At 40.1% G+C, this 121,896-nt stretch overlaps 5 protein-coding genes across 5 annotated transcripts; 4 read left to right on the top strand and 1 right to left on the bottom strand.

Moving 5' to 3' along the window:
* The first annotated feature begins 722 nt into the window (after positions 1–722).
* LOC134003446 (disintegrin and metalloproteinase domain-containing protein 12-like) lies at positions 723–71,925 on the top strand. The gene is made up of 23 exons (XM_062442656.1): positions 723–912; positions 12,843–12,964; positions 15,480–15,553; positions 37,310–37,388; positions 42,057–42,133; positions 45,032–45,218; positions 50,056–50,121; positions 50,766–50,837; positions 51,249–51,418; positions 52,001–52,085; positions 53,991–54,139; positions 60,846–61,023; positions 63,296–63,385; positions 63,526–63,721; positions 63,821–63,929; positions 64,723–64,921; positions 65,865–65,942; positions 67,136–67,244; positions 67,550–67,685; positions 67,915–68,029; positions 69,194–69,454; positions 71,581–71,762; positions 71,856–71,925. The coding sequence occupies exons 1-23, from the start codon at positions 807–809 to the stop codon at positions 71,923–71,925; spliced, it is 2,910 nt and encodes a 969-aa protein (XP_062298640.1). The 5' UTR covers positions 723–806.
* A 4,779-nt stretch (positions 71,926–76,704) lies between these two features.
* On the top strand, positions 76,705–83,179 carry dhx32a (DEAH (Asp-Glu-Ala-His) box polypeptide 32a). The gene is made up of 11 exons (XM_062442839.1): positions 76,705–76,965; positions 77,789–77,982; positions 79,032–79,404; positions 79,526–79,765; positions 79,846–79,939; positions 80,155–80,304; positions 80,989–81,180; positions 81,390–81,530; positions 82,185–82,375; positions 82,493–82,683; positions 82,987–83,179. Exons 1-11 carry the CDS (start codon positions 76,705–76,707, stop codon positions 83,177–83,179), a joined length of 2,220 nt encoding a protein of 739 aa, XP_062298823.1.
* A 664-nt stretch (positions 83,180–83,843) lies between these two features.
* Positions 83,844–87,012, bottom strand: bccip (BRCA2 and CDKN1A interacting protein). The gene is made up of 7 exons (XM_062442427.1): positions 86,843–87,012; positions 86,428–86,502; positions 86,242–86,322; positions 86,059–86,145; positions 85,759–85,946; positions 84,803–84,971; positions 83,844–84,680 (listed from the first exon to the last, which is right to left on the bottom strand). The coding sequence occupies exons 1-7, from the start codon at positions 86,993–86,995 to the stop codon at positions 84,510–84,512; spliced, it is 924 nt and encodes a 307-aa protein (XP_062298411.1). The 5' UTR covers positions 86,996–87,012; the 3' UTR covers positions 83,844–84,509.
* Positions 87,013–87,170: 158 nt separating this feature from the next.
* Positions 87,171–90,219, top strand: uros (uroporphyrinogen III synthase). The gene is made up of 10 exons (XM_062442396.1): positions 87,171–87,410; positions 87,872–87,955; positions 88,078–88,161; positions 88,246–88,342; positions 88,550–88,624; positions 89,084–89,158; positions 89,263–89,346; positions 89,478–89,563; positions 89,644–89,742; positions 89,831–90,219. Exons 2-10 carry the CDS (start codon positions 87,893–87,895, stop codon positions 89,948–89,950), a joined length of 783 nt encoding a protein of 260 aa, XP_062298380.1. The 5' UTR covers positions 87,171–87,410; positions 87,872–87,892; the 3' UTR covers positions 89,951–90,219.
* Positions 90,220–90,585: 366 nt separating this feature from the next.
* Positions 90,586–94,101, top strand: mmp21 (matrix metallopeptidase 21). Its single transcript, XM_062442395.1, has 8 exons — positions 90,586–90,738; positions 90,825–91,245; positions 91,468–91,734; positions 92,264–92,403; positions 92,537–92,678; positions 92,774–93,031; positions 93,153–93,325; positions 93,796–94,101. Exons 1-8 carry the CDS (start codon positions 90,586–90,588, stop codon positions 94,099–94,101), a joined length of 1,860 nt encoding a protein of 619 aa, XP_062298379.1.
* The last annotated feature ends 27,795 nt before the right edge of the window (positions 94,102–121,896 follow it).

Raw genomic sequence — 121,896 nt, 5'->3', positions numbered from 1 at the left:
GTGCAGTGGTTCAAACTTATTAGACCAACACAAATTAGACCACGGACCCCCATTTGATAAGACTTTGTCCTCGGGTCCCCCATCTGATATTGTTTTTAGGTGTTTAATTACAGATAGTGTATGAAACCCATGACCAAATATTCATATATTCTGTCATTGTGTTACATATAGATGGAATTATAGTGAAAGTGAATGATTAACCTTTTTTGGGAAGCCCCTTAAGCCCCCCCCCGGATCCCACTTTGAAAACCACTGAGATAAAGTACATCATGCCCATCATGGAACTTTATTTGGAAAGCAAAGACCAGAAGTCATACTTTCTTAATTTCTACTTACTTGATGCTGCTCGTTTATTGGGGGCTGCGGGCGGCTTTAGGACCTCGCGGAGCGTTTCATTGAAGCACATGGTCCCCACTCATAAGACAACACTTCTCTCCAGTAATTGCCCTGGAATTGATGTCATTCCAGTGGGCGACCAAGACAGCAGCGGCTTGTGTATTTGTCAATGTTTTCATCGCTCTGTCTTCGTTTCCCTGTTTATTTCTCACTTTTTACGCTCGGCAGCTTTTGACTTGGACATCCCTGAATGGAGGGAGTGCGCGGAGTTGAATCAGCTGTCCTCGGGATTTCCTAAAGCTCCGCTCATATACTTGATCATATTTCAGGAAGTCGTTTTATTTTTTGGGGTGTGTGTGTGTGGGGGGGGTGGGGGCCCTTGCACATCAGCTGTTGTCGGACTGTGATTGTATGATGTTTGAGCTGCAGTGAAACAGTTGGCTAGTGGGTCCACGCTTCAGCCGGGCATCATGAACCCAGGGAGCCGGAGTCTGAAGTTTGTTATTTTGACAGCACTTCAGGCTTTATCTGTCTCCATTTCCCTGTGTGACAATGTGCTCTCCACATCTGCTGAAGGTAAGAGGTGAACAAGAGGTCAATATGTCAAATGGCTTATGCTTTTCCTCTAATGTTAAGGATGCATGTGCACAAGTAGTAATATATATGTTTTAATCACTCGATAGATGACAAAGAAAAAGCTTGTATTTTGAATTGAACCTGTATACATCTGTCATTATGCATTGTGCTGTGTGTCTATTCTATTTTATTCTGTGCCTCACATTATTCTGGCTGTTTTTGGGACATGATGTTTGATGAAAGCTTTTATTAGTACGCCAGAATTAAACATCTGTAACAAGTGTTTGGGCTCAATGAAACAACTCTAGTGTAAACAGGCTTCTTAACTGTAGTAATGCCTTTTGCACATTATCTCCAATAGATCTGTGTGAATAGCAGAACATCAAATTTTAGTTTGCAGTCCAGCCAGTGTGTACCTCAGAGGAGGGAGACTCTGTATAATTGATGATGTTGAAACTCTCTTTGGTAATCAGTGGTAGCACTTGAGGCATTTCGCTGTGCTTTAAGCAGACTTACTTACAGTTTTTTTAAGGCACTTCAGACATACTTACAGTTTTTCTATAATGGATGAATCCAAGGGTTACTTTAGTGGCAAACATCAAACAAAAGTCACATTGTTAGTTTGAACTTCAGCAGTCAAATGGGTTTTTTGAAACCTGCATATTGTTCTGCGTTTATTATGTTAATAACATCCCAGCAAGAAAAATGAAAAAAGAGCTGCTTCTCAGCTCTGGGGAAATGTTCAAATATCATTTCTATACTGGTGTGTGTGTGTGTGTGTGTGTGTGTGTGTGTGTGTGTGTGTGTGTGTGTGTGTGTGTGTGTGTGTGTGTGTGTGTGTGTGTTTGTGTCTCATGCTGAGATTGCAGCCCTTTGGGCTATGGCTCATGACATCTCAGTCACCAGTGCTACACGCCCTAGGTGAGATTAAACAAGAATACAGCGCACAGTATTCGAAACAGTGTTGAGTGGAGGAGCTGTGCTGGTGCCTATACAGAAAACTTTTACATCTAAACACCCTGCCAGTCATGACACTCGCTGTGGAATCCTGGGAATTAATTACCAGCAAGGGCAAATGTGTAAAACTGGGATTGAAGCACAAGGAAGTTGTTCATTTATTCATCAACAGTTCAAGTTGGCCTTGATGCATCTTTCCCATGGGTTCAACTTCAGACTCTTTAGAAATCATCACCAGTTCAGTTTTGTGTGTGGCTGTGAAAGCTTGAACAGATCTGTATCGTTGGGATATTTACCTGCTTGAGGGTGATTTGGACTTACTGAGCTAAATAAATGGAGGGAGCAGTGTTAATAAGTGCTTGTTAACAGCCACAAGAGACAGGGTTGAATTTAGTAGGCAAAAATGAATAAATGCTGTGAAATGTAGTGTTGTGCCTGACTTCTTCTTAGTGCTGAAACCATTAATTGACAGAAAGTTTGTTTCCGTCTGCCCAAATGTGACAGTTTTTCTTGGTTTTATATCATTTTTAATTGAATATTTGAACATTTCATGTTATATGGACTGTTTAAATGGATAGCCTTGGGCTGTCAGAGCTTGTGAGTGGCATTGTTCACATTTTTTGGACCATTTATAGACAAAATGATTGTTCTATTAATGAAAATAATTAGTTGCAGCCTTACTTCATGTTAGGAGGATAATGAGTGGTAGTCATTAGTGCTCCCTTTTATGAGCCTCTACTCTCTCTCCAGACTGTGCACTTTTGTGACTGCTGTCATGGATCCAAGGCTGCTAAGAAAAGATGGAGCAGTTCAGCTCCATGCAGCGTCATGTTTGCATACATATTTCATGACGCCGTACCTTGACCTTTCTTGACGATTTTCCTCTCCCTGTCTATCTTATGCATATATCTGTCCTATCCGGGAATCATTTGTGACTTATTTCTTCCGATGGTTTGTCACAAGTAGTGTCAGCCAGTGTTTACTAGTGTGATGTACCGCTTCAGCCAACATGACTCTATCTGCCTTGAGCGCTGCATGCAGCTTGAATTCTGCACGTTCAGACAAATGAAAGTTGAGCTGAGAATATATTTTTGGACTGTAGTAAAACATTCCTTTAGCAAACAGTGTCCTCCCCCAGAGCAATATTATCACCATGATGTGACCCATCTCAAGTCAGAGGCATTTAGTATCTTTTCAGTAAGGATAGATTGAGATCTTCCAGATGAGTTGTTCAGGATATTTGAGACCCAGGAGGCTGGTAAGAAGAGCTGGCTGATGTGTGGTTGTGCATCAAGACAGATTGATCAACCAGTTGCTTTTCCACTGTGGGGATATTAATAGAGGAGGGGGAAAATAGCTGGACTGTGCTCAAGCGGCCTGACCCTACATGTGTTGCATTAATTTCTTCGAAGCTGCTTTGGACTCATTTGACCCCCCCAACAAAAGTTTAACGTACCAGCGGAAACTCGATGCTGGCTCTGGACTTTCTCATTGGACTTTCACACCCAGACAGGTCAGAGTTGAGCTCAGCACGCCTCTCCCTGTGCGTCTTCTCGCACGTCTGTTCAGAGGGCCCAGTTGGCTTAGATATCTCTAGTCAGTGTCAAATCTATCTGGGTAAGTTGTTCCACCCCATCAGTGTTTCACAAAAAAATCATGGGCAGGTTCCAAGCTTTTTGCTGTGCTTTTAAGTGAAGCATAATGTAAGTTTTTATTTTTTTCCTGCTACATTGAAACAACCACTTTACACTTACAAAATTGTTATATCATTACATTTTGTTAAATATTAAAAATGTCAGTCCTTTCTTGGTCATTCAGGCGAAGAAGACCTCCACAACAAGATGAAAAGCACAGTCATAATTATCACATTTTAAAGTTATTATGGCTAAAATCTTGCAAAACAATTGGCTTTGTACAAATTTAGCAGACCCGGTGCAATATTAGCCTTCATTTGGAATTCCTTTTCTGGCCACCTGACAAAGTCCAATATATATTCTCTTTGTGACTCCTTTCTGGTCTCTACCAACTCCTGAGAGAAGTGTCAGTCTTGTAAGCAGCGTACATTCGACTTTGCTCAAAGGTAGCTACATTTTGTCTGTCTGCCATTTGGTTCTGGGAAAGTTGAACACAGCAGGTTCATCAGAGTGTCTTTGCTGAAAACAGCTGCAATCGTTACTGGAAATGGGGTTGATGAGAGCTGTGAGACTGAACCATACAGTTAATGTGGCATAAAATCCAAAGAATGAACTGACAGTGAGTAAAAAGCTCTGTAGAGCGCAGGAGAACTGCAGAGTTGAGTAATAGTTCTGTGTGGCTTTGTCAATATAAGTTACACCTTCTACATATGTAATATGCAAAATGTAATATATTGATTTACTTTGTCAGGAGAATTAGAATAAGTCAACTTCAGTCAACATAATTTCTGTGTGTCCACCTGATGAATGTAAGTCCAATATTCAATCTTCTTCTACCTCTGGTGTGGTCTCCACCAACTCACAAAGGATATTTTTGGCTCTTTAGTCTCTAAATGTTCAACTTTGTCCACTACCTAGTTGCTAGCTGCATCTGTCCGCTGATTGGTGCTAGGCAAGTATCGTACAGTGGTTTTATTAGCTTTTGTCTGAAACCTGTTGCTGAAAACAATGCTGATGAGAGTGGTGAGACAGAACTACAAGAAGTGCGGTTGCTGTAAAGCCAAAACAATGAGCTAAAGGATGCTAAAACACTTCGTAGAGCATAGGGCAACTGCAGAGTTAGAAGGTATTGTAACTTTATATGGGTTCATGCAGTGACGTGCAGTAATTCACATTAACATGAAGTCAAGGTAATTTTATTTATATAGTGCTAAATCACAACAAATGTTCTCTCGTGACACTTTTCTTAGAGAGCAGGTCAACACCATACTCTTTAATTTACAGAGACCCAACATTCCCCATGAGCCAGGCTCTAGGTGGGCGGCCATCTGCCTTGACCGGGTGGGTTAAGAGAGAAAAGGAGGGTGAGAGGCGAGAGAGAAAGAAAGCTAGAGAGAGACATAGAGATACAACAACTCATTTATCCAGACAATCATATGTTGGTGTGTAGTTTCATACCTGTTTGCTACAGGTAACACACTTGTGGCACAGTGACAGTCATTAATGGGTTAGGTTCCCACTTTCTCTCAAAGGCTTTAGAGATACAATCAACTACACTTTTACACTGAGTAAACAATTTCCGACATTTACAAATAGAATGTGTCAATGATTCATATGCCTCTATATATCTGTTGCAGAGATGTTGGACTATCGATGTATGCGTAATTTGATTTGCTTCCAGATTTAAAGGGTATTCTCAATAACTACTCTATTATTGTAACATCATTTGCCTGTTTTGGTGGGGCTGTTAAGAAGAGCAAGAAGAAAGGTCTTATTACAGAGAATCCGCTCTAATGATAGCCAATCTGGGCAGTCACTTGAGTCATTGACTGGGCCCCTTTTCCTCCACATTATAATGTTTATAAAGTGAGCTACCCAATAGTAAGCTTTGAAGTGTGGCAAGCTGAGACCTCCCTCGTCTTTTGGCTTAATTAGGTGTTTTTTTTAGGCTCCATATGAAGGGCAACAGATAAAGTCTAGCTGTTTAGAATGAGAAAGAGGGATGAAAGATAGGATGGCTTGGAAAAAGTAAAGAAATCATGGAAAAACTAAAGTAACCGTGTAGACTTTTTGAAAGGAATAGTCTGCGGGAATTGTTACTTCCAAGAACGTCTTTGATCGAGACCCAGTTTGATACATTTCTAAAATATCTTTGCAGATATCATGTTGTGTCACAAATCTGTCCTTTATAGGAAACTGAAATTGCAATAGTCACATCATCAGTGTTACTTTATTCTTCTTGTTTGCAACTGGAATATCACATCAGCATCACTTATATCATGCTGCCAGAGCTAAATTTTTAGCAGATTTCGGTAGACAGTAATAATAGTAAAGTGTATGTGGCATTTTTAGACTTTAAATTCATGAGATAAACTGTAGTTACAAAGGGAAACTTTCCCCAAGTTTAGATTTTAGATTCCACATGAAGGTGCAGTCAGACTTCCACTGAGATTTAAACCACTGAATAATATGTCTTAGCTCTGCATAATCCATCTTCCAGTCTGGCATACAGTGTCCGCCCAGATTTCACCACTTTTTTCTATAACAAGAAGGGATGAGCTGCAGGATGTTTTGTCATAGGCAGATGTGTTAACAGGAAAAAGACAGGTCACCTCCTACCTGGGTGAGTTTCTAACAAATTGGTGCAAACTAAGTTGTTCTGCTGCTGCCGTGTTTCACTGGCAGACTTTTGAAGTATTTTTAAATGCAAGCAGCACATCAAATATCTAGATAGACGAAAGTTTGAGATAGAACTTTGACCAATCCAAGAGTGTTAAAAGCTAGGACTGGTTGTTTTTCAGGCTTTCAAATACAAACCCAAACAGATATATTTAATTTACAATGATATAAAGACAAATAAATCCTCACATTTGCAAAACCAGAGAAAGCAAATGTTTTGCATTATTGCTTGATGAATGACTTAAATGTCTGGTATCAAAATGTCCAAATTATTTTTGCATCATTGTCAGAACATCGACTCAAAGCTATTTCAGTTTAGTCAATTAATACAAGTTTTTGTTGTTATAAATCCATGAGCTATGTGACCTTTCAAGACACTGCCTCCACTGAGGTAATGACATGGTTGCCACTGCATACTGTACGATAACTTGTGGATCTATGATGATATAGCCACCCCCCTTTTCTCTCTCTGTCGTCTGCTGTGGCTTGAGGTTTTGTTTTTTTCTTTTTTGTGTGTGCTTTGAATGTCTGCCAGACATGTGCTTCCCATGACAGAGAGGGGTACCAGGGCGCTGTAAATGAAATCCATCATAGGGACCATATTAAAAGGCTTTCACACAGCACTGCTCCAGAAGCTCTCCGACTTTGACCTTTGATGCTAAGGCACACAGGCTCCATGCCAGACAGCAAGCACAGTGCTCTCAGCAAGGGGGCCTAACAGTGTCACCCGCCAGGGGCGTAATAGCACCGGTTTCTCGAACAACATTAACCGCCTGCTGAGCCAAGGGGAATTTTTTGCTGCAGGACCATCTATTTCCCATAGAGTAATTATGTGCTGACATCCAGCTAGTGTGACAGTAAATGAGTTCAGTATACAAGGTGGGGGTAGAGAGACAGACAGAATGAGAGGGAGAGAGGGAACACAAAGAGCTATTTACCAGTAGAGGGAGCCCAGTGTTAAACGGCTCGATTATGACCTTAAATATACTTTAAAAAAAGTCATCCAGCTATAAATCCAGCCATTAACAACTCTCATTGCTGTGACTTTTGACACACTGCTACTTTATTAGATTTGATTTAAGGAGACCTTCTTTCCATTTTGTGTGCACTCCTATTACCATGATGTCACCTACAGGTTTCTATGTTTCCTAGTGCAACCCTGAGGGTGTTGACATAATGTCCCCCAACTGGGTCAGATGTTTAGTGTGGAGTCAAGCCAAGATTACCAGGCACTTTTCACCTTTGCTCTGTAATCCCCATGAACCCTGCATTGTGGTTTAGGTAAGATTAAAGGGAGCACGGTGAAGATTTGTCGATTAGGCGATCGACCGAACATTAGGTTCTGCTTCTCGGATAACTTATTGCCTTTTCTGGTTTGTGTCATGTAAAGTTGCAAGTAACAATGTTGGAGAATAGTGATGAATGCTTGTCACAAGTTTCCACAGCCCAAGGTTGTGTCTTTAAATTGCTTGTTTTGTTTGAACAACAGTCCAAGGAAGAAAAAAGGGAAGAAGTAGAAAATTCTCACATTTTTGACGATTTAACCAGCAAATGTTATAATTAAAAAATATCAGAAGAGTTGAAGACTAACTGACTAATTGCTTTGCCATTAATATTGTGAATTTAATAGGTTCAGAATTTGGTCAAACAAGGATTTTGAATACGTCACCTGGGAGTCTTTTAACTTGAGATCGGCATTTTTCACAATTTTTTTTAATAGAATGAAGGATTAATCAATTAATTAACAAAATGATTGATAGATCAGTCAGTGAGGACAATAATGATTCATCATAATCGTAGAGAGAATAATGAAGGAGAGAAAGAGATAAGGGAAGTCGCTGAAGTTCATCGCTTTTGTCTCCAAGGTCATTGATGAAAGAGTGTCTTTCTCACAGCGTATCATTCATCATTCTGTTCCCAATCACCATTCTGTTTAAATTATCATAATCTACTCACCCTGATTGGGGATGAATTGAGTTCGCGATATGCCTGTCAATCACCCATTATTAAATGAACAATAGCCATGAACATTAACCAAGTTTTCCACTGATGTCAGAACCAACTTTTGGCTCAGAAACTTTGCTGGATATGAGTTCCTAGTCCAGTCAGCAGTCTGATTAAAGGCATCCACTAAATATGGATTTAAAAAACATAATACACGCCCTTGATGTAGAAAAAGTGATGTGTTGTGATCATTTTATTAGATTTGCTCTATCAAGAACACAGTTCCATATGGAACTTTGGAAAAACTAACTTTTTTTTAATACTCGTTTCTGTCTTTGTTGTCTCAGCTTTGAAACAGGCCAATTTAAACTCATCACTATGCTCTAATTAATTCCACATGCTCTCATTTTAAGCCTGTTTCCTTCTTGAGGTTTGAGTAGTAACTAAACATTGTCCACCCATGTCAAACAATGCTGGAATCATCTCAAGATTGTCCCTTCTGCATTTATTGTTGTACCATTCAGGGGATTTTGAATGTCAAAGAATCTCCTTCAAGCTGCCAAAGGCGATGTTTTTCATTTTCAATCTGGTGTATTTTCAAGATTGCAGAGAATTACTGTCAAAGTGACTTTGGAGTGTGTCCTTGTGCCTTTCCACCAGTCATCAGACAGCGGTGACTGTGATTAGGACTGCTCTTTAGTGATGTGTGCATGTACTGTATGTGTAGTCTGTATCCCATCTCAGTGAGGACCTGTGCAAATGTGTGGGGGGGTGGGGGGGGGGGGGGGGTGGCCTCATCAAGAGAGCAGATGAAAAGAACAGCATGCCATTTGGGTTGGAAAAGCAAAGATTGTTTTGAATACATTATTTCATGGATGCCTGTCAAGGGGTGTGTTGCGGTTGGTTGCAAGAAAGCAGGCTCTGGGGTTTAATAAAGCCGAACAGTTGTTGATTTGTTTTGGTGGAACAGAGTGAGGGGGGGGGGGGGGGTCTGTAGCTGTAAAAGGACATTAAGAAAGGATGTCCTGAGAGCCCAGAAGCATTTGGGAAGGTCATATGTTCTCTGGGACCAGTAGCTCATAGGTTGGTGGAATGAATTCATTTGAGAGTGCTGATAAAACCAGCAAAATGCCATGAGGAACTCTAAATTGCCCCAATACACACTGATTTGGTGAGTTGCAGGTAAAAACGGGGCTAAATTTGGTTAGTGCTTTGCTTCATTCACTGAACCACATGTTGGCCAGTTTTAACCTCAACATCGAGCTGTCTTTGACCATGACTTTCAATAAGATTTTTTTTCATGCAGTGTGGCACAGACATTCATGCCCCCTTCTTGGATGAATTGTAATCACTTTGATCATCCTCTTCATCGTCTTGCGTCATCATCAGGTCAAAGTTTCAGTCCATCCAATAGTTTTGGTTTTGATAACTTGCGAACTAATGACATTCCCACCAACCTCATCTGTACTTTATGCTTTGTGCTAATCGCCAAATGTTAGCATGCTAACAAACTAAACTAACACAGGAAACATAATATCTTCTTAGCATCAACATATGAACACTGTGTGCAAGTTAGCATTTAGCTCAGAGCACTGCTGTGCCTCAGGACAGTCTCAGAGAGCCTCAAGCATGACTGTAGACTCTCAGTCTTCTTTTTGATATTGTTCTAATCAATCTTGTTTTCTTGTGAAATACATACATTTAGCATCTTCAGACCCCTAAAATGTTCAAGTAAAACAGTCAAAAATGAATGTTTGTTGACCTGCTCATAGCCCACAGACATATGCTCCTTTTTCAGCAGTCAGTTTTAGTGCTGAATATGTCAAACTTTCCAAAATTTACTAAGAAGAAAGCAAATATTTTAAGAAAGGCAGAAAAACTAAACATAGTTTTGGAGCACAAGCATTTTTTCTTGCTCTTTCCTATCTTGTAAGTTACCTCAACAATTCAGATTTATCTTGTGATCCCTTGGGAAGACCCAGTACCCAGACTAGGAACCACACTGACATAGGTCTAAAAAATTGTTTCAATCAAATTAAATCCAGTTTAGATGACTAAATGCCATTCACCGTGTAAATCACCTCTTTAATACTTTGCGTGACCATGCTGCACCACTATTCATATACAACCAACAGTGTGTAAAACAGCAAAACAGTGACTGTAGAGTACATAATCGATTTTCTTTTTTCTTAACGAGGCTGCTAAGGAAAGCCAAATTTATTACTATTCAGTGATAGTTCTATATCACATTTCACTCACCCGCAAACGAACAAACACACATGGTCACATTTCCACATACACAGACATACAATCCCCCCACCTAGCATTTACTTTATTGAAGCAATATAAATGGCACAAGCTCTCCTTGTGTACACTGGAGCATAAAGGGAGCTGATCATGGCCAGAACTCAGCTTTATTAAGACCTCTGTTTACACTCTCCTTTATTGAACATATAAATAAGGCTTTGGGTTCTGGTGCCACTTTTACCGCTCCCTTAATGCTTCTGGTGGCTCTTATAACATTCTGGCTAATAAAAGCCACTTACACACTCCAACTTTACCAAATGTCTCGCTCCCAAGCACGTGGAAAAGAAGCCTGCAGACTATTTCCACTAATATAATGCCATTTATAAGCAGGAATTAAACCTCATAGCACACCACATTAACAAAATGGTTATTCACTCGGAGACTTTGAAGTCAGGGAACCAAAAGCTGTATGGTTGTGAACCTCGTCTTCAAAGTTGATGTGGAGCACACTGCAGAAAAGGCAATGGCCGTTCCATCTGTGTGTGTTAGCCTCATAAACCGGCTAACCACAATGTGGACTTGACCTTTTTCTGTCAAAACTTCTCTCTGTTTTCCCCTCATCTGTTGTGTTCATCCATCTGTACTTTTCTCAGAGGTTGTCATGTGTTCCCTTACTCAGCATGCCCACCTCCCCCAGACGGTGTGGTTTTCTGGGACTAATGAGGGTAGGATGCTTCTCCCGCTGTTGTGTGTGTGATGCCGTCACGTCCTTGCCGGAGCCTGCTTCTCATCATCAGCTTGGAGCTGGATGAGGACTGCTGAGCTGGTCACCTTTGGCTTTCTGCTATCAGCTGGAGCGGCTCAGTGATGAACTCCAGAATGGTAGTTTCCTCAGAGGAGAACCAGAACAAAGCTCAGCTGGGGAGCTCTGTGCTTGACCTGGGTTATTAATGCTGGATAATAAGCAGACTCAGCAATTTAGCTGGGGTGAGTCATGCGTACAGAGACAGAAGGGATGTGAACCATGCAGGAAGAACCTTGAATCCGCTGGTAATAATAATCCATGACGAGTGTGTCCTAGTGCAGTGTGTTTTGTGTTTAGAAGTGTTTGAAATGTGGTACAAAATTAAGAAGGAACAAAGTTTCAAGTTGAAAACATACCATAAATTATGCTAACAACTTCTCACGAGTCCACTGACATCATGCTCAAACTAAATCTGTTTCCCTGCTGTCTGGAAACATTCAATGGAGCATCAGTGGAAGGAAAAAATCCAAAAAAACAAAACAAAAACAAGCAAACATTTCATTTCGGATGTTTGCACAGAAACAAATGGTGCTAACAACCCCCGCTGTTTTAGTAAGAGATTGGAGCTCCAAAACAGCTTCCCCACTGTGGGAAGCTGATTACTGTAGGAGCCCTGTTAGCAAGGTCCTCCGGTGGCAGAGCATTCTGACTCTCTGTCTGTTCACAATGTACTTTTCAGAGAGATTTCCGTTTCTGTCTCAGTTATAAGTGGTAGGTTTGCTTGGGACAGTGGCCGTTTTTTCTGCCACTTCATCTCCTGGCGGTATGCTCGGGGATGTCAGTATTGGATTTGGGGATGAATATATTCTTAAATGACTGGCAACACAGCAGAGCTTCAAGAATTGTAGCCATTGGGAGGCTCAGTTAACACCATGTCAGGACAGTGAAGAGGAGATAAAAGCATGTTGGGAACAATGCCCCAAAGCTACGTCTAATCCCTGCACTGCATCCTGGACACTAGCCCTATGGTAGGAGTTATCACAGCGGCAGCAGCAGCACCAAGCCCAGCTCCTCTTTGCTCAAAACTCTCTGTTCCTGAAGAACTGTGGAGATTTATGCAGCTTGAGTGGCAGAGGGGGTGGTAACAGTTTCGCCACAGGCTAACAGTTCTCATTGCTTGATGTCTGAGCGTGCTGTTTAGTGCTGTTGTATTCATGTCTTTATGGCAGGACACAGGCTCTGCCCTACTGACAGCCTATAAAAGAGAGGTGAGCATATGTTTAGGAAGGGGCGAAGATTTATTGGAGACAGCATTTTTGACAGCGCATATTGTTACAGTAATTGTTAGTTATTACAAACCAAACATTCAGAGAGTGTTATTTGTCTGCTGTGACACAGTAAAGCTGTCAAAATACAAATACTAAATATTTGTATATACTAAATAATAATAAATTCTGTTTAAGTGATACTTTATATAACAAGGCAGATGTACTGACAGGTCTCAGATGTTGTTAATAAGCATCAGGCTCAGGTCTCTAATAGCAGGGAGGAATTCATTATCAGTGTTGCTTGTACAAAATTGGTTTAGAAAATGTTCTCATTGTTTGTGTCCACAAAGATGGACATTGTCTTGTTTTGCAGATGCTGAGTGAATTTAGAATAAAGGAGAAACACTTTGAAGTTTTCTCTGTATTCTCACATGGCATTTATGCTTTCTTTCAAAGGGAATCTTTTGAGCACCACTGTTCAACACAGACCAAGAGCAAAGCAGAAACACTATGGGACTACAGTACCTCTTCAGCTCGTCGGACAAGACTGGAAACCAATCAGCCAACTCAAATCCCAGGTGAAGAATTATATTTGATAAAAGTACATATTTTTGCCTCTTCTACTGGCGTGACCTTAAGATGGCAGTGTCAGATGGTCTGGTCACCCAGTCGTTCTTTCCATCTGTTTGTTAATCCACCACTGCTGGCAAGATTGCCATTCATTTTGATTTTGACATTCATGGTCCCTGAACATAATTTCTTACTATTTTTGTGAGCCTGTATGTATTAGTGCCACTTCAATACTTATTGCTTTTTATTTTCACAAGGTTTCATGTACTTGCCTCTGGCACCACCAAAACTTTTTTAAATGACTACTTGTTCAAATGAAATATTAAAATCTAGTGAGCAGGTACTGTTAATATCTGACACACCATTCTGCTCTCCAGAGGATAGACTCTTTTTCATCTCATAATCTCACAGGCCGATTGCCATGACACTTTTACACTCACAAAGGGATGAACCATTTTGAATTGAATTACCCAGAGGACATTTTACTACTGCCACCTGCAGGTCAAACATTGCAATTTTAGCCATAAGAATAGCAAAATGGCCAGTTTCATTTTGTGTTGGGTGATGAATATTGCAGCCTGTAAGGGCTAGCAGGGAGTTTGATCTTTGGTTTGGCTAATCCAGTAAAGATCTTAATTCTTCTAAAATCAGTCTTTAAATGTTAAGTCTTAATATTTAAACCTGGATTAAATCTAGACTACATTTAGCAGTTTAAACTGAGATCAAGTCTCTGTTAAATAGCACCAAATTCAGCTGTGTGAATTGCAGTTGATTGTAGATCCTGAATTTTAGGCTAATAGACTAATAAGTTTGATGACTTTACCAGTATTCAGAGTTTATTCTCATATTCCACAATTACTTTAGGCTATATAACATTAATAATGTATTATATTAGATTTGTAAATTGGAATTTAAATCTAATACAGTTACTGGTAGAAATCTTGGATCACCAAATGACTATCTCCAGTCTGGATTAAATTACATTTTTACAGCACTAGCAGCTGAGTGTTAATGTATTCATTAATGCATTAATGTAATGAATCCTGGTCACATGCCAGAACCAAGAGTCAGCTAAGTTAAAGTATGCAGGACCACACAGAGAGAGCCATGAACAGCAGTCATTGCCTCTTTGTGTTTGGTTCAGTACATTTCAAGCACAGACAGCTGTACAATATCTGCATTTTAGAAAGGAAGCAAACATTACATGACCCACTGGAATATTAATGACATGTTTGAAATCTGGGATCCTTGGCTTGGTTTGGTGTTATAATCCCAGACTTTATAAAAACATATATACATGACTTCCAGGCAGACTTAAAAACACAGCTTGGAGTTTTCAGGTTGTGCTGTTGAGTTAATTCATATGTGAATTCACTTGTTCTGGTTTAACCAAACAGACAAGGTGCCACAAGGTTCCTTTGTGATGTTTTTAGCCTTAAACAAGCAAAAGTCTTCAATCAGCAATTTCAACACTCAAAATGAAGTTAAAAGTAAGTGCTAATTTGAATGTATTTCTCCCTTATATTTTGCCCAAAAACGCACTGTATATCTATATTTCCCTGAAGTTATAAATGACAGTTAGCATAAACATTATGCAGTGTGAGGGAGCTCAAAGCAGAGAAAGCTGTCTGACCAGAAAGTAAGAGGAAGTTCAGTCCCACATGGCTTGTGCAATGATACAGCCTAAAACCTTAAGTGTTCTGCTTCCATATCCTCTTATGATCCACTAGACATTTTTCTCTACGGGGGTGATGGATGACTTAACCCAGAGCAGCACTCCTTGCCACAGTTGGCCCACATTGAACTACGCGTGTGAAATATTTGTGTGTGTGTGTGTGTGTGTGTGTGTGTGTGTGTGTGTGTGTGTGTTTGTGTGATATGGAGACACATTGTGAGACACAGGATTTTTTATGTTTATGCGCTTGAGTGAGAGCCCAGCACACAAGAAGGAAAGAGGTTATGTGTTGACATGTGGATGAGTGTGTGTAGGTTTGTGCAAACATGCAGCCGTGTTTGTCGCGCAGCACGACCGGCAGAAGTGATGTACGACTCAGTGCCAGTTCTTCTGACTCTAACAGAGACACACAGTCTCTCTCAGTGTTGTAACTCAGGGGTGCAAAGACTCATGGCTTTCTGCAGGATTGATGTCAAATGGAATAGAAACATAAAGCTAATCCTCTGAGCTCTTGTTCTAAGATACAAAGTAGCTTCATACGGATTTCCGACTGCTCTCATCAATTGAAAACAGTCGTCTCATGTTTTCTCACAGCTCTGGGTGGCTCAGTCAAAATGTCTTCAGGATTGAAATAAAGGTTTTTAAGAGCTGTTTGCTGTTTTTCATTTTATTGCCACATACAGCATCAACTTGATTTATTTTCTTAAATTTAAACCTTAATAACAAATGTTACAACACTCGAAAAAGCAGCCATAGCCATCTTTCCTCAATCAAAATCCTGTCCTCCAAACTCCAGAACTAATCTTCTCATGTCATCTAATCTCTTCTCCTGTCTGTTGTCTCCTCAGAGTCACCCTGCATCACTGAAGCTCCTGATTGAAGCGGAAGGTGAGCAGCTGCTCTTGGCTCTGGAGAAAAATGAGTAAGTGCTCACTCCATTCATATTTGGCCTTAGATCGGAACTGAGTGCTTTCTGGAGTACAAATGGGTGACATATGCGGTGCCCAGGGGCTACAACTGGGGCTGTAGCCAAGTTGTGTGTCACACATAACAGCCAGAGACAGGGAGGGAGGAAGGGAAGTCTATCTGTCTTGCTCTGCTAGCGCGGGCATGGCAGTGCTCTCTTTGCTTTGGTCTTTTTCGAGTGCTGAAACAAAGACTTGAAAGACAGAAATTCCTGAATACATCAGGCAGACATTGATGAAAACCGACATCTTCCTCCTTCTTCTCCCCCTATCTTTTCATTTGATCTGTTGGCATAACACAGGGGAGAAGGAGGATTTGTTTGAACGCAGCACCCACCCTGCGCTCCGTGTATTAAGATACTGTCAACACAGTGTCAGTCAGGGGACTGGCAAGGAGGGGTAACATCATTTGAAAGAGATCACGGTATCGGAATGGGTACGGTTTGACAGAGACGTAGCTCTGGATCTTTCAAAGGAATATTTGTCATCTTTGCATTTTTACACAAGGGCTGACTGAATGTGGCCTCGGTCTCAGACAGCCTCCAAGTTGTGTATGTCGCTGAGAAGAATGGGACGTGATTGATGGAGCAATATGTTTTCCATCCACCTCTTCTGCCACACATGAGCAACCAGGAACAAGCAGAGCTGTCTGTGTAATAGAGAGAATGAGATAGAGGGAAGCAAAGGGAGAGAGAGAGCGGATGGGTTTTTATGCCAGAGACAGCCATGAATCTCACTTGTTTTCCAGACTTAATATATGTAAATTCCACCTGCAGACTGTGGGACAAAGCTTTCAACACCAGCGACCGCAATTTTATGGCTTACCTACTTTGAAAATATTTTGATGGGAAATCACACTCAGTCTCTCTGTTGAATAACATTCCTGCTTTGCACAGGTGGGGATTTTGCAAAGCTGACTTGCAGATTGTCAAATTTTCACCGGCCCCTTTTATAGCAGGGAATTACATTCTCTTACAGTAAAAACATTTCATTTCAAAATGGGAACTTAAGTTTTCCCCCGTGATCAGCTGCAGTGGAAAAAACACCTTACATTCCCATGCACCAACCACATGATTCTCATCCAGCATGGCTGTCATCATTGTCCAATAGCATTAAATGTAAAGTCCACAGTTGAGCTCAAACCCAGAGCCAAGAGGAACAAACAGAATAGATGGAGAGGTGCAATCTAGATCTTTCTAATGAGCTTGAGCATGATGGAAAGACTTTACTCAAACAAACCTCTGTGTGCTACAAATACCAATCTGTCAGAATTTACTCTCAACATTTGAGGCAGGTCTGGAGAACAAGACCTAGTTACCGGAAAAGGGTGAATTTTCATCTCGTGTAGCTTCTCACACAGTTCTGTGGTAAGTCGAAATATGACTTCAGAAATTCAGAATAAATGCCATGCATGTTTGACAAGACAAATCACAAATAGGATATGAATGTGAAGAGGCTGTGTATTGTTTAGTGAGTACAGATCATTGTACCCAGAGCCAGACCTGAACCTGCTGTGCTGACATTAACTGAAGGTTCTTGTGTGAGGTTGCTGGCAGACTGGCTGTGCACCGCTGATGAAGTCCAGTTGTTCAAACAAAACCGGCATCTGTAGTGGAAGAAAAAAATATGGACCAGAGTGAAATGATTTGAATTAAACCCCCGGATTTATTTTGTTTTCTCAAACCTCTGTTAATAAATATCCCTGGCAACAAAACACGAGTGACATGTTCCTTCTTGGGAGGGGGCTGGATGGGTAGATGGCCAAATAATTGTGGTTGGGTGGATGGCTGGATAGTTAAATGGCTAAAAGTGGACTTTTGCTGCAGGGGACCACTGTTCCCCAACTTCTTCCAGTTGCGACTCAGGACAGTTTGTTGTCATGGTGTTTACTGTTGCCATGTTGATGTTTCAAGTGATAATTTTATCCCAAACCATGATCCTTACCTAAATATGATGAAGTGTTTTTTGTGCCTTAAACTTAACCTAATTTTGCCACAGATTGATCTACATTTGATTTAGTTGAAAGCCCAGTGCCTCACTATACAGACACCAAAGGGTGCCTTGTGGATCTGCATGAAGCGCCAGTGAAGCATTACAAAGTATTTGATGACCTGGTTTGCACATGAACCCCTAAGTCTAATAAGCAGTAGAGGCATCACAACATTTCCACATCACAATATAGCTTATTTATAACAGCTTGAAATTATTACATTTTTATACCTCAGCGCCAGCAACAGCAATGGCATTATGTTAACATTATGTTAACAGCTGGAAGCATTATGTTTTTGGTTTGTCCGTCTATCTATCCATCTGTACCATTTTCATGAGCGCAATATCTTGGGAATGCCCTGAGTGAATTTCTTTGAATTTCCATAAATTTGGCACAAATGTCCACTTGGACTCAAGGATGAATTGATTAGATTTTGATGGTCAAATGTTATGGTCACTGCAACCCCATGTCCATCCCATTCTTCCTTGAATGTGATATCTTATTAACACCTTGAGGAAATATCTTCAAATTTGGCACAAACGTCCACTTGGACTCTAGGATAAACTGATTAGATTTTGGTGGTCAAAGGTCAAGGTCACTGTAACTTCATGTCTGTCCCATTCTTGTGAAAACAATATCTCAGGAACGCCTGGAAGGAATTTGGCACAAACATCCACTTGGCAACAGTTTGTTGACTTATTCTGGCCACTTTTGTATTACCATTTGGCCCAACCCCTCATTTTTTCCTAAGAGGCTTTTCACATCAATCAGCCTATCAGTTTTGCAGTTTTTTCCCTGTTGCCAGGAGTGGAAGAACCGCATCCTAATCGCAGCCTACTTTGTCCTGTTCAGAAACTGAGACAGTATATAGATGTGTCAGCTGGGCTCTATCATCCAGGTATTACATACCGTTTCTGGCGATCAGGAAGAAGGAAATAGAACAACAGCTACATGTAACTAAGGTTCTATAAATTCTGGATGACTGCCAGAGCTCATTGTCACTTCTGTAGGACACGACTGCTGGGTGCCAGGCCCCTTCATCAAGTCACGTGACTCTGTTGGTATTATGTCTTAACCTCCTTTGCATGCATACGATGCATATCCAGGTATTACATACTGTCTCTGGCGGTCATGCAGAAGTTATAGAACTTAAGTTACATTTGTAACTCTCGTCTATTATATTCCTCCATGGCATCCTCTCAGTAACAGTTAAAAAGAAAAACAATATCTGAAAAGATGTATGCTGTTTTGGGTGTCAGCAAACAGTGCTATAACATGTTCGCTACTCGGATGGTGAACTGTGTGGTGACAGTGGCACTGGTGACATTTGGAAAGCCGGTAACACAATAGAAGCTGTCCTTGATGTTCAAAGCCAGTGTTTGGTGTGTCTCCTCCTTGGCATGAAGGAATGTGGAAGCAGGAGACAGAGGCTTCAAATACTCCTAAGGGCACACTTGAAGCAGTCTGGTTGTCAGGATGGAAAGGGTGGAGGCTGCCTGGAGCACCATGTCAATCATGTGAACAGATGCTCCAAGTTATGGTTCAAAGATGGTTTCCTGAAAGATCAAGACCCCCTTCATGTGGAAATGCTGCAATTTTTATGAACCCACGTATTACTGTCTCTCCCTATTTTAATGTTGCTCATTAAAATACTGCTTAGTTCTGGACTATCATCCAATGGCTTATGATTACAATTGTTAGAGTATGAAATCAAATCATAATTTTTGTGTGACCCAGAAATTAAATTTATTTGTAAAAAAATATTATCTTTTTGTGTGGATAAAGAAAGGCATCTACAGATAATCATGCAGGACATATCTGTTGTTATCATCATCAATCACTTGGGGAAAAGAACATGTGGTATAGACAGTGCCTTGGCTTTAGCTCTAGTATTTTTGTAAGCAATGTATTTTTAATCATTAACAACTGTAATCCTCTGTGGTTAGAGCTGGAGAAGCATTTATGCAGGAAAACCAACAATGAAGAAACCCCTGAAGTGCATGATGATATTACAACACTTCTTTAATGAGTAGTCTGATTACAATGCTCAAAGCCAAAAATATAAACCTTCTGTGTCAGGAGGTGTTGTCAAGGATTACAAATCTGTTCCAGTTCTATACTTTTTCTCACCAACGTGTCATATAAAACTGCCTGATTAAACCATATGTGATGTGAAACATTCTACTGACATAGTAAATTCAGGATTTCACCCAGGAAATTGATTAACAGAGGTAGCAAATGTTCCCTTAGAAATAAAATTACCTACAGTACAGATTTTAAATTGAAGTTGAAGTGGGTGAATATCAAACTTCAAACTAACTTAAACACAGGGTTTGCCCATCAGTGCAGTTTGTGTTCTACAAGATGTGCACAATGTTCTTGTTGATTACTGGAGGGAAAATGTAGAGCACAGTCGTCTGCTACGCTTGTCTGAGATCCCTGGTGGCATCTAATTTTCTGTGATCAATTTAGTGACTAGATGTGAGTCTAAACAGTTGCTCATTTGCTTTGTCAAAAAGCACCTCTGTCCTTTGTACCTGAAGGTTAAGGTCCTTTATTATTATGTCGATGTTAGACGATGAACTCAATCGCTCCAAATGAGCAGGCAGTGTGTGTGTGTGTGTGTGTGTGTGTGTGTGTGTGTGTGTGTGTGTGTGTGTGTGTGTGTGTGTGTGTGTGTGTGTGTGTGTGTGTGTGTGTGTGTGTGTGTGTGTATGAGTGTGCGTGGGTGAATGAGATGCTTTGTAAAAGGCTTTGTCCTTTTCAGGTTGAAAATTCCTGTATAAATGCAGTCCATTTACATTTTTAAAAGTATATTGTTTTTGGCATCTTTTTGATGTTAGTGGAGGCATTCTTTCAGTTTCCTGCTCACACTGGAGGAGGAAAAAGCTTGTGCACCTCAGGACAATAGGGACATTTATTGAGGAGCTTTGACCATTAGGTATTGAACCACTAGTGGCCAAACAGATCTAGCAACTCTTGCTGCTTTGTAGCTTTGAATGTGAAGCCTCAAGATGAGTCCCAAGCTGAGCAGGCAACATGCTCTCCATCCGTGTTTTCCTTTCTTATGGACTGCAGTATCACTGAAGGGAGGCCTGGAGCTCGTCAACTGGGTGGAGGTCGTTCTTGGTTGCCTGCTCTTGGGTTTTCTCCCTGCTCATCATGTTGTTTAATAAGTATAAGGGGCCTCGAGGATTGGCCATTGATCTTTTAATGTGTTTTGTGCTGTAAGAAAAACAGACACAAAGGAGAGCACACAGACAGACTTTAATCTGGTTTATTCCCTGGACAGAGGGCAGGAAGAAGATATGTTTCCTAAGTGACAGGCCTGGATGCAAACTTCTTCTATCTCTCTGGTGTTTGGTGGGACGATAAAATTCAGCCTGGACCGGATCCAGACACAATTTGTCCCAGTTTGTGTATTGGGTTTTAGGGATGTTATTTGACTCCATATACAGTCCAGGCTGGACTGCTGCCGGCCTGTGACCTGTTGCTTCTCTCAGTGAAGACGTCCTCGTGTCTCACTGAAAACATGAGCAGGAAGCAGCCTCTCCTGGGGAACTGAGCAAACAGAAGGCTGAAGACACCGTACAAATAACCACTCCTTTCTGGAAAAAGACACATCTCTGTGACCTCCTTTGTAGAGTTATTGTCCTCGGATGCTGAGCCACACACAGATTGTTTAAGTAACGTCAAACCCTAGACATCCATGTGTATCAAATCCAAGATGAGAAGTCTGTTTTCTCATTATGACTTCTGTGCTCTCTGAAGCTGAGCAGTTTAAAATGTGTTTATTACAGATTTTAATGTCTGTAATAACCACTTTGTACTGTTCCTGAGCACATCATGCAGAGATTTAACACAATCTTTCCTCGACTTTATGCTTGTTCCTTAAAGATGAATTTTCGAATAAACAGTTTGGATGTTTGACCAATGAAGTCACATTTAGATGGCGAGTTGCAATTTTGCGTTTCAGATATTTCTTAGGTTAAAACCAAAATCTCATACATAACATGCCACCCATATAAAGTACTGACCTATACAGACTTTCAAATCTTAATGTCAAACTTTCAACACTTTATATAAATTGTGAAAGTAGTTTTGTCACATAATTGAAACCTGATAACTGCTATTCCTCCAGTCTAGACTCCAATTCTCTAATGATTAAATTGATAAAAAATAAAGCTTCCACTTCATTAAATACTCGGTTCCCATAGCTACCTGCTAACCCATCATACTGTACCTACATATTCACATTGTAGAGCTGGAGTAGAAGGATGTGGATAAAGATGATCCCAGAATTAGAAGGGAGGGAGGATAGGAAGAAGTTTAAAAAATGTTAAGGAAGGGAAGGAGAATGAAAGATAAATGTAATTATTTGAGGTTTCCATCCACTTGAGACATGTATGTGTTCTTCCTGCCATGCCCCCGTGTAATCACTGTGGAGATGAAATCTAATTACAGCCTTGCTCCTGATTATCTTATCTGCAGCTGACTGGTCACATCTGTATCCCCTGTCAGTACATAATCAGCTTGTCCTCTGACCTATTAGCCAAGTATTCCCAGAGAAAGAGACAGACAGGTAGATAGTGGGCGAATAAATAATAGGCAGACATTCAGTACAGTATACGGTACCCTATAGCGAAGGTAATTGTGCTGGAGGCAGAAACAGCTCAGTCCAGACAATGAACAGATACAGTACACTTGCATGAACACACAGAATATGTGGATATGCGGATATGTTCTTGCACTGATGCTCATTTATCCTCTGCAGACAAACACATACACATAAACTTCTTTCATCAGCAAAATTCAAACACACACACACACACCCACACACACACCCACATTACACACCATGTTCTAAAATTCATTCAGAACCACCAAACCTTATTTCCCAGTGAAGGATGCACTGAGGTTAACTCTAGCCTTTGTACCTTTCTTGTTACCCTCGCGGCTGCAAGGCCATGATATACTCTGATTCATTAGTTTCAAAGACAAGCTTGTCTCTGTCCGGACCCTGCGACTTTTAACTACTTCCTTCAAAAGAGAATTTTTTGGAAGGAGCTTCCCTCTTTTGAATTACCTTCTCAGAAGCTCCAATTATTTTCAAGCTTAGAGCAGTAATTAATAAGGTGGACTCGCCCCTCCATATTCCTAATTAATTAGAAGGCACCTGGTAACACTGGGAACCTCTTAGAATGCTGTGTCCTTTTTTTCAAGATGAAGAAGATTGGGAGCTCAGGCGTGGTGTCCTTTTAAAGTTGTGTTTTGTGTCTTATACATGCTTTTTTTTTACTGATCTTGAGACCTTCCATCTCAAGCTTACTTCAAAGCCCAAAGTCCAAAAAAGAGCTCAACCTGTTCACTTCATGTCACCTTTTCTCTCTCTCACTTCCCGTTCAGACTAAATAACAAATGACATTTAAATAGTTTAATTTAGCGTTCATTCTTATGTCATGAATGAAGTGGCATTTTATGACACAAGAGTTCGTTTTGCGCAATGTCGTCAATTCGCCTGGTGTGTCACAAACCGCAAAAGAAACCTTGGTGGTATAATGTACAAAAATTATGAAAATGAAGACTGACTATAAGTTTAAAGGGACATTTTGTGCAGCGATAGTGCCCCCCCCCCCATCCACTTTGAGCCTTTTTCCAGACAGACCGCAGGGGTCTCAGGACTCCAGCTGGTAGATCTATTCCTCAGCTTCCCTCCCTAAACCACAAAGTACACAGCCAACTGAAACCCACTGTAAGCAGCAGTTTCTCTCTGGGGGATGAGCCATCACTCACCTTCACCAGTGAGCTTATGGTCCTGCAGATAAAGATACCCTCTTTTTTTGATAGAGTTTCTTACTGTAGCTGCATCGACCGCATCGACTGTACTACATCGTACGTACAGTTAAAATTGAAAGTGTAAAATTTCAAACCTGTTTTACATGTTTTCTATTCAGGCAGCTGGGGGTCAGTACCTTGCTCCCAGACACCTTGATAGCTGATGAGGAAGCAGAAATTACTTTTTTTTCCACACTTAGAATTCAAACCTGCTTGTTTAACCATTAGGCAGCCATTGGCCCATCAGAAGACATATAAGCTGAGATTTACCGGGTGCTATTTTTGTGTCTTGGGAGACATGATAGCCAGACAGCCATTGTCCTGTTGTGAGTCATCTTTTAAGAGCCATTTCTAGCATTATTATGACCCTGGTGTTGCTTTAATGTAACAATTCAAAGGCTGAACAATAACCTATTTTATTGTCCCTGTAAATGCCAGTCTGCCATTTTAGGATAATATTGCATTAAAAGTTATTAACGGATTTTGAAGGAAGACGAGGCCACGTGTTTCATTTTCAGACCTTTACATAACTTCTGTCGAATGTTTAATGGAGTATAATGTTAGGCTTTATCTGCAAGAACATTTATTGCGAGAAATTTTCAACATATTCCAGGCGGCTGATAAAGTATAAGCACGTATTATTTCTTTTATTTCCAACTCTCCATCCATCTTGTGAATGTATTTAAAAAGATTATTTTCCTTGAATATGAGAATGACCTCATTTTTTTTTTTATCCATGCATGTCTGCTCTCGACTCAATCGTAGCTCAATCAGATATATAAGCAGTATTCTGATTACACTGCCATTGCTGAAAATCATACAAAGTTAATGCTGAAATGACTTCAACAAACATTATGATGAATACAACAGTAAAGAGACAACAATGGAAAGCACCTCTCGTCCTCTGTTGGTTTGTTGCAATAACATTAAATTGTGTGAACACTGGATAATCTCTTGCACATTTAAGGAATGGTCTCTTTAATTTCACTGGTATGCTTTTTCATATTAACTGCTCTCCTTTTTTGGTATTTAGGTTTGGAAATTAAACAGACAACTCAACTGTGCTGACTTCCCCTATATCCCTAAAATGCACGCAGTAATGTCATAGTCCTTGTATATGGACATGGGGGAAATAAGCAAAGAAAATAAAACCACCAGGGAGTCATGCTGAAATGCAGCTATAAGAGCAAAAACATTCACCATGTCTTCTTATACTAGATTTCGCCTATAGGGAATGACACATTTTATACTTAAACAGCAGCAGCAGTTTAAGACAATAATAATTTGAATATGAATTGCCAGAAATGCCTCTGATGACATTACAACACGCCAATTTGGCTTTATCTGAAATTTGTGATGATTATGGAGCATAAAAGTTAGTTTCGTCAGTTGAGGCCCTCTATCTCCATCTTCCTATTGTGTGCTCTTTCCCTCAGATTGTCAGTCTTTCCGTCTGTTTCTCTGGCTCACGTTTTCTCCCTTTCACCTATTTAAGCAAACACTGTCTATAAATTCAAGAGGAATCTCATTTTCTCAAGGCTTTGGGGTGCCAAAGGGAATAAACAAAAGCAGCCAAAGTTTTTGACCTCTGTGGCTGCTGCCCATAAAGATAATCAGCCTAGTCTCACAGTCCTGGCTTCTATCCTCTCCTCCTCTGACAGACAGACAAATAGAGTTGCCAGAGATAGTGTGAGTTAATGTCAGCTAGGAGGGAATGCTTGCTCTACTTGTCCTCCATCCTGTTCTCCGTGTTCTCACAGCCCACTGACCTTCCTATGACCAGCACTCCCTGCGTGTGGGGTCACTGACTGAGCAAAGAAGCCACGCGTGTTCATCAGTCAGACGGTCAGATTTGGACTGATGGAAGCCCGTCTCTTTCAGCTGATCTAGGAGTTTTTTTCTCCTCCTTATGTCGCCCTCACACAGAGCAGTGTCCTTGTGAAAAATGAATGCTGGATGGAAAGCAAAAACAGCATCCGCTCCAATTGACTAGCACAGCAAAAAAACTCCAGCAGCAGTTTCCCCTTCTTGCCCTAAAAGGTAGCATCACTGCTGATGATGCTCTCCAATGGTGAATTCATCCCCCGTTTTCCTTTTGTTTTCCTGCTTTCGACTCCTTTAAAACTTCAAATCCACACGAGACTCAATGGGAAGCCTGTGTAGGAGTAAGAGTTCGGATGCCTCTTTCATCGCTAAATTTAGCTTAGTGATAAAAGGAAATGGTGCAGAGAAAGTCAGAGACCTGGAGCACAGAGTTTTCCCGTGTCTCCATGTCATGCAGAAAGCAGATGCGTTTGGTTTCCCATCCTACTCATCATTAAGGTTATGAGTCTGAGGCCCTGCAGTGCTGAGAGATGGACACATAGGGAGTAGACGGAGGCAAGGGAAGTATGTCTGATGACTGGAGTTGAGGTTTCTGGTGTTTTTGCTTTGTCAGATGAGGTGTGAAAGCAGTCCCCCTCCTCTTCTGTCTACCTGCCTCCACGTCTCTCCCTCCTCACTTATTTTCTGGCCGTCAGCAACTTCTAATAACTCCCTGTCGGGGTATGGAACATGGCAGGGTCTCCTTTGGTTGGCCTCCGTACTCCTCCTCACTCACTCTCACCTAATCCCTCTAACGCTGGGGACAGGAGTGAGCTGCCAACAACAATAGGAGCTGCCAGGGTTTGATAAAGAGGCTGTGGACTGCTTCAGGGTGCAGGCACCCCGTGGAATTGAGGCCTGAGTCCATGACACACTTCCCTTTTAAAATTTGGTGACACATGAGCTGAGAGAAAAGCTATAGTTGGTCTTCTCTGAAAAACAACAAGGCATATTTATTCTGCATTAGCAGACCCAGTTGCCTGATGGACTAACACAGTCATCATTGAGGACAATGAGGACATGTCCTCTGTATTTTTCAGAAAAAGTGGGGGTTTTAGAAATCTGGAGGGATTTGATGTTTAGGGAAATATTCTTATCCACTCTCTTGCCAAGAATAGATGAAAAGATTGATACGACTCTCATGTGTGTCAGTTCAATGGACCTAGAGCCAGCAGTCTGCAGTTGTGTCATTAACGTTGTGGTTGCCAGGCAAACAGCAGAGACTCCAGGAAGTCACTGCGGCCAGCCAAGAAATGGTTCCACACATAACACCATGTAAAACCACAACACATCATTTTTTACACTTTTTTTTGGATCAAATACATGTTAATTAACTAGCTCTTGACATGCTGGCAGGCTGATTTTGTTATGTTCAGAGAGAATCAGGCTAAGTGTTTCAATACTGTTTGCTAAGCTAAGCTAACTAGCAACCGGTGGCTCGAGCTTCATATTAAACAGACCGATATGAAAGTGTTATCAGTCTTCTAATTGAATCATTGATGAAAAACAAATAAGCATTTTAACAATTCCTTTACCATTCCAGTAATGTGTCATGATGCGCATTTGATACTGAAGGTTGATTTCTATTTGTATTAATGGAATGAAATATTTAGTCCAAATAACTGTCTTTGAAACTGCACAGCAAACACTTACATTTTGGTAAATAAAATTCGCTGAAAATAGTTGGAAAATATGAAGAATCTGATAATGAAAACATTTTAGAGTGTTTTTTGTTTTGGTGTCTGGTCAAGGGGTAAAGGGGATTTGTTAGGTTGTGCATTTAAGGAGACACAATTCTACAATCCTGGCTATAGCCCATGTCTGGCATTTGATTTTGTTCGAAATAGACATGAAAATTAATGCATTGATGGTGTACGTTGGTGCAAATCGACCATGCTCACCTTGTTGTAATGCTCGATATGTCAGTGATGCCGTAAAATGAATGGGCTCCAGCTGCGTGCTCCATCTGCATGCTCTGATGTATGGTGTGATGTTTACAAACAATCTCTTAGAGAAAGCCAATAATGTTCCTCTTCCTGGGTGCATCAGCTGAACATGAGGACCAATATTCCAGGGATCAATGGACCACGGATGATCGATGAGTAACCAGTGCGCTATTGGGAAATCAATTACTAACTTTAGACGCTATGATGTCAGGAGCTGATTCAAAGAAGCGTGATATAACACAGTCTTTAGTCAGCATTTACTGCAGAAATCAGTTCTAATGAATGCTGGTAGTGATCTGAGAATGCTCGGTGGTTGATAAACGTACTGTATTGCTGAATAAATTGGACTTTGAATTCCTTGTCGTAGCACAGAAAACACCTGCTACAGACGTGTGTGGAAACCTTGCATGTTTCACTAAAGATAAATTTCTGTTTAAATAATTTAGTTGTTTTTGTTCCGTCTCCTCCAACTCTGATCTTGTAGCCTTCCTCTCTGAGTGTTTTCTGCACATTCTCGGCTGTCAATCATCTCCTGGGTCGCAGTGTCACGGTGCAAAACCAAACCCACCTAATACATCAAAATCAGACTTTTACTAGAAAGAGGGAGGATATCTTCCTCACTGATACAATCAGAGGAGTGAAAGACATTAAGGGAGGGAGAGTAAATTTGTATTCAGTTCCTAATTGTTTGATTTCCCTGGGGGCATGCAAGGCGGGGGAGAAGGGCAGGGCAAAAAGCGGGGGAGGGCGAATAAGTACAGACAGGTTTAATTAATTGAAATGCTGCTTTTTTGTGTGCACGTTTACCTTGTGAAAAGAATCATAGGCTTGATTGTTTGAAGTTCCCAAGTCGCTCATTAGTTCAAGCACTAGGTTGCAATGAATATAGATGCATGAGCTTTGGGCCTTGGGCCAGTTCTTTGCAAAGCATTTGAATTAATGGGAAAGCTCAAAGCTGTTGCATTAGCATGACCCGTTCTGAAAATGACTTTGCATTCACCCCTTCTTCAGTCCCTCCTCCCATTCTCAGCCTTAACCCACATAATGATTAAAAAAAGATGTAGAAAAACAGACAGAGAACTTGTGATGCAATTAATTGTTTTGAAGCTGCACGTAAAGATTATTATTTCCTCCTGGAATTTATCCACAGAAGGGAATATAAATCTAGTCAATTTCCATCTGTGGGCTTTCAATATTCCCTGATTTTGCTACAGGCTTGGTGCATGAATATCAAAATGTGTTTAAAAAGGGTTGGTTTTCTCATTTGCCTCTATCTTGCCATGCAGATGATTATTTGCTCAGGGTTTGAGGTATCTATCTTTTGGCCCCAACTTTAATGAAATGGAGGTAAGTTAGATTTTTTTTGTAGTTCCCACAGTATTGTAAAAATGTATATAAATATGGCATCTCTTTCCTGACACAGTGTCCTTGCTACTCTGGATAACCCACAGACCTCACTGTCAGCAGATTTTATGACTGTGTTTAGTAGAAACTGGAACTGCTGCAAATCTGGTAAACCAACACTTTATATTTTGTTTCAGAGATTGCTAAATACTCCAGGATATAAGGCCTTCTTGACTTTCCTGCACTGAGGGGTCGAATAAGTCGGATAGGAAATAAGGCAGGGAGTGTTGTGATTTGCTGATGGTGTTGAAAGAAAAGAATGTGTTGCATGATATACTATAAGATGTGAACTCCTGTGTGTGGAACACAAACACAAACAGCACAGGCAGCTATTCCTACATGTGTACAAGCACACACACACACACGCTTGTGTACATGCACACCCACACAGATACTCATAAATCATGCTGAGCTACCAGCACATGTAGTCATTTCTACACACAAGCAGGGGCACACTCTCTACTTCTATTACTCCCACACCCCTTCACATAGACGTACAACCAGGGCTTGTCCTGAGGGAGATGAAGAGGCAGAGCAGAGGCACGCTCTCTGCCACAGAGGAATAGAAACCCCCAAGGCAGATAGGAGTAGAAAGCAGGATGAAGGATCTCCCCTCCAGTGATCCACAGCAACAAAGGCGATTTGAGAAACTGCTGCTTTGGCACTCGGAATAATTAGTTTCAGATAACAATGTCACTGGGCCATGCCATGAAAAAGAAAGGGGGAAAAAAACCTAGCCACCTCGGACAAACTGCCAAGATTTGTCTGTTTTATATGTTTTCCTTCAATTTAATTATGATCACTTGTTTAATTACAAGCATAAGGAATGCTTAAGCTTCATATTCCACTTGACCTGAAGTGAAGCATTTTAGAGCTCCCACTGTGCTGATCAACTGTCTTTGATTAGTCACATGTGATTACTTCTCCCCGGCCCTTGGGGATCGGTGATATCATGAGCAATAAAATGACTATAAATGTCTTTTTAGAAGAAGTAAGAGCGACTTACCCTGCTGTAACCCATGATTGAATGAGTGATTATGGTTTGTAGGGCGATGGTTGTCATAGATACCATTTGTCCCACTTGGTGTGTACATGAATGCCTGGGTGACAGACTCTATGGTGTAAGCGAAACACACGAGAGCCAGATGTGATGTTACATGTCGACAAATGACAACAGGCGATAAGACAAAAGAGGGAGCTGACAATTATTTGTAAAAGGCAGCAGTCTACTTTCTGAGTCAAAGTTTTCTTTTAGTTATCCTGTGTTGAAACAGTTTGAAATTATGCTTTTGTGATTCTTACAAAAGAAGCCATGCCTAAAAATGAGTTGTAAAATCAGCCAACCAATAAAACGTCAAACAAACATGGCTTTTTATCATTTTAATAAGGTTTCATTGTGCTTGTCAGACTGGAATGATTGGAGTATGTGTCACTCCACACTGAATTGCGGTACAGTGAGAGACAAAGTATTCCCATAATGTGGTGAGGCAGCAGCACATGTGCCAAATGTGACACAGGATGCAAAACAAGTCCTTATACCTAACTGTAAATTAACATGCGCCTTGCAAAAACCCAACATGACTGTTTCAAAAGTGACCTATGAGCGTTTCCTGATCTGCTCGCTTTGTGATTAAGTTTTGGGTAATGTCTTAGCAACTGAAACTGCTTTATTAAGATTAGAGAAAGATCATGTTCATGCAACATTCATTCCAACCTCCTGCCTATGATCCTTCGCAGTGGTATCAGTATCACACCACTTCCACCTTTTGTACTTAAGGAAAAGTCATTACTCTCTTAACCATTAGAGATTGCTTGATGGGGGTCTTTTTTTCAGCACTTGAACAAAATGACCAATGCTGCTGTTTTTCTGATGAGGGCAGATATCCTGTTTGTATATCCCACACAATGATTCCTGGAGATGAGAGGGTGCTAACAGCAGAGTTTGTTTCTATTTTTTGGTCCACTGATCATGTTGTCTTGTTTGATGTGCAAACTCAGTCTTTTAAACTGCAGAGTTGTGGAAGGGAACATGACTTGCTTCTTTTATGAGATGTGTTTTCTTATTTCTAAATAGTTGTGGTTATTGGACCATCCTCTCTGTTTTTTCACTCTAAACAAAATAAAAACATTTAAGAAACAAAATCTAATTTTTAATAGTTATTGAAAGACTTGTGTGTAACTCACTTTAGTCTGCATCATTATTTTTACACTTTATCAAAGATTAGTGTTGCATTTCGGCCCTAATTTCAATTATCTTATCCATTGTTGGGGTGGTATTCATCATCCCGTCTCTGTAATTGGGATCCTGTGGATTCATCCATCACGCAGACATTGCAGAGAGATGACACTTTATTGATTTCACGGGGCATGCCTGGGCTTAACCACATCAATCTCGAGGTGACTGTCACTGCAATAATTGCGTGCCGCTGCTGCAAATGGCTACTCTGTTTGACCATCTCACTGACCAATTAACCACTGTCAGATGTCACACAGGTGTAAAGAATCATAATGAGGCTGATACGATGAGTTGAATGTGGGATAAATCTGCTTTCTCTGTGTAAAATAAACATGAGATGCTTTCATTTTTGCACTTTCAATACAACTGGCTGTCTTGACACAAGCTACAAAAAACATCTTTTTGTGTTTTTGCCTTTATGTCTTTGCTGCTGGACTGAGTATCGGTCCTTGAGCCAGGGGCGCCACTGAGCTGCATGTTAGCTCCCAACTGAACATGGCATCTTATTTAAATAAAGTCAAAACCATCTGCCTTGACTTTTTTTTCCTCCCCCCCCCCCTTCCTCCCTCCTCCTTGAGTTGAAATCATTGGCTGGCATGCTCTAGCGGCTCTGTTCATGACATGCTTCGTGAAAGACTGGGAGTTGCATTGAGATCAGGGTAAGCAGGGGGAATTCTGCTTCTCTGCTCTACTTGGCACTGGCCTGCAACACTACCTGATGTCAGACAGATCACAGCCAGGAAGACTGGCCCTCTTCCCTCGCTCCTGGAAAAAATGTTTCTAAGACAGAGACAAGGTTTTTTTGGCCTGGGGGGTTTGTACTATTGCAGGGTTGTCATGCACATGATCCCAATTTCTCCCCGCTTTTTCCAAGTGAAGCTGGGTTCTTGCCACTTGCCACATAAAAGCAGGGGGACATTATTACTACCACATTGCCTCACAAGTCTCTCTATTGAAATGTAATGTACTAATTGGAGCTCCTAGATTAGGTTTTACAAGAAACGTATTTCTTTGATGATTTCATCTGCGCTAAATGTTTATATTTACATCTGTTCTGAATAACTTTCCATTTTGGAACAGGGCTTACAAGCACTAGAGAGTTACTTGCTCTCCGGAGCCCTCGTGCCTAGCTTCTCATTTATCATAGTTAACTCTAGGATTTGTCCAGAAGTCCCTGATTAGGTTGTCTGAGTTTAATGAGACATATCGGAGTCTGTGACTGGGAAATCACTGCACATTGATCCAACTTGTTTTCCAACAATGGTAATGAAGACAACGCTGTCAATGTACTGGTCATAGCACGTCAATTAAGATTGTGTTCTCCAAAAAAGGAAGTTCTCTTCTCTTTAAAGTTCTTCTATTACTGTCACAGAACGTGTAAGAGCTTAACTTTTTTTTTTCTCGATTATACTTACAGCCTGGTTTGACACCTAATCAAGAGAGAAGGGAGATTTGCACAGAGCTTGAAGTTGAAAACCCATTTCTGACCACTGACTTAAACATAGTCTACTTTATATTCTATGATTCCCACTAGCTCTACTATCCTGTAATTTTCCCCATTGCTCCAACTCCATCTTTAAGCCACCTAACAACAGTTTTGCAGGGATTCATTTTCTTTCTCACAATAAGATTTCCGTTTCTCTTTTTGGCCTGTAGTCACATAATCAATTCAGTGCTTTTTGTTTCCTCCAAGAATTGATCAAAAGTGTCCCAAGCAGTTTGAACTCTCCTCTCTCCCATTGAGAATGTGTTTTTATGACCTGTGCGTGACTTCAGCTTAGCTCGCCTTATGTCTGTATGCTCTGACGTCTGGTTATTGCCATAATCACATCACAATCTGTGCAGGACTACATGCACAATCCTGTACCATAATCAATAGAAAACCGATGTTGGTTTGTATATAAAAAGCTGAGAAATATTTTCTGCAGCATGATTGCCATGAAGAATGTTTGACATTCTGGGATTTCCTTTCAGGTCATGTCAGCCCTCACCTTCAAATTAGACCTGTCTTTTGCTGTTGATTTGTTAGACACTAACACCAGTTCATCAAGCCTTTTGCAATTAATATATCTCACACACCTCTCCATTTACTTTTCTCATATACAAGCAGAATAAACACTAACAATTGAGACCACATGTAAAAGAAAGATGGAATTTGGTGATATATCCACAAAGACATTAACTTTCCAAGTTAAGCGGGGCCGTATTTTCTCAATTAGAACATTGATGACAGAGAATATGTTTGAATGGTTAGCTGTGACATTTATTTATTTATAGCATGAATCCCACTGTTATTTCCCTATACAAAGACAGAAAGAAGAGCCCGATGATGTTGAACAGAGATATAACAGAAAAAATATGATAATTTAATGCAAAATAAACAGAGGTGGCATTTAGTCTTTGGCATTCAGGATTAGCTTAAAGTGACTTCATTGTCTTTCTGTCTGCCTTGTCAAATCTACTGACAGGCAAATCTAGCTCTTTCCTTCACATAATACATTTTCTTTCAAAAAGCTATTTTGTCTCGTTCAGCCTGCGGACAGCATGACAAGATGTAAACATAACAGTAATTGTTGGTATTGTACCTGTCTAATTGAGATGTTAACAAATGTTTTTCCATCAGAGTTTTTTAGAACGAGTTCATGCAGCAGTAGCACAAATTACAGCGATATCGCTTCCTCGTTGTCTCACACTTGCAGTTATTCTTGCTGTTTGGCTGTCAGGCTGCCTACTGGTTCTGGGGCATTAACAGCCGGAACGTGGCATCTTCTTGGTGACTCATGATGCCTCTCCCCGATGCAGACAGTCAGACAGAGCTCTGCTGGAGGCCCGTCTCGTGGGTAATGCATTTTAAATGGGGGGCGTGAACCCCTGTCCCCTCTCTTTCCCCATGCCTCATTAACTCTCCACTGATTGATAAACAGTGAGCTGCCGTTGCCATGTGGGGCGGTTAGCTTGTGGAATTAGACACACATTATATTTGGCTGATAGTTCATCACACGGCAAGAGGAGATGCACTCTTAAGTTTTATGAATATATTAAAAATGTATAAACAATGTTTTATCAGCTGAGTGACCTGCAGTGAGAGCTTTTCTGTGCATATGTGCATCTACAATATGTTGCAAATGATACTCCTGGTGATTCTCTGTACATTGTTATTGTGTGTGTGCATGTATGGGGCACTTTGCAGTATGCAAGCTCATATCTGGTGGTTTATGGATTTCCTTCCTTCCAGGCAGTCAGTAGTTTTATTAAATTCAGTGAACTTAATCTCAGTACGTTTCCATGATTTGTTTGTTTGAGTTCAAGCCTGAGTTTGTACTTGAGTCTCCCCCCAACTCTGTACTGACCATTTGCATAATGCTTTACTCAAAGTGTTAACCACCATTGCCAGGAATCAAACTAATCTTGGCACCCATTATGAAGTATGCTATGAAGCTCCTAACTAGTTACCTATTCTGCATGTTTAAATGGAATACATCTATATCTATATCTATGGAGTGTTGACTTTTATGTTGTAGAAACACACCCCGATACACCCACCTCTGACCAAATTGAACCTTAGCTTACTTGTGCTAATGTTAGCTAGCTAAATTGTTTAAACGGGGCATGTAATGTAATAAAACAACACTAAATTCAAGGATGCTCTGATACTTGAGGGAGTCGACTGAAATGAATAGCAACTGAGTGCTACCTTGAAAGTAGGAAATGTGTCTGGTGGCATACTAATGTCTTGTTGTAATGCAACAAGATTGTATCAGATACCCTGCAGGGACTGAATGTTCACCAGTTTAATTCCTGCAACAACTTTGTGTCCTCTCTTAAGCTAGACACTAAACCCCAGTGCTCAGCCATTGAAAGTCACACAAAAAAACTAAATGTAACATGTGGATGACACATGGGTGTCTGCAACATTTTCTTTCATACCCACACACTCCAGAGCAGACACATATACACACACACTCACTCAGCACTCTCAACTGTCTGTTGTGGGCAGATGTTGAGGTTGTGTGTCCGACTGAGAGCACAGACCTAATTAAGACTGAAGAAACACATCATTTTATTTGGCTCTCTCTAGTCTTTGGCCTTACTTTGATCCAATGATTATTACCAGCTCTTTGGCTCTGTAGAGGAGTAGAGGGCGGGGAAGCATTATGTCTCACGCTGACAGCTCCCAAACAAAATAAGCCCCATCCCCGGGTTGTTACAGCTGACACTCCCAGCTGGGTTGTCAGCGGTGAGGTCAGTAAGAGAATCCAGCTGCCTGCTGAGGTTTGTTCCTCTGCTGTGGATTAGCACCAGCCAACCATCTGCTGGTGTCCTGTTGTGTTCATTAGTGTCGCTTTACAGTATGTACATTGACACATAAGCCACAGACACTCTCATCCTCACAAAACATGTACATAAATACACATGCTCATGTTGTCATAATCAACCCAGTAGGGGGTTCGCATTGCTTTTTTTGGATTTCAGCTCATTTGGTGATCTCTCTCTGCTGCTCATCCTCCAGCTGAGCTTCCCTCTGCCAGAGAGAGGATGGATCCTCAATAACCTTTGCGGGTGACAAGAGGGGCAGCCAACGTTGTAGTGGGGCTGTGACAGTATCGTTTGTGTTTGTAACCATAGTGATTGGAGAACATAGCTCAGTGATTATGTGATTTACAGTACAGTACTCAATCAGAAATCATAAAATCACCAGGGAAGGCTACAGTCTAAAAGGTTTGTAGTTAGTTGCTTATTGATTGGTGGGCAGCTGTAGAGTGCTTGGACTCACAGTGGACACACAATCACGGCACAAGAGGAAATGCATCTAAAGGTCCATTGAAACTTCTCAAACTACTCCTCTAGCACAGTCTACCTTTCTGCTGTTCAACTGTGTGTTTAGAATTTTCTAAACTTTTCTGAACACATTCCAAATACAGTACTGTTTTGAAATATCTCCCTCACAGCTTTGAAGGGCCCTGGAAGAAGTGAATTTACCACAAAGTTTGTCATTGAGACAGTTGAAAATACATGTCCTTCAGCAGAGATATATCAGAATTAAAACTTTTTTAAAGTATATCATGCATGACAAATTCCAACATATAGCCACCCACAAACAACTGTCATCAGATTCTTTGATATGGCTACAATGCTAATTGTTTTCCATAAAACGGAAACAGCACACTATTGCTTTAATTGGTGACACATTAGTAGCTCATTGTTGCTGTTTCTTGATCCTTTATCATTTCTCTCTGCAGTGTATACAATTTTGCTCAGAAAATGTTCAAAGATCAATATCTTTATTTTTAAAAACACATTTTTACACACCATGAAGTTAGCACAATAGACTGTACATAAAGATGGACAAAAAGAAGCTGCCTTACTGGGCACTCTTGGATCATTGTTAGCTACTTTAGCTAAACTGTGCTACTATGGCAGGTATCATAATCAAATAACATTAAACTTACCAAAATGTTGCAACTTTAGGCACTTTTTGAATGGGAGTCAATTGGAGCCAGCATCTAGTGGTCCTTGGTGGTATTGCACTTGAAAGTACTATTGCACTGGCTTCAGTCTTAAGCTGTGGTTGTTGTTGCTTGGTTAGCACCCACTGGCTAACATCACATTGACTGATAGTACAGGAGGCCACTGCTTCATTGTAAAAGCCTTACAGCGGTTGGCTGTTGGAAAGCTTTGATTGCAAAGCAGTAATGACAAAACAGTGTTTGCTGTAATGGAGATAAGTGATTACTTGGTCAAGATAAGAGGGGAGAGAAAGGTTTAGGTGCCTTATTACCCAGGTATTGTGGTAATCTTCACAGCCTCACATGGTATCGACCCCTGAATGTATTCTGTACTTTCACCAGTTCTTACAGAAGGAGGAAAAAAGCCTGCAGCAAATATTTGCCGTGTTGATTTATTGTGCTCTCTAGACATACACTGTAAATGGATCACTTGGTAACCTCAGAGAGTCATTTTATAGAGTTATCGATTCCCATCTGTAACTTAAAATGATTTCTTCATAGTTTTCCTGTCAACACAATCTCACTATTGCCAATTTGATCAGATTATATTATCATATCCATCTGCTTATTATTTTCTACAGTATTGTCAGTAAAATGTGTAAGCTAATTACTGTTCTACTATATCACAGGAAAATGAGAATGGATTGATATTGAATTCCTGTTCATGTCTGTATGTGGTGTGAAAGTAGTTTAATTGATTACGTAACAGCAGCTCCTTTTTTATATCTATTTTCTTTCTTGATGCCTACAGCTGTTCAGTTCAATTTATGCTCTCCTAAAGCAGGGTTAAGTTTTAAATCACATCAAGCTGTTTATGGTCCGTGCAAGTCTGGCAGTGGTGGAACGGCTTAAGACACTGTGATTGATTTTTTTTGGATGGAGCCCCTTAGGGTCACTTCTGAGTGTTTGTTGTCTTTGTTTATCCTTTCTAGGGGGCTGTTTGCAAGTAACTATACAGAAACCCATTACCTGGAAGACGGCAGCGCGGTCACAGGCTCTCACAACTTCACGGTATGTTTTTAACAACTTTGTCTTTTTGTTTATTATCATTAAAAGTGACAATGTAGAAATGTACGGAGAGGTGGAGTATTACATACAACAAATGTCTTCTGCCAAATTCAAAGCATGGATGTTGCAGTTATGCGTCTTAACCAGTAGGCCACCAGGGCGCCCAGTTGCTGGCCTTTTTCAACACCAACCTCTTTGTCTCATCAGGTTCTGCTCCTACTAGGGTTAGTGATGACGTAAACAAAATGATGCCGTAATTAGACCCACTTTTAAAACCACCTGAAATTGAACAGTCTTGCGTATAAAAAAGCGTGCGTAGGTGAGTGGGCCTATTTTCGTTCTCTACTCCATGCGCTAACAGATTCATATTTGATGAAACAAAAGGTGGACAGAGGTCAGTCAATAGACTTAGTTTTAGGGAACGGCTCAAGTCTTTTATAATTGATAAGCTTAAAAACATCCCCAAAAAATGATTTGTTACGCAGGTCTACGAGAAAAAACTGAATTAGTCAACAACTAAGTGCACCTTAGAACTCACACTGACTGAAATATTCAACACCTAAAGACGTTAGCTCAAGCATTAGTTCAATGCCACTTTGACTATACTGCCACCTCTTGGCTTAATAATACACTACAGTGCATCAAAAATAAACTCCACACTGCCCAAAACAAGTCAGGGTTGTATTAAAGTTACCTCCACAAACACATCTTAATTCAGTGTACTTTCAACAATTTAATTGGCTTCCAGATGACAAAAAAGTCATACAAATCAATTTGGGACTTATCCATATTGAGGTCCCCAAATGTCTGTCTTACTACTTTAATTGCTTTAGAGACAATCACAGCTATGCAACAAGACACAGCGTGACAGATTTTATTCTTTTTAGACCCAAGAGTTCAATCAGCAAAAATATCTTTTTTATACACATGTAATTGTGAATGGAATTTAAGCCAGCAAAGAAAGAATGGCTGGCAAATCGTCTATCGTAATAGGGACCTTGCACAAAAGAGCTCAGAGTTGTCCATTTATGTTATTTCTGTAATGTTATTAAATCAATATTGTATTTGCACCTGTCAGTCTTGCAGGTTAAGTAGGCATTGATATGTTATACTTCATACTGTCTAAATATATCCTCTTTTTTGTGGTTTGTGAGTTAATTATGTCATAAGTTTTATTTATTGAATTGTATTTTTTCTGGGTCTGAGTTGTCGTCATTTTCCAGTTTCCTTAATTTCTCGTGTTCGTTAAGCCTAGCTCAGTTTGGTTTTCCCCAGGAAAACATTTTTCTGCTTTAAAATAGAGTGATTTTGAGAATTTCTTAAATGATTCCATAAATATCCAATTGTGAAAGGATATTTATTCTTATGTTCAGAAATAGCATGACTGTGATGAATTTGTACATTATGATGTAGCCGGCCCACTTAGAACAGTTTCAATGCCTCGAGAGCTTCCACCTGTTTGCCTGATTTATGGGATTTGATCATCCATCATTTAGAAAGCAATTACTCATGTAATTTCTGTGCAGATAACCAGAAAGCATAATAATAGACAGCTTGTGAGGTCGGTGTACAAAACGCCTGGCCTACTTATAGCTAAAATTCACAAAAGGGGAGATTAATGTAATTCAATAATGTCCAACCCACACAGTAAGAAGAACAATGTTTTCCATTTGAGACGGCTGTGAGAGTAGAGCTGGACCATCACTGTCTGGGCTCAGCCAACATATCAAAATTGCTGCAATTCCAGAGCATGAAGACGATGAAGGAGTTGTATGGGTCAGCTCAGGGTGGGCTCTGAGGCAGTGAGATTCCACAGCTTAGCTAGCTAGGTATGGCATGAATGGATGGATAAATTAGTGGAGGGCAGCAAATTGCGATTTTTAAAAAATACTGATTAATCTGTCAATGTTTGAGAATAAGGAAAAAAATACTTTTCAAGAGCCCAAGATGTATCTTAATATTGCTTGTTTTGTTTGAACAACCGTCCAAAATATTCAATAAATGTTTGCGATTTTTGCAACATTTTTCTTTCAAAAGACTTTTTTGATTTTTTTCTTTCTTTCTGTCCATCATTAAATCATTTCAGCACTAGATGGATGAACCAGTGATGGGCATATGTGTGATTTTACTGACAGTAACCCACTGTACCTGCACATAGTCTTACCAACTTGAGAACAGGACACCCATCATAATCTGTCCCTGCTCTCATTCCTCTCTCATGACTACAGCCAGTTGCTTCATGGGAGGGTCTTTTTACTGGAAACAACCAGATCTTGTGAGACTGATCCGTAGTTAATTTATTTGTCCTGTCGGCAGGGAGGAGACTGATATAGTGATCTGGGCAAGGGATAGAGGGTTCAGTTGTGTGTCAAAGGCAAGGTACTGCTGTGAGCGACTTTAGCGTGAGTCAGCCCTCCTTCAGTTCCCTCTGCCTGTTTTATGTCCTCTCCCTTTTTCACTAAACCTGATCCCAGTCCACATATAATACAATAAAAAAAGCACCATGTGCTGTAACAAAAGCCATCTATTGGGAATATGAATCACTAGCATGGATATTAAAGAGTTAACTTGGAATAATAAATGCATAATTATGATATACAATGTAATGTTCACACCCAAGGTTTCCTCCCACAATAATCTGGGTATTAGTTATTAATCTTCCTGATTTCAGATATGAATGCATAAGCACTTTCCTTCCTCATTTCATTCTGCAGAATACTTAGAAACAAAAAATCTATTCATATCCCTTAAATCAATGCATCACAGTCATGATCTCATCAAAGAAACATGAGGTGATAGCATTAACTCAGTGCACTAAATCCAGCCCTGCTCCTCCCCACTACACTGAAATTTCATATTTCATCTAATGGGTTGTCCTGTCTTTGCACTTTTTTACTTTGCTATAATGGATTGTTCTCTTTCAGACACCTAAAGGTAGAGATATGGAAAGTGGCCAAATAGGTGGAGGCTTTCAAGGCTTTGGGTTCACACATCCAAATGTCCTCTGAATAAGATATTGTGTTGTGGGGGATAAGGTTAGGAACAGATAGCCATCTCAACCCTGTCTCCCAGAAATTACGTTTTTGTAAATGCTTAACCGAATACATTTTGGAGTAGTATATAAAAATGTTTTTGAGGAGACATTGTTGCTATTATAGATCTGGTTCCAAGTTGGTGATGTAGCACTGACTGTCTTCCAGTGAAATACCTGAATCTCTTATCAAATATTTTATTTACTCTCTCATTAGCAAGCAGCAAAAAACAAATCACTTAAGTAGTTATTTAGCTGAATAGCATATATGCAAACTCTCTGGTGTAACTGATGTTGACGTTCTTTGAATATTTACTTTTTTGTCTGTTTTATTCCTCAAAACCATCTTAATTTATTTATATTTGTTCATCTAGGGACAGCAGAACAACCTGTAAACACAATACTGTCATATTATCATCATAAAAACGTGTTAGCAAACAACTGCCTAATTAGACATTCAGCAGACAAGCAGGAACAACATTAGCATTCATGTGGATCCATTTTATTTATTCACTCTTTTTTTAGCTGTGATTTGTTCTTTAGCAGCTAGTTGCTAGCCGTTTGTCGTTTAACTGATTTGTACTGGGCAGGTAGAGTGTAGTACTGTTTGCTGACAACAGCTGCCTTCTGGGGCTGGAAACGATGCTGAGGAGAGCATGAGACTGAATCTAACAGTAAAGTTGCAGGCCATAAAACCAAAACAATGAGCTGAAAGATGCTAAAATGATCTGTAGAGGAGGGGAACTATAGTTGGTTGATAATGCTCTGTGGGTTCGTCACCACAAGCAACACCACTCATATTACAAGTAAACATTTGATCAATTTTTAATATAAAAATATTGACAAATGCAGCATTAGATATTAACTTATTTATAACTTGCCTTTCAGAATTGTTGAAGGCTACTAGATTCAGATATAAAGATGCTGTTTGAAATAGCTCATCAGAAGTGAGAAATTGTTAATTGGATTATCATATTTTTATTGCAGAATTACTGTATGACATGCTGTGATGCACGACTAAGTAAGAATCCCTATAAATACCAGAAACCCACTGAACATTGCAAAATCAGCAACCATTGGACGTTAAACACCTTGAGGGACATTTCAATTTAGTGCCTGCGCTTTATATTAAGCGTCAGTGAAAGTGGGGTGGAAAACTCACATTTCCTTGTTTTCCAGAACAGGGTGGCAGAAGAGCCGTCAGTCAGACCTCACCTGAGCAAGGCAGTGCAGTTGTAGCAGAGAGACTGTTTTCACAATAAACCAGACACTTCCTCCCCACCCTCTTGCTGCCAGGCCTGGTACAATAAACATGGTTTAATTCACTTTCTTTACTTGCAGCTTGACAGGTGGTCCATGAAACCGGGTACCTGGAAACACAGTGGCAAGAAAAGATTGTGCAGGGAAATGTGAAACTGCACACATTTCCGCCATCTTTAGCCTTTGGTGATGAGTGGGAATGTCTCCTGCTAACCCTGCAAAAGACTATTCCCCATGAGTTAATTTGCTCAAATTTCAAAGTTATGCGCTAGGACTGGTGTTGTTGAACTGTGGTTAAACCTGACATGTTTGTTTTTTTTTCATACTGGTTCCACTCTTCCTGTCTTGTATTTTAAATCTTTTTGTCTGTGCTCCCTCAGGCAAACTGCTACTACCACGGTGAGGTGGAGGGTCATGCCAACTCAGATGTCAGCCTCAGTACCTGTGCTGGGATTAAGTAAGTGTGTTAGAATGTGTTTCATTTTTATCTCGACAATGCCTCTAGGTCTAATGTCTTAGTGATATACTACAGAAACAGCTAGGTAGCCCATAGCCCAAAGGCAAAGCTGTTTATCAAACAACTCTCCCCGCATTCATGGTTTAGGAGAATGACTGAGCTGTTTTTAAGTTTCTTGGAAGTTAAAGTCAAGTCTTGTGTCTAAATCGTGTTTCAAGTCTGTCAGACCAAGTCTCTAGTCAGGTCTCAAGCCCTTCAGTCCAGTTTGAAACCAACGTTTGAACATCTTCCTTTCAAAGCTGTGTTGATAAAGTTTTATTTATATATATCTATATATATAGATATATATATATACATATGTGTGTATGTAGGAACTGACACAAATTATTTCAAGGCCTATAGGCCTAATGATTACATATTCATTGTGTGTGGCCATGGTCCAGGATTTTAACAAGTGAGCATGGGACTTCAAGGTTGTTGCTCTTAAGTCTCAAATGAGTCAAATTTCACAGCAGTGAAGTCCAACTCATTTTGCCTCATTGTCTGCATTGCTGAAAAGAAGTCTCATAGGGCAAGAAACAGGAGCAGTCTGACAATCCCAAAGGTCAGTTATATGGCAGAGAGAATTAAGTTATTTGGCAGAGAGAATTAAGGTAAACAATAACAAATCCTAACTAGACTATCTATTATAAACATCCAAACCAATTTGCAGTCCAATTTCTAGTTGAAGTTTCACCACTCAGAGTATCTAGCACAAATTAATTGGTTTAGATAATCTTGGCTAAACTGTTGCCTTTTTTACCTCTCAAATCAATTACTTTGTTGGCACAATGTTATCTAAAGCATTGAAATGACTGACAAAACTACACAAATCATGCAGGTTGTGCTAAACTGTAATTAACCTTTAAAGGGAAACCTAAGGATTTTTCAACCTAGACCCTTTTTCCCATAATTTTGTGTCTAAGTGACTAACTGGGACAATAATATTTGAAACTGGTTCAGTATTGACTGAGAGCACTTTAGCCAGCAGTAAAGAAACAGGCTGGAAAATGTTGAAATCAGCAAAATATTCAGTCATGAGTCATGATAGAGTTGTAGAGAGGCGTGACAGGAGGAGTTTATTGTGTTGGAGTACAGAAAAAGTAGCTTAATGTTATCTAAAAGATTTTCAAAGTCATTGCTAAAGATTTAACTCAACAATAGGAATATTTTCAATAATGTTGTCAGACACTTAGGGCCTGATTTACTAAAGGTTTGCGTGTGTAGAAACATGTGCAAACTTGCCACTGGCTGTAGCGTCGTCGCTCAATAGTGGACCATTTTTTTAATTTTTTGTCCCAATTAGTCACCTTGATGCAAAATGATGGGAAAATAGGGTCCTGGTTGAAAAGTACTGAAGTTTCCCTTTAAGTCTGACTTGAGTCCAAGTCGTAAGTTTCAGGCCTGAGGAATGGCGTGTCAACTGAACTCAGTAAATAATACATTTCACTTTACCAGTAAACTGAGTTGACACTGTGTATATACTGTTGAAATACAGTAAAGTTGACATATTATGAGGCTTTAGACAAGTGAGGAGTTTCAGTGTTGGAAACGCTCTGTTTGCAAATGTCAAACAGGAGTAATGATTGCAGTAATATCACTGGACGCTGTCAGGAATGTTTTCTCAAACCAGCCAAACGTCTACACCCTATGTGGAATGATCCGCCTGATTGTGAAGCCCTTGCTATTGACCTTGGTCTTTATAGTTATTTATTTATTTATTTATTTATTTATTTATTTATTTCAGTTTTTCTGCAACCTGCTTAAAGACAGATGCAGAGACATTTTTTGACAGGGAGATACGCACTGCTTGGCCTGCTCACCGAGACAAATTGTCTCGGTTTGGGTTGGCAGTGTTCAGGCTTTTGGGGGATTTAGTATGAGTTCATGTGGTTGTGAATATTGTGCAAGGTTTGTGAGAATCTCACAGTTTATCTAGACTCAATGCATTAGAATGTCATTTTAAATCACAGAATAAAAAATGAGAAAAGTGAGAAAAGGGGAAACACAGACCACATCAGTGGAAACATTGAGAGGCACTATTACTAAGCACTACGAATTCAAGTGGTAGCCATAATTGTTACACAGCATGATGATAACTGATAAGTACACTCACCACTAATGATGTATAATCTTCTCTGGTAATATTAGGATGTTGCACATAATTCAGGACCACTTTCATTTCAGCCAAATCAGAAGTTACGATACGAAACGATACGATACGATACGATACGATACGATACGATACGATACGATAAGACACGGTACGATATGATTTGATACGATATGATATGACACAATATACTTTATTGTCCAAGTAGGGAAATTTCTCTTAGAGTCAAATGCTGCGCAAATAAATGCCTCCACAGTTAGAGTAAATAAACAACATATGAACAAAACAGCACCAGCTGTGTCAATCACAACAATAAATTACACATAACAAAATATTGCACTCACCCCATTGTAAAAACACAATGCACATTGCACGTAATACATATTGCACACACCCAATAATAAAACACCATGAGACCATTTCACAATCCCTATAGCCTCAAGCAGCATTGTTTAAAAGTTTGATAGAGATGGGTGCAAATGATTTTTTAAAACAGTTTGAGTTTACAGTGGGGGACTCTATCGTCTGCCAGAGGGCAAGAGCTCATATTCTGTGTGGAGGATATGTGATGGGTTGGTCATTATCCTGTGAGCTTGCCTAATATTACAGTGTCTTTATTTGATGTATATCGAATTATTTTCAGTGCAGTTCCAGAATAAAAATAAATAAATAAAAATAAAAATTTGATGTGGCATCTTGTCCCACCTCTGAACGATCTTTCCATACATCTCTTCCTCTTTCTGCAGGGGTTTCATATCTCTTGAAGGCAGATCATATGTACTGGAACCATCTGCTGATCTCACCGGAGGGACTCACTGGATCTACACAACTGAACACCTCAGTCTTGCTTCTGGCACCTGTGGCCATGATTTCAACATATCCTTTCCCACTGAACCAGCAAACAGCAGCCCATTCAGGGCTTTCGGCACAAGGGTAAGGATTACCACAGCATCCGCTGTCTTTCTTTTTGTTTAATAAATCACCAAAGTTTTCCATTCTGAAGAAATGTTCTTCTGGCACTCTTAGGTAGAGAAGGAGTATTTCATTTTTTTTATATCTTTAATGCTTAAAAATGATGACCACTTTCAACCTCACTAGGTCTTCAACAGGTCAAATTAAACCTGGGTTTACTGTATAAACAATCCACAGAAGCAAATCTATACAATCTTTAGAAATTATCATCAATCAACTCTTTTTTTAAACATTGTTCATGACTGTATTCATTGATGGAGTTGCCTCTATATTGCATGGTCCGCTTTGTTTTGTCATTGTTTTTAGCCATTCTAGCGAATTGAAAACTGAGATTCTGTCTGTCAGTCAGTCAGTCCACCACTTTTGTCCAAACTGAAATATTTCTATTATATACCCAACTATTAGATGGATTGCCATGGAATTACGTGCAGAAATGTGTGGTCTCAAGAGGATTAATCTAGCATAACCAAGAGGCTATCATTTTTGGTTTTTGGTGTGATGTTCAAACAATTGGCTGGATTGCTATGAAATCTAAGAAAGACATTAATGCTCAGGATCCAGTGTAATCACTTTGGTGATCTCTGATCTAAAGGTTCTCCATCTAGCATTTTGTTTTATGACTAAATACATATGACAAAACGTATGACATTCCCATCAGGTTCAGCTGTATTTTGTGTTTATGCTAATTCGGAAATATTAGCTTTTTGCTAACTCACCAAACTAAGAGCCTAATGGACAGTGTAAACATTATACTTGCTAGATAACGGTATGTTCACATTTTCATGGTGAGCGTGTTAGCATACTGATGTTAGCATTTAGTTTTAGCACCACTGTGCCTGAGTACAGCCTTACAGAGTTATAGACTCTTAGTCACTGATGTCATTGTGAAATGGTATGGAGTGACAGGGTGCTACAGTGGCTAATAACCGCACAACACGTTTTAATTGATAGGCTTGCCTGCTGGAGCTTTTTTGTGTGGAGGTGTAATATTTACATTTCCCAACTTTCCTCTAGGAGTCCATAGACATTCAGTTTGGGTGAATTGGGGGTGTCCTAATTTCCTATAGGTATGAATGTGTGAATGGTTATCTGTACCACCGCTATGTGACAGACTAGCTACAGCAGAGAATAAGCAGGTGTAGATATTGGGTGGATGGATAGTGATAGGGTTAGGGTTAGATTGTGTGATGCAATGTTGTTTCTCCATAGGATTGTCTATATAGTGAATCAGCTATAATCAATATGTTTTTATTTCCGACTTTAGGAACACGTGAGGTCTGCTTTCTTCTTTTTTTTCTTTTTTTCCCCCTTACATTTAATTACCATGCCTGACTGACTGAAGGCTGTTAGCATGCCTTTTGCATCTATTCTGTTTGCCCAAACTATTTTGCCTGAAGAATGTTTCTTTTCAATAAGTAGGTATTTAAGACTCAATCACACCTTAAAGTCCCCTGGATTTATTGTATTTGAAAATTACTGAGCACTTGGCTTTTTTTCTTTGTGTTTGATACTCAAACATTTGCGCAAGCATTCTAATCACACTACGCTCTGAAAAAGATGTGAAGACATAAAATCTTGTATCAAACAGTCAAGGTGATAGTCTGGAAAATGTGATGATATGTCTTTTGACACCCTGTATTTGGATTCATATACAGAACAGAATATAAAAGATTGTTCACCATAACCCTCTCTATATAGGGATAATTTGCAATGTACAGTAGATATTGGTAAGTGGCCTGTTTGAGGGGCTACTACTTGTTGAATTATTCACTTAATCCTTCCATCTGGCCTAACGGTGTCCATTAGTGATATGGAGCATATAGAGTAGAGAGCGGGGGTTGATAAACGCCTGTGAAAAGTACATTGGGTGTTTTAGTGGCAACATTTACTGAGAAGTGAGTTCAGACTGCAGGCTCATACAGTACATCATGCCTTCAGCAGGGCCTGTCCATCCAGAATTAAATGTATTGCTTTTTAGAGACCATACCCCATCCCATGCCTCTTGCTTCCCCACTGAGCATAAAGATAAATCACAAGGGGCATGGTCTCTGGGAGTCTCTTTCCTCAGAGGGCTTTAAAGATGATCAGCACTGATAAGTGGGAAACACAGACTCTAGTGATCTTAATCTGACTGGTGAAGAATGGCAGGAGTGGATGAACATGGCTATTTATCAGGTCAGCAGAGAGACACATAGATTGGATGGTGTAAGATATGAATGTGATGGTCAAGGACTCAAAAGGAGGGTAAGCAGGCAAAGCTTTTTAAAATTGTGATGCAACACAAATTTGAGGGACTTTCCATTTTACGAAAATATTTTTATTGTTTAATCATTAAGGTTATAATGAGTGTGTTTTAGGGAAGAAGGCCAAACATATGGCTGTACTGGCTAATACATTGACCATCCTGTCCTTTCACATTAAAATGTTCCATTTATTCATGCAGTAATATGGCTTCTCTGATGTTTTACTGAACTGTTTGATTCCTGTTGATGATTATAACTCTGGCTTAGATAGCAACCCTTGCCTTCACTGTTAAGAGTTCTGCAGTGATTCAGCACAAGCTGACAAATCCTGACAGCAGAACAATGCACATGTATCTGCCTGACAGTCACAGAGGGGGAATAAAATAACAAAGAAAACGGCTTATATGGATGATTTATGCCAACATTAAAAATGGTTTGATTATCCTACAATTTTTTCAGTGTATTTTAATATGTTTTATCTGATCAAAATGTAATTTGCATTTGTGTAATATACTATGTCCCCTCCTAAGACAGCAAGAGATGTAGAGCTAGAAGGGAAAACAATCTCTACTAAGTAAAGACAGATGCAGTGTATAAGGGAGGTAGTTGAGTATGGTAATCCCTCAGGTGATTAAGAAGTGATATCACATAGAAGGATGACTTCAAAATGTGTCACTTGCAAAAATGATGTACTTCCATAAGTGAGAATAAAAAAGTCAGACTTTCTGGATTTTGGCATGCAAGCAAGCTCACTTCAGCATGTTACACGGGGGCACCGAGGTATACTGCTGCTGCTTTGATAAGCTGTGATGTGCCCTGCATGAGGGTCTTAAGATAAAGAGGCGTGCTGGCAGAGTACCCCTGGATGATGAGAGTCAGACGGGAAAGAGAAAGGTAAAGAGATAGGATGGCCTGCTGACAGGGACAGCACGTCAACAACATGGGTTCCCGCTTATCTCCATTGTCACAAGACGAAAATATGGCTGTCCAAGATGTTAGACTTGAACACAACATGCAGTGGCATTTCAGAGAATGTCTTGTCTTCCATGACTGAAACAGAATTTTGGGGCAGAACATAACATTGGGGCAGATCATTTCTGAAGTGGGCTATAGCGAATATGGATTTAAAGAACTCAGAAAGAGCATGCTTTCTAAACTAAATTGTGGAGTTTGTTTGAGGATGCAGGTTCATTCTTGATCCTTTGAAACAGTACTTAATGCTACTCATACTGTGTATGAATAGAATATAATTCATCTTCCTCCACACCTCAGCAAGCTCTATTTCCAGACTGACTGTGAGATATGTCTGAAAACTGTGAGGCTAGTGGATCTTATTTCCTATATTTTCTTCACCATATAAACTGCGGAAGTAGTAAATCCACATGAATAACTCTGCCTCATTTGCTTCTATTCATGAACAGGGATACACCTTACTAAGTTCACTGAACATAGTGTTTGCATGTCTGTCTCCTCTCCAGTGGCCTCCTAGATACTTGGTAATCACCATAGGGTGCATTTAGAGCACACTTGCCCATTCTGGCTTATCTATGGAGAGGCAGATAAGAGCAGAGAGGATCTAGGCTGCCAAGCCAGCAAGGATAAAGGGGCTCAGGTTGAAAGACGGCCATGGTGTGAAGTCAGAACCCTTAGCCAGCAGGATAGTATAGAATGTTTGTGTGTGTCAGTGAATGGAGTGAGCTTGTGTGTGTGTGTGTGTGTGTGTGTGTGTGTGTGTGTGTGTGTGTGTGTGTGTGTGTGTGTGTGTGTGTGTGTGTGTGTGTGTGTGTGTGTGTGTGTGTGTGTGTGTGTGTGTTGCCCAGAGCTGCTCCATACCTAGGTGCTATCTTTGTCACACATTTGGAAGTACCCTGAATAGTCAATCTCCATACATATACAACAAATTAGTATTTTAAAAGATTTTAAAACTCTTCATTTTTAGTGCAAACCAGTTTCCTTCTATTAGGACATCTTCATTCCCTGATTCACCCATCCCCCACTGTCTGAGTGTGTTAAAGAGACTGTGAAGTTGTCACATAAATCATTGCTTACCATTTCACATTCTCTTTGTTTTTGGAAGGAAATAATTTGTTTTTGGTGGTGCAAATATTTCATTCTGTGTACTGCTAACAGTGCAGGAAGCATTGTCCAAAAACAGTGATTTATAAGTTAATAAGCCGTTTCCTGTGGAGTGTTATCAGAGGTCCGTGTGACCTTAGCAGTTCTTACTGGGTCAGACGTGAAGTGCAGCTGATTGCTTTGTGCTGATTCTCATTTCTGCCACCTTTTGTGTGGAGTGTAGTTCAGGTGAAAAAGCCATATGGATTGGCCACCTGCTTTCCAGAAAGCTGTGGATAAGTGCATCGTCCTAATATACTCTTTCTTTTCTCCCTACTCTTTTCCTCTTCTCCCTCATCTCTCTTCTTGGTTTATCACTTTTACTCCCTCTATTTCGTCTGCTCTTTCTTGCACTCTTGTCTCTTTCACCCAACCTTTCCTCTATATTTTTTTCTCCTGTATACCCACCTACTCCCTGTCTGCTTCCTTTTCTTCTGCAGCATAAACGCCACGTCCAGACTACAACCAAGTATGTGGAGCTGATCATTGTGGCTGACAACAGAGAGGTAAGCAGAGGTCACACAGTCTTGACCTCTTCACCCTCTTCTTCCGATTCCCACAGGAAAGAGTCTCAGAGGTCACATGCTTAGGTGCCCTTCCATCCCCTTGAGACACAAATAAGATGGCTCCACCACTGCCTTGTTGCCGTGTCTGATGTGTTCACTTGCATGTCCTTTTTGCCCCCTTGGCTCCAGATACATACCTCTGTATACTGCATTTGATCATTTGACTTACAAATGAGACCGTTCCTTTATGTGCGCTCTGAATTTTGCTCTAATCTCTGACTTAAGATCTTAAAGAAGAAATTGAGAAGAAAGTGAGATGAGACATATAGGTCAATGTCACATGCCATTCCCGTAGAGCCACAGAGACCGAATAAATGTTGGGTATAAGACAAGGTAGTTGAGGTTATCTCTTTAGCCTAAGCTCCACTGAGGAGCTCTTTGATGATAGCGGCTGCTGCAGAAGCGGCAGCGGAATTAATATGAAAGTGATTGTTGCATAACTCCAGGACACCCTGCAAAGACATTTCTAGAGCTGACACCATGTTAATACGTCCCAAATAATGTCTTTTAGTGATAATAAACATTCAAGAGCACGGATCACTTCTTTCTCCCCTTGCTTTATTCTTCCTGGTTGTGTTGTTCAGTTTCAGAAGCAAGGCAAGGACATGGAGAAGGTCAAGCAGCGGCTGGCAGAGATCGCCAATTACGTGGACAAGGTAACAATCGAATCAACAGAGGGAATGTGATTTATTAGAGGTCACATCAAGCCTGGTGAGAATTAACCGACCTGCGAGCACAGGCTGATTGGATTATGAATGGATGATCAATTCCATAACTCGGCATAGAAATGTTGTGAAAAGGCAGATGTTATAAAACGTGCTGTGGGTGGCGGTTTAATAAAACAGAAGGGAAAGATGATTTATTCATATGTAAAGTCATACAATGATTAATGTTTAAGAATTTGTTCAGAGCCACATTCTCAAGTGATTGCTTTATAACATTTGTCTTTTAATAGGTAATTTACAGTGGGAAAAAATGGTAGAAGAAAATTTAGGGGAGAAAGGTAAGTCATTAACCTGAAACCACATATTTCCCTCCCCCTCCTTCCTTCTCCTCTCCACTATCAGTTCTATAGGGCTCTAAATATCCGTGTGGCTCTGGTGGGCCTGGAGGTGTGGAGCGATGTAGACAAGTGCCCCATCACACAGGACCCCTTCACCACCTTGCATGAGTTCCTTGATTGGAGGAAGGTCAAGCTGCTGCCTCAGAAGCCTCATGACAATGCTCAGCTTATCAGGTAGATATGGTATTGTAGCAGGCACATAGTTGTATTCCAAAAGGATATACTGAAAAATGATTGAGAGCACAATATTAGCAAATTATATGGTAGTTGTTGGAGCAGTCTTTGGGTTTTGTTTATTCCAGGTAAAAATGTAATATGATGTTTTGTAGTATGACTGTTATTTCCTGTTATTTTGAGCTATCCTCAAAGGTACCCTGCAGTGTGGATTTTTTTAATAACCAACAGACAGTTTTGTTTCATCCAAATAAATTCAATTTCCTACCTTGTAAGATGTTTGCAAAACATTTTGTAAATCATAGTCATAGCCACTGGCATGTTGCAAAAGCCTCATGAGGTGCTAAAAAAATGCTGACCACTGACACAATAATGCTCACAAATTATACATCATTTGAATGCTAGATAAGGCAATGAGATGTTTTTGGTTGATGCAAGAACATCCTAAAAACATTAGCCCCTTGTGTTGCTCTATAGCACTGCCATTGGTCAAAAATTCTCCAGGGTGCCTTAAATGACTGTTTAAGTGTGAACACATGCTTTATGTTAATGATGTGATGACCTCTGTTTTCTCCCCTTTAGTGGGGTGTATTTCCAGGGCACCACCATTGGTATGGCACCTATTATGAGTATGTGCACAGCAGAGCAGTCAGGAGGAATCGTCATGGTACGTTGTGCTGAAGAATGTACACATGTTGAAATATCCATAATCCATCCTGAAGCAAAGGACAAAGAACTTCTTCCTCCCCTCAGCCCTTTTCCTTCGTCTCCACCTCCCTCCTGTCTGACATAATACTCTCACATTTCTCCTGAGTCTCTTGTGTAAGGGTTGATTTAAGGATTCCAGAGTAGATATTAACTTGTACTAACTTCAGGGCAGACACATCATTGAGTCTTTTTTTTCCCAGCAGGGCCAATCAGAGGCTATGCTTAGTACCTTCCACTTGCTGATAAATCAGAGTGTGTATCGATTGCATGTGTGGAACCGATGCTTCTTAATGAGGCGCAACAAATGAGTGAATTCAAGGGTGTACATACAACATATTGGAGCTTGAATGGAAATGCAGGGGCACATCGTAAATGTTCACCCATTACCAAACTGCAACCCTAGACTATGTGCACAAGTCATGTTGTATTAGTGCAAGTCATGCCATTATTTTATACTTTCTGTCTCTGAGTGGCTGTTTGTCTTTGGGCCTGGCTGGCTGGTGGTAAGGTTTACAGCTAGTCCCCAGATGGTTCTTCGCTCTTGTCCTCCCAGATGGCAAAAGTGGGGACTTGGTTATTATGATAGAGCTCTTTATACACGCATACATTAGGTCACAGACATAAAAAAAATTGTGTTCAGCTGACTCTTCTGCTGGGCAAATCACAATCCTGTTGTCTCAGTTGCTTCCCCTTGTTTACAGAGTACCTTTGAACTCATTAGCCGATATTCCCTATGGGTCTCATTGTTATTTTTCTAGGCAGTTAAATCCTAAACCTCCATTCTTAACCCATCTGGAATCTTAATTTACCAGCCCTGAATGTTACATTAATTTTATTGCTGTGGTGAAACAGAACAGTGGCATGCAGTGCCCTCTTGAGCTTTTCAGTCTCATCAGTCAGAGAAGGTGTCTCGGTTTTTCCATTAAACAGAATCAGGGTTTTTACTTTTTTAGCATGAATCCAGGGTTGGGTTCGCAGTTGGAGCACAGTGTGTGCCATCAGTTGATGACCATTACTCTCAAAAGCCCCCAGTAGGGCACTCCATCAGTCTGAGTTTGGGTTGCACAGAAATACTGAATAATACACAGTGACGGAAGTCTCCAGAGCCAAGGTACCCTGACGCACAGTGATGCACAACTCTGCTTCCATGAAGAGCTGATAGCTGCTGCTGCTGCAGCTTCATTATTTATCCAGCCTTTTCATGTGTTCTTGTTTTACACACCTTGCAGGAAATCTTTGGTACCTCAGCCAGCAGCAGCTTTCACTCTGTTTATCACTGTAGCTTAATCCTCACAGTGTATCCTATAATAATGTCAGTTTTTAATTTCTGTTATGTTTGCCTGATTGACCATGTGATTTTCTTTAAACCTTTTTGTGAGTTTTGCTCAGAAGAGGTTTATATTTGTGAGAATAGAGCAGCACATCTGGCTCAGTTAAAATTTGCAGAGCAAGCTGAAGGTGACAGCCTGCATTCTGCTGTTTCATTACTCATTTCAGTTCAACGACAAGCAGTGGAAATGCTCTGATAAGCACACATCCAACAGCATTGTTTGTTTAATCTTGCCAATATGCAATTACACTCACTTGTTTTTGAGTAATGTTTCTCCAGTGGGTCCTGTGGGGTGCAACAATTTGGCTAGCATTACATTTTTTATTATTTGTTATTTTCCTCAGAGTATGTGATCAGAAACAGCTGTTTTTAATTAGCAATTGTTTGCCGCAACAGAGCTGTAAACAGAACTCATTTTATTGTAGGACGTTGCATTTAGCATCATATTTGGTCTAGAAATATACTGGATAAACCAGGTTGATAAAGTAGAGAATTCTTGGATTTAATATCAATCTCTGTATGACTTTTCTTTAGGACCATTCAGACAACCCCCTGGGTGCTGCGGTCACTCTGGCCCATGAGCTTGGACACAACTTTGGAATGAACCATGACACTCCAGAAAGGGGGTGTGGCTGCAGGGTGACAGTGGATCGTGGAGGCTGCATCATGACTCCCTCCACTGGGTGAGTTACAGTATCTCTCTTGACAATTAAGAGTGAATTTATATACAAGATAACTGACTCCTCACTTCTTATCACAATATCTGAGACTGTGGGAGTTATTTGATTTTCATAAGCCTCAGGATATGCGCTATAATTCGCTGCTTCAGTGCACTCCAGTGAGGCCCCTTTTGGTTCATCTTTACAAATAACTCCGAAACCATCCAAAATGCGTTATCATGATATCAAGCCATCATTAACTTTGCATTAATTTAGTCACATGTTTAACACAATGAGTGTTGCCCAAAAAAGCACAGATTGTGATCATATATAAATATTATTCCACATGCTCACCATTTGTAATTTAATGTCTGTGGAGCAGTAAGCAAATGTTGCAGACGAACTGTTGGGCCGTTGGGTTTATAGCAGATCCGACAGCTGTGCTGATGCCCTGCAGCAATATGACTCATTCTGAATGGAAAGCCAATGGTTCAGTCACAGTGCATGGCCAAACCAGTACAGTTTACACTTATTCCCTATAAATGTAGTTGTTCTCTAAAAGACAAAAGAGCTTTTTGCAGAAAGCATACATATGTGGGACCAAAAACTTGCTGTAGCCTGAGTGTGTGAATATGGTACTGCATGCATGTCACATTTGAATGTATTATACTAAGAAAAACTAAGTCTATACACCTTATTGCCTTCAGTAAGGAATCAAGATAGGGAAGAAGTTATTAAATAATTGCTCAATATGGATTGCAATGCCTAAAAGTGTGTAGCGTAATGGAACTCTGGGATGTTCTGGGTGGAAACATTGGGTATCACTTCTAGAGTTCTAGTGGACTGTGGGAGCCCCAGACTGGTGTTTATGCTGGAAACATCCCTCCGTATTTGGTTTGGATCAGACCCATAAAAAACAAGGTAACGCTATTCTTGATTATAGAGTCATAAAACAACACAGCAGTAAGATGTAGATTTATATTTAGCCCTGACTGAGGGTATCCCTGGTCAAGGACTTGTCCAAAAATGGCAACACAATGAACATATAAAAAAGAACCAAGAAATGTGGTGTGAAGTAGAAATAAAATGGTTTTGTCTCTCCATGTTTCTCCTTCACTGGTTCTTTCTGGCGCTCTCCTTTTCCTCCACCTTCACAGCAAGTTAGAGTGATGCTATTCTTTGACATATATGCAATTTTAATGTTGGGAAATCTCTCTGCAGCTTCAAATAAATAGTTAACTACCTCCGAAAACTATTATACAGTTTTTATGTTGCAAGAACTTATCACCTTTCCCTTAAAATATCTAACTCTGAGGTTGTTCATACATAGCAGTGACGAACCTCTCTAAATATGTAGTATGTTTGTGCCAATCATAGAATATTGAGAAAAAAATCAGACATGAATATTTTCTTTTTTTTGTTCTGCCTCCCACAGAGACTATTGTTTTATTCTATCTGACGAAAGAAATAATCTAGTCCTTGGTTTCAGTATAATCCTCTCTATACCTCCTTATTGCTCCATATTACTACTTTGTTTTTTAATCTAGGATTACAGAAGCAATGTATTTAAATAAGGATGTTTATTAACTTTATCTTACTGCAGGCTGCTTCCTCAGTTACTTCCAGGTCAGCACCATATACTCAGCCTCAGGCACTGCTCCCATGGGTCCAGCTCAAGCCCTTTGACTGCTCAAGCAGTTCCATGCTTTAAAATGCTATGTGGCCACACACATTAGTTCTGTTGCAATCACCTGAATGTTTTCACCACCCGGCAGCTCCAGTTATTGGTTTACAGCATTGACTACCATGTTTTTCTAAGCAAGCAGCAGCTCTTTTCAAAGTGCAATGTGATTATACAAAATGCCTCTTCACAGGACCAGGACTTGAATGAATTGATACCAAAGCCCCTCTGATTGCCAGCCCCTGCATTCAATAAGTGCAAGTACTGGCAAAACCCATCCACTCTCAGTAAATTAGGAGTTCTGTTGTTTTGTTTCTGTTGTTTGATTCATGATTTGTTCATTTTAATCAAATAGAGTACAGAAATGTCTACTTCTTATATGTACAGACAGATGTCCATCATGCTTTCCTGGCCTTGCTGTAAGACCGGGAATAGAGTGGAGGAGATAATGAGATCCAGTTCATCATTATTATGTGGGATGGAGGGGTTTGGGGTTGATGGCAGGGGGGCAGTAAAACTGCAAGCTGTCCCAGTGCCAGTTTCACATCTGCACAGAGCACTGCATGTTTCCTGCTCACGCTGGTCACGGCCAATTGTCGCGTCCCCCTCTCCATCCATCCCCCCATTAACTCTAAATGAGAACAGCCTGGTGTCTCCCATCCTCTGAGATTATATCTCCTTAAAACACACAAACTGGAACACACAGAATGACTGAGTGGCTGATGACTACTCCATAGATACAGGAACACATGTATGTGTACAAGCATATATAAGATAAAGCCATCTTTTTCTCGGACTAAAATAGGTCCTTTGCTTTGTCACCTTTTCTTCATTTTCATTGTGTTGGTTTTTTTTTTTGGTTTGATGGTCAGCTTTAAGACTTTATCTGCTATATTTGCACAGTCCACTTGCACAGTTCTTTCATCAACCAAATGTGGCTGTCTACCACCAATGGTGCCTGTGGCATGTGAGCCCAACTACCAAGTCAAGTTAAAAAAAAAAACAACAACAAAAAAAAACCCACCGTCTTCTCCTCCTCCTCCTCTCCTGATGTACACACGAATTGTCTTCCTGTCAGGGTACTGATCAACAATTCATATCTACTATATTTCTCCCATAAAAATAAATATAAATAAATACAGTCACTGGCCATCTAAATCACTCACACAAGCTGAGATGGTGATTGACAGCCATGCTCAAGGGTGTTCAGCAGGTTTCATTCACTCATGAGTCAGACTCTGAGTAAGATGATGACTGGAGCATGGGATTACCGTCAGACCAAGATTGATGTATCTCCCCTGTCATAAAATAATCAGGAATCACAGAAAATGAGTCAAACTCCAAGACAAGCTATAGAAATGTGACCCGTGCCCTGCTGAAGAACAGGAACTTTCCAATATGCCTTTTTTAATTGGGTCCATTGGGAAATCAATGTGAAAATGCCCTTCAGTATCTACAACGTAGGCCAGACTGCCAGGCACCAAAGGCCACAACAGATCATATCACCTAATGTCATCACCCAAAGCCCAGTTTCTACATGCATAAAGGAAGCCGTAAAATTGTTATTAAATGTGTAGTGAAGTGACGGTGGTTTTGGATTACTTTAGCAAGTTTTAAATATTTGTCACAGTGACATAAACCGGCTGTTGACCCGGTTCTCCTCTGTGATCTGAACCACAGGGACATACATACTAGGAGGAGAGAGCCCTGCCTAGATGATTTGGGTTAAAGGGCTCTATTTATTTTAATTTGAGAGTGAGCTTTAATAGTGATCTCAGATACGATCTTCCAAGGCAATATAATATTTTATCAAGAAATGTGTACATTTGTTCATCACTGAACTCACAATAATTTTATCTTTTGATCTGAGTTTTGTGATCCTGCATATGTAAGGGTTTTGGATGTACATGAGCTGAGTGAAATGCAGGAAGTAAAAAAATCAACAACAAAAATAATTTCGGTAAACAAAATAGTAGAGATAGATGAAAAGCAACAGACCTAATAGAAATGTATTCAACTTAGTTTTTTGAACTCTCAGGGATTCAATTTAATCAAGTGTTATTGTCTTTACTCATCACTCCTTTCCTACATCACCACAAAAATATGGGTTACTTGCCACAGTTTATCTGGGCTTTGCGATGTCTGAAAGCCTTCCACTCTATAGTGATATCACAGTGTATGGCCTTAGGGGCCTGTAATAGATCTGGGAATGATTCCTTATCTGCGGACCTCCTACAGATCCATTAAAGCCTTGTTTGGTCATTGCTGCAGCTTAGTTGCAATGATTGCTTTGCACACTCTATCAACCATCAACTGCAGTACCTCTGAAGCTTAGGAGCCAACTGTCAAACACTGTGTCAAGTGTAGGTTAGAAATGTACAAAAGAGCAGAACAGTGAAGAATTGATCGCATAATGTAACTGGAGCACAACTAGGTGGAACACAATGCAGCAGCACAGAACAGGTAGAGAGCAGGTAGAGCTTAACACAGCTCATGCTTTGTAAAGCCAGAACAGGACAAGTGCAGACTCAAAGGTTAGAGTCACTGAGTCTTTTCTTTTGAGGTGGTGGCCCAGACTCCCATGGGATGAAGGATTGCCTAAAGTGTCCTGAGTCTGCCACAAGCCCCAGATGAGCCCACCACAACTAGCCCTGGCACTGCTTCACTAGCCCTGGGGACTGCAGCTGCTAAATGCTATCCACTGTAATTCATCTGTGCGCCTGCCTTTTCACAGCCATTATTCCTCTTCCCAACCCCAGACCGTTGCAGGGTAGACCAATTATTTCTGTATTGCCTCTCATAAAGAACAGCTGGATCCTGAGCTGCTCATGTATCTCAGGGTTACAGAAAAAAACAGTGATGTGAATGTTTGTCATGCATTGCATGGGCTGGAAACTGAATAGCAGGGCTGAGTTCATGGAAATTGAATGAATGCACCAGAAGGGGGGTTGCATCTTGGCAATTTTGGCTCAGGCTTTGGGGGCAAAGAGGAAATCAACAACAGCAGTTGCTAAGGAAGTAGCCTGCCTGTTGAACAGCAATCTTGACAGCTGTTCATCATAGCAGGATCCCCAGAGGTGCTCTGAGAGGAGGAGTGGAAAAAAGGTGTGCAATTATGACTGTTATTACAGCTTTCCTTGTTGCTCTTTCCTTTCACCATTTCATTACAAATCCATTCTGATCTTCTGCTATAGTCCAAAATATCTAGAGATCAGCTTTGAGGTACCCCCACTTTCACCTAACACAACCTCTGGATATTGACGTTAGAGAGCAGCAGGCTGTGTGTTTGGGGAAGGGGGGTTCAACAGCAGGAGCTGAAGTAAGCCGCCTCCACACATGACAGAAATCAAAGGCAAGTCAAGAATGAGGTCATGTCAAAACATTCACAGTGTCATGACATATTTAGAGCTGTATTTAATGTGAAACCCAATCAGACAAAAACACAGTTTGAAAGAGTTGTCGACATTGAGCTACACAGAACTGCCTAGTTCTTAGAAATGACAAAACTCTTAGGAAAAAGTGATTATTTTATATTAGTTTATATCTCAGCACAGCCAATGGATCTGATTTCAAGACTCAGCCTTCATCTCCATCTCATTTAAACTCATGTACTGCTCATATAAACACCTCTGTGAGCAGCATTTATCAGACTGGCAAGGACCATTATAAGACTGTGTTACCCCTTGATGCCACAGTAGCTCTGGCCTTCAACTCTTTTCATTATTAAGGCTTAGAATATGATTTTTGAAAGATTTGTAGATCGTGCCAGCTGTGCCACAGCCATGACATGTTTGCTGTCCTATCAACACTGTCACTTTCCTGAACAGAAACACTTCACAAGCTAACTAACCAATTTCCCATGCTGTCATTTAAAAAAAATGCATTATACACTGGATATATGAAATATATTTGATCAGCTCTGCAGACAGTTTGCTTATTTGAACTTTTCTTGCTGTCGAAATTTAAATGGATGTAAAACGGACCCATTTTCAAATCATCAACAAATCATCAAAATTCTTGAGTCAACTGGGCATTCAGACTGACTGCATCTACATTTCTTGACGTCCAGCTGTTGGGTGGGTCGTAGCTGCTGTGCATATTTGGTTTGTTTATTCTCCCCACTTCATCAGAGTTAGGACTCTCACTGCTGTGACAGGAAAAGTCTAACTGACGCAAAGGAAAGAAAATCAGCCATTTGAGTCTAGAGGCCCAAACAGGAGAGTGGGTGGCAGAGGTATCAGAGGTTTAAAAGGCACATTTTAGATGGTACACTTCACAATGTACATTTCAAAAAAGTCAAGAGCCTCTTGAAAGAACCTTTTGGGCATCTAAGCTGACCTGGATCCACTTATTTTTTCACACATACACTCATTCTTATGCACAAAGACAAGTGTGAATATGATGTACCTAAGGGTAACAAAGTCACCCATTGTGGCCTTGTTGTGCAGAATTTATTGTGTGGGTGGAGGTATTAAAAACCTCATAAGGGGCTTCTTTATCAAGAGCCACAGAGAGTACGAGATACAATCTGCACATATTCATGCACACTTCACACATACACTGTCATCTAAGGCACTATATTATCACAGAAAAAGCTCAATAAAGCTGCATGAGGTCTGTAACAAAGCTTTTGGCAGACAGAGCTCTGGGCTGTGTGCTTTCCCCATGGAACAGACCACCCCCTCTGTCTGCTCCAAAAACAATATTAAAAACACACCATCCCCTGTTTCTCCCAAATTTATGGGTGTTGCAAGTCTTGCGAAGGAAGCACTTTTTGGTTTGAGTTTTTATGATCCCCTGTCTCGTAAAATATATCTTATCAGATCTCCCTCTCTCTCCATGAAGGGAGAAGTCACCGGGGCTCTGTGCTCTTTGCATGCTGATAGAGCTTTGGAAAGGTTGCTGAGCTCTAGTGGTTAATTGATTTTGTGATTAGTAGCAATTAGCGCAGATTACATCAGACCGAAGAGGACCCTTGTGGGGGATCTCAATTGTCTCTCTCTCTTCTCTCTGTTTGTGTCACTCACAAAATATTTCTTTCACTTGCAGGTATCCATTTCCCACAGTGTTTAGCAGCTGCAGCAAGAAAGACCTGACTGCCAGCTTTGAAAAAGGTGTGGGGATGTGTCTGTTCAACATGCCTGAGGTCAAGGTGCTCTATGGTGGGCAGAAATGTGGCAACGGCTATGTGGAGGAGGGAGAGGAGTGTGACTGTGGAGAACTGGAGGTGAGAGTGCCAAAGGTCATGTTAAACAAAGTGTTTTAATCTCCAGACCTCCTTCAATTCTTCAGCATTCTTGTGCTACACCCCTTCTGCCAAAATTGAAATGTCTTTCCAAACTGCTAACCATAAATCATTGTTAATTATGTTGCCCACATTTGAGAAATGAAATATACATAAGTGCTAGTGAGGGTTTCTGCAGCTTTCCTGACAGAAACATGGCACAAACCAACATTTCCCAAAGTGAACACAAACTGTCCGTCTCTGTTACGAAAGCTCTCATAATGCAAACAGAGTCTTCAGAAAATGAGCTTAGAGATATGTGTGTGAATATATTCATTTGATCCACTGAAGAGGTGTTTGAGAGCAAAGCTTTCTGATTGTGATTCAGTTCACTGAGAGGAAACATCACTGACGGCTTCACCCTGTCAACTTGTGAATTATTTAAATGGATCTGCATCCACATGAACACACGTAATGGTGGCACACGTTGCTAACTGCTTCGACTACAGGATGATAAACCAGTTAATCATGACAATCAGCAGAGGCAGGCTGACAAGAACAGAATTATGAAATATGAAGGAGACATCTATTATGATTTGGAAGGATGTTTTGGATTATATAATAGCCTACATGAAAGAATGCCTTGTTGTCTTTTGTTTACGTCTTCTTACCCAGCGAGCTAGTTGACATATTCAGGTCTCAGCCAGGGTCAGACTGAAAAGTGGCCTTGTCCTTCAAAACAAAGAACTGACATACTGTAAGCCCTGCAGGCCTGAGCCAGCAGCGATAATAAAGCTCTCCACAGAGTTGAGCGGCGTCATGCCAACCCAAGCCAGATCAGAGTGCTCAAACAGCACCTCTCTACACCATTAAAAGGCCTCATTAAAAAGCCTAGGTCCTATTCCTCACAATCACAGGCTACTTCTTTTCAGTGCGACTCCACCGCCTTCTTTGGCCCCAGGGACCCTGGGAAAGGCCCTTAATAGTTTTCAGGCTGAAAGAAGTTCTGGAAGGCCCATCATGTCAGCCGTGTCCCCTGCCAGCTCCATCCATCTACTTCTTCCCGACTCTTACTGGACTCGGTTGTACAGTATTTTCAGACTGCGGCTTAATGGGAAGAGGGAGAGAGCTGAACCTCTGGGTTGTAGTCAGTCGGCCTCTTTGTGAGATAATACATACACAAGCAGCTGGACACACACATGCGCACATCCTATACGCTGAGCTTTGGGAGTACTTCCTTCCATCTGCATCAGAAGGCACAGACTTGCTGATTGGTGTAGTGAATGGCTCATGATAAAGCTTAACATGAAACAGATGGGTCTCCACAGTGAGCTGGGAAATATTATAGGGATGGTTGGTATGGTAGACATACTGCCTGTCTGTCTGTCTGTGCACTTCTAAAGGGCTGTCCAAGAATTTTTTTCTCATATCTTGTTTTAGGATGATGAAATCTTCTTTTGTTGTTTTCAGCTTTGCTTAGTTAAGGAATCAGATCCATTTTAAATCAAGGTACAAAAAAAAACACGACACTGCGAATATCTTTTCTTTTGAGTAAGTTTGACTGGTATAACTCACATATAAAGCTGAATTTGAGGAAGAGTGCTACAATAGTATCAAGAAAAGTGACGCTTGTTTTTAGGGAATTCTTAAAATGAGTTCAGTGATCTTTATTTTATGATGCCATGACAGGTATGGGTTCAATTCCTGGCTGCAATAGTCACTGTACTGATTATTCCTTCCTGCCCATACAGTTGGTTTGTGTTCTCAGGCGGCAGAGATTTGTGTGAATCATTGTGTGTGTGATCATTTTTTGATGCTCCTCACCCTCATGTAAACAAGCAGAAAGGTACCAGATACCTCTTAGCACATGCTTACCCCACAGGCGGATTTTTTTTTTTTTACTACACAATTGTTTTTTTTTACAGTGTGTCATTAATCTCTACCCCTCCTCATTTTTCTATTCCCTCTACCTTCCAGCTCATGGCTGCGGGCATCGAAATGAGCTTGTAGGTTCTGTCAGATGGAAACATTATTGTTTCTAGAGAACTAGAAACTGGTGTTTCCTCTTCTATGCCAGTTTTTTTTAGTTTAGTTGGTATGAAACACAGTTGTGCTTGGGCTGCATCCCCTCTGATAACAAAGTCTGAGTATTTGCTCTGAGATGAAATATGATCTCTTTGTGCTGAGTTCATTTTTCTTTACTTTTGTTCCACTTCACTCATTGTACATTCCATCTCTCTGGTTAACTTTTTTCTCTTTTTGTTTCAATTTTAAGGAGTGTATGAATCCCTGCTGCAATGCTACTACCTGCACTCTGAAGGGGGATGCTGTTTGTGCCCACGGACAATGTTGCCAGGACTGTCAGGTATGATGCAGGACATCTTGATGGACCAGTCACAAAATTTAAAATAAACTATCCAGAGCTCTTTTTGTCTAACCACATATTTGTCTATATTTCACTACGTCTTTGTCTTTATGTCTTTTGCTTGCTATATTTGAGTGTAGCTGAAGCCAGCAGGCACTCCATGCCGTGAATCCAGTAACTCTTGTGATCTGCCAGAGTTCTGCACTGGTACAAGCCCTCACTGCCCCTCCAATGTCTACCTGCACGACGGCCACGCCTGCCACAATGTGGACGGCTACTGTTATAACGGCATCTGCCAAACACACGAGCAGCAGTGTATCACACTTTGGGGCCAAGGTATGTGGAAAGTCCCTTTTGCTGCTGGTTCCCGCTGCCCATGAATGGGCTCAATAACGGTCACCAGCTTTTCAATGTGTTCCATTGTGTGTTGTGTAGGAGCTAAGCCAGCTCCAGGCATCTGCTTTGAAAGGGTCAACTCGGCAGGAGACCCCTATGGCAACTGTGGCAAGGACTCTAAAGGCTCCTTTGCCAAATGTGAAGCACGGTAAGACCTTGTGTTCCCATAGAAACCAATCCATGCATTTAATTGTTTTTTCAATGGAATGGAGACTGGAGTAGATGCGATTAGCTGATACAGTCAGTTGATTAACCTTTAACTGATGGCCAGAAAATCAATTAGAACAACAATCTTGATCATTTATTAATTGTTTAGGTAATTTTCAAGCAAAAATGCCTGATTTAATGAATGTTTTTCCTTGTTTTAAATAAAAGTATACTGCTACTTCTGCTACTGCTAATCAAGACACTAATTAGTTACTAGAAAAAATTACCCTAAGATTAATTAATAGTGAAAATAATCTTAAATAATCAAAAAAGAAATCTTAGGTTGCATCCTGGGCTTTTGGAAACGATGATCAATAATTTTCATCTTTTTCACGTCAGAAGAAGAAGAAACACTCTTTGGTTCCGCTTTCTTAAATGTGAGACTTTGCTGCATGCCCCTGTTTCATATCATTGTCAATTTTGGGCTCTGGCTTCTAGGGCTTTTTTATTTTATAGACTAAACTATTAGTGAGTGAAATAACTGACACATTAAAAAATGAAAATAATAATTTATTTGTAGTCCTAACTGAAGGTTTGGTATAATGCAGCAAGTTACAAAATCTCTAAGGTTGTGTTCTGAAACAAGCACAAACAAGCCGCCTGTTCTGCATTTCCCCTAATTGGAAAGCAAGAGTGAGAGAAAAAATAATTGCATATATACACATTTGGGAAAACGGTGACATGTTATTCAATTATCACATCGTTACTCTGCCTGTTGTTTGTTCTGTTTTCAGAGATGCTAAATGTGGCAAAATCCAGTGTCAAGGAGGAGCTAACCGCCCAGTAATTGGCACCAATGCTGTTTCCATAGAAACAAATATCCCTCTGCAGGAAGGGGGACGGATACTGTGCCGAGGTACACATGTTTACTTGGGTGATGACATGCCCGACCCTGGCCTGGTCCTGACGGGGACCAAGTGTGGAAATGACATGGTGAGAGTTTGGGCCTGTGATGGTTGAATACAGCCAGTATAGATGCAACACACACATCAATGCAGTGTTCAGCTAACTCATTAGCAGCATTGGAAAATAACTATATGCATTTAAGTTTTCAAGTAGCTGTACATTTTTCCACTTTATGTGACTTTGTATTGTACCTCTTTTACTTAAGTACAATTTTGAATGCAGAACATTCAGAGTATTTTCTCTTTGTTGTATTACTTCTTTTACTTAAGAATTTGAATACACATCAGAACTAAACTGTAAGACTGTGTGAAAATGCAATATGACCCAAAAGCTGGGAAAAAGGAGCGGAAAAAGTGACGAGGAGTGTAATGCCATGACTAAGACATTTTTAAGAGTTTCTTCAGGGTGTGCCCTCTTGTCATTTCAGTCCTGGTCAGCCTGAGAGAGGCATATTAGACGTTCCTCAGACCAGACACTCGACTGACTCTCCATTGTTCAGTCTATTTGGCATCTTCCACTGGTCATCATATTAGCCATTGATCTCCTCAATGATACAGTTACTCCATTTACTCTAATTTATTTCTCTGTAAGCCTCCACCCTTAAGGAGGATCCATCTCCGAACCTCATCTGTCAAGAGTTCTGGCCTTACTTTCTCTGTGCCCAATGCTGCCAGGCTCATCTTCACATCCAGCTTGGATATTTTTGGGTGGGGCAACTTTAAGGAACCCACGGTCCACACCATATCACTTTTTAAAAGCATCTTTAATATATTCTTAAAAAATCCCAGTGCTAACATAATTACTTTTCATGCTATGATGTTTTATAGCTGAAGTGGTTTGTCAGTGTCATTAAAAGAAATAGCAAGCTGGATCTATTGGTTTTATCCCTTAAAAGATTAAAGGCTTTGGATATTACTGAAATGCTCTTTGAGCTCACACTGTCAATTTTTAATGTCTTTGTCTGCTTCAGATGTGTCTGAATCGTCGGTGTCAGAACGTCAGTGTCTTTGGTATGCACGAGTGCTCATCCAAGTGCAGCGGTCGAGGGGTGAGTGCAGCAGCTCTCATCCTATTTCAGTGTTTTGAAGTGCCAATGTGAAAGTTTCTATCTCAAGAGCATTCCCCACCTAGTTTAGTTGTTTACTTATAGTATTTTACAGGTAATATACTCACAATGGCCTCTATAAAGCAGGTAGGGAGCCATTACAATGCCTTGCAATCAATCATTCTGGATGCTGAAAGGTTGAGTCAATTAGATATAATGGCTTCATTTATGTTCAGTTTTTAGTGCCATTCATCATACTTTCAGATGGTTGTCCTTGTCCCAAAACCTGTGTTGAAATCTGAAGTTCAGGCTTTATTTGCCAAACCCAAGGAGTAGTGACACACCGTTTGACTTTGAGCCTACAGCGTGGATAATGGATTTTACTTAAATGCCACCCATCAAACGTCAATGGGTGGTCCTGTTTGATATGAAATATGTGGCTTTGTGGTATTACCCTGAAATTCTCTGGTAGGTGCCTGAAGCTTTAGCTTTGGCTGTTAGAGCCGTTCCTTCATCTAAGCAGCAGAGGAAGCAGTTTTTATTGTCTCTTAAAATGAAACATCTCCAGTTGTTATACAGCCATATTGTTTGTCTTCAATTAAGACATATCTATAAAAACTGTTTGATTCACAAAACAAGAGGATGTTGCTCCTCAAGGAAAGAGGGTACTCCGGCATGCACAGATTAGATCAAGATGTTGCCTTGGAAAGAGGCCCTCACCTGCTCCATATTATCCTGCTAGGGAATCCTCATTCATCTACTCTGCATGACAGGAAGACGAAAGAGAGAGATTATAAAAATGTGGTATAAAGCAAAGTCTGCTTTGGTTTTTATACCAGACATCTTTGCCATGTGGACATTAGCAGTGGTGTCTTGTAGTCTGCTTCTTTTCTCTGTTTAATATCATTGTGAACTAAACATCCTGAGGTCACAGACTGTTACTGGGAATTGTGATTGTTACATTGTTTGCAATTTTTTGGGGGGGGTCAATTATTTTATTATTAATTATGAATCACAAATGGGAATAATCAGTTCCTTCCTGGTGCTTTCACTCAGGTGCATCCAATTTCATAAACTCAGCTGCATATTAAAGAGGTGGAGTATTAGGCAAATCCTCAAATGTAGCATGAAAAAGACATGCTGATGATGCATTTCTGGATCATCTAACAGTTAATTGTCCTTTTGATATGCTGCAGGTATGCAACAACAACAAGAACTGTCACTGCGAGGCTCATTGGGCTCCTCCCTTCTGTGACAAGGCAGGTTTTGGAGGGAGTGTGGACAGTGGCCCCATCAGATTACCAGGTAACTCAACAGTGCATCAAATGGTTAAATTATTGTAGTTAACTTATAGATCTAAGGCATGGAATGATTAAGCATTTCAACACTAATATACAAATGGCGCAACCTGAATCTGAGGAGTTTTTCCTTTGCATAAAACCATAGTTTTTATGGTAGGAAATGCTGGCGTTTTTAGGTTATTTCAGACAGCAAAATGTTAAAAACAGAATGACAAGTGTGCAAAAATGTTGACAGATAGGAGCTAGGCTGGAGCTATGTCAGGATCAGTGCTAGAGGAGACTTATTATTATCTTTATGTTTCTGAGCAGGCAGTGGGAACCTGACAGTTGGCATCCTGGTGGCTCTCCTCACTGTCCTAGGAGCTGGTTTGATCATCTGCATCAAGAGAAAAACTCTACTGGGCCTGCTCTTGACGAGTAAAAAGAATCCAATCGAGAAGCTCAGGTGCTTTTTCCTAATGATTAAATGCTTGGTTTTAAATGCAGCAGATTTTGTGAAAAATCACAACACAGATGCTCGGTGGGAATATTTTTACAACTGGTCACACTGTGAAGCCAATTACTGCGTATAATTTGTTTTGATATACAATTTGGAATGTATTACCTTTGCAACTGATGTTTGATTAATATAATAAAGTGTATAATTAGAGGTATGTAATTTATTTGTGTTCCAGATCAGTAAGCGCTGCAATCAGTGGACCATCCATTCCTAACCAGCCTCAGTCAGCGAGCACAGCATCTCCATCTCGGCCAGCACCGCCTCTACCGCACAGTGCCACTATCTTCAAGGTTACTATATCATTCAGGGACCATTATAAACATACAGACAGAAGCGTTTTACAGCTAGGCAAGACTTTTGTACAATACCCGATCACCAACAGTTGATCCATTTTGCCACATCCTCCCTGGAATGCTGCAGCTGCTGCGATAGCACAAATCATTCTCAGCGGAATTGACGTGTTGTTTTCACACAAATGGGAGCTCATTCAAATCCAATTAAATCATCCCTCTCTATGTGGACATGTGGAGGAGGTTCTGATAATGGAGTCTGTGGTGAGCAATGTGTGCGCGACACTTGAATACATTTTTTGTCATTAACATCTGCCTGTTAACTGTTAAAAGAAAAATATATTTATCTGCGTGTTGCTCACATGAAGAATGTCAATGTGAGAACTTACTTGAGATATAAAGTCATCCTGTTAGTGATAATTGCAAGACAGAGCAGGAGTTTCAGTTTAATGACTTGTGTGGCCACATATCTGTATGTCTTAACTATCCCATTACTGCCTTGACATGCTTTGTAATGGGAAGTGACCCATGATCGATTGAGTTAGGAGCGCAGAAATAGGAGAAGCTGTGTCAGAATTGACATTTGTGCTGCAGGGTGGCACCCGAATGAGGCAAGCTGTTGTGCATTACCATGAAAGTGGTGTTTTCAGTTAGTAGCATGTGGTTTTCATTGGGGCTCAATGGTAAGAAGAGAAAGGATGTAAGGCTGTTTGATGTTAGCACAGTGCAGGTGAGGTCATTTTCCAGTTGTTGGGAGCTGTATTAAACTGCCGCACGAGTGCATATGTGCGTGCCTTTGTATGTGTTACATTGTGTGTTTGAGCTGTGCACATCTGGCCAGGTCTAAATACCAGACAGACTCATATTTTGGCCCTATTCTAGGTCTGATCTGTCTCGGTGGGAGTGTGTGTGGGCTCTGTATTCACCTTTTGAATGAGGCCAGACGGGGGCTTGTAGCACAAACTGGTCTTTCTCTTTGACAGGTTACTTTGAAAGGTCTTGGGGAATAGTGACCAGGTCAGTGGGAGTGTTTGATTTATACATCTTTGACAGCATCAGGAAGATCGGCAGAGGAGGAGGAGGTTAACATGACTGTTTCTGATAGGAAGCAGACGGTTTGTCTTCTGACTTACTCTTCAGGCTCTGTCTTTCATCTCTCTACAGCCTCCGAACCGGGGGCCAGAGGCGACGCTCCCACCGGCCCCCTACCCCTCCCACGGCCTGCGCAGACTACCCCAGTGCCCTCCAGTTCACCTCAGCCACCCTGTCCCTCTGTCTCTCACCCTGTCCCTCTCATCTGGTCCTGGGCAACTGAGACCCCCGATGCCTCCACCTCACCGAGCACCTCCACCTCACATCCACGTTGCACCCAGGGGGGCTTCATTTCGCAGTGCGTCACGTCATAACTCCTGCAGGATGGTCTTGGTGAGCGTGTTCTCTGTTCTCTTTTATTTGATGATGTTCCTCACTGTAATTTCTCCGCTGGACCTAGGGGGCTTTACTCACTGCAATAGCCTTTAATACCCAACATGGGAAATGATGTTGTCACTGCACCTTTAGACTCATGTTGTGATGTTAACCGTTTTCATGGTTCTTTTGTGTCCTATAAAAGTATATGCATGTTGACAGTTATGCACAGTCTCATAAAATAACGAGGTTAACCCGGGAGCTAGCGTCATCCAAGCGAGACTTCAATTCTACAATACAAACCACCACATAAATAATACAAATGGAGCCAGCCTCGAAGAGGAGGGGAGATGAAACAGCTGCTAGAGTGAGCGAGTATGTCCAAATATCACAGGGTGGTAAACTTGCTGCCACTAGTATTCCGTGGAGTTTAGTTATGGCGTTGCAGGCTGTCAGACTTGGAGGAAGAGAAAGCCAGAGGTTCCTTGGGTTAAATCCCTCTCACTCAGTGATTCTCAAAGACTCTTATTTGCCTTTAATCCGGTATGACATGAGACCTGTGGGCAAGTGAGGGAAAGAAAAAAGAGACCCAAAGAGAGTAAGAAATTAGGAAAATAGAAAAAGACAGAGAAGCTACAGATAATGAGTGAAAGAGTCGATTAATTGAACAGAATTGATTTATTTTTTAGGCAGAAACAGAAAGCATCCACTGACTCTATTGTGAACTGAATACATTTTTGTTTTGGACTGTTGGTCACATTATTTAAGCAATTTGAAGATGTCACCTTGGCCTCTGGAAAAAATGTGATGTTAGTTTTAATATTTTCAAGCCTTGTTAAGTAAAACTGTCATTAGTGGCAGTCCTACATGCAAACAAACAAATAAATACCAGGGACAAAACAGCAGAATCAACACACACACAGATGCTTTGCATTACACGCTGAAGATCAGCAATCACTTCAAACCTGAAACTATGACTTCATTTATTTATCATCGTGGTTATATAAAAATGTCCGATTATTTGAACTGTGTGGGCAGTTCAGCAAATTCAAACAAAAAATACGGACAACATTAAGGAGCAGAGAGCAAAATACAGCATGAATGGAAAATAGGTTCCAAAAAAGTTAAAGTGCTTTGCTTTAGAGAATTATTTTTAGAGCCATTTAAAAAACAGCTCCATTTAGTTTCACAAACCTTCATGGTTTCATACACATGTACAACAGGTGAAATGCAAGCGCTCTTGGCGTTGTTTTGACTCGAGGAAGTACATCTTCCCTCTCAGCCGCTTCTATTTAATGTCAAAGTGTGAAACTGATTGTGATTCCTGTTGGCAGCAGACTTCACCGCCAGTATCTTTAGCAGCTGCTTGGCAGCTCGTAGACATTGACAAAGCTCTTTGCTGGGGGCATGGAAGCATTGTCCTATGGGAGGGCTTCACCTGATGGAGCCAGTACGTTTTTAAACAGACCTGTGAGATTTTGGTTCAATTCAAGTTAACCCTAAAATAAACTTTTTGCCTATTAATGACCTTATCAGACAAGCTATTTTCATCATTATGTATTACTACTATACTATACTAGTGTTGTGATATTTTTGGATGGAGCTCGAGCTGACACATTGCTTGACAGTATTGGCTGTCAATATGATGAAGTAGCAGCAGTGCTTCAGCCATGATGTCATGATGATACTTGACCTTATTGATGCAAACAGAAGACATATCCTGCAATAAAGACTTGATTGACAGCATAAAGAATTATAGTTTTCAGTGAAAACATTACATGAATCCATCAACTTTGACAAAGGAGTGATGTTTGGAATCGTCAGACCCAATTCCATGGGTATAGTCTGAGGTTCAGCTGTTTGGCCCCCTCATCTCTGTGATGTTTGAGGAGGCTTCTCTCCAACCAAGGAGACGAGGAGGAAGTGAATGGAGACCAGATGGGGAGTAGGTAGCAGGCCTTTATCATGACCTCAGTCTTCTCGAGAAGATTAAAACCACATGACAGCTCGTCTCTTTTCAAGTTGCACGGGGGGATGCCTGAACAGAGGACACAACTAGTGTGCCTGAGCTATAATTGACTGAGTGTGAGTGCCACCTGGTGGAGATTCACAGTTATTATTTTCATGTATCTGTCCTTTGTCAGGAGTTGGAGAAGCCCAGTCCTCCTCAGAAGCCCCTTCCTGCTGATCCAAGGACCTCTCGTCTGGGGCGGAGTCCCTCTGTGTTGCAGGGCCACACTGTAGTCAAAGGGTCATCTGTTGTTGGTGTCCCTGCACCAATCCCTGGTGTACCCAGACCTGTGCATCCTGTTCGGCACCCCGATAGGTGAATTCTAGCACTCACCAGATTAATTTTAAAACAAATTCAACTCTAGTATCATTCACCGAGACATTATTTTTGCTTTTCTCCCTCCTTCAGACCCAGTCCCAAGCAACCTCCAACACTACCAAAGCCTTGCATAATTGCCAATGTCAAGTACAGCAGCTGAGACTTTGGCCGGAAGGGACATTGTTGTGATAAGACTCTAAAAAATTTGCACTATGAAAACTCTGAGAACCTTAAAAAGATGGTGGCTTCTCTGAGTTTTTGAATCAGGAGATCTGCCGTGTCCCTTTGGTGCTCTGTCTCTGAATGGTGCTACGAGTCTGAGCTCAGGTACATGTAAAGTATTTATATCTGTATTTATTGCCACACAGTGCACTGTGCCAGACACTTTTTCTCACTTTTTCTCTACAACTTAGAATTTTTAATTAGTTGTTTTTCATCAATTTCACATTTTTTGTCATATCAGTTGATCTTTGTCAAGTAGAGTGACGGGAGTTTTTTTTTTTTCTTTTAAAGCCAATCTGTGAAATTGTGATTTGCAAAATTGTTGAAATGAATTGTGTTTTAATGAAGGGAAGCCATTACATTATGGATTTGTTCTGTATACTAAAGGAGGAGTTGAAAAAGAGTATTGTGCAATGACAAATGAGAACAGAGAAAACCTCCAAGAGTAATGCTCACTGTAGCAGCTTTGAGCCTGCCTGACAAGGCAGAAAAACAACACTAACACTCTGCCATGATATTACTGCAACGGGATTGTCAACATGATTACACAACTGAAACATTGTGTGGATATTTGGGGAAGAGGGGCTGGTTTTTTCACAGACAGCTGAAATGTTTCTTCTGCGTTTATATTTCGGGAAGGCAACTGGTTAAATTGTGAAATGTCACTGATTTGCCATTTCCTTTTCATTAACAAGACCCAAGAAACACACTGGAGGGATCCAACCAAGAACTGAGGTTTGAACTCAACATAGATCTAAAATGAGCCAAGATCAAGGAAGCATTCATCCCTCAGAGAGAATAAACTCTGAAAGATTGCTCTGGTAAAGGTCATGTGTATTTTTGAGTATTTCTCTTTATGCCTTTCTGCACCAAGGACTCTGTGTGAAACTCTGTTATTAAATCATGGCATCACTAAGGACATTCTTACAAGCAGTGACTGTAAAGGCTTTCATGGAGGCACTGTGTGGTTTCTGAATCAACAAGTATGTTTTTTTGAGAGGGGAAAGGATAAATTTACTTTTCAAGGACACATTTCTAGATTTCTTTCAGCCACTGAAATGTAGTTTAGTGGTTACTCAGTATATGCTGAGCCACCAATCATCCAAAATGGTGTAGTTATGTGCAGTAGTTATTCATTTTCTATTTTTTGTACCTTTTTACTTTGGCTATTAAGATTAGTATTTTAAAACCAATCTACAAAAACCTACATAAATCAGATGTGGTAATTGAACAGTGTTTTATTATGTTTTGCAGAAGTTTTACTTGATTGCAATGCAGCATAATTATGTACATTCACACTGAGCAACATTTCCTTTAATCACAGTTCTCATTCACAAATATGTAGACTTCAAACTGACATGGACTGAACTTTTGTTACTTTTGATACCGTTCTCTTTTTAATAATGCACTAGTTTTACATTCAATTGCTTTGTTTCCTTTGCTTTCTCAACGCTGTATGTCCATGTAGTAATAGACAGTATTTGTGTTCGGCCACCTGACTGTATGTTATGTCCATATGTTCCTTGTATGTTGTGTTACAGGTGAACACATCTTCATGGAGAATGCTTTTTTATGATGAATGTTTGATACATCATATGTAAAGTAAACACTCAAAGTGTCAGTGTCTGGTCATGGTATTTTGAACACTCAAGCAGTGTTAGTAAAACTGTTTTCAAACACTGAAAGTTATTTTTGTTATTGATTTTGGTGCACCGTACTCATGTTTGTACATCAGCAAGACTGGCATCATGTAAAAAGATTATTATATGAGAGAAGCCTCATATTCATACAATATTACATTTTAAAACCACAATATCTGAGCATCTAAAAAAAGTAACTTTTTTTGTAACGAGCAGCTGACATTTCTTGTTTGTGCCAAATTTCTTTCATGTTTGAGCCAAAAAGCAACCAGAAGATTGAAAACTATAATGTGTGTAATTAAACATTTTACAGCAGTTCTTATTTTCAGAGATTTGGAAGATCTGGCAGCTAAGTTTATTTCAACAGTATGAGACATTGTCTAAAAGCAGTTTACCAGGCAATACAGGTAGGGGACTGTGCTGGAGGCAGGCCTAAAGAGGACAAGTATGTGATTTTAAAAAGATGCTTTAAAAAACCTGTGTGAGGCAAGTCCACAAAAAAGGGTACACTGTTTCACTGATAAGATCTAATAAAAGAATTACAACTCCGGCAGTTTCAGACCAGAAGCAAACACAGCTGGAGTTTATGTGTGAGTCAAGGTTTTATGTTTTACAAATGAAGCCTACAAAAATATTTTATGCTTACATTAAGCAATGTAGGCAGGCTAATATCTGTCTGAAGTGCTCAATATTTGAATTATACTCATTATAAAATCATTTACATTGCCATTTTTTCTCAGTATCGGGGACAATTTCTACAGACAGCAGAGCTGAGACATTGTCTGATGTGATGGTCAAGAGTATAGCTTCACTGACCTTTAGAAAAGTTAAGATAAATGAATCCAGGTCGAATGGCCAAATAGCTCCCCTGTGGAGAAACTGCAGCCTTCTAAAAGTGAATCAATTTGGTGAGTGTGTGAAAGGTGAGTTGAAGTAATCACATCATGTGTTTCACATCCAACAAAAAAGTTAACAATTAAAATTGCACTTACCATTATTTATGGAGGCCCACTGTTGCCATGAAAAGAATCCCACAACTTTTCCCCCACTATATTGAGTAGTATTTTCTCATAATAACATACCTGACAACACTCCTGATTATCGAGGGAGTCTCCCTATTTTTAACCCTTTCTCCCGCTGTGTTCCCGATTTTTTTCCCCATTCATTTCATAATTATAACCAGAGGCATAGGTGAGCATGTGCACATGATGTGTGTCAAGCACCACTGCGCTGAAAATGAAAGGATGGGCTTGTTTGTCTAAATTTACAAGAATTTGCCTGATTTTAAGATACTGGCAAAATCAGATAAACAGTTAGTGGATGGGACACCGTGGGCAAAGCAGTTGAAGACACCGTCTTTCTGCATTTTTATGCTCATTGAACAGATGGTTTGATCAAGTACCTATTTTTACTCATGACAGTTTTTGTTGTATGAAGTGAAGTGAAGGATAACATCCTCCTTACTATAATATACTATCTATATCCATAATTAAAACTGCAAGCAGTGTCGAAGGGCCCTCGCACCCCCCAGTTTTCCCCCCAACTGTAACGCACGCCGTACGTGCACGTTGGTGCGTGCGGCAGTGGCAGGGCTGTCAAAACTGGCATGTAGATGTCTTTGCTCCTGTGCCTTTAATTGAACATTGTGTGATGCGGTTAATGTCTCCACTAGATGGCAAACTAAGACCACAAATGAGTCTGGGTGACTTCTCAGCACAAAGGAATGTGTCACTCATGTACGTGTATGTAGAAGGCGGGGCTTCAACTTTTAATGTTCTAGGGGGCGCTGTAGAGTCATCTTGGCACTGAAAAGGTTGCGCTTATACCAAAAATAATATTCGTGAGTCTTGACGAGTGTGTCCAATTTGGTGAGTTTTAGAGTTTGTCAGTACATACTAAGTGGGAAAAGGCATTAGGGGGCGATACTGAGCTGTTGGGGCAAAATGTTGGGCAAATGTGGAATCAGATGAAAGAATTCATGATTTTAAACCTACGTGGCAGGTTTCATGATTCTGTGAACATCGTAAAGTCCTCAAAGCGGTGTTCGAAAAATGAAAATCGGTGCACGCCACGCCGCGTGGTCAACTTCCTGTTTGGTAAAAAAATTCCACACAATTAATTTCCACATGATCCGATGAGAGCTGTGACATATAGGAATTTCAAGCCGATCCGAGAGGATTTGTGGTCACATGACCCGACGTATGGGGGCGCTATAGAGCCCCCTTACCACGCTTGGGTCCAATCACATTAAATTAAATAAATTTTCACCAGCTGTGACGTGTTTGCAGAATTTTCATGTATGTTCAGGCCACCAAAAATGCGATTCATTTGGCGGCATAAGAACGTGAACAAGAAGAATAATAAGAATCTTGGCAAAAGCAATAGGTCCCTCACTGACTTGTCAGTGCTCGGGCCCTAATTATGAGAATAACCCTCATAATTACAGGATCTTAGTAATTATTATTATATGTAGCTACATATATGAGAGCAAACATTGCTGGTGCTTTTTTTTTTTTGCGGCAGAAGTGGGCTTCCATACAAACTGCATCTACTAGCTACTACTGAGACACTGCACCACCAGCTGAATCTGAAAAACTGCGAACAACTTTAAAAGAGAAATTTACATGAAAAAAAGAAAGATATTAGCATTGGTTGTAACACCCAGAGCTTGTGTGTTGTCACTACTTTGCTATCCCTTGGATAATCAAGCGATTATAACAACCCCATGTTCAGTGGTGAATGTGGAAGCCCTATGCAAATCAAAACACGTGTGAAGCCATGCTGGAGAGAAATTACGCACCGGTGCGCACTGCGCGTCAGCCAGCCCCAAACAGAACAACTTCAAACTTTGAACAGCTTAATAAATATAGTTTTAGAAATTACGAGGCTGAGCAGGGAGCTTCTGTTTATTTCTAATCTTCTCCGTCCAAGGGTGCAAATGTATGATGTTGTATAAACTGGATGGACACGCATGCTTAATCGGTTTTTGAATATTTCCGATTAAAAACTGAATGGACCCGTAGCTGGTGGAACAGAAACCACTTGCGTTATCACTTGGATTAACAAATATACATGTCATGTCGCAGGAGAATAATTCAGCGGAGCCAGACATTTACCCTGAAAATGAAGAATGTCCCGGGGAAGATCCACTTGTCTTTGGAGATGAGCTGGAGTTAAATCAGTTCGATGGATTGCCCTTTTCCTCGCGTTACTATAAATTACTAAAAGAGAGGAAGACTCTGCCAGTGTGGAAGGTCAGGTGCGAATTTGAGGATGCCCTGGTTAACAATCAACTGATTGTTGTGTCTGGGACAGCAAAGACTGGAAGGAGCACACAGGTGAGCCTGCACTTTGAAAAATATTAATGTCTGACTGGGAAATAAGGGGTGTCAAGTCTTTCAGGCAGATTTAATTAAAGGATATTCCACATTCAACTTGAGCTTCTGTTGGTGAATTCAGTTGGACTCCCCTACATGCTTCTGTTAGGATCTAAATAATAGTGCATTTCCCTATACTTTTGGATCAAAATACCAAAGGATAACCCAATTTGCATGACCTGCTGCAGCTGGAATTGCAATGTTGCCATGTGCTCAGTCCAGTCTGTTCAGTCAATAGAAAATTGAGAATTCTGCTCCCCTTGATTTGATTTATATATGACGTAAGTTCTCTGAGTTGTGTTGCCATGTCCAACAATACAGCCTTTCTCTTGAATATTTTTATTTTGACATGTATGGAATTAGAAGTTTATGCAGTCAGTATTCACCATTATGTGAACTGGCTGTCCAGCTCAGCAGATGCTGTTGTGTCCAAGCTTCAGCCTGCCCGCCTGACAGTTAGGCTGCACAAAAGCTCCAGCAGGGTAGGGGACCTCCTGCTGCTAAGCCCTGATCCGCTGGAGCCGCCACATGCTGTCCAAGCAATTTTGCATTTTGAGCGATAATACCATAGGATATCTCCTGTCACTGTTTGTTTTGCTGTGTGCTTAAACAAAAGCTGTTTATACAACCCTGAAAGGATGTTCAGCCATTTAAAACTAAGTTGGTGTGAAAAGAAGATGCTCCGTTGTTTAATGTTTTATGGAGTATTGGTACTCTGAAGCATGTTTTACTGTCAAGACATATAACAACAGTTGAACAACATTCAGTGATTCTTCCCTTTCAGATCCCTCAATGGTGTGCAGAGTTCTGCCTGTCTGCCCAGTACCAGCATGGCATGGTTGTGTGCACACAGACTAACAGGCAGCAGGCTGTAGATCTGGCCTTGCGTGTGGCTGATGAAATGGACGTCAACATAGGCCATGAAGTGGGTTACACCATCACTCTGGAGACGTGCTGCTCCTCTGACACTGTTCTGAGGTCTGTTGACGAGATCTCAATCTGTCTATTTCACAGCCGGCAGCAGCACACTTGAATGACACTTAAATATCATCCACAAGCCATCACTGTCACTCTTAATCTTTTCTTTGTCTGTGTTTCTAACTCATCCATAGAGGCATATTGTTAATGTCACGCACAAACTCCCTTCAAGTATTCTGCCTCAGGATAAAACTGGCGACTTTCAAGTCATAGGCAGTTATGCTTATAGCCCAATATCAAAAAACTGAAATCTACACCAATATCATCATTTAGGATTAAATTGTGAGAGAGGGTTGTTGTTGCACATCCTTTATCCTGTAACTTTATAGTTCTTAGTCTCTATGGTGTATGGAATGTATTTTCATTATTATACCATTTTGATCATAAACATTTCATAATGTAATGAGGATTTTTTTTGGTGAAAGAAAATTGCAACAATTTTGTAAATCAATCTATTGTTTAAATTGACCAAAATGCCAAAACACACAATCATTCCATATTGGATTTGCACTTTTAGTCAAATAAGACAGCATAGTTTATAACATCTTATGCTCTGGGACATTTTTCACACATTTCTGACACATACCTTTCATTTAATCTATTTGTAATTTTATAGAATAATTGATAATGATCAGCCGTTAAATGTCACATTTGACACAATACACTTTGTAAACAATGCCTGTATCCATAATCATGATGTCATGATATGTTATCCTATATGTACCGCATTTTCCCACCATGGACTTGACTTGAAGCAAGCCTGCATAGTATTTGAAAGAAAAAAAACAGGAACATAATCATCTTCTTTTACAATGTGGCTACAGCCTTACTTGGTCTGGTATGATTAGTAGTTTGTGGTGGCTACTGTTGGTAAACTTTGGATAGATTTAGCTGTGTAACAAGTATTACCGAGTCAGTTTGCTGACTTTGACACTTTGAAAGAAAATTTGTTTTTATCCTGTAGGTGCCCCTTGTGGCCACTATTCAGAAGAAAATCTTGCTTTATCATTCCTCTGCTATTAACCTCCCTGATGGCTTTTATCACTTAGGTACTGCACTGACGACATGCTGCTGAGAGAGATGATGTCGGACCCTTTTCTGGAACACTACGGGGTCATTATTATCGACCAGGCCCATGAGAGGACAGTTAGCACTGATATACTGCTGGGTCTCCTGAAGGACATCCTGCTGCAGAGGCCTGAGCTCAGAGTGGTGGTCCTCGCTGTTCCTCCCATGACTGACAAGCTGCTGGGCCACTATGTTGGGGTCCCGCTCATCAGTCTGGAGGACTCGTGTTCTGCTGAAGTGGTCCACAGCAACAGCGGTAACAAGGACTACTTCTACTCAGCGCTGAGACTGGTGCTGGAGATCCATCGTACCAAAGAGGATGGAGATATTGTTGTGTTCTTTGCCTCAGCTGGGGTGAGAGATTTATTGCATTTGTTAAGAGTATTTTCATCCAACCACATATTGCAACTCTAAATCTAATGCCTGAGACTGGTTTAACAAACTTATCTTACTTTGCTTGTAATCTCTTCGGCAGGAGGTTTATTGTGCCCACAGCATCCTCCAGAGAGAGCGTACCAGGCTAGGAGTGGAGCTTGGCCAGATGGTGCCTGTGGTCCTGTGCCCAGGCCAGGGAGGGCTGCTGCCTAGCTTGACCGAACAACCTGACTCCAGGGGGTCAAGAAAGGTTTTCCTCTCTAACCAACAGGGGGAGGATATGTGGTGGGCATCAGAGTCTGTTAACTTTGTCATCGACACAGGAGTCCAGAAAAAAATGGTGAGTGATTTCCAAAAAGACATGTCTTCCTTAAATGAGTAATATTCTGATTTCGAATGGCATGTGTTTGGACTTTGTAGGTGTACAATCCAAGAATAAGAGCTAACTCAGAGGTGCTTCAAACCATTAGTCAGTTCCAGGCAGATGTACGCAAGCGGCTCTCTGGACCAACAGGTATGTCTGACAGTCTGAAAAGGGTCTCAGTTGAAAAAGGTTCCTTTCTGATGTTTTCAAAGTCAATGGTAAAGTCACACACACAAAAACTCTTGATTATAATTATACGAGAGGAAAAACCTTCCAACATCAGTTAATTAAATCACTTCATGCACAACCACAATTAAGTGAATCAGCTTGTTGCTTTCCTGATTATAGCTCACTTTATTTCTTAGGTAAATGTTTTTGCCTATATCCAGAGGACAGCCAGCTTCCTGCAGAGAGATCCCCACAGATCTTGGAGTCTAACATTACATCAACAGTCCTTTTCCTAAAAAGGATGGAGATAGGCGGCCTCGGACAGTGTGATTTTATTGACAGACCAGGTGAAGTAGCCTGCTGGCAGAAATCTTCAAATTACTTTTGCAACATGGTTACAAGAATTTATTTTAGGGTCAGTGGTTCCTACAGACAGCATCACTCTCACACACTAAAACACAGTCAGAGAGGTGTATGTTGAAGGATTTTTTTTTTTTTTTGGCAAGAGTTAGTACAGATGAATATTTGCTCTGTGTAGCTGTTTGGACCCAGTCAGCCATGATTTAGCTGAGCTGACAGGACCGTGCTACTAACCATTGTCTGAGCTTTAACGCACCCTAATATGGAGAGAACAGAACAGGCTAAAAGAGGCCAGCTCATTAATGATTACACAACATGTCGTTAGGGCAGCATCAGACTGGTACAATGAAGAGGAAGTAAAAGCCAAAAGGGCTGAAATATCTATATTCTTGCAGAAGTTATGTGGGATATGAATACCCACTAAGTATAGGATGTTTAATGTCATTAAAGCATTTTTCAAATTATGGTGATAGCATACTTTTGTCTGTGTATAAATGAGACAATTGTAGTTAAAGTCAGTCAAGCCACTTAATTCTGCCACTAAAGTCAGGGAGGGGTGGTTCGTTAAATACATTTTAGTGTAACATCTAGTCAGACTATACAGATTCTTATTTGATTTGTTGAATGTATGAATCAAATACAATTTAATGTTGGTTCATTCCTTGGTGCAGATCCAGAGGGTCTCATGCAGGCCTTGGAGGAGCTGGATTACCTCGCAGCTTTAGATGACGATGGCAATTTGTCTGAGATTGGGATCATAATGTCTGAAATCCCTCTGGACCCTCAGATGGCCAAATCTCTTCTAGCATCCTGCGAGTTCGACTGTGTGAGTGAGATGTTGACGATTGCAGCGATGCTATCAGGTATGTTTGTGCCATGTGTTCATTTTCAGTTTGTAATTCGTTACTGGTACCCTTAATGTCTTTATCTATGATCTGACTGCAGATCCTTAGATTCACCATATGGACTGCTCATCTGTAGAAAGCAGTTTCTCTCAGACACTGAACCAGATGGTCTTTGGTGAGAGTGGCTTGTCTCAGTGCCGTTGACCTGGTTGGTTCTTGTCTTTTAGCGCCAAGCTGCTTCCTGGAGCCACCTGCTGGCATGACACATGAGGCAGTCCAGTGTCACAGAAAGTTCCAGCACCCCGAGGGCGATCACTTCACCCTCATTAACATCTACAATGCCTTCAAACAGAGTCAGAGAGAACAATGTAAGGCGCATGTCAGTGACCATCTACAGCCACAGAGAGAGAACATTTTAAAATATGCTGCAATATAATGTGACACACAGACCCTGATACGTGTTTACCGCAGTTTCTCAATCTATTCTTGACTGTGGCAGCAAAACAAATGAGGGTTTTGGTACATAGCCTAGAATCATCATACCAAGGTATTCATAGAGAACAGTACACACACAGAGGCAATTTCAAAATGCTTTAAAGACTTAAAAAACAGAAGAATCACAGGCAAGATTAAATGAGAATTATGTTAAAATAAGTGTGAGTGTTACACATTGTCACTTTAAATAAAAATATGTATGTTCTATAGGTATATATAGATATACAAGAAGGAAGCCTGATAAGAAGAACAAAAATGATTCACACGAATAATATTCTGGACAAGACTATGCAGCAGGAGCACTTAACACAATCATACATTTTAATGAAGTCTTCTGATTTTCATAAGCAGTTCTTGTGATGTGGAAGATGGTATCTTAGCTTGACATTGAAGATTAAAAAAACAATAATTTTACGGAACGCAATGCTTCCATCCAGTCATTTAGTGTGTTTCACTCCGTAAAAAAAGGCATCAAGGCACTCTTGAGTTTGACAAAGCTTTATTGTATGCAATGTGGTATTTTCCAGACTTCAGTGCTGAAAAGTGGTGCCAGGACTACTACCTAGATCATTCTGCCCTGAAGACCGCTGAGGCCATTAGATCAGAGTTGACTGACACCCTGAATAGGATTGAACTTCCCATATCTGAACCGTCCTTTGGAACCAAGACCAACACCCACAACATCAAAAGAACTCTCCTGGCTGGGTTCTTCATGCAGGTATGTACAACCTGAAAGATATTTGAAACAATTTCCTGGTTTTACTTCAATTTCCCAGCATCTTTTTATAAAAACATTCCACTGTGTTGTCTCACTGCTGCATGTTCCTGTTTGTAGATTGCTCGAGATGTGGATGGATCAGGAAATTACTTCATTCTGACACACAAGCACATGGCCCAGGTGCACCCGTTCTCCAGCTATGGGGCCCAGTCTCACAAACTGGGACTGCCAGAGTGGGTTATGTTCCATGAGTACACACTGTCAGAGAACAACTGCATGAGAACAGTATCTGAAATTTCCCCTCAAGTGTAAGTAAATCTTTTTTTTGTTTTTCTTTTTACATCACTGTCAGATAAGCCATGTTTACAAATAGATTATATTGGAGTTCTTGGGACTTATGTTGTTTTTTACAATATTGATGAGAAAAACATGCTTATTTTTGTTATTACAGTAAGACTGAATCATTTGGGGGTATTTCTATCTTTTTAATCCTCTTGAAATCACTAATGAGGCATAATGGGGAGTTTATGTAAAGTTACTTATAAAATATTAATCATACTATCACTTGTTTGTTTTTGTTTTTTGTCTTTCCAATTCTGTTGTCATTTTAGGTTCATTCAAATGGCACCACTGTACTTCTTCTACAATCTGCCCCCTAGTGAAAGCAAAAACATACTGCAAGACATGCTGGATCCAGACGGATCAAGAAATTGTAAAGAACAAAGAGCTGCACCTGACAGCAGTGACACCGACAGTGGCTGTGCAGCGGTGCCGCAGACTTATGACAGATGTGTAATTCAATGAACCAAAACTATAAATGTGAAAATCTGCACTGTTAATCTGTCGCCACATTGATATGCTTGTAAATTGTGTAGTCAATGAACACCAGACTGTAATATTAACTTGTTACATTGCTTAAAAGCTGATTGATGGGCATGTTGATGTACATGAGCAAAGTGGGTTGACGCCATCATATCTATCCTCACATTGTAATGAAATGAGGATGTTGTCTAATGCGTTGACATGTTGCACAATGTAAAAACACCTGTATGATGTGTGGTCCAATACAGCAGGCATATAGCTGCCTACACACACACTAAAACATTTTTTCCTCTTCACTGAAAAACAAACAGTTTGTCTGGAAATTGCTAGCATACTGACAGCTGGTTAGGTTTTTAGACTGCAATGAGCAGCAGAGGGGATGTCATCTTTTGCTTTAGGTGAAAGGGAGGGAAGGGAAAAAAATCACCTGTGCAAAAAACAAAGAGACAGATTCAGAGATGGTTTAGCCTGTTGATACATAAAGTAAACATGCTGCTAAAGAAGTCACTTGTCATCTGCTTTCTTCTTGTTTGTTATACAAAGCTGTCCTTTTCAGACGTCTTGGTGTTGTTCGTCAGGTTGACATCGTATGTAAGGATCTAGCTTTGAGACTTAAGGTATAAATCAACAGATTCAGAAAGCAGACTTTTGTCAAAGGATGCAAATGTATAATGCATTTATTGATCACCAGTACCAAGAGATGTACATATTAATTGAAAATGCAACAGTAGAACAGTGCTTTAGCAGAAATATCCACCATTCAATTATCTGCTTTTATTTAAAAAATTGTATGGTCTTTTTTTTTTTATATCTACAATGATAATGAACTGTGTAGCAAGTGATAAAGGAAAATATAGACTGGCAGGTTAGTAATTCTCATATGTATGTTGTTAAACAGCTTTACGATTTAGTCATGTGATACAACAGGAGATGACACACTCATCCCTTTACCATCTGTGGAGGCTGGATAACAAGCCCAACCAATCAGCTTTTGCCACTAATACAAAAGTAATCTTAACTTGTCTTAACTGTGTTATACACAAGTCTTTGTAGACAACATGACTAAGTGTTGTATTTCTAATCATATTCACATGATATAACCGTAATGTTTTCCTTCTGTATTGTCTTAACTGAACCAAAAATTTGTAAATCTTTAAAGTTGCTGAAAAAGGAAACTGTCCCTACGCAACAATTACAAAATGTAAGGTTTACAATACTTGCACTACTGTAATTGACAGAGCCATGTATTGAATCATTTCCATGAGCTTGAAGGTCTTCAGTATGTGCATAGGATCTTAGTTTATTATGAGGTTCACACAGTTAGGTATTCTTTCAGTTTGTCCATAATGGTAGGCATTCTGTCTGCTGGGATCAGCATCACTGTCCTGAAAGGCTTCATGGGTACATCGTCGAACGACCACCTTCCACTCAAACAGGAGTCTGCATCCTCCTGGACCGAGTAGTGGAACTTCATGATGGCTTGCTGTAAGGAGAACACAGGAGATTCAAATTTATACTGCACAAGTTTTTTGTACATCAATACAAATGTCCAAATATGTATTGTGAATTATTACGGAACACTTCATTAACATAATTTGACTTTACCTCATAGAAGAATTCCTCCTCTGCATTGACAAATATGTATTCCTCTTTGGGAGGTCCTCCTCTGGCTGGGATAGTCTTGGTTGCCTCCTTGCAGGTCTTGCTGATCATCAGACAGTAGTGGCACTTCCCGCTAGGCTTATTCGTCCTCTGAGCTTCAGTGATTTCTGCCCTGAAGAAAAGAATGCCATTTATTTTTCTGCATACTACATTTGCAAAAGATGTATTTTAGACCATGACCAAGGATGCATTTCATTTTTATACTCAAACCACAGAGACACTACAAATAGTTTGTGTATTCCTATACGAAACCCTATTAGGTCATGTACTGCTTCAAAAACAATGAGAAGTTCATACAAAGGATAGAGGGTCGACGGGTTCATTCACTCCCAGGATACAATACTGTGATAACAACATATAGTTTTGCCCCCTAGTGGCAACACATCATTGCTCTTAAATAACACACTGACAATATCCTCTCACTACCACAAAAAAAGGAAAAATAAAAATGCAGTGTGGCTGCTGCTGTCCTCACAAACAAGCAATAAATAATTCTGGAATTTTCTTCCAGGATACTGTGGCTCAGGTGTACTGAGATGAAACTGATAAGAACTGCTTATTTAATCCAGAGTTACAACATGCATTTTGATTACAAATCTGAATTTGTAATTCATAAAAACATGATTAAGCTAGATTGTACACATGCAGCTGTAATTGCATGTGTAAAACTGCAATAAAGTGCTGCAGTGGTAAGAAAGCACCTTGCTATAAATCAGGTGTTTAAAAAAATGTATATACCATTTGCTAAATTAGAGAGACTACATGAAGTGCTGCATTTCTTGACTCCTTTGTTCCTTTCAAAGCACCTCACATTGTTCTGGCTGATAATGTGATTAACAATATACTTCTCCTTAAAGAGTAACTATTAAAGAGGGCATTAGAAGACATGCTAAACTCACTGGAGCTGTTTGTGCAGTGGAAGGGCAATCTGTGGAGGTACGTTGATGAAGCGCTCACTCAGCAGTAACCCAACAGGCTTGCTGGTGTCATTAAGGATCTGCTCCAGCTGTTCCATCGTGCTGTGAGTGGATGTCTTCTCACACTGATCCACGAGCAGATCCTTCACCTCCTCCACACACTGCACACCCTGCAAACAGCAGCACACACACACTGAAACATTAACCTATCTGCTGTCATGTGTATAAATGTACTTATATATTACAAGTGAGTGTATACAGTTGATATTCAGTGTGTGTCACCTTTCTTTCTGTCAGATTGAGCATAGTGATGAAGCCAAACACTTCATCTGGATCATCATCATCACTGTCCTCTGGCACCTCAGCTTGCTGGAGCAAAAGAAAAGTCAACATTTTATAGAATTGAAGCTGCTGAAAAATACTCTTAAGTACATGATGAGTGGATTAACCTTTTCAGTAACTCACCCTGATGACGCTTCCAATGTGATTCTGCTGAATGATGAGATCTGTGATCTCTGATGTATTTACGTGAGCCTTCAGAAACAGCTGCACACAAACAAACCAGAAGTGGCATCAAAATGAAGCACAGCTGCCACTTAGCAAATAACTTGAGGTTCAGTTAATGCAAAAATATGAATTCTGTCCCCAAACCTGTTGTAAGAGTTTCTTGATGCCATTGAAGTCGTTGACAGCAATGTTGTGGGCTTCGAAGTCCACCATTACTTCCTGAATGTAAAACAATATCACAATAAACAGTTAACAGCTGAAACCTGCAGTACTTTATTACTTTAATCAATTAGCCAGTTATATCATGTACTTTTTGAGTGAATCGGTCATTCAGGTTGTGCATTGTAAAACTGCTGAACTTACAGCCAAGTTATCATGGAAAAGACTATTGTTATACTTCTTGTATTCTGGGCCAATTATCTAACGTTATTTTTTATTAATCCTGTTTATGTGGCTTCCAATTATCTGCTATTACCTTTTAGTCGACAGTTGGGTTAGCTGGCTAACTAGCAAGCTAACGAGGCCATGCACACTATCAAAGACTAGTCTGTTGTTTTACCTCATTTATCTCCTCTTCCGATGCCTCGCTATCCTCCTCCCCAGAATCGCCATCATCCTCCGGGTTTTCATCGGAGCTGTTTTCACTTTCCTCGGGATTTTCACCTAAACCAACAGCTCTCCTCTTAGCGGATGAAGCCATGCTTGCAAACATGCAACACGCATGCCAACTTAAGTGGGCGGGGGGAAAAGGTTAAAGTCGAGGCAAGGTGAGGAAACTTGACCACTGTAGCCGCCATTACGGCTCAAAATGTACGAGACATTCCGCTTATCGTAGCAACCACCGGAGCCGCAATGACGGCTAGTTAACAGTTAGGGAAGTGGAATAAACCAATTTGGAAAAAGGGGAGGTTATTTACTTAAATTGTGCCTAAGCTAACATTTTGCCATTATGCGTTGGTAGTTGAACTATAAAGGAATATTTTTGTGGTTTAAGTTAATCAATTATGTATGTCTTGTTACATATAATTCGATTTTTTTGGGGACTTTAGTCAAATGTACAGCATTATGACTCCCCTTCTTAACCGTATCTGAAGTCGTCATGCACACAGCTGTAGGAAACATTCAAGGTACACACATTTATTGCAATATTTTGTAATAATTTATTGTTTTCTGACCATATTTTGTAGATCCTATCATTGTACATGACGAGCAATACAAATAAATCGCTTACTGTCATCGAGGTTTATGGACCGATGCTACAAAGGGGACAGATAATCCAGCTAACTTGGGCTGCCACTTCACAGTGTGGCTTGTTAATGTAAACAATAACACACAAGTTGCAGACACTGGGTTTCAATTGTAAAAGTATTATTCTGTTATGCTTGTTTTGTATTTGCTCCTCAAATACAGTCCAATAATCATGACTGTACATATTGTTATCAGCAGGCTGCACATGACATTTTTAGGGTGTAGCTTTAGCTTGCTGTACATTCACACCCTCCGTCCTCAGTGTTTTTGCAATATTACACGCTGACTTCATTTCGACAACAGCATTCATATTCATATTTGATCCCTTTTATTTATCCAGTGTTTTGAGGTCTTTTTCAAGATGCACGTACTGCTTCTCAAAGAGCCAAGGGATGTAGATGCTGGACCAGATCCTTACATTAAGGTAAAGGCGATTTCCCCCATTAACTTGTATCCAATAGTAGCCTACTCAGTTCACACATATCCGTAGTCATAGTTTAATACTTTCTATTTGACTCCTAATTTTAAATTATTTCTATTCCCCAGGAGCTGGCATCACATGGTCACAAAGCAACCTTAATTCCTGTGTTGTCTTTTAAGTTTGTCTCATTAAACACCTTGTCAGATAAGGTAAAAGCACTTGTTAAAGTATTAGATTAATATATTTATTTCATTTATGTCATGTCAGTTCATTTCTATGACTCTCTATGTCAGCTTTTCCAGCCAGAAAAACATGGAGGGCTCATATTTACCAGTCCAAGGGCAGTGGAAGCTGTGAAGATGTGCTTAGAAGCAGATGAGAGAAGGGAAGGTCAGAAAATACAAAGAATATATTTCACAAATATTATAATGGTTGCACCTGTATCTCACTGGTATTACGATATTAAACCCCTGTTTGGCTAAATATCTATTAAGTCTGTGTACTGGATATCATAACCATTAACTAACAAATTTTTTTTTTTTTAAAGTCATTTAGCTTGATTAAATGTTAAATATTTTTCCTACATTATTTATTCAGAGTGGAATAACTCAGTGAAAGACAAATGGAATACCAAGTCCATCTATGTTGTTGGCAAGGCAACTGCTGCACTAGGTACGTTATTCACACATGAAAACACAAAAAACTACATCTTTGTGCATTTTACTTATTATAAACGTTTCTTATATTAATGCTAAGTGTAGGAGAGTGTGGCAGGCACCTGGTGCTGACATAAATGTGTGAAGTGATGTTAGTACCCTCGGTCATGAGGAAATAGGTTGTACACAAGTGACAGTTTGCTGTGAAACACAGTGACTGTATTTGGTCTTTAGAAAACGAGCAGGTGCTGCACCTTTCTGACGTGTGCTTTACCCTCTTTCTTCATGGTAAACATCAACAGTTGGATCTCTTTGTAGCTAGTTTTTATCATGTACTTATTTTGTTATTGAAGAAGTTAAAGTTAGAGTACAGTAAAAGTTACTTGTTTTAAGAATATTTGCATTGCCATGATATGATATCAGCATTGCTTATCATACTAATCTCCATGTTTTCTTATGTTTTAATCCTGCACAGTACGAAATCTTGGTCTGAACCCTTTGGGCGAGGACACTGGGACAGCAGACGTGCTATCACGTGTTATTATTGAAAGTATGATATAATTTTATACTCTCGCATTCTTCACAGTTTAATTCAATTTTTTTAATGATCCGTTCTGATAACAAATATGACCTTACACCTGATTCTCATCGCAGGAGAGGACACAAATATTCCACCACTTTTTTTCCCCTTTGGCTCAATCAAAAGAGAAGTCTTGCCAACGGCTTTAAGGGAAAGTGGTAAGCATTCCCCCATGTTGTGCCTCTCGATTAAAACTCAAGGTGACAAAACTCCCACTGGGGTTACACTAATTATAAAATAGTAATTGAACTACCTTTGTCACTGTGGGACTCTGTTTCTTTGTTTCCAGGAGTTCCCCTTGAGACGCTGACTGTCTATCAAACAGCTGAACATCCAGATCTGGCGAAAAATCTTAAGAACTACTACACAGAGCAGGTGAACCCCACTCTTACTACATTTTAAAGAGAACATTTGTATTTTTTGTGTGTTAACTGCATCTCTGTTTGCATTCACAGGGCACTCCAGCCAGTATAGCTTTCTTCAGTCCATCAGGAGTGAAGTTTTGCCTGGATGTGGTGCGCAGGCTGTCAGGTGAACAGCTGACTCAAATCAAGGTATGACCCCCACAGGCAAAATTCATCAGTCTAATTTATCAGATATTTGTTGCCTCTGTCAGTCATTTAAACCTTTTTTTGTTTCCAGTTTGCAGCCATAGGGCCCACTACACAAGACGCTATGACAGCAGAGGGCCTGTGTGTCAGCTGTACTGCAGAGAAGCCAACAGCTGAACACCTGGCAGCATCAATAGCCAAAGCTTTATAGTAACTACCCACCACCCTCAAATGTCCAACCGATCCACATTATCTTCTCTCTTTGTATATTCTGTATTTCAGTTTTCATGTTTTGTTATTTGTCTGTGTGCTGCTCTTCTTGCCAGTTTGGAAAGTTATTTTGCACTGAGAAAAAGTGGCTGTTGTGCCATACAAGCCATGAAAGTGTATATATTATAATTGTATTTATTGTTAAGCTTGCTCAAGACAGTCAATGTAGAGTTTGTTTTTGAAAATAAATTTAAGTCAGTGTGAAAAGTTTGGTTCATTTCAAAACCCTGTTCTGTTCAAAGCAGGTGTCAGCAGAGGTCATGACTGCCCTAAACCGCTGTTATTGTCCACATGAAAGTGAAGGTTTTCGCTACTTAGCACAGGTCAACAACAGTCTATCTAAAACTAGTGAAGTGTGTGTAAAACATCTATACAATTCAGTCAAATTCAGGAGTTGTAGGCAGTAAAGACAGGTTTACTTTTCACACAAAGCTGAGAAAAGTGGGATACCTCTGGAGAATCACACCTTTAGATAGGCGTGGAGAAACTCAGTATTTGCCTATAAAGCAGTGTGGTTTCTTACTTGCCTGCCATCATTTCACTTGTATATAGTCTCAGGAGTAAACCAACACCACGATGCTGACTTTTATCCAGCTGATAATTTTGCTTTTCTGGACAAGCATTAGCTCAGCTGATGCAGAGAAACTTTTCCATAATCGGGATCATTCTGATATGCAGATTCTTAATTCCCACCAAGCGGAGCTCATAACAGACAAGTACAATGCAGAGGTAAAAATCTCACATATTTTTTTCCCAATTGCTAACTGTGTTTTTGTATTTCAGCATATTTGGAACTTTGAAAATGTCTTGTTTAGTTGTTTCTCTCTAGATATGGATTCATTAAACCAGTCAACTGGGAGGAGAGTCAGTTTGAAGATTCAGACACTTCTTTTAATGATGACTTCCTAGATGACCTTCAAGCCATGGTCCAGGAGGGGACTTCACTCCCCCATTCAAGGGATGCTCATCCAGATGGTGATCAATATGACCGCAACAGTCCAACTAAAACCCAAGCATTTATTTCAGCACTTGAGGAGTTTCAGAGGGTATCGGGCTTGCCTGTCACAGGTGTGTTTGATGAGGCCACCAAGTTGGCCATGAACAAACCAAGGTGTGGAGTCCCTGACAAGAAGCTTGACCTAAACACTCCTGATATACCTGAGAACAGTAGTGCCTCAGATATTGAAAACAGTCCCAGTGATTCTTTTAATGAGACTGACAGTAACAACACATCAAGTGATATAATCAGTGACACTTCTTTTGGTTCTGTTAACTCCTCTGAGGAGGACTTACTCAGTTTTAATGACACAGAAAGTGTTCTCACAGGCATTTCCAATGATACCGTAGATCACACAAAAGACTTTACCAAAGACGACACTTTAAAAAATAGTTCACATGTTAACAACATGGACAGTCAAATTGTAAATATCAGTGTGAAAACGCTTCAGAGCGAAACAGTCCTGCGGAAACATCATCTTGCCACTCTTATATCCAAGAGTAGGCACAGGAGAGATTTGAGTGAAACAGGTTACATGGCCTTTTCTAAGAATGTTTTGAAATGGAGGTTGATTGGAGAAGGCTACAGCAATCAGTTGTCTATTGAGGATCAGAGGTACATCTTCAGGCTGGCCTTCAGGATGTGGAGTGAGGTGTCTCCGCTGGAGTTTGTAGAGGACACACATTCCCCACTGGAAGATATTGATATCAGGCTTGGCTTTGGCACAGGTAGGTCTAAGGAGCTCACGGAACTCATTACTATCATTCTTTGTTTGAATATAACATTTTTCTGTGAAGGTTCATTATTAAAAAAAAAAAATATGGTCACATATCATTAAGCTCTATAGTAATACATTAACATGAATATAACACCTGTTAAAGTACAATATTGAAGTGTTATTCATTCAGATATTCTGATATTTACAGATAATGAACAAATCATCATTTTTTAAATTCATACTTGACATTTGACTATATAAAGTAAAATGAAAATCATTTGGCCACTCTAGAATAGACTAGCTTTAATATCAAGAACCAACACTGCAGCAGTAATGCCTGTTAACAGTGTTCATAAGAGCTAGGATATTTTGGTTTTGTATAATAATGTTTTTTCTTTCTCTTATCTCCGGAGGGATTTAACTTTTCACTAAATCTGAGATTTGTGTGAAATAAAACATGCATTGACCCATATGTAAAGGTTGTTTTGCCCAAATTCACTGAAAAAAGATGGTCGCTTTGATAAATCTCTGCCACTCAGGTAGACATCTGGGATGTAATCAGAGGTTTGACGGGACTGGTCAGGAATTTGCCCACGCCTGGTTCCTGGGTGATATACACTTTGATGACGATGAACATTTCACTCATCCTAATGCCGGCAGTGGCATCAGCCTTCTTAAAGTAAGCAATAGCCTAATTAAAGTGTTCAAGTGATATTGCAGCCTGTAAGGAGGTCAATCCGAGCACTGAAACAATATAATGAAAAAAATAGATTCCGTTAAAGCTGATTAATTTTAAATTCTCCATGTATTAGGTCACAGTTCATGAGATTGGTCATGTCTTGGGTCTGCCTCACATCTACAGACCTGGATCTATAATGCAGCCCAGCTATCTGCCCCATGAGTCTGGCTTTGAGATGGACTGGATGGACAGGAAAGCCATACAGCACCTCTACGGTATATGATTTCGGCACCATCTAGTGGACACTTATAAACACAGCCCCAGAATGATATTCTGATAAATTGACACAAAACATTTTTTTTTCATCCAGGAGGCTGTAAGGGTCAATTCAGCACTGTATTTGATTGGATCAGAAAGGAAAAGACACCTTATGGGGAGGTAGTTGTCCGCTTTAACACCTATTTTGTCAGAGACGGATGGTACTGGCTTTATGAAAACAGAAATAACAGAACACGCTTTGGAGACCCAGTTGCACTGCAGATTGGCTGGCGTGGAATTCCTATTGATGGAGTGGATGCACATGTGCATGTGTGGTCCAGAAAAAGAGATGCAGTTTACTTCTTCAAAGGTAGATATATATGTATATATATATAGAGAGAGAGAGAGTGCATATTATACAAAAAGAGTAAGTGGCCAGTAGCTTTTCATAATATGGTTCTAAAGAGATGTTTGGTTGTTTTTGCATACAGGTACTCGGTTCTGGAGATATGACAGTGATAATGACCAGGTGTTCATACAGGACCCAGAAGGTCACCGCTATCCAAGGATAATCTCTGAGGGTTTCCCAGGGGTCTCGGGTCCCATTGACACAGCGATATATGACAGGAGAGACTCCCACATCTATTTCTTCAAAAGCACTCTTGTAAGAATCCTTATTTTCTCTTTAACACATGTGAAATGGGGAGATACAAAGGACAGGAAAGTGCATAGGGATTGTTAGATTAGGCATCTTAAAAACAACAGTAGATTTGAGCATTATCTGAGATGAAACCAATGGGGGGACAATTTAGGGGTTAAATCAAGGCAGGATTATCAACTGGGCAAAGTGGGTAACTGCTACTGCATTCCACCAGGTGCCACAAATGCCCCTGTCAAGTTTTGGTATTTCAATTGATTGTAGATTTGCCAGATAATATCAACTAATTCAAATCTAAATAAATCTAGTCTTATAATTTCACTATACAATTGTTTTCGTCAAATTAATATAAACTGACATACAGAAAACCTGGGGCCAAAGTACATACAATTTATTACACATCAGTATAGTACTACTGGTTGGTTTCTGTTAGTAATACAATTCTTACGGGGGAAAACAATTGTCTGTTCAAACAGGTGTATGCATTCAATGTGGAGACGAATGGCTTGGCAAGAGGCTTCCCCAAAAACATCCGAGATGTTTTCCCTCCAGTGGTGAGTGGAGATCATCCAGATGGCAACATTGACGCTGCCTACTTCTCCTACACCCACAATGCCATCTTTCTTCTCAAGGGCACGTGCTTCTGGCAGGTGGTGAGCAGCCGTGATCGTTGGCGCCGGCCCTCTCTGCCACGAAATGGCCTGCTGCCACACAAGGAGGTGGATCAGTACTGGTTCGACATCTGCAATGTTCATCCCACTGCACTCAAACTAACCCGCTGAGGGTGCTCAAGCAAAGATTCATTAAACCCTACTGATGTTTAATGATGTGTTTACATCTACATACTGTTTGTGTTACATGTATACATTATCTATGTTTTAACTCATATTACTGTACTCTCTAAGTACTGTACTCTCAAAAACTACTATTTAAGTATTTTGATGGCTCATTTTCAATTAAGTGTTTTATTTATATATCTAGCTGCTCTATCTTTCATTGTCTCCCACTTAGAGGTGCCAAATGCATTCTGGCATGGAAAAAATCCTAAAGGATGTCTTATGATTAAGATATTTAGAGCATAAGTGATAGTATACTTATTTATCAAATGTTTACTGTTCTTTATACAGACACCTATTGATATACATATAATATAGCTGATACCTGTCAGTGTTGTGCTGAGGGTTGCTCTATGTAAATCTTAATCTGTATAGGGAAGGAATTGCTTTCAAAGGGCACACTTACAAAAAAAAATGAGATGTTTATTCTAAAAAAAAAACACAGCTCACAATATATGTATCATGAAGTGTAAAGTGACTTCTCATGTAAAATACATTAGACCTATATCTATATGAAATATGTAAAAATAACTAAAATGCATGTATAAAAATGGAAATTTATTCAAAAGAATGCGAGTGGTTGGAGATGGAAAACATCTGGTCTTTTGACATAATGGTATAGAAAAAGACATCTTACATAATGATGTTCACAGTACATCCACAAAAATATTGCACACAGTGGCTTAAAAATAGGGATTCATTCAGATTCCTCAAATATGATTTTTTGTTCCTCCTTTTATTTGCACAATATGTTGCTGGGAGGAATGCAAAATGATTGCCAGATCCATTCGTTGTCCCATTGCTTAGTCCCATTGCTTCTCATTGGCTTGACTATCTGAGAGCACATCTGCACTGAATGTATGAAAACTATCACTTCCCTCTGAATTACCTTGCAGAATGTCAAATCCACAGCTGCCACAGGCAGGAAAGAAAGTCATGTGACCAGAAAACCATGATTCTCCCAATACAAAATTCCCTTCAGTGTTCTGTTGTGATTCATCTCTTGCAGTGCAACAAGCTTTTTGGGCTGATTTGGAAGGGAAAAAAAGTATAAGCTTTGTCAATAAAATCATGGAGGTGTTGGAAAACATCTATTTAGCAACCTGCGTCTTTGAATTCCTTCTTGTTATGAATAGTTTTGTTGAAGATTTACACGCTATCAATCAAAAAACAAGCCTATTGAAATTTAGATTGTAACAAAATGATTGAAAAAGGTCCTCGTCTTATTACTTAATGCAGTTCCATTTCATACTAATCATTTGAGCATGGTGCAAAGAAACAGACATCGATTCTGTAATCAATATGTTACTTGAACACTCTTATTAATTCAGCTCATTTTAGGAGATTAAGCTCCTGGTGGGCCCAAGATAACTAGCGTTGTGCTCCAGGCGCTCCATAGGCTATATTAATAAATTGAAGTAGAAATCAATTACAAGCAAAGGAACAAAATGTCAGGGTAAGAGGAGCTACAGAGACGGATTTCATAAGATGATGAGTCTGCTCTCACATTTACAGAAAGGGCTTCGCTTCCTGAGGAAGCACTGACAGCATACAAATAAACACCCTTGTTCATCTTTCCCTGCTGAAGATGTCTGCTTGTTTTCTTGAGATAAAATTCAGAGATGCTTTATAATTTTCATGTTATGTCTGGAATTTCAGTGAATGAATAGCAGGCATCATTTATGGCTCCTTGGTTCAGCAAAAGTCCACTTAAAATGTAGCAGTTGAAGATAATTATAATATTTACTGGGCTATTTTATCACCAAGAGCGCTAATAGACATTCTTTAATTCATAATGAGCTCATGTATCTAATATGCCTGTTGCTATATATAATATGTTTGTTGCTGCAGTATGTCGCTGTGTGGTTGACATCTCAGCAGGAATTATTGATAGACTAATATTGAATCCAAGTACATAAGATGATGCAGTATAGTGGAGGCTTGTGATCTGTTTGTTTATCCCATTATGAAGTACCATACATCTCTTGCACCCTGGAGTTCCTCATACAGAGGAATCCTAAATGCAAATTGTTATTCACACATGCGAGGCCCTGGCTGCCATACTGCACAGCTCGTTGATCTGTGCTTTTACACTAACAGTGCTGCTATCGAAGCTCCCTTTCCTACACCATGGGCCTCTATGGATGCGACGAGGATAAATGAGATCAGTCATGCTGATGGATCCTGAGCTGCAGCAGCTCCAGAGGGACACAAAAACCTGTCATGGCACAGCAATCCACATGGGAGGAACTTCAGAAACATTCATACAATAAAAATCCCCTAAACTCTGTTAAGAAATGAAAATAACTTGCAGTGCTACTGCCTCAAGTGTGTCTCAGAGCTGTGTGGATGGAACATTTAGGAATAAATCATGTCTAGTATCTATTAAACTGAATGTAATACAATAGTGTGTCTTTGTGTGCACGCCAAGGGATAAGTTCAACAAACCACTGCATGTAGATAACGTGTTGCATTATGATTCTTGTCTGTGAGATCTAGTATTTTCATGTTGTCCCGTCTCTGGGGTTGAATTAATAGTGAGTTCAAGGATGATATCACTTTCAATATGTTCACAGAAAGACAACATTTACACAGTAAACAATTCCACTATCTCCCTTGTGATAGAGAGGATGGCATTTTTTCTGTGAGTCACAGAACAAGGGAAGGATGTCGTGAATAGTTTCAATTTATTAAACACTTGTGTTGAAGACGTTGAATTTCTTTTACTTTACTCTTTGTACATGTGGTAGTATTCACACAGCACTATTAAAATCTGTCATGCTTTGTCTGTCCACTGTCTGCCCTTGGGGAAATAGAGCATGTGAAGTGGTAACCTCATAGGAAAAGGAATAAACAATTCCATTACTTCAAGGGTATTGATCAGCTGCCATGGAGAGGACTCATGAGGATGGAACAGCTTCCTGCATCCCATTCCTCCATTTCACTGTATCAAGATATTGCCTAACACCCACCTTATTATGACACACCAACTGAATTCAATTTTTCAGTGTCTTGCATTTTTACCCTTATGAACACAAGCTGTGTCATTTCTTTAATGAATTGTTGGAATATCATATCTGACACAAAAGCAACAACACAATGGGCAAAATAATTGACATGTAACCTAAAAGTCAGTACAGTACACGGAAGAGCAGATTTAAGCAGAAAAAGCTGAGATATCCCAACTTATAGCCCCTAATATGAGGTCCAAAAAAACAAAGACACTCATCTCCCATTACACAATTTTGTTAGGAGCCCCCAAGCCCACATTTACAAACTCTGTAACTGTTTTTTATTGCAGACTTTCTTTTAAAATATCCTGAGTGTCCAAGCCCAAGCCAAGCTAACCTTATTTTCTCATTTAGAAATACATTACACAACTGTTTGCACTGACTATGAGGAATTCCCCATGAGAGGTCAACTGAACTTTTATGTATGTAAAGGGTTCAGAGGCTCCTCTTTTCTTTTCTTTTTTGTACATCTAATAACTAACAAGAAAATAAGAAAAACACTTATGCAGTTTTGCATTAAAACATAATCCTTTCGACAATATAAAAGATAATATCTTGTGATTAGGAGAAAATATTAATTTCATGTTCAGTCCATGTGTTTTGAGCTCTTTATGTTTTCATACTTCCATATGAACCCTTCTAAGTATCACATCCATATATACACACACACCAGCACTTTATCTTCATCAAAATACCTTTGACAGGCCATAGATTAGCATCTACACCTATACCATGATATCTGCTGTAATAAAATGTATATGTAGAGCATTATATTATGCCTTCAAGCAGTTAAACTCCTCTGTCAAAGTACTCCTGCAGGCCAGTAGAGGGCAACCTCTACACATAGAAGTAGTCCCCCTGCATGGCTATGTAGACTGATAATAGGTCAGTTCCTGTGTTCTCTGTCCCTCAGTGATATCCGTTTCTTGCCAGTTAATGATCCAGTCTTCACAGTAGCATCTAATGTTCAAATGATTATGAGCAGCTGTCAGTCAAATTAGAAGTATAGAGTCACATATTTATGTCATTATACACCCATGATGATCCGTTTAAACAACACTGGATTCAGCATTAGCTTTTATTTACTTTCATTGTTTTAAAAATTGGGCAGATGAAGCATATTTTGGACAAATGCAATGGTATGTGAATGGCAATGTGTATTTTTGTGCTATTGTTGCTGGATCTTCGCCATTGGTGACTCATTGTGTTGCATTTCTGTGCATTCTTGAATGTGTCAGGAGTATTTTAAGGGCAGAATAAGAACAGAGAGGATTCTTTCCGCATACTTTAAATGTCCCCTGTTGTCAGAGACCTTTGGGGAAAGGCTGACGTGTGTTTTTTTGTTTGTTTTCTGAAATGACAGGTTATGGAAATACATTTACCTGGGTATACACATGCTACGTATTATGTTTCACTATGTTTGAAAGGGAATTTGTCGGAGCTGCCAAAGATTCCGCTGCCATAACAAGGTAGAGTGCGGCTCAGCATTTATTCCACAGTAATAAGCGTGGAATTTAGACTTTCCTGAAAAGCAGATTGTGAGCTGAAAGTTGTTTTGCACATTAACTCTGAGTGGCATAGTTAACAAGGCTCTGGCTTGTTTACAGTGGTTCAAAAATTAAGCAGTCTCTCAGCTCATTCAGCAAGAGGCACACATAGTTACACACATACTCACAAACATGCAACCACATTTGTAAATGCATACACATGTTCACCGTGATAAGAATCACACACACACAGATGTTCCCTCACATGTGTTTCTCTCTCTCCCTCCCTTTCAGCTCCTCTTCTTTCCCCCTGATAAAGAAGTTCAGATTAAAAGAGAAAAACACTGACTGATGCCTCCACGACATTCAAATCAATATTTCAAAAGCTTTATCATCAAATAGTTTCGAGCAGAGTGCTCCTCACTAAGGATCTTTAATGTTGAGGAGAGGTAAATAGGATTCGGAATTCACAAACCCGAGCTTTCATGCAGTCATTATACCGTGGCGAAGAATAAACTCTCTTTGTGTGACGGAGAACTGTATAAGTCTGCAGTAAAAGCAGTTTTTTAGATGACAGAACAAGTATCTCTAATTTTTTATCCCTCCTTGGTTACACATGTAAGCAGGAGTCTCTATGCCAAAATGGAAATAGTACAGTAATTACATGTCTTCTCTTGAGAATAGTCCATGTATCAAACAGACTAATTTGAATCAGGAATCCAAATCATGCAAGTGTAATTAAATATTGTGTAGCCTCATGCATTATGCAGCATTTAGGTATTGACTAAATACCTGATAAACAAATAGTGTGGGTGTGGAAGATGATATGTTTGTCATACCACAAGCAATCCACTCAATAAATGGATACAGCCCACTAATTTGCCTCCATATTTGGCAAAGGAATCTCTCCGACCCGCCACAAACTGAACCTTGACCTTTGGTTAAGGAAGAGTTTTGAAGACAAAACAAGGGGCTTTCTGGTGATGTCAGTCTGAGTGGCAGCTGCAGGTCACGGGGGGAGGGACAAGGCTGTCCCACGCATGGCCACACAGAAGTGACTGCCCAGCCACCACCTCCACTCTGAGCCTGGGAAAGGGACAGGAACAGTACATGCCATAGCAGTCTTTGTTAAAGAGGAGCAAAAATTAAAAGAAGTCTGGACATGGGGCTGGTGGCTACGACAGATAAAAAAAGATCTAACACTTAGACAATCTTCAAATTGTATTCCTCTGTTTTGTTGACTTGGCTTGCATTTCAGTTCAAACAGATTTAAAAAACGGTTTTACCTTTAGTGGTGTCTAGCCATGCTCAACAAATTTTTGTTAGCAAAGCAGATTAAATTCTATTCATATCAATTGTATTGGGGTGGAGGCAGAAATCTCAGATGTCTCAAAACCTTAGTAAAAAAATTTAAAAAAATAAACTACCTGCATGGTTAGATACAACTAGAGAAATGTATGTTTTTTGTAATTTGGGTGAACCAACTCTTTGATTAGTCTGTGAGAAGTCATGGACTACTGCTGTCACGTAGAGTCTTTTGATTAATTTGTACATCAGCAACAGCAGCAGCAACAGCATCTTTTCATTTACTTTCAAGTGTCTCTTTTTGCACTGATCACAAGTCCCAACTTCATGCACTCACACAAAATATGGCACGATGCTGTCACCACCTGTCAACAAAATGAGCTGTAAATGAGCAGTGCTTTCATTCACTTCTGAGCCACAGAAACACACCTGGTGCTCCAAAGGAATAATGTCAAGTGGTCAAGCTTTGGGGTTTGTCTTTCCTCCTCTGTTCCTCCTCTCACTCACCACTACAACTATCATCAGCTGTCCTTCTCTCCCTCCATCTCTTTCCTGTGGCTGCTTCCAGATCCCACCCTGATTCTCTCACCTCAGCATCCCTCCCCCCCCTCTATCTTCTCCTTCCTCCCTCTCTCCTCTCATTTCTACCAGAGTAACAGATGGGGTTGAACTCGGATGGGAGGGGGGGTGGGGGGGGGGGGGGGTGTGGTGGTGGGATGATGGTTGGATATGAACAGTCCTTTGGTTAACAGGGGGGAAGGGTGTCACACTTTGCGTTACATGCCAGTCTATGTTTGTGTGCTCAGGTTTCACTTTCAAATTAAATTTTGAAGAGATATTTATGCATATGATTTGTTAAAAAAAATTTTAAAAAAGGAATCAATGGATAAATATTTAGTCCTTTAACATGTGAACAAAAAATTAACTGTATAAATCTGTTGTTCTTACCAAGTAATTATTTGAAGAATGTGTTGGGGGTTTTTATCGTTTGGAGAAGTTCTCCATCCTTTCCAGACTTAATTACTATCCCATTGCCTGCCTGAGTGGTAAAGACCATTGACATCTCAACTCATACAGAATGCTCCAAATCAGAGAAAATGACTGTTCATTTAATCTTCACTTTGCAAAAGCTTCCACAACTGATTTTAAGATTGTATTTGTTGCTTCCCATAGTTTTAGTCTAGCATACGTGCATGCCTTAGATCATGCAACTCCCCTGGTTTAGACTGATAACATAATTTAGGTTTATTTCAACCTAAGTCTTATTTTCATAGTATTATAGTAATGCTATGTGGTGAGATCTGGGGCCAGGAAAACCGCAAACTTTTAGATTAGCAACATGTATTTGGAAGAGAAGACTATCGGTGAAATTATCATCGGCCCTTTGAAAACTAACAACAGTTTACAGACTTCCTGGTTCAGCTTGGACAAACCATAATTACTGTAGTTTTTGCATGCACACAGTTTTCCTGTTCAGTGAAAGGCATTATCAGCAATGTGTCTTAGATAAACTGTTAGCGAGGGCTTCAGCTCCCTATGAAATGCCGACAGGAGCTCTCCCGAGGCATGCCACCCTTAACAAGGCCCCCCAGCCCACCAGAGATTAGGCTAACCTTTCACATTGACAGTGGACACAGTGAATTACTGCCACTTTTCTCCCATAGATTCTATTCTCAGGGCGCCTTACAAAATTTTGACACATTTGCTCTGCGATAAAAATATCATGTACAACATTTCCATCCTGGGATATATGATGAAATCGTGCTGCAATGTGTGGTATCATTCCTTTATTTGTCAATAAGAATGTTGCCAAATCATAATCTAAGAATCTTCTCCTTCCTTCCTTCCTTCCTTCCTTCCTTCCTTCCTTCCTTCCTTCATTAATCCCTTCCTTTCTTTCTTCTTTCCCTCCCTCCTTTCTTCCTGTAGTGTTTATATGTTTCTTCGTAAAACACACATGTTACAGTATCCTGTGTTCATGAAAGATGCATTTCCAGACATCTCTCCACTCAACACAAACAGCAGGATAGTTGTTTTGCAGCACCGCAGCTGAAGCCTATTTGAAAATAGACCCCAGACTTGTTCTTCTCCAAACAGCTGCTATTATTCATGATTGCCAGCTAAGGAATGTATTTCATATGTCAGTGTCAGAGAGATTATATTATGTTACAACCTCTGGCTGGTGTTGGTAGCGTTTTTTTTTCATGTACCAAACAGTGCATCAGTAAAATAAATACTGCATGCCTTTCACCTTGAAGGATGTGGTATGTATTATAACCTGTGCTCCAAGAAGCTTTGTATATCAGCCATGAGAGATTTATGCCTTTAGAGGAGAAGCTCTCACCTCCGTAATGTTCTTACATTACATTTTGAAATACTTAGTAGGCAGGAATCTTGCTGGGAGCTCGGGTTTGGGCTTTGACTCCCTCCCATGTAGGTCACACCTTATTATGGCAAATTTAAAAGTTCTTGCCATGACTCTCTGTTTAGAAAATGAGGAGGTCCCCTGTGTGCATGTGTGTCACGGATTTAAATGGTACCGTTTCACCTCCTTTCTGGAGTGTTTTGTTTGATCTAAATGAGAATTCGGAGAAAGTGGAACAGCTCGTGAAGGAGCAGTGAGAAATCGAGACTGACGTTGCCACCTCATAGCCCTGAAATTGTGCGGAGTAGTTGTGCCAGTCTCTTTGTTTGGAGATTAATGTTGCGTCAGTCACATTCTTTGTATGAGGGACACTAGCCAAACTGCATGGTGAAATCTAGCTACATCAAAAACACCCATTCTGATGCAGGAGAAAATAGAAGAGCAGAATTTGGAGAAAATCATAAATCTATCTGACATGCATGGGCTCCTGCTGTTATGAGCTATTGATATTCTGCCAGTCAAACCTTGCCATTTGTGGCATCATCAACCACTGTGTTTTAACTTTGTGTGTACATCTTTGTATGTGGGTGGACCATAGCTGGGTTGTGTTACGCGGCTGTACACACATAGCACTGAATTAGGAGGCCCCGCTTTCTCTTTTTTTTCCTGCAGGCTTTGCTCTGGGGCATGACACATTTCTGAGGGGCTTTGGATCCCCTGGCCTGATAATTCCTTCAATTATTCAGTGGTTGGCTGGCAGATGAAGTGAGGCCATGAATAAAGCAAATCTGTGGGCATACGAGCACTGACAATACAAACACACTATTAGCACTCATTTCCTCTGCTCGTCCTTGAAGATACACCACAGTATCCTCTGAAAATGGAGCGGAGATGCTGAAGGCAGGAGTTAATGATTATAAAGGTTTGCCTGGGCAGAGCTCTCAGGCACACTACCTGTTCAAACAACAAAGTTAGGAGGGGGTCAAAGCGCCACGATAAATCCCAGCCAAACTCTTGTAGGAGTGAGATTATTGCTGCTTGTCAAGTCAGCTCTTGGGGTCTTTCTTTCACTTTCTCCGTAGGTCTTTGTGAAGTCAGGCGAGTGCTTTTTCAGTGCTTGCACATCGTGACTTGCTAGAACTAACATGCATCAGATTATAGCTCTTTTCTTGTGGCAAGGCACCAGCACCAGTCCACTGACAGCACTGCGACTCTTAATAAAAGGCTGATCTTCACAGACACCCTGTCCTCCTCTAACTTAGTGCAGTCAAGTGTAGGACAAAAGCAAAAGAAGGGGTGCTGTGCTCCGCCCTAATGAAGTTGTAGGTTTGTTCCTCGCTGCGCTCTGTTGGAGAAACAAAGCTAATCATAGTGAGAGCAGCCCCAGACTGCTACACCGAGGAACCAGGTGCTTGTTCTTTTTTTCCCGTCTTCTTCTTTTCCTTTTTTTCCACAGAGCACCTGCCTTTAACCATCTGCACCTGCTGTCTGTAATAAGACAAGGGTGCAGCTCACAGCACTCCCTGGATGTATGATGGGATAGTGCAGTAGATTGTGATGATGCCTCAACGACATACAGTGCACACACATCTCTTATATCCTCCTGAGTCTCCATAAATCCTCCAAGGGAGGAAGAAACAAAACAAGGACAAAATCTAGTATATGGATTGTGTATTGTCAATGCATGAAATTGTGGCCAGTTTATTACAGGTACAGTCAGTGGTAGTGTCTATAATGAGAATTCCTGGATATTAAATGTTAATCTGCCATTTTCTGTAGTGATCTCAGTAATATGTGTTGTTAAAGTGAACTGAAGTAGCATAACATGACTTAGTTAAGCAACATTTGAGTTTTTTTTTAAAAAAAGGTTAAAAATGCAGTTGCAATTACAATAGCCTATTTTTCACTCACATCTTGGGATGTTTTATTTGAAAGAGAACTTAATTATATTGTAATTATCTGTTAACCCCCCCCCCACCCCCCCCCCCCTGCTCTTTTATCTGTTTTTTGTCTGTAAACATATGGTATCATCCATATGTTTATGTAGGATTAGCATGCTAGGCTAACAGTCTGTCAGCTGTGTGACTTTATAACCGTGCCTTGATGTCTTTCAGAACACACAAACACCACAACACACCTGTCACCTGTCCAGCTTGATGCTGTTAAACCAGCCAGACATTGGGCATTATAGCTGGGTCTGATCCATTACCGGTCAAGCCAAAAATAATCTGACTCAACCACAGATGTGTAAAAACTGGATAGGGTGCCTCAATTTAATCTCGTAACCAATTTATCCCAGTGGTCAGTCATAGTATTGCAGCAAAGAGAGCATTTTCCCAATAAGGCACCATTGTAAATGAACTGCAAACAAGGTCAATTATGACTCCATAACTATGGAGGTTACATATTTATAAAACTTTCCTCGAGCCAAGAAAATCGATTTAAAAATCCGTAACATCATCACAATGTAAAGTCTATGGGCTAAGCAGGAGAAACACTAATGTGCATATTCATTGGGCCACACAAAGTGTAAGTGCACCTGGAAGGTAGAAACTTTTTTTTGCTGTGCCAGGCAAGCAATTCTTACTGGACTGAATGGGTCCAGCTCTTATAATACATTCATGGGCTCAACACTGACCCTCTTTGTTGCCCTGACAGGAAACTGAGCAAGGAAATGAGTCAGAGCAGGGGCATAGATTCTGCCTCTCACATGTATGGTAAGATTAAACTACCACTGTGTGCAGACAAAACTGTCAAACAGCTTTAGATTGGTGCTGCATGTATTTAGGAAACCCCGGCCCTTTTCACTCCTGCAGTGTCCATTGTTGCATGATTTTAATCTCCTCAGCAACAGACTCCTGATGTATTTGGTTCACAGGAAGGTCAAGGACGAGCCCAATGCCCCACCCTCTTCCTGCAACAAAGCTTGTGAGCAGGACAAAAAGACTGCCAATAACTCTGAGCTGCCACACCTACTCATCACAAGGGTCAAGTCTGATATATTGCTTTGCAATGGCGACTTTGTGTATCTTGTGCCTACAACAAGTGAATAACTGAAATGTTCTGGTCATAAGTGAACAAAAAAAAAAACTGTATCCAGAGTTTTTTGAATGTTTTCAGAATGATTAATACCAGAATGTTTTGCCTTAGGCTGGTGTTGCAATCAAACTTCAGTTGGCTGAATTTTGTTTTTGGACAAAAGTTTGGCCTTCAAAAACTAAATACTTCACCTGTGAATTAAAGTCCAAATGAATAATACAGCAAATTCTTTTGAATACAGGATACAAGTGAAGATGAAAATATGCGCCACCCTGCACTTCAGTCTCTCACTCTGGCGATGCCTCTTTGATGTGTGAGGTAGAAAAAGCTGTGCACCTGTGGGGAGCATAAGAGCATGATGGTGGTAGAGGGGACATTGTGTGTGTGTGTGTGTGTGTGTGTGTGTGTGTGTGTGTGTGTGTGTGTTTGTGTGTGTGTGTGTGTGTGTGTGTGTGTGTGTGTGTGTGTGTGTGTGTGTGTGTGTGTTTGTGTGTGTGTGTGTGTGTGTGTGTGTAGGTGGGGGGGGTGGCGCTGCAGGGTTGTGAGCGCCCGCCAACTAACTTGAGTGTCTATCCACCTTAGCCTGCTGCTGTTGCTGCCAGCATTGCCGCGCCAGACTCTGCTCGTCCAGATAAACAAATGCTAGACAAATTTCTCTTTGTTAAACCTGTGTCGAATGCTGCATAATAATGAAGGCTGGTGCTGCCAGAGCATGTGTCCAGCCAGTAATGATCCTCCTGTCTAAGAGGACAATGAGGAAAGAATGTATTCATACAGACGGACCCTCTGCTGCTCTGCTGTACATTCTTCCTTCCTGGACTGTCTTGGCTTCTGCGTTAATTCGCCTCTGTAAACACAGTAGTCCAGTCACTCCACACTATTATCCTTGAATGTATTCATAGCAGATCTGGGATGCAGCCCAGGGCATCATTCTTACCATTCTTTTTTGGCCATGACTTATCATTCAACCAACTCTGATATCACAACACTGAACCTTTCAGTTGGCTTGCTTGTACCCAAAGGGAGACTAAATGCTAAAATGAAATTGCAACAGAGTGAGAAAAGTCTCAGCACTGCTTGATAAAATGCTAAATCTGGGTGATCTTATGACAGAGATCAGTTGTACCTTTCTTAACGCCTTGCTCCAGCAGTGCCCACTTCTCAAAGAAAACATAATCGTAAGCAATGCTGCTTTAAAATCCTCATCTTAGTAAAAAAAAAAACATCTCAGCTATTCTCGGTGGGTTCTACCTAATTATGCATGGAAGATGTCTGAGGGCTGTGGGGGAAGGAGGTGAGAAAGGCTGGCTAGTGGTGGACTTTGTGTGGCTTGAGTGCACTGCTGAAGGCAGCCAAAGACTACTTTGATACCTGGCAGCTGGATCTCCCTGGTGCAGATTAAAATTACTTTCAGAATATCATGCATCATTATGGCTGAAAAATTTGCCAGATCACAAGGTTACTGTGATAATGAGGAGATGACGACAAGGTAAACTGCTGCAGTGAGACGTGGATTCAAATGTGACGCATATTTACCTTAGGGGGCTGGAAGGGGAGGGGGGGGTATCTCATTTTCTGCAGGGCGACCCGTTCCAGAGGTCATATCCAATTAAACAAACAAGATGAATGTAGGATTCTCCTCCTTGTGTTAAATGCAAAAAGCTGGTCCCCAATCTGGTGTAAAAATGCAAAGACTGCCCTGGAGGATTTGATCATTTGAAATTCTCATTTTTACCCCATCCACTCACGTATGTAATATCCTCTTTGTCAAATATGTATGTAATGGGACTGTGAAGAGAGCTAACACACACAGCGCCCTGAGAAAAAGTACATCTTTAGCTGTTGCATAGCAGCCGTGTATTTGATGTACGTTCAACACTGTATTACTGAGAGTAATGTGATCTGGACAAAATAGATTTATTAAGTGTGTTTGTTCACTGAGTGTACAGTTAATCCCACAATGCTTATACATACAACTAATGTTTCAGCAATTAATTTTATTCAAAGCACCTTCTTACAATATTTTATATACTGACAATGGGTTCAATGATGTGAAAGGACTTGCTTGTGGAGACAATCCCACTGAGAAGGGAGCACTTCCCCATAGCTGTACAGAGTATTTCGGGATATTTTAGGTCACTGTTTTAATCTAAAGGCCCGCAAATGTTTTGGTTCAGTCTTGCTGCTCTCATGAACCCTGTCTTTCAGCAGCACCAGGCAGCTGTTTTCACCAGACAACCTCTGACGAAATCACCATTAGCTATTTCTCCAGCATCAAACAGCTGTATTTTATTCAGTGCTATTTGATTATTATTACTGGCAAATTAATATGTAAACAGCATTTTAATGTCGTAGTTTGAAAAGTGGAGCTAACTAACTACTTTGTATACTGTTGAACAGTTTAATCCATATCAGTGCAGCAGAAAATCTGAATCTGCAAAGTAACTAATAGGTCTAGCCTTTAGATAAAGATATAGTGACATAAAAAGTAAACATTTTCCCTTTGAAATGTGAGTATGGAGTAAATACATAAAGGAACTTAGAATCGAGTAAGGTAAGAGTACCAAAAAGTAGTATTCAAGCATAGTACTTACATAATGGCACTTGTTTGCTTTCCATTAGATTTTAACTGTGTGACAGTACAATTACTACTGTAATATATACTCTATTGAATGTGTGTGTGATTGATAATTTTGTTGAGACATCAAGACCCCTGACATCTCATCAGCAGCTGACCAGGCATATGTCTAATTCTGCTCAATGACCAAAGTCTGTGATGCAGACCTGATGCTGCTGCTGCTGCTGCTACTGCTGCTGCTGCTGCTGCTGCTGCTGCTGCTGCTGCTGCTGCTGCTGCTGCTGCTGCTGCTGCTTGAAATGACAGACGCTCTGATTTAGTTTTTATTGCTGAATCTTACTCCGGTAATGAAGTTGGGACTGTTATGTTTCTCTCATTACCTTTTCATTAAAGATATGACTAGAAAATGGGGTTGCCATGGCGATGGCTCCATGAAGTCTCCAAGCTATATGCAGAGCTGCATTGTTTACTCTTTTGCCAAGACTGCTGTCTTCAATGGGAAACGATTACTTTTTTTTTCTCTCCTGTGCCTTCATCTTTTTGCTTCCTTTTACAGATCAGACAATGACCTAATGCAAATACAACATTCTTCTGAGGTCCTATTTGTTAATGCGTTTCATTAGTTTGCTCATTGCTCCCAAAATGATAGCTGTTGCTACTCTGTTGGGCGAGTGAAGGAAAAAAAAGGGATTCACAGGCTCTAAGCAGTAATTTACACCGAAGAGATTAAAGAAAATGGTATGGAGCCATTTTGTCTGAATGACAGTCGGGCTTAACGTCTGCAGAAGCAACTGCCAATTTTCTTTAGCATTACCTGGTAAAGGGAAGAAAGTATTTCATTGGTCATGATTAATATAAGCATAAGTAAAATTAACTGACAATCATAAAGATATGTAAACCCATCTTTCCATTCATCTCCTTCCATCCATGCTATCCAAATGAAAACTTTATTACCAGGAGCAACTCATCACGGTGCCTACAAGCAAGGTAAATAACAGAGGGTAAAGACATAGTCACAACCTTTTTTCCTCATTCATCAGCAGCATTTTCCAAGCCATTAGCTCTGTCATTGCTTCCTATACTTTTCATGTCTGCTGGCTGGCTTCACCCTCAGTACTGTGATTAGTTCAAGCAGGATGCCGCTCATCGATTTTGCTCCACTGGGTGTTAGTTAACCCTCTGCCAGCTTTTAATTGCTTCTCCTGACTGTTAAGGCAGTACATGGCTCCTGCGGAATAAAGACTCGGATCTTGTTTGAATGCTCTTAGGCCGCTTCGAAAACATGCACTACGGTGCCTTTCAAAACATTGAAATGCACCAAATTCTATCTGCGCTATCAAGAAATAAACATGTTTTGCTTGTATCCAAGAATAAGGTGTTTAATTGAATGTGTTACCTGCTGGCAGCAATTACCTTTATGCCAATAGGTATGGATGGAGACAGAAACAGATGAAAGCAGAGAAATGTTTAGTTTCTCTCTCTCTCTCTGTCTCTCTCTCTGTCTCTCTCTCTCTCTCTCTCTCTCTCTCTCTCTCTCTCTCTCTCTCTCTCTCTCTCTCTCTCTCTCTCTCTCTCTCTCTCTCACTGACTATGTCTCTCTTCCCACCTTATTGTGTTTTCGGAAAGTAACATGGGCTCCAGCATGATTGACAGAGACATGATAGCTGTGGTAAACAAAAGGTGCTGCATGTACACAGAGAGATGAGCATGGAATGGGTTTTTGAAAACAATAAATCACTACTGCTGGCTGCCCTGAACCTCATTTGAATTGGATTACCATTGGATCTCTTGTGATGCAATGTGTATTTTCCTCTCAAAAACAAACATCTTTAAGGGAGAAAGCAATTTAGACATAAATGATAAGGTTACTAAAGTATCTGTTCTGCCTGTAACTGTTTGATGCTGTTCATTGATCGTGCTTTATCATTTCTAATGAGCTCTGTGGTCATATTTGTTCTGTATTTTTAATTATATATCAACATTACAACATCAAACCTATTATCTTAACACTGGAAAGCTAATATTTAAAGGTGATAACTTTTTAGATTGCAAACACAGTGAGCAAATGTGAAGATTACACTTGTGATCAGTCCATAAAACTGATACATCTTCTTCACAGTTTGATGATGATATCCATGTGTATATCTACATGTGAGAAACACTTCACTAATGCCAGAGAGGAAATCAAAAGGAGAAGTTGGCAGATACACTGTCAATATCAGCCATAATGAAAGATGATATATATGTTTTTCTATTGTCTCTGAAATGAACACTATAGGACATCATTCGACCAATGAAAGTATCATCTTGTGAGAAAATGTGAGAAAATCAACTGCTGTAGGAGCGGTTGATGTGTACTGGTGGATTAAATTTAGCAACTCGTGGCACAAACAATTATTTCAAATGAGTCAATATTTGCTTGGAAACAACACCTTCTCTCATATGACAACATTTGTAAATGAGACTAATACATTTTATCAACATGTTGACAGAAGTCCTAGAATATGGTTATGAGGGCCTCATAAAAGCAGTCAAGCACAACTCCAATACTTCTCTAAACGCCCCTTGGTTTTCTACTCCCTATCATTATTTGAATGCTTTTTGAAGGTCTTTAATTTGCATCCTAATGCTGTGCCCTTGTTCAATTTAATTTACAATGCAGATGCAGAAGCGATACGTGTGACGGAGGTTCATCCCCAAGAAAGGCACAGGAGAAAACTAATAAAAATAAACAAAATAATTTTACTTTTATATGTCTCTCATATGAACTGAGCTGATAAAACATTCATATTATACAAAAAAACATTCAGCTTCAGCGACTATATTATTAAAGCATACATGTGGTGCCATAAAATAATAATTTCTAAGGCTGCTCAAAGATAAGGACATTTCAAATGCATCTACTGTATGACTTAGCTTCCTGCCCCTTGTTTCATGATTTGGTTATCTGTTTTTCGCTTCATGTCTACATGTTTAGTTAGCAGTAATTTATGTACTCACAGTCAACATTAGTACATGAAGATAAACAGCGCAGAGCAGCACATTTAGGAAAGTGGCAGAGCTGTTCTCAGAGCTGCCATGGAATGAAAATGACAATGGTGTCACAAGAAACAGATTGGATTTGGGCTCAGGACACCTTTTTTTTCCGGGGAGGGGTGTAAAAAGTAGGTTGCAATGCTGGGGGTGTATGTGCCCAGCCCCCAGGGCGATGACAAAAAATATGGGGCACTCTAACACACACGCACACACACTTTCTGTCTCTCTCTCCATCTCTCTCTTGTCTCTCTCCCTCATTATATCTTCAATTATCAAGTCAGGAGAGAAACTCATTATTTTTGGAAGTCAATGCCCATGCCGGTGTTCTTTTTGACACAGCACAAGAGGGGAACAAAGTCCATTTGTTGAGATTTGAATCTCTTAATGCCATTAGTTAATTGTGAGAATAATCATCTTCAAATTACACTGAGAAAAATATGATTTATATATTTTCACTTTTCAGCTCCCAGAATTAACTAACTAACTGATCATTTTATGATGTGTCATTAAAGAGCAGGCTAATCACTGTAGGGTTATTTCACTATTTTTGTTTTAATTGACAACCGGGCATTTCATGCAAGCCATGACCAGGCTGAGCAGCACGTGACCTACCACAGGGACTGTATCTGATTTCATTATTAGCCCCAGTTTGACTGGCTTAGCCCTCATATGTACCATGAACACCTTTACCCTTGGGTGGCTCGAGTTAATTACTTCAGCCCATAATGCCTGAGATACCACCTAATAAGCATGGAGTGTTACAAATTATGATGCTCGGATTAGCTGCTGCTTACTCCCAGAATGAAAGCCTGAATCATTTCAGTGTTTGGAAATGAATGGTTTGTAAAAACACATCAAGTGTGGTCCTCATTTTTGTCAAGGTACTTTTTTTTCATTTGTCAGGCTTCTGGATTGATTAAATGGCAAGGTCACTCAAATTAAATATCTCATGTACTCCTAATGCTGTCTATCTACACAGATAGTTTGGTTTTTAGTTTAGATTTATCAATTTCTGAGATTTCTGCCTCCATGCCAATATAATCAATACTACTCTGCTAATGAAGAAATAGTCATGTTCTGTGGATTGTCCAGACATCATTTCTGAAAGGACACACTGCTGTTGAGTTTCTCTAATGTAATATAAGTAGCACAAATGAAATCCTTTCAGATCTCTTGCACTGTGTTATGTGCAAACATCTCAGAGGCAGATGTCTAAAAAACTAAAAACCAAAACAATCTTTTTGCCACACAACACACAGGTTGAGGTAAAGTACAGTATGCTGTTTTGTAATTTGTCTGAACTACCATGTAAAATCAAGTTCCCCAATTATCACTGAGAAATTAGTACTGTCTCACAAAATCTGGAACTAGCAAACCCTGACGTTATCTAGACTGCTCACATACAAGTCAAAGTGGCTAAAATGGTAGGAATCATTGGGAATATGTCAATGCGTTGTGCTCTTAAAATGCCTTTTGAAGTGCTTTAGTTTGAACCCTCTTGCACTTAGCAAGGTTCACATTGTCTTACTGTCTTCATGTGCAAAATTTCATAGTTTATCGACATGCAGGGGGGAGGGAGGCCATTTCATGGTGATTAGGTGTATCTAGGGTGGTAGGTTTGTGACTACACGTGTGGGTTGGCAGTTGGGGGAAAACTTGAGACAATGCTCCACTTCATGAGCACACACTGTACAGCAGCCCTCCCACACAGCCTTTGTTAAGCCTTCTCTCTTGAGCTGGCACTTCAGCCTCCCTGAGCCCATTGACTCCCACTGGATGCTCTCCACTGTGTTTCCTGGGTGAAATATATGGGGGCCTCTTTAATACTGTAACATCCGTATCCATTCCTTTCACACATGCCCCCCTCTCAGAAAACTGCAGCCAATACAATTTAATCCCATTTGGTAGGCAACTTAAATTCATCCAATTTCACAGATTAGGAGTTGTGGTATCCTTTCGAAATGTAGCTTGGTTATACTCCTGATATTTATTTTTGCTTTTATTCTGATGCACTAACATATAAGGAAAGTAAATACATTAAATAAATAATATAGACTGTATGTATTGTTTGGTTTTGTTTTTTTCAAATCTAACCTTTCCCTCTTGAATCTATGTCCTAATTTTCAGGAAGGTTATTGGTTATATTTTCTATAAGCCAGGCTTATTTCATTCTTGAGAGCTTATTAAAGCAAGTGTAGTTTCTATAACAACCATACATCATAATGAAGCTGGAGATTCTACATAATTAAATTGCACGTATGAGCATACTGAGCTAATGGGATGTAGGCCTTATGTGGCATTTACTTTTAATTATAACGTTAAAACTTTTTTAAAAGGTTCTTTGATCAAGTCAAGTATACTAATGAGTATGCAGAGATGATTGGCAAGATTAACTGTCTTAAGGCTTTTGTTTTCCACCTCATTGTAATTCTTGACATAAATGTGTGGCGGATTGTTTGCACGATGTTAATTAATTTCCAGAACTTAGTATTTTGTGTGTATTATGTGTTTTGTGAGAATAATTTCAACAACTGTAGAGAAAAGTTCCTGCAGTTTAAAGTCAGCGGTGTGAAGGAGAATGTGAGAAATAAAAAAATGCAAAAAAAACAAGAAGACCAACCTCTGACAACAGGTCTGTCTTATGAAAATGAACACCAATGGTTTTAATTTACTGACTGCATTAGCCGGCTCCTCTCCAACCAAGCTTGGTGTTGTCTGGTTGGCAGCAGCAAAAGTTATTAATGGTGCAATAACAGGAGGCATGCCTGGGCACAGAATATTCTATTCTCTCTCAGATTGTGTAATGATTTTCCACAGAGGGGAAGGCTGGCTGCTATTTCTCATTGCAGATTTTTTTTTTTTTTTTCAAATGGAGTGACGAGGGGAGGAGGTGACAAAAACAGTGCCCTATGGGTTAATTGACTTATATCCTTCACAGTCGACATTCCATGTAAGCATGGAAAAAATTGCTTTACTCTCCAAAGAGGAGCCAACCAACATTCACCTGGTTTGCATGGCAATCAGATTTTGGCATTAACCATATATAATGGTGTAAATGTGTAATCAAGAATGTCATGATTGTATGAGAAATAAGCACAAAAGGCAGCTTTACCACAATGCATGTGAGATGTTTCTGTAAAGAAGGAGATACTGATGAGATAAATCATATAAAAAATGTAAATACAACATTAAGATTCCCTTCTATATATTCATTCTCTTGTCTGGAAGGGTATTTACGACCGAACATGTTAGCAGATGAATGCAAGAAGTCAAGGGGTTCATTATTTAATTCAAACCGGAGCAGGAGATTTAGTTGATGACCTCCTGCCTGTAAAGTTGTTGGTTCTACCAGATTTTATAAGGCCAGCTCAGCAGGTTTATGCTTTTAATCACAATTACAGGCCAACCGTCCAAGTCCATTCTGTGATTTATGTGTTTTAAAAAGCGGGTGGTGGTCTGAGAAGGTGAAGCCACCAGGTAAATGAGTGGATGGCAGTATTCTAACACTTTAATGAATGCCATTTCCTCTTTTTTCTCTTTAGTAGTGTATATTGGCATCCACCTCAGTAAAATAACCATAAAACGTATCTAAAAGCACACACAAACAAAGGTAAATGCTTAAGAGTTCTATATTTTCATGCTACTGAGTTCAGATTAGTACAAGTTCAACCTCCTTTTTCCTCCTTTTTTGCAACAGGCCCTCATATTGATTCCATGCATGCGCCTGCAGAGTTATCACAAAACAAATTGCACAGACTTGAATTTGACAATCCCTTTATGAGGAGCACTTCATTGATTTCTGGAGGGTGGCTCTGTTTGGCTCCTTTACAGAGGAGTTGGGAGGTTGGTGATTGGAGAGACACACAGCACAGCTTATTCTAATTGCCTTATTGCCTTATTGTATTCTGGTGGCAGCTTATGTCAGGGAGTAAAAGTTAGTGACTGTTGCTCAAAAGTACATCAAGTGTGTTCTCCCTGTTATCCCCCGTCCAAGTCTGAGCCCTGCTGGGTATACTGTAGCATTGTGTTGCGACTTTTCCAGAGGATATGATGTGTCAGCGAAATCTGTCCTGCAGTGTGAGGCTTGACACTGCAGTGACAGCGCAGCAATATTTCCCCTCTTGTTTCAGAACAAATTAGCACCAGCATGACATCAGGGGGCTCATTGTGCACCCAGACCCACTCCTCACACACACACATCTACCCCCCTCCAGTCAGCTCTCCGGGTGTAAAGGCAATCATTGTTATATACTGTATCACTGTATCAAGGTTTTTTTTTCCTCTGACAAATGCGGAACAAGTTTCAAAAAGGTGTGAAAATAGAGTGTGTGTGGTTACATTTGGCACATTTATATGTACTCTGATTTAGTGCTGCAACAAACAATTATATTAATTATTGACTTGTCATTTTCTCAATTTATCAATTAGTGGTTTGGTCATAAAGTGGTGAATTGTTGACCACTGTTTCCTGAAGCTCAAGATACAACGTGAAATGTATTGCTGTCCTGACCAACAGTCAACAACCCAAATATATTTAGTTTACTATCACAGAGGATTAAATAAACCACAATATGTATATATATGTATATATATATATATATATATATATATATATATATATCTTATTATTCGGAACCAGATCATTTTGGCATTTTTATCTTAAAAAAAAAAAATTCAAAATGATTAATCAATTGTCAAAATAGTTAATGATTAATTTTCTGTCGATCCACTTATCAATCAATCGACTACTTGCAGCTCTTTTTTTGTTTTGTTTTTTAGTGTTAGCATTTTGCATTTCTTCTATTTGTCGTTACTCCTGGAGTCAATAAACTCACCATTATCAAAGTGTATATTTACCTTCATCATTGTGTACTTTCATCAATTTATTTTAATCTGATTTGAAGAATACCAGGGAACATGAAACTGTTGCAAATGAGACAGAGGTCTCGATAGGGTTTCTTCTGTATAAACAAATGTTTATCCCAAAGCGCTTTCCATTACCGACTTGACAGGAAGGTGAGCAGCAGATATGCCAACCATGGGTGAAATAATATCAAAAGGCTCAAAGAAGACAGAGTGCAGTGTCTAATATTGTGCGACATCATGTGTGTGCGATGCCACCAGACGTAAGTCACCTGCAGGGTTAAGGGTTTATCCAGAGCTCCAAAGTACATATTCCTTTCTAGTTTACTTTCCAGCATGCATCACATTGGCACTGAGTTGGAAGGCCACTGCAAACCACTTTTCTGCCTCTGCAAAAAGTGGCATTCATCTCTATGCCTTCCTTTCTTTTCCACAAGGTTTTGAGGTGCTTTGTGAAAACGGGAGGGAGGGTGGGGGGGTCTGTGTGGGGGACGACTATGCCTGATCTGCTTTCTTTCCCCTCGCGTGGAATAAAGCTGCATTTTGAGGGGAGTGCTGTCATGCATCACACACCAGGAAGAGCAGGGAAACAAACAGGGCCAGATTCATCAAACAGAGGGAGTTGCTTGGCAGGATGGGGAGCGCTGGGTATTAATCAAAGTTGAACGGCTAAACTGGAGAGAGAAGGGTTGAAGGGGGGAAATAGAGCAGACCGCATCTTAAGTCTTGTGCACAAAACAGTGAATGTAAAATCTTTATCAGCTGACAAAATACTGTATGATGAGATATCTCATTACAACGGTGTAAAGATATGAATAATTGGATAATTGCAGCAAAATATGGGAAAGATCTACCAGTTTTCTTGTTTGAACTGTAGTTCAAGTTGCAGGAATTCATTATGCATATGCAGCTGATCCTGTGTACTCAGTTTTGCATATTTTCGGCTTGCTTTAAATATGCTGTGCCACCCAGTCACTCTGGCTTATTTGTTTTTAAGTCTTGCAGACTTTGATGTGACCTGTAATTTTGTCCAGTCTATTAGGATATTCAGACTCAAGCAGAGCACAAATTAGTAGAGAAGCTCTCGTCCAACTTGTTTTTTGGAATATTCTACTGCTCCTAATTGGATGAATGGATTTATTTTGTTTTTGGAACAACCATGGTGAGGCTTCTGTTTAATCTCCACGGGGCCCTCATCCTGCTTCCCCACCCACTCACCAGATTGATTGTATCTAATACCAGACAATGGCATCAATGAATTCAAGTAGTTTTTTTCCCCAGTCTCTGTTAGACAAGAAAGAAAATCATTTGCATGCAGGTGACATGTTCAAACGGGGTAAGGCGAGATGAATCAAAATGCAACTCAACAGTTTCCTAATGCTTTGACCTAATTATGCACCCATTTTCTGCCTTCTTTTTTTTTTTTAGGGGCTAGTCATGTCCCATCCAAACATATTCAGATTGGATTTGATGAAAAGGTCTCTGCTGATTCACTGGTTCTCTGCAGATTTGCTGACATAAATTAAATTTAGTGGAAGAAACAGTTTGTATTAAAAAAAAGTCTACAAGTGAAAATGCTTAACCATGAGTTTGGCACAGGAAAGATGAACCTCTTTTATCGATCGGCCATATTAGTGAGTACTTCGTCTCCAGGATGCTCTTAAGGTTGGACATATCCTCTTACATCCTCCCCCTGACCACGGTAACCATAACATACAAACCCTGTGGGTAGGAGACTACACTCGTGTAGGCCAAATGAGCATCAAAGAGCACAAGATTCATGATAGTGAAGTATTGATCCCTGAGGAAATTTAAATCATGTTTATAGGAAATTACTTGGATCACCCCACAGACGCTGTAGATGTTCATGTGCACAGATATGGCAGAGAGCGAGAAAACATTAATGCATAAGAAATATTGAGTCTGGTCTATAAATTGCAGGTGACAGGCTACTGAAGGAGTCACTGATTCATTATTTGTGCTTGCAGTGTGAGGATAACAAGGCAGCATCTATTTTTCCAGACCTTTGACACATTAAGAGGGAATATAGCAGAATAACTGGTGGCTTTGTCATTTATTTACTTTAAGATTCTTGTATGAAAGGCAGGAAAAATCAATCTGCTTTCATAACCCCTTTCATAAGAAAGATGTATGACATAAAGTCTGTGCATGTCATACGTCTTTTACAACTAGGCTTCATCATAATCATGATCATCCTGAATCCCGTTCTGTCTGCTTTGTGGAGCATTTTTAGCATATGACAGTCTTATCACTTTGGTCCAAGAGTGTTGTAACACACCACTGGAAAAAAATATTCATACCATGTCCCGTTATTCTAAATGAGAAGAGTGGGAGAAAAGAAATAAAATAAAATGTTCCAGTCATTGCCACCACCCTGCTCCACTGTCTGGGCTGACATTAACACTGAAATGAGAATGACCTCATCAAACGTTCAGCCAAATCATCATAAATGACATGATATTAACTCTGCCAGACAGCTTTATTTTTTTTTTTTCTTGGGCAGTTCTCCATTTTGCTTTAGTTTGTGGTTCTGTGCCCTTGTTATCTGGCCCTCCAGACTCTACTCTCACTGTGAGGCAGAGGAGCAGAAAGATGGCAGTAATTCATTTTGTGCCATGCCACAGGCAAGGCTTTTTTTCCCTCCTGCCCATTACCTCCAGACCAGACTCGGCGTCTCAGCAGGACACTGCTTCCTTCCGCTCTCTGGCCCAGACTCACCATACTCCAGGGGGCTGAGGTTAGTGGACGACCCACTTCAGATTCTGTCAGCGCCACCCGCAAGCATCCTAAGCACTCCAGTCCACCTCCAGGAAAACTTCAAAAAACATGGCAACCTCAGAGTCTGTCAGACTGGGGAAGCGCTGGTTGGTTTCTTTAGTCTTATAAAAAATAAATTCACACTACCTCAAAAATACATTTAACTGAATGTGGGAACTGCAGTGTTTGTATAATGTTAGTTTGAATTAGACTTTTGAGCTTTAGCTATTTGCACAAGTTAAAATCAAACATAAAAACGACATGGAAAATCATGCAGGGAGATGAAAAGAAGCCCAAGAAAGGCTCATTCTTCTGAGTTCCCTTCTCATTTATATCACCCCTACCTAAATGGCTTAAGACAAATTTCACAAAATCAGAAATATGTGGCTTATGTAAGAAATAAAATATGAGCAAAAGGAAAATATGAACAAAATATTATAACAGAGAGACCATATTTAGGACTTCAGAAGAAGAAGGAAAAACAAAGAGGAAAAACCAGTGACCAGTTTACTTTGCAACATTCTGCGTCACAAAGGCAAAAACACCAAAACACTGGCTATCCAACATGCTCAACTAACAGAGCAACAGCCCATAAAGGCTGCACACAACAGTATAGACAAAAAGCCTGAATCCAGCCTAAAATAAAAAATATTTGCACCGGCAAGACTAGCTGCGCACCAGCTCTACAGCACACAGTAATGTTAAATAACCATTGTATTGCACAAAGTGACAACTACACATAAACCCAGACAGAAGAGAAGGTCCTAACTTAGATAGAAATCACATACAGTATGTGCATCATTATAGCATACAGCCGTTGCTGCTTCAGTGCCTTCAGCTCACAAATAACCAAGTCTACACATATTACAGAAAATCATTACACTTTATTCCAACTAAGATAACTATTAATACCATTTTGATGAGAAGCACCTTGATTTCCCATTATTGACTGTGCAGGGAAATACATGCGAATGTTGTGAAGGTGGTTCATAAATTCCACATAAATCAGTGGATGAGCCTGCATCAGGATGACCATACAATGCATGTCAGAACCGGTCAACATTACATTTATTTATTTCCATCAATATTTTATTGTTACAGAATGTATGGATCAAATTTGGCTGAGTGGCCCACTACTGGCTGCTTTAAAGAAGATGACATTTTAACCTAATTGAAAGAGAGGCGTCTACAAATTGGGACCGTCGTATTTTAAACTGACCTCAGTAAGATTTGGAATGAGGAAAATAAGCTATATAATGTATTTTGTGTAGCTGTTTATTTGTTGTATAATGTATTGGCAATATCCAACAATAGCTTTGTTTATCATATTGGTTAGTCATTCCATCAGAAAGGGGAATGGTTCAGTGTGTTTCTAATGTAAAATATTCTGGATTGAAAAAGCATTATGTTTCAGTTACAGCCTAGTGTTTTTAAATGAGAAGACACACATCAAATCCAAGATGCTCAGATGTGTATGAGTTTAGAGTGGTTTGATGGAAAAGCTCTTTTTATGCAATATTGCCACAAGACCTAATTTGCTCCCCTGGCAAGCATTTGGGTTTGGTTTTTATCTGTATTTTGACATGTTGTTGTTCATGAGGAGAGCAAAAGAAACATCCCATTAACAGGCTCTCTCGTATTTCCCAACATAAATCGCTGACATGTAAATGAAACAGTTCTGACAGAAAGGAAGATGATAGAGGAATACAAATGCAAATATTACACACATTCATCCTGTTCCCCTTCCTCTCCCAAGTTTCACATGAAGGCACTTCAGCAATTGGAACAACTTCTGAATAAACAATTAGGAATGCAACAAAGTCTGAAGTTATTTAAAAGACAAAATGCTGCTTAGAAGACTCTGAGTTTTTTTTTCATGGGATGGCAGCTCCAACTCATCAATGAGGACCAAGTCTTTGATTCTTTGTTAAAGTGTGACAAAGCCATGGATTTCTGATTACCTTGGAAACAACATTTGTGATCAGTCTTATTACCCATGGTCTTAAAACATAGTGTGCCTGCTTCTGTTGTCAGCTGTCCTGTATAATTGTATTGTAATACAGGAAACCTCAAAGTAGGAAGTAAAATAAAGATATGGAGTTCCAAATTGGGGGAATCCATTGGTTTGTAGAGTGTTTTTGCCACTTTAAAGATCCCTCCACACATGTATTAAGACATGTAAATATACCCTGTGTGAAGCAATAATGTCAGTCTCATATGTATAATTACCACATTAAAATCCTTAAAATTGCATCTCACTTTCCACTTTTGAGTATAAAAAAAAACAGATTATAGAGTGGAGTGGGACTTTAATTAATTAATTGTTGTTGCCAAGGAGAAGAAGCCAGTCAGAGCCACAAATTAGAGCTCTAACAAATTTACAACTCGCTAAAGGTGTTTACAAAACATAATCATTAGCTCCATCTCACTGTTAGCGGCATACGCAGCAGAATCTTAATCTCAGTGATCCAAATTTTCTCACCAAAATGATTTGTGGGCGTTGTAGTTTCCTTCTCTCCTCACATTGTACCTTTGACTTTTAAAATTTTTTATCCAAGAACCAAATATTTTCTATCACAGTTGCTCATCTTTTGCACTGTTGATTCATTCAACAAAAGGAATCTCATGTTCTTGGAAGACTTGGAAGCACTCCAGCTGTCAGTCAGCAGTGTTATCTGTGTAGAAAATAAATGGGCCTTTAACTTCTGTAACCCTGGTCGCTAAACATAACTCCTCCCACTTTATAACTCAATATGAAGCTGCAAGTAACCATAGCAACAGTACTTGCTAATAGTTAAGGGTTAAACTGACTCGTCCCACAGGTCAGTCTCTCAATGCTTCGCTCATAGAGACTGAGGACAGACTCCCAGGTTGCATTGTTAAAACTGGGTGAAAACAATTAGAGTAAAAAAAACCCTACAGAACCAATCCAAGTCTTTTAGGCGACCCTTCCGACTGGGGCTGTGATATGCAATTTACTACAGAGGAGAAAGGAGGGAAAGCATCATTTCTGGTAAGGCGTGCCCTTGACAAAATGTAAGTGGTGTAGGTTCATTAGTGGCAGTTCTTGCTGCTGTTCAATCAGTTTCTGTGCTTTTAGAAATTCCCAGACTTTGGTAGGTGGAGATGTCCGATTGTCTGGCATCATGAGACTATAAACTGACAAACAACTGAGCATTTGAACACAGATTCTCTTTTTGCCTGTAAGTGGCCACAATATGAAGCGTGATAATACACTCAGAGGTACCCTGATGCAGAAAATAACACCCTTGGCAAAGA

The sequence above is a fragment of the Scomber scombrus genome, chromosome 21 (genome assembly GCF_963691925.1).
Source record: "Scomber scombrus chromosome 21, fScoSco1.1, whole genome shotgun sequence".
In the NCBI taxonomy this organism is placed as follows: Eukaryota; Metazoa; Chordata; class Actinopteri; order Scombriformes; family Scombridae; genus Scomber; species Scomber scombrus.
This window is presented reverse-complemented; position numbering and strand designations above follow the sequence as displayed.

Excerpts from the sequence above, each read along its gene's own strand:
- LOC134003446 (XM_062442656.1), top strand. The coding sequence starts at position 807 with ATGAACCCAGGGAGCCGGAGTCTGAAGTTTGTTATTTTGACAGCACTT. Across the intron at positions 42,134-45,031 it reads AGTACCTGTGCTGGGATTAA|GGGTTTCATATCTCTTGAAG; the intron begins GTAAGTGTGTTA and ends CTCTTTCTGCAG. Across the intron at positions 63,722-63,820 it reads TATCACACTTTGGGGCCAAG|GAGCTAAGCCAGCTCCAGGC; the intron begins GTATGTGGAAAG and ends TGTGTTGTGTAG.
- dhx32a (XM_062442839.1), top strand. The coding sequence starts at position 76,705 with ATGTCGCAGGAGAATAATTCAGCGGAGCCAGACATTTACCCTGAAAAT. Across the intron at positions 79,766-79,845 it reads CAGGAGTCCAGAAAAAAATG|GTGTACAATCCAAGAATAAG; the intron begins GTGAGTGATTTC and ends TGGACTTTGTAG. Across the intron at positions 82,684-82,986 it reads TCTGAAATTTCCCCTCAAGT|GTTCATTCAAATGGCACCAC; the intron begins GTAAGTAAATCT and ends TTGTCATTTTAG.
- bccip (XM_062442427.1), bottom strand. The coding sequence starts at position 86,995 with ATGTTTGCAAGCATGGCTTCATCCGCTAAGAGGAGAGCTGTTGGTTTA. Across the intron at positions 84,972-85,758 it reads CCACTGCACAAACAGCTCCA|GGCAGAAATCACTGAAGCTC; the intron begins GTGAGTTTAGCA and ends TCTTTTCTTCAG. Across the intron at positions 84,681-84,802 it reads AGGAGGAATTCTTCTATGAG|CAAGCCATCATGAAGTTCCA; the intron begins GTAAAGTCAAAT and ends TTCTCCTTACAG.
- uros (XM_062442396.1), top strand. The coding sequence starts at position 87,893 with ATGCACGTACTGCTTCTCAAAGAGCCAAGGGATGTAGATGCTGGACCA. Across the intron at positions 89,159-89,262 it reads ATCACGTGTTATTATTGAAA|GAGAGGACACAAATATTCCA; the intron begins GTATGATATAAT and ends TTCTCATCGCAG. Across the intron at positions 89,743-89,830 it reads AACAGCTGACTCAAATCAAG|TTTGCAGCCATAGGGCCCAC; the intron begins GTATGACCCCCA and ends TTTTGTTTCCAG.
- mmp21 (XM_062442395.1), top strand. The coding sequence starts at position 90,586 with ATGCTGACTTTTATCCAGCTGATAATTTTGCTTTTCTGGACAAGCATT. Across the intron at positions 90,739-90,824 it reads CAGACAAGTACAATGCAGAG|TTGTTTCTCTCTAGATATGG; the intron begins GTAAAAATCTCA and ends TGTCTTGTTTAG. Across the intron at positions 92,404-92,536 it reads GTGGCATCAGCCTTCTTAAA|GTCACAGTTCATGAGATTGG; the intron begins GTAAGCAATAGC and ends TCCATGTATTAG.